At 38.8% G+C, this 101,430-nt stretch overlaps 2 protein-coding genes across 16 annotated transcripts in view; one reads left to right on the plus strand and one right to left on the minus strand.

The window, feature by feature from the left end:
* GRSF1 (G-rich RNA sequence binding factor 1) overlaps positions 1-7,470 on the plus strand; it is a 14,027-nt gene extending 6,557 nt beyond the window's left edge. For both annotated transcript variants that reach the window (XM_040625455.1, XM_008693191.2), the window contains exons 6-10: positions 2,001-2,185; positions 3,198-3,319; positions 4,438-4,573; positions 4,923-4,998; positions 6,342-7,470. In XM_040625455.1, the coding sequence (XP_040481389.1) occupies positions 2,001-2,185; positions 3,198-3,319; positions 4,438-4,573; positions 4,923-4,972 (493 nt within the window). In that variant the 3' untranslated portion in view covers positions 4,973-4,998; positions 6,342-7,470. The remainder of the gene's footprint in view (positions 1-2,000; positions 2,186-3,197; positions 3,320-4,437; positions 4,574-4,922; positions 4,999-6,341) is intronic.
* A 9,217-nt stretch (positions 7,471-16,687) lies between these two features.
* Positions 16,688-92,030, minus strand: RUFY3 (RUN and FYVE domain containing 3). Of its 14 annotated transcripts, XR_005833553.1 has the most exons (21): positions 91,579-92,023; positions 45,824-45,997; positions 44,970-45,087; positions 44,015-44,116; positions 42,402-42,525; positions 41,079-41,140; positions 39,797-39,862; positions 38,468-38,537; positions 35,452-35,544; positions 33,990-34,073; positions 31,824-31,991; positions 30,835-30,932; positions 26,268-26,387; positions 24,883-24,982; positions 23,100-23,164; positions 20,748-20,775; positions 19,905-19,973; positions 19,252-19,316; positions 19,150-19,174; positions 18,310-18,355; positions 18,000-18,135 (listed from the first exon to the last, which is right to left on the minus strand). XR_005833553.1 is itself a non-coding variant. In XM_040625458.1 (20 exons), exons 1-18 carry the CDS (start codon positions 91,925-91,927, stop codon positions 19,269-19,271), a joined length of 1,938 nt encoding a protein of 645 aa, XP_040481392.1. In that variant the 5' UTR covers positions 91,928-92,023; the 3' UTR covers positions 17,992-18,355; positions 19,150-19,174; positions 19,252-19,268. The 14 variants fall into 14 exon arrangements, 9 of the variants coding, with proteins under 9 accessions (XP_040481390.1, XP_008691408.1, XP_040481392.1 ...); XM_040625458.1 differs by having other exon boundaries at positions 17,992-18,355; XR_005833552.1 differs by lacking the exon at positions 19,252-19,316 and having other exon boundaries at positions 18,984-19,174; positions 91,579-92,024.
* Positions 92,031-101,430: the final 9,400 nt, after the last annotated feature.

Consider the following 101,430-nt stretch of genomic DNA (forward strand, 5'->3'; position numbering starts at 1 on the left):
TTGGTACCAGAATCTAGATATGGTCCACACGTGGCATTTGATTTTTTTTTTTTTAAAGATTTTATTTATTTATTTGACAGAGATAGAGACAGCCAGCGAGAGAGGGAACACAAGCAGGGGGAGTGGCAGAGGAAGAAGCAGGCTCATAGCGGAGGAGCCTGATGTGGGGCTCGATCCCAGAACTCTGGGATCACGCCCTGAGCCGAAGGCAGACGCCTAACCGCTGTGCCACCCAGGCGCCCCTCTTTTTCTTTTGGTACCAGAATCTAGATATGGTCCACACGTGGCATTTGATTTTTTTTTTTTTAAAGATTTCATCCATTTACTTGACAGAGATAGAGACAGCCAGCGAGAGAGGGAACAGAAGCAGGGGGAGTGGGAGAGGAAGAAGCAGGCTCATAGCGGAGGAGCCTGATGTGGGGCTCGATCCCATAACGCCGGGATCATGCCCTGAGGCGAAGGCAGACGCTTAACCGCTGTGCCACCCAGGCGCCCCCCCCCCTTTTTTTTTTTTTAAAGAATGTATTTATTTAGTTGATAGACAGTCTGGAGAGGAAACACGCAGAAGGAGTGGGAGAAGCAGGCTCCCCGCTGAGCAGGGAGCCTGATGCGGGGCTCAATCCCAGGACCCCAGGATCATGACCTGAGCCCAAGGCAGACGCTCAATGACTAAGCCACCCAGGCACCCCGCCATTTGATTGTTATATCTACAGTTCTCTTAAACTAGAGCAAGTCCCCTTCTCCTTTATATTTTTATTCCCTTCCCCTTTTTAAATGCAATTAATTTTTGAGGAAATTGAGTCAGTCATCCTGTACAGTGTCTCATGTTATATATTGATCTTATTGCTTCTTCATGGTGTCACTTTGTTCCTTTGTATCTTCTCTTATTTCCTGAAAACTGGAAGTTAAAGCTGAAGTCTTGAATTGATTCGGGTTAACATTTTGGTACGAATACACTATAGGTATCGCGGTGTACTGCATATCACATCACATTGGATGCATGTAGTGTTGGATGGGTTCATTTGTGTCAAATTTGGAGGAGTATTTAAAAGTGTCAGTTTTAGATTGCTGTTTTGCTGCTTTCTGGCTGTTTTACTTGGCTCCTTTGAAGTTTAAAAAAAATGAAAAGCCACTTTAAAGCCATTTATTTCAGGATCTGTGTATAGAATTGATTCAGAGGTCTTCATTAAATTTTTTAAAAATAAAAATGTGTATGCAAAGCACCCTCTTCTCCCATTTTCTTTTAGTACTCTCACATTTTCTTATGTCTTAGAACAAACAGATCAGTGTTATGTTTTTATGTGGGAACGTTATGGCAGTGTATAAATCTCTTCAATAAATTAAGAAGTGGTATTTATCTAATCTTTATAGATCTATAAATAAAAATGATTTTTGCAATTCAGGCTTATAAACCTAATTTGGAAAAGCAGTTTTGAGAAAAAAGAAACTGGTTTCAGAAGCTATGATTTAATAGATAATCCCACTGCCAAGCAGATAGCAAGTCAGAATTGACATTTAGGTCATGAATTCTCATTGGCGTCTTGTTGAAGTTCTGGGGGATGTTAGCTCCTCATATACTCTGACTTTTAATATCTTACACAGATATCATTAATTTTCACAGAATTGACTTGGCAGGCTTTAAGAGATTGTTAACCAACTATAAAAAACAAAACCCTTCTTACCAGGTATTTTCATACACACAGTTAATCTTGGCATAGTTGTTTTCATGAAGTGAAACAGAATAGAAAATACTGTTAAAATGTATATGAAGAAAGCTGTTATCTTGGGCAGGGGTGTGGAGGAGAGTAAATCAGTGACATGTCTGTTGAGAGTACTTTTCATGGATTAATATCTATATCTAGTCTTTTTCCCTCATCTTTTATCTTTGGACACTTGTGTTTTATAAGCTGTTGGAAATATTATATATACATGTTTTATTTTAAATGACTTCAATGTAAAGTTACTTTGCGTTGTGTCTGTTCACTTTTGTTTTGATATAGGTATATAGAGATATTTCCAAGCAGAAGGAATGAAGTCCGAACACATGTTGGTTCTCATAAGGGAAAGAAAATGGCATCTTCTCCTACTGCTAAGTATATAACTGAGCCAGAAATGGTCTTTGAAGAACACGAAGTAAATGAGGATATTCGACCCATGACAGCTTTTGAAAGTGAGAAGGAAATAGGTAAGGACCTGCATCTTGTTGAGACTTATTGGATCTATTTTGTATGTTTTGATATTTAAAATATTTTTTATGACCATGTTGTATGGAATTATTAGATTATAGGACCAGAAAATTGAGTTGGAAGATTTATTTGAGTGTAGAATGTACTTTGAATATATGCAGATGGCTTAATTATTTCATAAAATTTCTTATAGAAGCATTTTTGTGGATTCTATATAAAAAGCTGGGTGGCACAAATATAATAAAAGAACGTAAAATGTCAACATTTAAACTAAGGTGAGAAAAGATGTAGTTAGAGAGCTGGAATGTTGACCAAGTAAGGAGTTCTGTTTGCCTCTGTATTTAATTATTCCTCTGATTCCTAACACAAAGTGACATGTGGAATTTTTGAAGTTTGATAAATCCTTTTTAAACTCATGCCATGGTGGGGTGCCTGGGCGGCTCAGTCAGTTGAACGGCGGACTCTTGATTTCTGCTCAGGTCGTGATCTTGGGGTCCTGGGATTGAGCCCTGGGTTGGGCTCCGAGCTCAGCAGGGAGTCTGCTTCGGGATTCTGTCTCCCTATCCCCCCACTCTCTCGTGGGTGCATGCTTTCTCTCTCTCTAATAAGTAAACTGTTAAACTCGTGCTGTGGCATTATCCCATTACCATATTTATTCTTTTTTTTTTTTTTTTTTTTTTTTTACGTGCATATAACCCAGGAAGTTTCTGTTGCCTTTTTTTCACTCATAATCATTTTTCCTTCTCTCTGTTCTTACAGAAAGATCTGTTTTTTTGTAATCTGGTAATGGTTTTAGGGACTAAATCTTCACTCTAAATCCTAATGGGTGTTCAAGTGATATTTGTTAGGTGGCAGAAATTTCAGAACATTTTTGCTTTTAAAATTAAAGCCCTTCTTCCTTACTGGAAGAAGAATTGAGGATTTTGACATAGCAGTCATACCTAATTATGATCTGTTAATAACTCTTGAAGCCCTTATGTTACTGACAGTGCTTCGTGTTCCACTTCTCAGAATTGCCTAAGGAGATGTCAGAAAAGCTTCCAGAGGCTGTTGATTTTGGAACTACATCTTCACTACATTTTGTCCACATGAGAGGATTGCCTTTCCAAGCTAATGCCCAAGACATTATAAACGTGTGTGGCAGTAAGATATCCAATCTCAATAGGTTTGAACAAAAATTCTAAAATTGAATTTATATAAACTTGGGAAAGATAAAGAAGAAAATATCCTATTTCTGAACGATTTTTGGACAGTAAGGTGGCATTTCCATTGTTGTGGAAGCCTCTTTTATTTTCTTCAGCTGAGAAGTGTGGGTTGTATTACATTTTAAGGTCAAATGTATAATAAGAGAATTTTGTAGGTAACAAATAATATGATGTAGCTTTAGTGTTCAAAGTAAAGTTTCGTTTTTCTCTAAGTTGGTTCAACTTACTCATTTTTGATTTTAGGAAACCGAGACTCAGGGAATTTGTCACAGGGCAGTTATATACTAAACAAGAATCCCAGTGCTCCTAGATGCTTAGAAGCTTGTAGGTTTCCTCATCAGCATTCCCTAGTATTTGAGAAAGGAATTTTTAAAATATTTTTATTTTATAACATAATGTATGAAAACAAAGGGAAACTACAATAGCCGTATTGACTTCATGATTTGAAGACATATACTTAAGGTAGATCCAATCTAGAATCTTCAGTTAGTAGTGGGTCCTCAGAGTTGTTTTCCTTATTTCAAAAAGCCTGATAGGAATCCTGTCTTTAACCAGACAGAGGTCACGCAGTCTCATTAAAGCATTACATTCTGTTGCTCTGGTTTGCGATAACCGCTCAGTGGGGTAGCTGTGTCCACGTAGTGCTGGTAAGAAACTGACGAGCAGGTGCTGAGCTGATGTGAAGGGGACTTACTGAGAAGTGAGGGACGGACGCCCTTTAGAAACAGGGAAGGATGTGTGTAGGAGCAGTGATACACGTGGTCCTTGTTGGCGTAAGAAAGTTGGAGCACTCTAGGTGTATTATATATTGTAGAATTTTTTTTCTGTGAACAGATAGTTGAAATGTAACCTTGAGTTCTCAGAGGATCAGAAAAGCCAGAAGACATGGTAGATGCGTAACTACTTTGTTGCTTAAAAAAATTTTCTAAAAAAAATTTCTTGGGTGTATGAATCAGAGTCTGAAAGAAAACTGCAGAGCCTTAGAGTGCTAGAAATTGGACCTACAACCATTATATTCCTTTTGGCTTCTTTTGTTTGTTGTTTAGTTCTTTGCTCCGCTGAAGCCTGTTAGAATCACCATGGAATACAGTTCTAATGGGAAGGCCACTGGAGAAGCTGACGTGCACTTCGATACCCATGAGGACGCTGTTGCGGCTATGCTCAAGGACCGGTCCCATGTTCGTAAGTGCTGCCTGTGGTTTTCATTGTCATTTTTGATGTCTGTCCTTGCCTTTCTCTGTTTTGGAGTTTGCCTAGACTTTTTCCTTGGGAAAACTGTGCTCTGTTAATATTAAATGTAAAAAAGACAAAACACTATATTGTAATGAAAAGCATTTGTTTGCTAATTGTCCTGCATGTTTCTATACAGAGGTAGGATTTTTTTTTCTTGTTTTTTAATTTTGTTTTTGTTTTTAATTAGGAAATGTAATGGACAAAGGGTTGAGTTGCTGTCTGAACTATGAGAAAATGACCATAGTATTATTTCTCCCTTTACAACTTCTCAAAATGAATCTTTTTTTGTCATTCTCAGACCATAGATATATTGAATTGTTCCTGAATTCGTGTCCAAAGGGAAAATAAGACTTCTAGGGACTCCAGATAATAAGGTAAATTTAAGAGGTACAATTGTGAGAATTATTTTCAATGGATAAATTAAGCATTAACTCACTAATTTGTGATATGGTGAAAACCATTCTTTTTTTTTTTTTTTTTTAAAGATTTTATTTATTTATTAGAGAAGGTGTGCGCATGTACGCAGGGCAAGAAGCAGGAGAGGGAGAAGCAGACTGTGTTGAGCACACGGCCTGTTGCAGAGCTTGATCCCAGGACCCTGAGATCATGGCCTGAGCCCAAATCAAGAGTCGGATGCTCAGCCGACTGAGCCACCCAAGTGCCCCTTAATGATGATTAGGCCAATCATGATAACTGAAGCATCAAAACAGGGAATGAAAATCCCCTGGGAAATAGAATTCATTATGATTGTCTAGTGGCTTTGGGTATTTTTCCCATATACAATCTTTCGGCATCATTTCCAATATTCATCCTGCTGTGTGTCTAAAAGTAATTTTTTTACCTTTAATATCTATAAATTATAATATACTGAAAATGTGCTTATATTAGCTTTTCTTCCTATAAAAATTAAACACATTTCCTTAGTTCTAAGATATTAAAATGTTTAAAATGATACATTTGAAATTAGGGTGTATCATTATTATCTACGCTTAATGTACCACTCTCCTTGCCTTAAAAAGTGTTATGAAAATAGTTGTCTGTCCTAGAAGTACCTGATTTCATAGAGTTAACTTAACGTGTGACAGATCTACTAAATGTGTTGGTGTCCCCTCCCTTGACAAAATGTTATGTGGTATCTTTTATTTCCCCATAATATCTTTTAATGTATTATAATCATTTTCCTATTTGTAGTGGTGCATTTGAGATAGTTAACTGTAATGATTTCTTGGAAATACATGAGGTATTTCTTTACTGTAGTTTCATAGGCTATTTTTGGATATAAAGTCCCACGATCTTGTGATGTTAAATATTAGCTAAAATCTATGTAAAATATATTTTGTGCTCAACCCTGAAAATCTGTCTTCATACCAAGCTGTAAACACTAATGCCTAACTAATTTTCTTTACTTAATGGATTTGTCACTAAACGGATTTGCACTAGATCAGAAAATAAAGTATTGGGGCGCTTGGGTGGCTCTTTCGGGTAAGTGTCCTACTCTTGCTCTTAGCTCTGGTCTTGATCTCACAGTTGTGAGTTCAAGCCCCTTGTTGGGCTCCATGCTGGGCATGAAGCCTATTTTTAAAAAAAAGTATTAAATTTGTAATTCTAAATGATCTGGGAAAGGGTATGATACGGTAACACTTTTTCTTTTATTTATTTATTTTGCACCACCGTTTCATTTTGAGTAAATGTGCAACATTTTTCGTTTTATTTTCAGGATGAAGCAAGAAGCATTTCATTTGCACATCTTTCTTGGACATGGGATATAAAGTTCCAGTTTTGTAGCAGCAATTGCTAGAGAAAGAATTTGGGGGTTTTGGGTTAATTGCTTATAAGACAAATTACACAGTGGACTGTTCAGAAAGGAAAAGGAAAGATTCAGTTTGGAATTATGAAATAAACCACAAATTTAAATTTTTGTTTAATCTGTTCAAGATCTGATTTAAAAATCTGGTTTTTATTATATATGTTTAAACAGTTGGTTTTCATAGGAGATGTGTTACCCAATGAAAAGACTGCATATTTTTATTCAGCACTGTCCTTGAAAATCTTTCTCCTGTTTTACAAATGATCTGTTGGAGATTTTGTCTTTTTGCCTATGAATTAAGGCTCTGATATAAAACTTCTGTGGAGTGAAGTACTGACTTATTTTAACCAAATACTCACCAAAGCAAGGAAAGGTTTCAGACCTTTGCATCATTAAGGTTTGGCAGAGTGGTTTTAATTTTTGGTGTATTAGATTTCTTAGGTAGGGGTAGAAATTAAAAAAAAGAAAACAAAAAATATAAGTACCACAGGTTAGTGCGTGTAAATGACAACAGTTTGGCAGTTCTATGTCTTTAGAAATGTTTTGCCTTTCTAAGCCTTGTGCTAAAGGCATTTGACTTTTGTGCCTGTATCCTTAAGGAGAGAATTGTAGTCTCAACCTAAAAGTTCTCTGAACACTCACTCCCCAACTTTTTTCGATTGTGGGCAAACCTTGAGGGTGTTTGTTAGTCTCAAAACTGTGAAGTGACATGTCAAAACAGTCCTGACTGGTAAGGACATTAATGGCTTCACTTGAATTTAAACCAGCTCCTGAGAGGGAAAAAAAAATCTGTCTCCTCATTTGCTTTCTCAGTGGGATAGCACATCCCATATTTTAGAACGAGTAGGGGTGCCTTGCTTAAATAAAAATAGCATTTACTGTATAACTGTGTGAAGGGTTTATGGATAAAGCTGTACTTCTGTCACATTGTGACAGTACCTTCTGCTTTAATATTAAACAGCTTGTTATTTAAATATTGGATCAAAATGGCTGGCTTCAAAATGTAGTCCTTAATAAACTAACTTTATGTGCACCTGTGTAGGAGAATCAAAGTCCTGTATACTTTCTTTGCCTTGTTCCTATTCTCAGGGTGACGACTGCCACATAGTTACCAGGAGATACAATTCTAGTTCTCAAAATTGAAATAGCCCAGATTTTTGAGAGGTGATATCTGGAAGAGAGATGACGTCTTCTCTCACTTAATACATAACCATCCTTGATTACCAGCTAAGATACGAAATCACTGTACTGTAAGTAGTCAATAAATGAAGGCTTGTTTCAGGCTGCAGATTACCTAAGAGTATTTATTTTGGAGTGGGTGTATCAACCAAATATATTTTTGTTACATCAAATCCTGGTATAGTATAAGAAGAAATTGTAATTTGTGTTTGTATTTTTATCATCGCATATGAACGTGACTTCATTAACCGTCTTAACATCTTCAGTATTACTACTTAAGTAGAAATGTGTTTTTATATGGCTGTGAGTACCAAGCTATCAGAAGTGGTGTCTGTAGCTGTGTGAGCTAATAGAATATGATCTTTTCTCTGTTTAGCAGTAGGTATCTAATTTGCTGTGGAAAAAATCTATACGGACTGTTGGGATTGGGGTTGGTGAGACATTAGTTCATTTGCAATTATTTTAAAGCTAATGAATTTCATTTGTACCTCTCTAGGAAAAGAATGAGAGCAGAAGCATTAAAATGTTATGTAGTGGGTAAGCATGAAGGGGGTGTGTGTCTTGCCCCACTAGTGGTTGAGTGCTCAGTACAAAAGGTGGCCATTCTTGGGAGGTCATCATATGAATTAATATACTTTACTCCTTCAGTAGGTTATAGCTCATAATTTAGGTTAGTGAATGAATGATTACTGAGAAGGCAAATGTAGCTACTGGAAGGAGAAGAAAAGCATAGAATAGATTAAAAGTAATCTTTTCTTTTCACCCAATCAAAAGACATATCTGTATCCCAAAATTTGACAAGCCTGGATTGTGTATTATCATTAGCTATCGAAAGAAGTAGTGATGGTGAATTTTGCTCTTGTGTTTAGGTCCTTTGTGTCTTTATAATCTCTGGTGATAAAGCTATAAAGAAAACAGCAGGTTTAGATACAGGTTACCCATCTTGCTGTGGCTAGGGACTTGAATTATGGGGGGGAGCTCTGATAAGTAGCGTATAGATACCAACGGCATTGCTGGAGATTGTGATCTGATTGGTACCCTCACTGATACCCAAGAACGAAGCAGAACCAGAGTGCTTGTCCGTCTGCCTGGGTGAATGAGGCTTCTGCCAGGTGAGAAGAGAGACTGAATCCACTGTGGAGTGGAAGGCTCTAAATCCTTCTCACTGTTTCTGTGGTGTGGGGAGGAGGAAGCAGGAGAAGGCCACTTACAGCCACATGCCATTTTGAGGCAATGGCCCTGCTTACCATTAGCATGCCCATTGGCGTCCTCTGCCATGAACAGTCCCTTAGCAGATTCTCATTTGGAGTTTTTTCTCTGGGTTATATCCTATGCATTTTATAATTGAAAACATTCCAAAGTTTTCAGATTTTCCCCTAAATTGTGTGAAAGCGTTCATATTCAATTGGCAGGACCTGTAGTATGGAGTAGAATGTTGGACCTCAGCGGTAAAGTAGAGGCAGCCCTAAGTTCCAGAGGCTTTGAGAAAATGCTGTCATGTAGTAGGAATACATTTTCCCTCAATTCAGATTAGAAAAGGATCTCTGAGGCTTGTAGGAAGGGAATAAAGCTGCTATAAACATTCATGTGTAGGTTTTTGTGTGTACATAAGATTTCAGCTCATTTGGGTAAATACCAAGGAGTATGATGGCTGGATCATATGGTAAGACTATGTTTAGTTTTGTAAGAAACTGCCAGACTCTTCCAAGGTAACTGTGTCATTTTGCATTCCCACTAGCCATGAATGAGAGTTTCTGCAGGAGTTCATCTTGTCAGCGTTGGGTGTTGTCAGTGTTTTGAATTTGAGCTATTGTAATAGGTGTTTACTGGTTATCTTGTTTAATTTTGCAATTCCATAATGACCTAAGATGGTGAACATCTTTTTTATGTATTTATTTGCATCTGCATATTGTCTCTGGTAGGAGGTCTGTTTAGATCTTTTGCCCAGTTATTTACTTAGGTGGTTTTCTTATTGAATTTTAGGACAGGGATAGAGGAAAGTTTAGTTTGGTGTTTAAACCTTGATGATATGAAAATAAATGGTGGGGTAATTTGTAAATTGTTTATATTTTATTTTTTGAACGAAATAAAATTCGAGAGATATGAAAGGGTATGTAGTGAAGTCTCCCTCCCATCCTATACTTGAGCAACGTAGTTCCCCTGTCATCAGTTTCCAGCGTAAACTTCCAGTGATAGTTACTGTATAGATAAGCAAATATTTAATAGACTTCTTCATTTCTTTTTAAAATATAAATTATAACATACTATATACAGGCTGTTCTGTGCCATTTTTTTCCATTTAATACATCCCAAAGATCATTTTATATCCATATATAAAATCCTCTCATTTTTTAAGATGTACAGTATGGATGTACGTAATTTAACCTGTCCCTTACTGGTGAACAGGCCAATTGTTTCCAATCTTTTGCTATTGTAATGCTGAAATGAATTATCTTGTATAAATTTATGTCATTTTGTACATACATAAATTTCTCTAGGATAAATGGTCAGAGTATGTGCACTTGTAATTTATATCTAAAATTAAACTTCTATCAATAATTTGTTTTTTCTTAGTTTGCACCAGCAACACAAGTGCCCATTTTCCCATAGCCTCACTACCACAGCATATTAGCAATCTACTTGCCAATCTGACAGGTTTAAAAAACCCCGTCATGGTAGTCTCTTATGTGGGAGCATTTCATGTTCAGGACTTCTGGGATTTCCTTTTCTGTGAATTGTCTTCCTATCCTTTCCCCATTTTTCCCCTTCTTATTATCCCTGTCTACTTATCCTCCTCATATTAATCTTAAAGCAAATCCAAGACACAGCATCATTTTATCTGGATATATTTCAGTATACATCTCTTCTTTAAAAAGAACTTAAAAAAAACCACCACCATTCCTAAAAATACTAATTTTTTATCACAAATATCCATCTGAAAAGTAATTTTTTAGAAAAGTTTTATTTGATATAAACATACATATACCTGCACCTAGATTCTACAAGTAATATTTTGTCATATTTTCTTCATCATGTTGTATATGTGCATCCATCAATCTGTCTTTTTCTTTATAGATGTCAAAGTTGTAGACATACTTGGCTCTTAAGCTTTTTTTTTCTCCTGGAGGTAAAATTTACGGTGAACAAATGTTAAGTGTACCTACCACGTGATGAGTTTTAATGTACAGCTGTGTAACACCAACCTCTAGCAAGCTGTGGAACATTTCCATCGCATCAGAAAATTTCTTTACCCACTCAAGTCCTGCACCTCTCTCGTCCCTTCTCCCCATTAGAATTTTGTTTTTACTATAGGTTAGTTGACCTATTCTAGAACTTCATATAAATGGAATCATACAGTATGTATTCTTGTGTAAATTTTCATTCAGCATGTTTTGAGATTCATCTGTATGTTTCAGCTCTTTGTTCCTTTTTCATTGCCGGGTAGTATTCCACTGTAGGAAAATACCACAGTTTAACCTTTCGCTTAGATGAACAACTGATGGACAATGGGCTGTTTCTAGTTTTTGGCTCTTATGAATAAAGTTGCTGTGAACATTCTTGTGCAAGCCTTTTTGTGGATCTACGTTTAATTTCTTTTGGGTAGTACTTAGTTGAATATCCTGAGTTGTAAGATTGATGTATTTTTAATTTTACTAGAAATTGACATACTTTTTTCTAAAGTGGTTATTCTATTTTGTAAAACCAACGGTATGAGAGTGCCAGTAGGTCCACATCCTCACTGTTTGGTGCCAGCTTGTAATTTTAGCCATTCTGTGTGTAGTGGTATCTCTTTGTGGTTTTAATTTGCTGTTCATGACAATTGATAATGTTGAGCATTTTTTCATAAGCTTATTGGCCATACAAATGTCTTCTTTGGTGAAGATGAAGTGCCTGCTATTTTAATCTGTATGCTTCCCTTTCCATTTCTTTTTCCCTTATTCGAAGAAATAATATTAACCTGTAGAGGTTTCCACAAACTGAATTTTGCCAGTTGCCTTTCTGTGATGTTTATTGACCACTTTTCTGTTGTCTTTGGTTTTTTTTCTTAATAGGAGCCCTTTATTCTTGCAATGAGCTAACTAAATACCTTTCCCCCCAGCACTTTGTTGTTTTGTTTGCTTATCATGGCAGAAATTATTTTTATGTGGTATAATTCTAATTTATTATTTTAGAGAGCATGTGAGTGGGGGGAGGGGCAGTGGGAGAGGGAGAGAGAGAATCCCAAGCAGACTCCATGATGAGCATGGAGCCGACACTGGTCTTGATCCCACGACTCTGAGATTATGACCTGAGCCAAAATCAAGAGGCAAACGCTCAACCAGCTTAGCCATCCACGCACCGCTGTGTGGTACAACTCTTAAATCTCCTCTTTTATGGCTGCTGTGTTTTGTGTCAGAATCAGGTCATTATAGTGAAATGATTTTGAAAGTACCTGGTGAAAAGACATGGAAGCCAGGGTAGACTAGAATATGAGTGGACTCAGTGAAACTCACAAGGAACTCCATGGTACATTTAAGAAAAAGTCTTTAAAATGATCCAGACTGAATTTGAAGTCCACAGGTGAAATTTCACAAGTATATTCAAAGACCTATGATCCCAAAACATACCTGGTTCTGGGGCGCCTGGGTGGCGCAGTCGTTAAGCGTCTGCCTTCGGCTCAGGGCATGATCCCAGCGTTCTGGGATCGAGCCCCACATCAGGCTCTTCTGCTGGAATCCTTCTTCCTCTCCCACTCCCTCTGCTTGTGTTCCCTCTCTCACTGGCTGTCTCTCTCTGTCAAATAAATAAATAAAATCTTTAAAAAAAAAAAAAACATACCTGGTTCTAACTGAACTAAAGAGGCTCTCAACCGTGCTTTCTGTCCCTTGACAATGACATTTGGGAATAAAAACCAAGAGTTAAAGACAAATTGAGTTATTCACAATTTCCGACAGGCTGGCTGTTAATATCCATTTCTTGGTCTCCTCAAGAAAGCAAATGGGGGAATACAAGTTATAATAATGGGCTGATTTTTAACCTGCTTTAACTTAAATTGTTTTTGATAGACCTTATAATTGGATATGAATGATGCTATTGTGTCAGAAAGCAGCACCCCCAGATGCTGAGGCATTGTTGCTACCTGGGGCTTCTACTTTTCTACCCTATCTGCCTATTGGAGGCCTGAGTGCTTGCTCTTTACCAAGCTTAATTATTAACTTTTAGGACTCTGGCATCCTCAGCAATGCTTACAACTGGTCACTGGCTCTATTTTTAACTAATTTTACATTTTAATATGCTGTCTTTGAATAAAATTTGCCTTTTATTCTAGGTGTAGAAATTGTGCATGTTAGATATTTGATTTCTGACTTGTAGACTGACATTCTGACAAAATTCTCTTCTACAAAAGTAATTCATGTGTTAACAAAGTTGTCCTCAGGGATGTTGAGAATAAAAGATCTTGATAATTGACAAATCCCCAAGCCAACAAATGTCTGAGAATCCTTAAGATTTGACTTGAGGGACCTTTAAAGGGATATATTAGGGTAAGTTATTTGAAAGGTGTTTTACTATAAATCAAAACATGGTCACTTCTGAAATACAATTTTTTTTTTTAAGATTTTATTTGTCAGAGAGCACAAGTAGGGGGAGTGGCAGGTAGAGGGAGAAGCAGACACCCCGCGGAGCAAGGAGCCTGATGCAGGACTTGATCCCAGGACTCTGGGGTCATGACCCAAGCCGAAGGTGGACGCTTAACAGACTGAGCCACCCAGGTGCCCCTGAAATACAATTCTTTAAAAAGGGCCTATATTTTCTGTTGAGCAAAGCTAAAATGAGGCTATAATAGACAATGGCCCTGAGAACTACTTTAAAATCACTAGTCCATACTTGGAGTCCTTTCACAGAATGGTTAAATTCTCTTGAGTTTCGCCATACTTTTTTATTAACTTGACTTACACTGAGCTATAAATCTGACTTAAAATCCTCATTCTGAGGAAAATTCTATTTGGAAATAACTTAAACAGCATTTAGGGAGTTAAGTTCCATAAGGTTAGACCTATAGTTATGAGTATGAAAGTACCCTTTTTTAAATTTAAGTAACTTTTTTTTTTAGATTTTTTTCTTTAGTAATCTCTCCACTTAACGTGGGGCGCAAACTCGTAACCCTGAAATCAAGGGAGGCATGTCCCACCAACTGAGCCAGCTAGGTGCCCCCTAAGTAAACTTAATTTCAGAGTAGTCTTAGGTATACAAAAGTACTTGCAAAAATAGGATTCCTGTATGTACCTCATCTAGTTTCACTATTGTTCACCTCTTGACATCGCTACAGTATATTTGTCACAACTCATGTTAGCACGTTGCCATGAACTAAATTCCACACTTCATTTAGATTTTATTGGCTTTTCCTCATACCTGTCTTGTTCCAGGATACCACATTACATTTAGTCATCATGTCTCTTTAACCTCTGACCTTCTTGTTTCTTATAACCTTGACAATTTTAAGGAGTACTGACTGGTCAGGTATTTTGTAGAATGTCCCTCAATCGGAGGTTTCTGAGGTTTTTCTCTTGGTTACAGTGGGGTTATAGGATTTGGGGAGGAAGAACCCAGGGGTGCCATTTTCACTACATCTTATCGAAGATTCATGTTAGCCGTGTGACTTACCACTAACACCAATTTTGATCACCTGGCCAAGATAGTGTTGCTACGTGACTATAAATTTCCTTTTTTCTTTTTCTATATTGTACTTTTTTAAAGACTGTACTTTCTATATTGTGCAAGTTACTAAGCACAGCCCACATTCAAGAGGTGGGAAGTTAAGCTTCCTCTCCTTGAAGGAATAGAAGCTACATAAATCATTTGGGATTTTTCTGTGTAGATGTGCCACTTCCCCCTCACTCGTTTATGAGCTTTTGTATCGGTATGGACTCATACATATTTTGTATTTTGGTTTATAATCCTATACTACATTATTTCGTTGCTCACACTGTTTCGGCTTTGGCCACTGGGAGTTTTTATTGGCTTCTGTATCCCTTCAATGTCCCCCATCCCTTGGTTTTTATGTTACTTCCTTACTTTCTGGCATTACAAGATATTCCAGACCTAGCATCAGCCATTTCTTCAAAGAGCCTTGGTTCCTTTTAGTGGAGAATAGTGTTAGAAGCCAAGCTTTAGGGGTCCCTGGGTGGCTCAGTCGATTAAGTGTCTGCCTTTGGCTCAGGTCGTGATCCTGGGGTGCTGGGATGGAGCCCTACATTGGGCTCCTTGCTCAGCGGGGAGTCTGCTTCTCCCTCTACCTCCGCCTGCTGCTCCCCTTGCTGTGCTGTCAAAATATTTAAACAAAAACACAAACCCCAAGCTTTAGTTTCTCATAAGAGATTGGGTATGGGTTGTGCCCACTGCTACCGAGAGCTGGCTTCTAAACCCTCTCAGCAGACAGAGCGGTGTACCAACCTGTATTCACCTTCTCCAACCGAAATTCTGTATCCACTTCCCTCTTCCCTTAACCCCTGGCAATGACCATTCTACTGTGTCTGAATTTGCCTGCTCTAAGGACCTCATACGAGTCCTAGCTGTCTTTCTGTGACTGGCTTGTTTCACTTACAATGTCCTTCAGAGTCATCGGTGTAGTAGTAGGGATGAGAATTTCCTTCCTTTTAAAGGCTGAATGATACTCCATTTTATGTATCTATCACATTCTGTTTATTCTTTCATTGGTGGACGCTTGGGTTGCTTCACCTTTTGGCTATTATAAATGCTGCTATGAACACAAGTGTATAGATCTGTCTGAGTCCCTGCTTTCACTGTTGCGTATAGTATACCCAGAAGGGGGATTGCTGTATTACGTGGTAATTTCTTCGGGAACCGTCCTGCTGTTCTGCAGTGGCTGCACTGTTACCAACAATGCACAGGAATTCCACTTTCTCCACCGTTTTGATGAAGTCCAACCCAGGTCACTTTTGTTGTTGTTGCCTGTGCTTTTGGTGTCTTATCCAATAAATTATTGCCAAATCTAATGTCACAAATCTTTTCCTGTTTTCTTTTCGTATGAGTTCTAGTTCTAGCTCATTTGTTTAGATCTTTGAACAATTTTGAGTTAATATCTATATATGTTGTAGTAGAGGTCCCACTTTTTTTATTCCCTGCACGTGAACATCCAATTTTCTCATATTTGTTGAAAAGACTGTCCTTTAAGCCTCATTTGGTCTTGGCACCCTTCTCAAAAATCATCAGACCATATATGTGAAAGTTTATTTCTAAACTCTCTCTTCTATTCTGTTGGTCTATGTCTTTGGGCCAGTACCATATATATATATATTTTTTAATCAAACTGTTTTGATCACTGTAGCTTTGTACTAAGTTTCGACATCAGAAGTGAGAACTCCATTTTTTTTTTAAGATTGTTCTGGTTATTTGGGTGTCCCCTGAGATTCCATATGAATTTAGGATGGATGCTTCTATTTCTGCAAAAAATATTGAGATTTTTGATAGGATTATATGGAATGTGTAGATGGTTTTGGGTAATACTGACATCTTAACAGTATTAAGTCTTCCAATTCATAGACATGGGGTGTCCCCCCATTTGTTATCTTTAATTTCTTTAGGCAATGTTCTGTAGTCTTAAGTGTGCAAGTCTTTTGCCTCTTTGGTTGTTTATTTCTAAGAATGGTTTTCTTGTTGATGCTACACTGAGTAGTGGAAAGCACAATTTTTAAGGAAGATGGAACTAACATGAAGTCAAGGCATTCATGACTTGGTTCCCTTGCTTTTGCAGACAGCTGCACTACTAAGAGATCTTTGGAGTTTTGTTGGAATAAAAAAGAGGCTAAGCAGCTTTATGTGTAAGTCACGATAAAATCTCAAGTGGCTAATTACTTATTCTTCCTCACATTCCAGGTATAGAGCTACGTCTTTTCAATCTGATTCAAAACTAATTATAAAATAGCTTTTGCTAATTTAGGATAATTCCCCCTATTACCTGTAGCACCTAGAATAGTGCTCAAAACATGTAGGTGGCCAAAAATAAGTTGAAGAATCACACACACACACACACACACACATATTATTTAAAGGGGGAAAAAAAAGTCAACAACCTAGGCTAGAATTATTAGGTTTTATTTTTTCCTAGTACTCTTAAAGCTCAGCTTTACCATGTAACAGGCCAGACTTCCAGAATAACAACTCTTTCCCAGGCTATAACCCTTTTGAGGAGAATTTATCAAGTATCATGGTTCCAGGATGTTTCCACCCCAGAATCCTAAATAGTTACAGAATCATATCTTCTTAGGTCTGAATTGGAATCGACAATCTAGACACATGTAACATAATCAAAATAGCACATACCACTGTTTCCTTCCCTTGTGGAATGGGCTTCCCCCCTCTTTCCCCCAAAGGGTTTGTTATGAAGAGATGTTTAAGTATCTCACTTGCCAAGAAACCTGTCTACCAGATCTAATTCTTGGCTCAGAAGAAGGTACCCTTTATTCAAGAAAATTTAATAAATATTCTGAGCTAACTGATCTCAGCCATGGATATATTAAATTTTACTTTACACCTGACTAAGCTTTGCTTTCAATACCACCTCCTATTTGTAGAAGTCAAACCTATCTTTAAAACACAATTTCATTATGACTCAGGAGAGCAGGGAAGGCCTAGGAAGGGAGTTGGCTTTTATTTTGCAGGAGGACATTCTGAAAAGAGCAGATGTTTACTTTTGAAGTCGCTAAGTGGAGAAACAGCAAACGTAAATGCTCCTCCGGTTCTGATACTGAAAACACTTGGAGGCCGGGACCTTTCTGGTCCTGAAACTATAATAAATTACATTGTTTTCAGTACAGTCAAAATGTATATTACTCTTTCATTTCTTTTCCCTGAGTTTGGGTTCACAGTTTGGTAGAGATACTTTAAAGAGGTAGTTAGTGGGCGTGAAGAGGAAACCGTTTGTCTAGCAGCACCTGGGGATGATAGAAAACATCTATCATTTTGATCTCAGTTAACATTTATCTTTCCCCCTTGAATTTGCAAATGTAATAGGGGGTGATGATAATTTTTCTTTTTTCTTTTTCTTATCTCTATGGACCCTCTCTCTTATTATATCCACGCCAGTGTAATCACTATTCATAAAAATGAATAGCTCCCCCAAAGACATGCTATAAAATAAAGCCTTCAAGGTGGGGTTGTTTAGATTTAGAAGAGAGAGGCTCAACTGAGTAACTTTTATTCATACAGTCATTAGGGAAAGTGAGCAAAACTTCCAGCACCCCCAACCACTGCCTTTTCTCCCTGGACCTGGTTTATTTAAATCATTCCTATCAGTGCTGGAGTTGATTCTAAGTTCTGGGCTCTAGGAGATCCTGCCATCTAACACGGGGGGAAACACCGGTCCGGGTCTTGGCTTCGAGTCTCACGACGGGCTGGTGGAATACTGTTTCATGAGATGCTCGTGGCAGGGATTGCAAACTCGCTCAGGCTTGATGCTTGAAGGAAGAGGCAGTTCGTTTGTTGAGCAGGCATTACAGAAAGTTCCTCTGCAGTTCTTACACACGTTCTACAAGGAGAAGAGGAGGTTAGGTGCGAAACAGAAGGGCAGAGCACACGGGTGCATGGGCTACAAAGGCCAAATATGGTAACTGCTCAACGCCCAATCGAGTATTGACCGCATGTTTGCTACGTGCCAGCCAGAAGCTCACCAAATACCATCTCTGTCTACAAAGAAGCTTACCGTCTAATTCTTAGATCTAAACAGGGAGAAGCCGCGCCACAGAATTCTGAAGAACAGATAATACACAAATAATTTATCTTTAGACTACTTTCATTCATTACATCCACTTTTATGTGGGCTAATTCTAAAATTAGTTTTTAAGTACCTAAGAATACTCCAAATAAGGCAGGCAGTGAGTGACCTAGCAGCGGATGGGGTAGCCAGCCTAGGATTAAAAATTGGGTGAGCATGAACCGAAACAGCACATTCCTAATACACTGGTGCACTTAATGCTCTCCGAGAATGCTCTCTAAGCACCCTTCGGGCTATCAGGGCAGCAGGAGCGCAGCTTCCTGCATTCTCTTTATAGGGAAATTAGTCTGTTAATGAAGCCTTTTCAATCATGCAGCAGGGCAGCAGTGTCACTGGTAAGGCTGTGACAGGGGTAGTGCACACAGTAGCTCCAAGGGTCCCAATATAACGGCTGTGGAGAGTAATTTCCCCCGTTAATGATGCCACTGTCTCCCAAACAATTCACCTTCCTGAGCGTGCAGTAGAGGTAAGGGGTCACTTTTATTTGAAAGCCCAAGAGGAATTTTCCTCTGACATACTGCAGTTACTCTGCATGGCTTAGAAAAGCCAGAACTGGATTAGCAGTTTCTTTATTTTGGGACATATTTCTAGAATTCCCATACCAATTCTATAAAGGCAGGTCATCTTTATCTGATTCTGCTTATTTAAGACTAGGTCATATTATAATTTTGCTTGTTAAAATTCAGCAAGATCACAAATGGCAGCATGCATGTTGCAATCCAGAACTGGGGCACATTTCCTTATCTCTTCCAAGCACTTGTTTCTTACAGTCATTTGTCCATTTCTTGAGCATCTACAATGAAATGGGCACCATGTTACATGAGGGGGGTACCAGTGCGAGCGGGTCAGGATCTGGCTCAGATCACTTACTGTATCCGAACACTCCTTCACTCTGCCCACTCTAAGGAACTGCGGACGTGCTCTGCCAGAGACCCCTGAGGATCCGAGGGGGAAAGCAAGTGGTTTTGGTGGAGAGCTCACTTCCCTTGCAGAGGCTGATTCTCCAAATAATTCAAAGACTCCCCCTCCCCCAAAACTATCTGATTTGTTCTAAGCAGGATGAAGTATTAGAAGAGTACAGATTTTGGGGCCAAAGTCAGGTTGCAGCCTGGGCTTGGCCACTTATGACCTGAGTAACTTTGAGAAATATACTTAAAATCTCTGAGCCCAAGGTCCTCCATCTATAAACTGATGGCACAAAGGAGATAAGCTTTACAACAGGGACTTACTTGGTCCATGCTTGTTCGTTACTCTTTCTCCAGCGCGTGAAATAGCACACTCCACACAATAGGCACTCAAACATTTAGTTATAAATTTATTTTTAAAAAATTATATTTATTTTAATGGAGATTTATTGACATGACTATGACTAAAAAAAAAAGAAACCCTATTTTTTAAAGAGATATTTTATAAACGCTTGCTTCCTTTTGCTTTTCTCCCCGCTCTGTACTCTACAGAGCAAAATCCCTATTACTGCAAGGGACATCCCCGTGAAGAACCTGTTTGGGTCACAGCACTATTACCTTCGTTCGGCTGCCATCTTCCTGGCACAGCTGACACGTCTGCGGCTTTTCAGATAGCAGCGGCTGATCCTAAACCACATATGGAGCCTGTTAGTTTCTCTTACCCCCAGCAATATTAAGACTTTCAGAATATTCGTTTTTTTAGCTACAAAATGAGGAGAACCACACTACAGACTATCTGGAAACTAAAGAAACAAATTACATATGGTTCCAACACCTTAATACAGCTCTGATAATCCCATCAATATCCTTGGAACTCTTCATTTTTATAAAAAAGGAAAGCAATTTTATTTATAAGAAGAAAATTCAAGGATACAAGTGTGAAGTAGAAAGTTAAAAAAAGTCGCATCCCTCTTGTCCTACTGTATCATCGAGAATGGAAAGCAGTAGGCTTTTTTATATCTCACTGGATAAATGACAGGGTGGCTCAGTCATAGCTGCGTTTATCATCTTTCTCGTGTGGTTGTCGTATCCTCATGTTTGCAAAGTATCTTGCAACCATTTATATTTATTTCCCAGTGATCGGGAAGTATTTTTTCTGTTTTATGGAAGGGAAAACCAAGGGAAAAAGAGGTAGAGTGAGCTCTGTCAGGTCCCACAGTATGGCAAAGAGAATTTCTAGTAAGGAGTGAGACCTGCTGTTTACTTAGTTACTCTCAGAGCTCTGCTACTTCCGGTGACAGGTTCAGGCAAATGCATGTTTGTTAAGGATACTGTTAAAAGGATGGGCCCCAGGGGCCTGTGTGCGTTCAGCGACTTTCCACGCTGCCTGTGTACAGCTAGGGATGGTCCAGCCAACTACAGAATTCATACAGGATGTCTGAGGACAGGAGACTCCATTACCTGTTCATCCACACGGTGAGCCTGCAGCCTACGATGGAAAATTAAAAACAGGAACAAACAGCACACTTACTATATTTCTATATGAATCATTTCAAAAGCACAGAAAAAGCAATACCATGGTTCTTTTATGTTGCTGGGACTGGCATAATTGTTAATCTTGACCCCCAAGGAGAGGAAATTTTGGTTGTTAAATCTATTAGCAGAATCTGATCCTTGACCTACATTATGGTTCCTGTTTAAAAATAGACTTGGAGTTATAGTGTATGCTTCGTTTTTACTACCAAGAAAATAGTTTAGCATTTGTATCCCAGCCTGTAAAACTCCAATGGCCAATGCTATTCATTTTACTATCTTCCGTTATGGTATTAAAGAAATCTATCCATTACATGTCGTGTATTAGTCCCCTCTTCCAAATGTCCTGAAAATATGAACTTCAGCAAATTAATCAGGGCAAGAGGAATGAATGAGATCGTCACGGCAGTACCCATTCAAGCTGAACTATTTCTTCCTGAGACCTAGCTGAGCTCACCCCGATTTTCCCAATTTGGAACAGAATTTAAGAGGAGAAGCAGTTCTGGGGATAATAAACCACAGATCCACAGTGGCTCTGATTCTCTTCCACTGAGGGGCAGCGTGACCACCAGCGTGACCAAGTTTCCAAGCTGTTCCTTGGACCACAAGAAACCTATGTTTTAGGATTATTGTTCTGGCTGGGCCAGGCTCAGGAAGCAGCTATTATGTAGAGCAAAGGACTTCAACCAAGAAGACATGATAAGTAGAGGCCACTTGGGTGTGCCATCATGCCTCTCTGTGCTCCTCCGTTTTCTCACCCGGAGAATTACATTTTTAAGCAGATAATGAATGTGAAACACACTATTTAAGCTGCAGAGAGCAATATAGATATAAGGTTGTGTTGTCTTATCTTCCTAGGACCGAAATCAGAGGCTGGCGTGGACGGTGCTCCTGAGTGCTTGTAAATGACTTGATTTTAGTCTGGAACGGGGCTGATTCTGAAAGACTCTTTTAAGCCCTCGTTAATTTTATAGCCTTTCTGGTTTCTTTCAGTGGCCCATGCTGGTCTGTAGGGTAGTTTAAGGTTAGTTCCGGACCAGACCATGCTCTCTTAGGGAGTAAACTTAAAGGCTTTGGAATCGTTCTGGTCTTAGAGGCCAAGGACCTGCATAAGGAGTCTTTTGTTGGGACAATGTGATTTATCTTCCCCAGGAGTGACTTTGCTCAGGTGACACACTACCCCATTCTCGAGGCATCAAAGCCTGGACAGGGACAGCTGCCAAAAATGTATGCTGTATAGCGCTCTCCAACCCCTCTGTGGTATCTTTCTTGTTACTAACCTTTGCTGTTGTTGTTGTTAGACTGATTTGGGGAGCAGTCTTGGGTTCATACAAAACTGAGCAGAAAGTACTGACATTTCCCATATACTCTGCTTGCCCTCCCACCTTCCCCCAATATCAACATTCCACACCAGGGGGTAAACGATATGACAATCGATGAACCTACATTAACACATCATACCTACTCAGAGTCTCAGTTGGCATTAGGGTTCACTCTTGGCGTTGTACATTCTAAGGGCTTGGACAAATGGAGGATATGTATCTACCACTACAGTACCAAGTAAGTATTTTCACTGTCCTAAGAAATCCTCTGTGCTCATCCATGCATAGCCCCCGAAACCCCTGGCAACCACTGTTTCCATGGTTTTGGCTCTTCCAGAGGGTTACACAGTTGGCCCTCCGTTTTTTAATGCAGTGGTACTATGTACTACTTTGTTATATTTCCACCTGCTGAATAATTGTTAAAAGTCAACTTCCTTGAACAATCCTATGGTTTTCATAGTGAGCAGATCAGATGAAGAGTTAAGAAAAAGGCATCCAGTTAAGCTGTTTGAGACCCTTAAGAGAAAGGACACAAAGAAAATTAGAGGATTTGAAACATAGCCGCCTTTCACGTAGCATGTAGGTGGAAACAAGCCATACTCGAGTACATTTAAGGACCTAAGAACTGCTATGACCGGTACTTCATTCCTTTGTGATACCAGTCCAGTAAAGATGAGAAATAATCTTTGCAGTGATCGTTTGAGTCTGGGGATTAACCAGGGAAGAGTCAGAGGACAGCTTGATCACCCTTCTTACTTCTGAAATGGACTAAGTGGGTTTGGTTTAATATGTGTTCTCTGGTTGATTTATTCACTCCCCCTTCAAAATGTCTTTCTGGAGTATTAATATTACAAGTCAGTGTCTGGTCTCTGCCGTTGCCAATACATATCAAAAGCTCCCTCTTTTCCACCACCCCAAAATAGCTTTATATCTTTGTTAGTACTTTATTAACAAACACCTGTGGCTTTTGTCCAGGGCCTTTTTTGGTTTAACATTTTCCTCTTGAATTTTGTGCTTCCCATCCTGCCAAAAGAAAACAGCCCAATTTATTAGTTATTTAGAATGCTGAACAGTGATGACATTGCAGACATTTTCTTCTGTACTGTCTTAGCTTAGGTATAAAATTAAGCAGCTTTTTTGTTAGGGACGGAATTTAACTTCCAAGCTATTTTCCCTCATTCTTTGCTCTAAGTAGTTTCTTAACAAATTATTCTGATAGAGTTTGCAAAAAATGATTTTTCAGAGTAGATATTTCCTTCTTAACTCTTGTAATTCAAATAAAATTCAGAATATATCCTATTTATTTATGAAGTGACCTCAAGGTATCAGTTACTTCTTAGGGGATCTTAGTTACTTCTGTCTATCTCTATCTGTCTCCAACCCCCACTCCCAGCTGAGCTCTGGAAAACTGGGAAAACCAAGCACCGCCACATCAGGCAGACCGTCATCCTCTGGACACTCAGTCGCGCAGCTGCCATGACGCCATGACAACTCACGCAGCCCATACAACTTGAGGAGTTTTCTACTCTGAAGGACCAATGTAAAGTTCCAAAGTGCATTTCTACCAAGGCTTGTAAGCTCCGCCCGGGCAGTTTTAGTGACAAATTCTTTTTGCGGCACACACACTGCTGTCTGTCTTGAGCTGCTGTCCATCAGCCTCCAAAAATAGAATGCACATTCTTAGACCATTCAAGTGTCAAGGAAAGGAGGTTAATGCAATATTTACACGCCTGGAACCCCTACTGCAGGGCAATTCAAGAATGAGAAACTTCAGGCCTCACTGGAAAAGCGGGATAAGATAGGCCAAGAATTTAAGTAAACCTCTTTAAGGCCTGCTAAGTACATTTCATGTTCGCTAAACTGAATAAAGGTGGCACGCTACAAAAAGGATGGTATTTTGCACAGTAATGAGTACTATACAATAAATTTCTCTTTACCATTATTTGCTACTCTTCAGCAAATTAGCATCTCTTTCTCTAGAAATTTTAAATAAGCAGCTAGAAAGTTGTCTGCTTTGTTATATATAATATAAACAAAGAAGCTACTTTTTTCCTGTGTTTGTCTTTGACAGAAAAGGTATCTCATGCTTTTCTGACTTTACTGTTTGAAGAGGTTGGCTCCTGTTTCCTGGGTCCCAGAGGTGGTCTTATTCAACTTTAGCTTCCTCACCACTAGAGGAGCTGGAGGCCTCTCTCCTAAGACTGTTCTGTAGAAACTTCTACAGCTGTTCTTTAAACATTCTGTATTACTTTCTTTTCCCTAAGCAACTCTAGTTCCCGCTTGTTTTAATTTTCCCAAGAGAAGTACCTTGAGTATACTAAAACTGAAATCCCAATGATACTGAAAGAGGCATACAGAAGCAAATCCATATTTAAGACAATTCTGTTAAAGGGAAATTCAGAGTTAGGAAGGAATACTGTAACATATTATTAAAGATACTAGCCCGCAGAAGTCCAAGGAACGCAAGTTTTTGTTAAGACACCCAAATAATCTTAAAGTGAAAGGGGTAAGAGGGTCACTGGAAATCATGGTTATGAGTCCTCTTTTCCATGGGAAATCAAGTTAGAGACAGTATCTAGAAGTAGATAGAGAATCAAGGCCTGTGTTCACTCTGGGTCTTGTATGCCATCTACATACTTGAGGCCACAGCATTAAGCTTGTGTTTCCAGAGAGAAGACTGTCTGGCCCACTGAGGTAGCCTCTAAAATTAAGTAAATGACTAAGGGAATAACAAATATTACCGTTTTGGGTTCTGGCTTCTGAGAACCCTTTCCTGGGAAGCTCCTGTTGTTTTGTAACCTTCTTTCTCTTTCCAGTTTTAGTTCTAACTCAAGCTGGTGCCTGGGATGGGCGAGAGAGGAAAAGGATCAAAATCTGCATTTCTACACTTAAATTCTCTAAAGAATGCCAAACCCTTTCCTTAAAGCTCAGCCATTAAATTTTAATACTTGATTAATAAAAAGTTACCAGATATATATGGACAATCAGGTTTTAAGGTATTAAAACACAATATAGTAAAACCAGTAACACTAAATCACAGACAATATGTTTAATCTTTCTTGGATAATTAACAATGTACTTTAAGGGGTGGCTCAGTTGGTTAAATGTCTGCCTTCGGCTCAGGTCATGATCTCAGGATCCTGGGATCCAGCTCCACATGGGGCTTCCTGCTCGGCAAGGAGTCTGCTTCTCCCTCTGCCCCTCCCCCACTCATGCTCACTCTCTTTCATGTAAATAAATAAAATCTTAAAAAAAAAAAAAAAAGGGGATGTGCTTTAAGATCTCCCAGTGCCTGAGGGTCACCACTCTGAATACCAGTATTTAATATTAACTCTTAATAAGGAAAGAGTTGTAGTCAACTGAATGACATTTAGTAGGATTTACTGTAATTAAAAGACAGTATTTACAAAATTTCGGCAAGAAACAATAAGAAAGCACCAACACCGTTGTCCCATTTCATCTTAATTAGCTGGTCTCTCTTTAATGTTCAATGCCCAGTTCCACTGTCAGCCACTAGTGTCCTTAGGAGCCATGTGCTTTTATATCCAACAACAAAGTTCTCTTTGTTTGAAGTCAGTGGCTTCAGCAAAGAATTGAGTCTCATTTGACAGACAATATGGAAGAGTGGTTAAGGACTTAGAGTCAAAGAGAGACAGACTTTTAGAGTGCTGCCACTTACTAGCTGAACTGTGTCAGTCTGGACGAACTGAACCCATCTAAGCTTTAATTAATTTCATCTGAGGATGGGGGTAATACAATCACCTACTAACAGCGCTGATGGGAAGATGTTAGGACTGAATGCCTGTGTAGTGCTTCATGAAGTTCGAGGTACACAGTAACCATTTAGGGAATACTATTATTATCGGTGTTATGTTGGCTATTAATTCTCTTATTCGTTTCTATTTATCTGGGACCTTGGGTTCTAATTTCCTCATTCTTTGAATGCAAAGCATGTTGACAAGCTTTGGGAATGTTGATATATGCGAGGCTTCCCGAAAGCTAATTCTAGAGAAAGGACATTGCAAAGACAGAACAGAGAGGGCTGGCTCATGGGAACTCCTTCTCTTGCTGCTAGGCTTAGCATTACCCACGACCACCCTGGCAGCTCCTGGTGCCCTCTCTTCACCGCTGCCTGGTGAGCTCCTCCACTTCCAGCTGCAGACTGTTTATCTTGTCTCCGAAGTCCTGCTTGAAGAGCCGGTTGTCCAACTCGGCAGACTGGCGGCCTCGCTCAGCCTGGCGCAATCTGGATGTGAGCCATATGGACTTGTGATAAAAAACAAAAGCCATGGTGGGGAGGAAGACCAAGTTTACAACACAAAATAAAGCAACCCAAGGAAGAAGGCGTGGAGAGACAGAGGAGGGGAAAAAAAAAAAAGCTTTGCAAGACACAGGAGAATTATACAGGGGGGAAAAGAGATGGAGAAGAAACAAATTCTAAAGAAAAGCAAGATGAAGGTGAACCAGGCAGAAGAGAAGTTGATTTTCCATTTTTTTTATTCTAGTACTACAGTTTACAGCCATTAGATGATAAACAATAAAACGTCACTTTTTAGAAAATCCATATCCAAAGCCAACCTCAAGTACACAGTAATTAAAGTTAAACCCACTTTTTTGTTCGTGTTTATTTCCTAATAGGTTCGGTACCTTATATTTCTGCTTTACACACATAACTGGAACTTGCAAATGGGCAACTATCTTCGTACACGTGAAATCGGAACATCTTCCTGGTCCTTTCCCTACACCACAACTTACATTAAACCACTGACATTACACGTTAACCCTTATCTAGGCTCTGAGTTCTTCTCTAAGGAAAAGCCTTTGTCAGAGTTTGGCCATCTCTTTCCTTTTCCATTCCTACCAGGTGGTGTGTGACTAAGTGGACAAACAACTCAGCACCGGCCCTGTGTAAGATTTCTGATCATATTCTCTAGAAAATTCTAATGAATGTTGTCTTCTATATATCCCATAACTTTGCACCTATAAAGAAGCATGTTCTAAGAGGTGAAATATCTGGGGCTCTATAGAATAGAATTGGAAAGCATGCTACCTGTAGTCTTGAAAATGTTTTATTTTAGTGTTTGAGCACTCTTTCCAAATGCTCATAAAAAAGGCAACTCATCACCACAAAAGGTTGATGAAGATAAGAATAGGTGCAAAATTATAAGAACTAAAATAAGTTCAAGAGCACAGGTAATTCCATGAGGTTGGTCATATGCTCTTTGACTTGACTTTGGTTCAAGTCTGTAAGGACCTATAGAAGCACACGTGAAATCTACCTTACTCTCTTAATTCTGGTTTTTCCAAGAAGAAGGTAAAGAGTTTCAAAAGCTGGAAGCAAAGGGGGGTTATCTTTGTTCCCACCTAAGCAGCTGAAATGCTGCAAATCATACCAAAATGAGAAAAAATATTTTTTGTCAAGACTTTTTGAAGGAATGAAGGCTTATGGAAAGCCTGTTCCCCCAAATCAGAAGTCATTAAAAAAAAATCCAAGTATTTATAGGGTTATTTACAATGTAAAGCCTAGAAAGGGGTAGATCTGTGGTCACTTAGAAAAAGAAGGCCTGCTAATTACTACGTATGGATATCTACTGGGAATTTTTATTTTTAGACTAAATAATAATAAAGAGTTTATCATGTATCTATTTCCTACGCTGAAATGGTTTTCTAATAATTAGATTGTTAGTTTCCCAGAGCCATTAGCAAATCCCCATCTTAACAGAAAGTAACAGAAACTCTTATGTAAATATTTCTAGCAATATTCTAGAAATGACAGGTGGGAAACCATCACTAATGTCTATACCTTGTTGTCTTTACTCCAAAAGGAAAAGCAGGATAGATCTGAAAATGGTGTAGTGCCGTGTTTTTTTTGTTTTGCTTTGTTTTTGTTTTTATGGGAGACAAGTTTTTTCATTAAAATTATTCTCTCTGAGCTACCTAAATAGGAAGTGGAATTGCAGGAAAATGGCAGAGGTAGAAGATGACAAATATTAGGAGGGTTTTCCAAGCTTCCACATTATTATGTTATCATAAGTTACCTAATCACTAACTTTATCTCTATGTACTTTAAAGAAACATAAGGATGCGGGTTCCCCCCCCCAAAGTCACTAAGGCAAAAAAGTTGCAAGCAATCTTGGTTACTGAGAACAGAACTGTAGTGAAATACTAAGTACTTATCCGTGGCTTGGGGAGTAAACCTACACAAGGAAAGTGGAGAGGGGCCATGGCCTAGGAGACAGAGCTACTTTAGAAGAGTCCAAGTCCATACTGCTGTCACCTCCAGTTCATTACATTGCAATGGCAGAGCAGGCTCGCTGGTACAGACAGCACACCTAGAATCTGATTTTGTCTGGGACTGGGCTGTAAACGCATCAATAATATATGCACAGAGTGTCCATTCCCTAGGCTTTTTTTTTTTTTTTAATGGTGTGTTTATTTATTGGTCAACTCAACCTTTTTTTTAATGGTGTGTTTTATTGGTCAATGAAGTAATTTCTCAAAGTTTATTTGGCAATTAATTAAGAACTTATACTAAATGTTTTAACTCTAGGGAGAAAATAAAAAAGAAGAAAAAAACCCATGGCCTAGATACCAAATTGGTTTTTTTTTTTTAAGTCCAACAAATTCAGAGTCAATTTTTGGTGACATTTTACGTAGAATCAGAGCTTAAATGTGGTAACTTTCAGATTTCTTTCTTTACAATCAAGTTGTACATCAGACTTGCGAGGTGACCAAATGCAAAATGCCTAATGATGTTTTGGGATCAGTTTATTTGCTGCACTATTTAAGGTCTTTGCCTGTTTCACCAAATCCTTTTCACTAAATTAGTAAAATAAAAATAAAAATGGAGTGAAAAGAGAATGAGAAAATGAATAAACGGGAAAGACAAAAATAACAAGAGAGTAAGTCAGCTTAATACTTGAAGAAGCCATTATTTTAGTTCTACTTCAAATGTCAAGTCAAAAAACTACTGAAAAATAATTCTATGCAACATTTCAAAAATCCAATGTATGAACACCAAAATTAAATTGTTAAATCACAAACCTATAACTGCTTATGAGCAAGCACTTAGGGAACTTTCTAGATAGACTGATACCTTTTAATTTAAAATCAGCCAAATCAGAAGTTTCATACTTATTTACTAATTTGCAATTAACCGGTGAGTTACCATTAATATTCAGTGCCATTCAGGACCCTCCCTGGTCAAGAATTATCTGAATAAAAGAAGTCATCCATTCATCCGTTCATTCACGCATCTGCTAAATGAATGCCTTGTATGTTCATGGCACTAAGATAGATCCAATGAGGGAACTTAAAAAATTCATTAAGTAACGTGGAGGATCTCACAGTCTCATCAGAAGACAACACATATAAAGGGTACAATGTGAGGCAGAAGGGGACAAGTAAGCAGTATGGACAGGTGGGGATGTAAGGCTAGGGGAATTCCAACAAGGACAAATGGGTAGATTATTTTTATCTGAGAAGAATCATCAGAGGAAGCTTTGGAGAGGCGGTGGCATTTGAGCCTGACCGTAAAAGATGGATCTGAAGGACAAGGTTGCGGGAAGCGGAAGGGCCTTCCTAACTGGTGGAACTATTAGGCAAGGAACGGATGGGGGAAGTGCGAGCATGCGCAGGGACCTGCAATCTGCAGTCTGGCTCAAGTAAGAGGGTGATCAGTGGGTGTTCAAGGTAGCCACACAGACTGGCCACGTGGAATGACTGTGGCTGCCATGGCTCTTCAATCTTGAAGTCTCGGCCATTTCTCTTGGCAGCTGTCACCATGAAGAAAATGGTGGTTTCAGCCAAAGAGAAACCAAAGTAGCACAGGGAGAGGATGTGTGCAGACTGAATTGTAGGTACTCGGCGGAAACAGCTGGTCAGAGGATGAAAACCCAAGGCTGGGTTTTCAGAGGGGGACAGAGCTAGAGACGGGTGTGGGGGGGGGGCAGAGTTGGAGGTGGACAGAGCTAGAGACAGACAGATCTAAGATGTTGGGCGGGGGTGACAGTGGACACTACAGAACCGCTCAGGAGAAAGAGAGAAAAGAGAGACGGGAGGGAAGAGAGAACGGAGTTCAAGTGTTAGAAGTGCCCTCAGTAACAGGCACCAGTGCGTTCCAAGACTTTGGTGGTGAAGAATAAAACAGCTGCAGACATATTTAAAAGTGCTTTCAGGGCGCCTGGCTGGGTCGATGAAGCGTCTGCCTTATGCTCAGGTCATGATCTCAGGGTACTGGGATCCAGTCCTGCATCGGGCTCCTTGCTCTGCGGGGAGCCTGCTTCTCCTCTGCCTGCCTCCTACCCCCCCACCCCCGCCATGCATGCATGGGGCGCACTCTTTCTCTCTTTTGCAAAAATAAATAAATAAATAAATAAATAAAACCTTTAAAAAATTGTTTTTAAAAAGTGCTTTCATCCTTGTAGGTCTCCCTCCTTCAACAGGTCACTGAAATGGGATCATGTAAAAGGATTACCATTCTGCTGTTCAAAACAGTCACGAGAGGCTGAGGTTTCTTAAAAATGTTTTCAGTGACATCTTAGAGAAACACAAAATTTAACTGGCTTTCTACCAGCATGTCTGGTGTTAAGTTGGGAGAATTTCATACACTTTGTTTGCCAAATGCATAGCACATTCTCTTCCCGTCGAGCACTGAAAGCCCAAGACGTTTCACTCAAAAATAGCACTTTTACCTTTGTTCGAGCTGTTTGATGGTAGCAGCCATCTGATTAGTCTTCTCTTCCAAACGACTGTTTAGTTCACTTTTCTGTTTTACTCCTAAGTCTGAACTCTGTTATGGAAAAGAAGTATGAGAGATACACACAGAACACAAAATCCTGAAATAAATCACACGTGCTTTTGAACCTAATGGTAAGTGGGAAACAGAGAAATGGAAATGCTCATATATTTGTATACCAGTTAATTCCCAAATGGAGAAAAAAACAAAAAGCAATGTTTAAAATCAGTATTGCTGTATGCAACTCTGTCATAGAAATGAACATCAGAAGGTTCGTCAATTTGTCGTATTTCAGTGTAAGAACTAACGGCATATTGCTCAGCAAAACAAGTCAGTCAGAGAAAGACAAGTACCACATGAGTTCACTCATATGTGGAATTTACGGGAAAAAAAAAGATGAACATAGGGGAAGGGAAGGAAACATAAAATAAGGCGAAATCAGAGAGGGAGACAAACCATAGGAGATTTAATTCTTGGAAACAAACTGAGGTGGGGGATGGGGTAACTGGGTGATGGGGATTAAGGAGGGCATGTGATGGAATGAGCACTGGGTGTTGTATGCAACTGATGAGTCACTAAAGTGTACCCCTGAAAATAGTAATACACCATACGTTAAAAATCAAATTTAAATAAGGAATGAAGGGGAAAAAAAGCTAATGGAATATATAATTCAGGTGGCAGGTTAGCTGGAGTGTAGAAATTATCTCATAGGATAAAAAAGACCTCTTTCCCCACTACAATTTGAAAAGCAGCCATGGCTTTCCAGACCAGCAACACAGGATCCTATGACGGTCTGATTCCTAAAGTGGTTTATTGGCAGCCAGCCTCAAAATGAGATGTGACTCCTCCCTCTTTATGTCAAATGTGATTCTAGAGAACGAGAGGGGCACAGGGAACCCTGGGAGTTTAGAGAGCCAGTGAGCGTACTCCTCTTACTTGCCCTACCTGCAGCTTAAAGGCAAGTTCATGCTTGAGAGCCCTGAGATCATCCAGCTGCTGTCGCAGAGACACCAGGGCGTCCTGCTTCTCACAGACGTCCTTCTCCAGCATCTGCATAGCCAGTTCCATCTCCTGTCTCATGCTGATCTGGATCTCCAGTTCTTTTTCAACATCCTGCCCCCAACAGGTACATAAATTGCTTATTCTCTCTTTCCTCAACGAAGTACAAACTATGAAATTCCACAGGAAAAGGTGTAAATTCCAACACTCTCAGGTCTGAATATTTGGGAAAATAGCTACAACCCATCATTCAGTGCAGAGATATTAACAACAAGAATAATAATTGGGATAATTATAAAAACATTTACTCAGTAATTTATAAATCCAAAAAACTTGGTAGGCCAAAGATAGTGCCATTTAATATGCCTAAATTTATAACACTCGGGGCACTTCATTATAATGAGAAAACTGGTGTCATGTCCCATTACAGAAATTCTATAAAGTGCTACCGTAGCCAGCATAAAATGAAGCGCTTGTAATTGTCCTCAATCTGGATATTGTTGACATAGTCAAGAGCCCAAGGAACCCAACAGATACTTTGGGTTCCCAGGGTAACATCTCAATAAGTGGGAATGATCGATATGGTTAACCAGATTTTTATATTCACTTAACACGAAACCCGTTTTTGGTTCAACCATTATTACTGAAACATGGTTTCGATGATCAAAGCTACAAAGACCTGAGGTTCTTCTGCATCCACGCTGTTCATTGTTCCCTGGGGCATATCTAAGAACTACTTGCTTGGTTTCTTTCCTTTTTGAACAAACATGTATCTTTCTGTGACAAAAGGATGTGGAAAATTTTGTGCCAGATTTTTAAGTCACATGTGGCACTCTAACTGAGGTGCCGTCTGTGCACAGTTAGTGTGATTAAATCAGATTGCTTCTGAAAATGCTGACATATGTTATTTCTAAGATTTTCCTTATAGAAAGTATTTTGAGATCTAATCCATAAACACATAGAAGGAAAATGATAATTATTTCAAGGATGTTAAAATTATATTGCTGTTTTCTCAGAACATTTGAAATTCTATTCTCTACACTGTTAGGTGGTGGTAATTTTTAGTACAAACCAGATCACCTTTATTTTCAGGCTTCTCCCTATTTTCAGAGACACTATAGTGAGGGGAGATCCTTTTATTTGTCCTATCATCAAAACTGCAGAAGGAGTTAATTTACCAATACCAGGGATGTATCAATATACTAATACCTGCATAAAATCTATTACGGGAGTATTCATTATTATACATTTATATACACACACACATATATCCTCCAAGGAGACATATCGAAATCTTTGCAGGAGTGAGGACTGAGGTAGGAGTGGGGATCATAAAGTTTAAAAGAGTAGGTTCCATATATCTAATCTTCTTATAACAAAGTACAAAAGCAAAAAAAAAAAAAAAAAAAAAAAGATTGGCAAAATCCTGTTGGCTGTTGAGAATACTCAGAAAATGGACTGGGAAAGCATTATAGGGAATATGGGTTAAAAAGAGTGAGAAACATACACCTGAAACTAAAGTAACACTGTGTGTGAACTACACTCAAAAAAAATTAATTAAAAAAAAAAAAAGAGAAGTCATAGAAAGAACTAAAGTATCACTGCAAGAGTTACAAAAGACCTCTGCATGAACAGCATTCTCTTTAGCAAATACTATGATATGGAAAAATCCATCCTAAGACTTAGCTAGGAGGGCTTCCTCGATACCATTTTAGTTGAATCAGATAATTAAAAATTTTCTACAGTTTTCCAATATGCAAAATCCGCTGTATTCATCAATAAGCAGCTAGCCTTTCCTACAAAAGAAGGTAATATCCTTGATAAAGAGTGTTGAACACTACATCTGAAACTAATGATGTACTATATGTTGGCTAACTGAATTTAAATAAAAAAAAAAAGAAAACAGTTTTTTATGCAAGTAATGTTCAGTGAAGGTAAAAAATCAACCATATGAAAATCTGCCTTTATGTCTAATTATATTCATAATAAATACAGTCAAAATTAAAAAAAGAGTGAGAAACAGTTTTTTAGGAGCTACAAAAATTTATTGGCCCACTACTAATGTTCCTGTTTAATCGGTTCCTGAACTACTAGAACTTAAGTGAAGTTTACCAGTCGCAACTGTGTCTCCTCCTTTAAGTGCTTTCTGGCTTCACTCAGTGCTTGCCCTTCTGCAGTTTTGTCCTGCTTGGGACCCTTGAAAAGATAAATAAAATAGTACATATATTGAAAAAAATAGAGTTAGCTGACAGTAGCACTGCTGCTTAGTAAACGAACATGACTATACTTTATATTAAACAGGTATAACAATGAATAAAGACAACAAAGAAATTGAAGCAGTTTAGTAAATAAAAAATTCTCAGCAGAACTGGGTTTTCTTGCCATCTTGTTTAAAGTCTTAAGATAGGTTACCAAATCAAGTGCAAAAAGTCTTAAAAGTCAGCCTCTAAAAACAAAGTGGTATTCACTGTAAAATGTGAATTGGGCCAAAGGTTCAAATGGTAATTTATTCCTTCTCCAGAGATCTCACATTTGGAGTCTCCAACCATCCAGACAGATCATAGCTAAAAATAAGCAGGTCATCAGAAAATTCTTCCGAGCAGTCACAGTTGTTTTCACAACGTCCCCACATTAAAGTCAAACCCACTACTCACAGAGAACTCCTCTAGTCCCTACTCACAGCCTGGTTGCTTCCCCTTTCGGAACAGTTTTAATAGCTATAGATATTTGGATTCCTAGGTCACAGAAGGCTAGAAGCATGCAGATGAAAGGGCGTCGGGAGATACTAGTACCAACAGCAGCGAGAAGCAAGAGACGCCAGTGAGATCATAAAAGCAGAGCAAAGCACCCAGAGCAATCTGGAAACGTTTAAGTACAGGTGCTGGAAGCTCTAGCAATTCCAACAGCCCCCAAAGCAGCGTCAGGATAAGTCAGCATGGAATTGCTGATGCTGAGAAATAACCATCTTCCATCATCATAAATGACTAAATGTGTTAAATCCTCTACCCGAGACTGCTTAGGATTGTGCGGTACATAAAAAGTTTGCAAAAAATCCGTGTAGACATATATCAAAAGTTTGATCCTTTAAGGGATTAAGTTATCTAGAAAACTCCTTTACATGGTATCTCCCAGTAGTCCCAAATAAACACTTCTTATAAAGTAGTAACACGGCTGAAAACAATGGTATATTTAATGTAATAAATATAACACTTAAATATAGTACAAATCATGAGCACATAACAAGACACTGAATTAGACCAGCTCTTGAAATTTCTCAACAGATAGAGGTGGCAGTGAAGCCAAGGAGCATCGGTAGGAGGAACCTCACGCCCACGTAAGCTCCGTCATTACCCATTCTGCACGGAGTCTCGGTAAAAACAGTGTGCTTGGTATGTGCAAGTGCTTGCTGCCTCCAAACAGTCCTCTAGAGTAGAGGCCCCTCCCCCTGCTCACACCTTAACACGCTCTCTAGTCATAATCAAACACTAGGGATGTGCTGTATGGTGACTAACATAATATAATAAAAAATCATTATTAAAAAAAAGGAATATTCTATAAATCCAGAAAGGTTAACCTTCCGATTGGATTCCAATATGTAGGAGCTTTCTTCTTTAACTCGTTCCATTTCTTCTTGTAAGGTAATAATCCTGTTGTTTGCAACTGCAAGCTGTTGAAAAAAAAATCTTTTTAAGTTTTTTTGAATCTTTTTTTTTTAACACAGGATAAGATAATTCATGATCTGCTAGGACATATTTTTCAGGCTTGACTATTCTTAGAAGGAAAGAAGGTTATCTATAACGTATAAAAATGTTCTTATGGTATGGGAAATTAGGAGAATTATTTTTATTTTTTTTATTTTTTTATTTTTATTTTTTTAATATTTTATTTATTTATTCGACAGAGATAGAGACAGCCAGCGAGAGAGGGAACACAAGCAGGGGGAGTGGGACAGGAAGAGGCAGGCTCACAGCGGAGGAGCCTGATGCGGGGCTCGATCCCAGAACGCCGGGATCACGCCCTGAGCCGAAGGCAGATGCTTAACCGCTGTGCCACCCAGGCGCCCCAGGAGAATTATTTTTAAACTAGGCTAGATAAAAACAAAACCCATCTCCTATTGCTGCTTTTTGTGTAAACTCCTTTTCAGTACCAAAATGTTAACTTAAGGTTATTTACCTCAAGCGTGTTCACATGGGCAACTTATAGTTACAATACCTATTTCTAAAATGTTTAATAAAGAGGTCACGTCGTGCCTTGGGCACTCATAAACCCTACATTAGACCTTTGACAGATGATTTTTAAGAGTAAAGAAATGGAACTTCAAAGTTCTCACTCTAAAAGATGCCAGTAAGTATTGAAGAGATTTGTCATTTCAGCGCCTGAAAAGGTAAGGTAGTATTATCAGCAGATTGCTCAGGGGGGACGTCTGTATCCACATTCCACAGGAGGGAGAGGTAAAGTGGAAACACGCTTTCCTCTTCCGCACCTGCTAACCTTGATTCTGCACAGAGAACGTGGAAGAGCCTGAATGAGCGCAGGAAAGGCGCTCAGGCTCCTCTCGGCCAGTCTCGTGTCCCTTTACACGATCTCCTCACTAGCAGTGGGCACAGGTTCTGCCTGGCTCCTGTTCTAGTGGTGAGTACTGAGGAGGCAGGGCTCAGGCGTGCTTTCTAGAGGCCGGTCTGGAAACCCATACATCCCTCTCTGCTCTGCGGGCCTAACAATGCATAAAAAAGTTAACTTTGGACAAGTGGGCCTGCTTTCTAGGTCCAGAGACATCCTCAAACAGGCTCTCCCAAGACCTTAACATCAGAGAAAGTATTAGGAAACTATGGCTGTACAGCCAAGTGGGTCTTCTAATTCACCTTTACCAATAATAAAGTGGATGTTTATGTATCTTCATCTGTTTAATTCTTCTCATTTTATCACACGGGCTCAGAATTCAGGAAAGGAAAAAAGGGAATTTGGTTTTTGTTTTTTCCTGGCCCTCTTAAATCCAAAATGTATGGAAATGGGAAAAGACAGAACTGGTTTGTCTTATCTGTTCTTTATAAAGCCTACACACAAGGCTTACCTATCTCTAAAAATTCAAAGTTTTAAGAAAATAAATGTTACTGGCAAAATAAGTACATGAATGAATATATTAATATCTAGGTCAGGAGGACAAGAGTTGTGACTGAGGGAATGAAATTAATGACCATATTTATTGGTTGCTTATGGTGTGTCGGCACTGGCCTAGGTCTTTAAGTATCATCATTTAATTCCCACAAAAACTTAAGTATTATTTTATCATTCCCATTTTACAGAGAAGAGGACCAAGAAATAGAGGCCTAAGTTATCGGCCAGGATTAGAAAGTTAGCAAGTGCCACAGCCGGGACATGAACGCAGGCAGCCGAGCTCTAGAGGCCACGTGTCATCGCGGTGCCACACGGCCTCAACGGAGTAGCAGCCGACTCACAGCACAGCATTTCTAGTCAGAGTATTCCAAAAGCTCTGTAGGGTAAGTTCTAAGGAGCATTTCCATTCAGTTCTAATACCCTTTAAGAATCTACATCCAAAAGTGAAGCCTACAGAGCTGGGTAATAAGGAAGGTGTTTTAAAGTTGTAACAAAATGTTCTGAAGAAAACTGTTAAAGGCATCTTCCTGACTAGTGCTTGAACTTGGTTTTATTTAAACCAAATGTATGCCACGGTACATAAGAGGACAGTTAATAATAAGAAATAGATTAAGATATAGGTAGAATAAACAAAGTCTTTGCCACCTGGAAAATTTTATTTAAGATTTTTCAGAGAAACATATAATGCTATTGAAGAAAAAAATATGTGGCTTAGCCACGGACAAATTAAAAAAAATTCTTTACTAAACAGAAGCAAAACACAAGGTTAATTTTTGTTCTTATTTTGGGGACTTTCCTAAGGGTTTTCACGTATACATTCTACTGTGATCTTCAGAGTAACTGTAAGGCTGAAAGGAGAACAGCAGGCAGGGAACCGGGCCTCTTGGAGGTCAAGTGACTTACTTGCTCAGAAGCACATGACTTGTAAGCAGCATGACACGCAGGCAGGGATTGCTGGCCTACCGACAAATGTCCTTTAAATTATCGACCCTACCACCCCAAGGAGAAAAGAAGGCCCATGAGGTGGGAGCTTGCCAATCTGGCACACATAAATCAATGCACGCAGAGACCTCTGTCTAGCTCCAGCACATAAGCAGTACCCACGTGTCCGCCGACTGAACGGGTGATGAGTAGCAAGCTATATGATACCACTAACAGATATTACTATTATTTTTGTTTAAAGATTTTATTTATTCATTTGAAAGGTAGAGAGACAGAGAGAGCACAAGCAGGGGTAGAGGCAGAGGGAGAAGCAGACACCCCACTGAGCTGGGAGCCCAATGTGGGGCTCGATCCCAGGACCTGGAGATCATGACCTGAACTGAAGGCAGATGTTTAAGCATCTGAACAACCCAGGCGCCCCTTTTTTTCTTTTTTTTTTTAAAGATTTTATTTATTCATTTGAAAGGGAGAGAAACAACCACTAATGCACATTATTAAACTGTATGTCATCAAAGAATTTCCAGAACACTTACCTCCTCTGTCAGTTTAGTGTTGGATTTTTCTAACGCATCCACTTTTGCCTGAAGGTTGTTTACCGTGGCGCTATGAAGAAGAAAAAACACAATGGTTTCCCTTGAAAAATAGAACAACATCCTGTACTACCCATGTAAACATCCATCACAAGTATCATTCACTGTCTAATGTCCACAATTCATGGTGGACTTGTAGGCTCTAAGACAGTTCACCAGGGGCTGTGGGTCTTACCGGTTGTACCCTTGGCACTGAAGTCTGTATTTAATAAGCACTCGTTGGATGAAATAAAAGAGCTGATGCACTGCACCGTCAACTTTAAAGTTTACTTATACGTAATAATCAGCTACCTGAATTAAGTGCTTGCCATACACCAAGCGCTTTTCTAAATTATTTTATTTGCATTATGTCATTTACTCCTTTCAACAACCCTATGCAACAGGTATCCCCAAATACAGATAAAGAAACTGAGGCATGAAAAGAGTCAGTAACTGTCATGTTTCTATTTCACTATCAAATGTAAGCATACTTTTGCTTGACTAACATCTCCATAATTCACTGTGGTCATTATTAGTTCTTGGTCCCCAGAGAAAATATACTTAAATTGTTCTTGAATTCTCTAGCTGAAATCAAGACTACTCAAAATTTATACTGATACTGGAATAATCATATTAAAGGTTTTACTTAAATTATCTTTATAAGAGAATTATAAAAAATAATAGTTAATGGATGTATTAATTTTTCTGAATTATTTGATAGTCTTTAGCATAACAAGAACATCAATGTACTTGAGAATACCAACAGACTATTTCATGTTCTGGACAGTTCTGAAAAATAGTGAGTATTTGGTAAATTAATGGTACTGATGGTGAAGAGAAGGTAAGTTAATATTGTCAATTTAATGTATAAATGAAAAATGCAAGGGACCAACATGATACAACTAATCTAAAAGTCCTAAGGCAATGAGTGGTTTGCTCACAACTGGTCTTGAAATATGTGGTCGGTCTTGAAATATGTGGTTGGATCTGATGAACCAAGAGGGCTGCCACTTTCAACTGCGTATGTCACATGTTTAAGAATTCTTAACTGAATATACTTATTTAATTACTAGAGTTATAATTACATACTAATTTTATACTGCCTTTCACTAACGGTCACCAAAACAGTTAAATGACATTTAATTTAGTGCCTAGCTCAGTGCCTGGCAAGCAGGAATTATACGTATTTTTGTTGAGTATCGCCTGAATTTATCCTCATGGCTCATCAGTTTACTCTTCCTTTCCTTCACAATAAAATCCCCAGGAAAATAAACGTATTTATTCATTCTTTACTTTAGATGTCTGTTGAGTTCTTCTACATAGTTCTTCTGATCCAGAATTGCAGTAATCTGGCCATCTCTGGGATGGGCGGGGAGAGTTGGGGAGAAAAATAGAAATGAAATAGGTAAAGTTAGAAGTACCAAGATCTCCTCTTCCCCAATCTTTTCATAGACCACAGAAAGGAAAACCGTAGCACAGATACACTGAACCAAAAGACAGACCTGATGTATAATGCCTCCAACAAGAAGGACTAGATACTTAAAAATGAAACAAAAAATTCCCCACATTAAAAAGGCTTTGTTATAGCTTACATACCTTAATAATTTAGGTTACAGGTATAACATTACATTCTATCAGAGGCATTTAAAAAAGAAACATTTTCTTCTCACAATTGATAGCCTTTTTAGCTTTGCCAGTACTACTTATAACAACAATTTTCCATTTATCACAGACATTGAATTAAACTGATTTTTGGTATAATAATAGTTATTCCCAAAGGCTATATTTTTGCCTTTCAATGTTAATTTTATTTCAAAGTGAATGGTATAAAAAGCTTTCACAAAGATCAAGTGTCTATTGTTGCATGAGAAAACAAAGTGGAAACAGGAGGTTTACTTGTGGACCAACTAATCTGTAACAGGCAAGTTAAAAAGCCAGACTTTTCAATTAAAGTCAAATCAAGGCCACATACCTCTACCAGTACACTTCGAGAACAAATGATACATTCTTGGCTCAATGTCAAGTCAAGAACTTCAGATTAATTGTGCTTTCAACTGCTAAATTTATAAATGGTATTAGGTAGTATACTTCTGAGGTCTAATTTCTGAGGGCCGTATGGGTATTTTAAAAGCTTTTTTGAAATGACTTTAGATTTACAAGAGTTGAAACAGCAATGCAGAGTCTCCATATACTCCTCACTCTGTTGCCCCCATGTCAACGTTACACATAAATCCACATGCATGTGTCATAGTTCACATGTTAAGAAAGCCAAGAAGGCAATCCTCCTGATCCAGAAGACCATGTTCTCAAACACCACCTGAAGAGATGGAGCAGTAATTCCTTTATAAACCCCTTTATTTTGTTAGCCCCTGGACCACACAGTAGGAAAATCACTTAACTAAAACCTCTCTTAGGGTTTAGCAGGTACAAGAGTCAGCTCTTTTTGACAAGACTCCATTAAAACTCTATCACCAGAAATTCTTTCAGCAAGTCTGTCAAAGCACTACTGTTGTAAACTTTAAATGCTATCAAAGAACATTAAAGAAAAAAGAAACTTAATTTTCTCTGTACGTACCCTTCGCTACCTTTACTGCTGTTCCCATCCTTGAGATACATTGAAAAATCTATAACTCCAACCTACAGAGAGAATTTTCAGAATTTAATATAAAATTAGATACTTCTTCCAAGGCACAATACGATGTCTCTTTCTGGGTACTCAAAGCAGTAATAAAGTCATGGCCATTATTTAAAACTTTTGATGAAAATGTAATGTTTTACTTTTGTTAAAATCAAGAACTTGAAGAGGGGTGAAAGTAAGTAAAGAATTGAGATTAAGGCAATAGGACCAGAAGACCAGGTCATGCAAGTCAACACAAGATTGTAGGAAAGTTAACAGAATGCCTACTATAAATTTAAGGCTTAAGTTTCTTTCTCTCTTGTTTCTCTCAAGCATTCTGCTATTGAACCCCTATTCACTTTTAGGAATAACATTTTAAAAATTCTAATTACAAAAAGAATGCACATTTCCTTAAAGAAGTTTCAGAAAATACAGTAAGTAAAAGGAAGCAATACAAAATACCCATAGTCCCAAAGACTCAGATAGAACCACTGTAACATTTTAGTATTTATTCTTCCAAACTTTCATGGATGCACTATGTCTAAATTTGTCAGCACTGCTATTTTATTATTCAGCTTATTTCTTTTTAAAAAACCAGGTCAAACTATCCTACTTCTTTTTCCATTTTCTCAGAGTAAAAAGTAACAGAAATTTGCTGTAGTATTTCAGAGAGAAGGGGTAAGAAAGAGAGTGAAAGTGATAGCTTTATTTACTGAGCAATTAACATAGGCCAGGCTCTGTGCTAGGTGCATCACACGTACTAACTCCTTTATTCCACACTACAGCTATGAAATCAATACAGATACTCTTTTTTGTCCCCGTATTACAGCTAAGAAATGTGAAGCATCAAGAAACTAACTACAAAATTTATTCAGCTAGAAAATAAAGAAGTAGAATCTGAACGTAAACAGTTTGGCTTCAGTCTGTATTCATAACTACCATGCCTGTGTATGTATTTTAGCCTGTGTGTGTGTGTGTATTTCAGTCTGTACAAAATATTTTATTTTTATTATTTAAATTTTTAAAGTAATTTTATTTTTTGTATAAAATATTTTAAACAGGGATTACAGTCAAGACAAGAATTTGAAAAACATTCATAATACATAAATGAGTCAAGTTAGAAGGAAAAACAAAGTAATTGTTTATATTCACATCAAAAATGTTTAAAATCCTATTTATGACTAATTTCCCTTAATTTGGTTGGTATAATCTGACCCATCCAAATTCTGAGATAACAGAACTCAGAGCGACACACTTGGTAACTAAGCATCTTTTGCATACCTGAGAGTCCAAGTCTTCTCCTTTCATACAGAAATTGGCATCAATGACATTCAGACCCACCAAGAGACCAGCAATTATGGCTCCTTCTTCTTCCATCATGAGGGCATTGGGTTCATAGAATTCGCTGTAAGAGAAATCCACAGAATACCAATGATAAAACCTCAAGAATCCAATGATATAATCTTGAGACAAGCAGAAAATGCTGGCCTCATAGCTGAATATGGGTACTATGATACTAGTGAAAAGTAAAAAAAAAAAAAAAAAAAAAAAAAAAAAAAAAGGATGGCTTGGATAATTTATTTGAGATAACAGACACATGAATAGACTTTAGATAATAGCTAAGCTGAAAGAAAAGTGATCAGAATGGTATTTTCACTGAACTGATTACTTATGCTTTTCCCACATATTTGTATTTGAAATGCAAGGAATAATTTTTCAATCTTAAAGTGTCTTGAAAAAATTGGTTCGTTCTTCAAAATTTGCCTCAGACATCTGATTTATAGGTGGGTGTGTAGTGGTACCACACTGTTATTCTAATTTCATTTACATGATAGCTAGTGAACTTCTGTATTTATATATATATTCTAATATTTATTTATTTATCAGAGAGGGCGAGAGAGAGAATGTGCACTCTTGAGTGAGGAGAGGGGCAGAGGGAGGGGGAAAGAAATCCTCAAGCTGGCACCTTGCTGAGCGCGGAGCCTGAGGCGGGGCTCCATTCCACAACCCTGAGATCATGACCTGAGCCGAAACCAATAGTCAGACAACCGACTGAGCCACCCAGGTGTCCCTATATATATTTATAAAGTAAGCTCTACACCCAATGTGGGACTGAACTCAGGACTGGGAGATCAAGAGTCACACGATCTACTGACTGAGCCAGCCAGAAGCCCCTCTTTTTTATGTTTACTAGCCATTTTGATTTTCTCTTGTGAAATGCCTGTTCAAATCCTTTACTCATTTTTACATTTACTCGTCTGTCTTTTTCTTACTGGACTGAAGGAGTTTTCACATACCTTGAATACGTATCATTTGTTGATTAGCTATATTACAAATATCTCCTTTCACTCTACGGGTTGCCTTTTAATCTTGTGTCTTGAATGAAGTTCTTCGTTTTAATGTAGATCAATGTGTCCATTTTTTCCTTTAGGGTTAGAGCTTTTTATGTCTTGTTTAAGAAATTTTTGTCTACCTTGTATTTTCTTCTACAAATGTTACTGTCCTGTCTTTCCCATTTGTATGTATAATCCATCCGGACATTTTTTTGTGTATGCTGTTTTTAAGCTTCATGTTACATGCCAACTTCCTGTCTTACTGAGTCTGAGTACATGCTGAGGTGTCAAAAGCCTTTCCTGTTTTTGGCGGGGGAGAGGGGTTGGTACGTTTTGGCCTGCTCTGTATATATGCCACAGCGACAGACTAAACACGTAACAAATAAACATCTATTCTTCAGTATGTGTGTGTGACGTGTGGGAGAAGGTACTAGTTGAACTACATGAAATTGCCAGGAATCAACTGTTTTTGATCTGCAAAAATGGCAAATTTCTATGATTCAACCTCATACGATGTAGAACATAGCAAGAGAAGAACAAAGTTTAACAAGATGTTCATACCTGAGAAGTTCCTTCTTATTGATCAAAGCTTTCATATATTCTGAGAGTTTCTTTTGCATTAATGCCAAACGAAGCCAGGCTCTTCCTCTGCCTACTGGTGTCCTACAGAAACACAGGAACCAAACAACTAAAAGTAGCAGAGCTGGGGGCCATCATGGGACAGATTCACTCACTTCTGCTAATAGTCCCCAGGATAACATGCACACTGAGGTGCTCCTTAGAAGTTCCTCCACCTCATTCCTATGTGAGGAATTTTGTGTGGGCTGGTAGGATGAGGGGGCTGGTGGGCCAGGGTGGGGTGCGTGTCTGGAACAAGTGCTCTTGTGAAGAATTAATGACGGAAATGAGACTACGATTTGAAGACAAAACCTCTGGGAGGCCCGAGTGAAAATGTTCCATCACACTAGCATTGGTAAATCCTCATAAACTTAGTGTGGATCGTGTAAGTACCCAAATACCAGTACTGCAGACACAGTCCGTTTAGGCATCTATCTGATTAAAGTTAAACCAGTCCAATTTGGAAAGATGGCTACTACTCTTTTTTGATTTCTGAGGCAGGTTTCTGGTGTCTGTTGCTGAGGTTCACTTGACAACTGTTTTAATCTTGGCGCTCAAACTGCGCTGAACACATTATTTTTCTTAGTCACGTCTAGCACGCTCCCTCCTTAGAGCTAACTTCTTCAGACTTGAACGGATTGCCACAAGTGTTTTAAAAAAATAAGAAAATGTTTGGTCTTTTCACGTGAATACAACCTCTTTAAAATTAATAATAATTATCCCTCACAAGCATACTTCTCTTAATATTCTATATTAGCAGGTCTCTCGCAACAGTGCCAATTCATAAATAGAGTAATCTTTTTGGATTGTTATGAAATAAACTATTATGGTCATCATTATCTTTAGTCTTTAAGGAAATAGTTAATGTTTTCCTAACAGAATTCAACCTTAAACTTACTTAAGTCCTGGAAGATCTTTAACACTTGCTGTTATCTCTGCAGCTTCTGGAACAAGCTTTTCTACCAATTCTAGAGGGCCCCAGAAGGATTTATTTTGTCCAAGAAAAGTTTTCTTAGCTAAGGTGATAAAAACAAAGCAGTATTTTAATATTCTTTACAACATAAACATGTCCTCAACACACAAACACATATACACATCTCTCATCTGTTCAATCCTTTTTCTCAAGGAACTAAACCTAGATTATCAGACAGTTCTAAAACTATTCATGCTTTCAGAACAGGTAACATTTTGTGACAGTCAAAAATCTCCCACTTCCCAAGACTCAGTCCTTCCTCTTTCAGGAAGAACTTACAACTAGCCCTATGATATATAAAACATTTTAAGAGCTGCATGGGACTGGTGAAGAAAACAGTCCAATGGAAAAGAACATGTAATCCAGAAACAGGCTATTAGATACTGGGGAGGGAGGAGGAGAGGAAGCAAGGAGAACAAGACCAGGTCCTGCCCTCAAAAGCTTATGGTTAAGTGAAAGAGCACAAAGGCAAGAGTCCACTGTGTGACCTTGGGCAAATTACCTCCCATTCTAGGCCTGTTTCCACCTGTCAAACAGAAGGGCCATATTGGACAGTAACGTCCGTTCCAGCTCCAGCATTTAGTGATCAGTATTTCGTAAGCCCCGTATGCCCTTTAACTCAACCGCAACCCTGTACCCATATAGGGGGCATTCCAATAGATTAGTATTACTAATTCAAGCCTCTTCTTCCTTAGCGCCATAAAGAATGCTTTTCTTCTTGAGCATGTATTGCCAGAATACAGCTGCATGCACATTTGCATCCTGGGGCCATGGCCTACCCTTCAAGCCGTGTTTCAGGCAGTGCTCCATCACCACGAAGAACTGCTGGAGGGGTGCGTAGTCTGAGTCCAGAGTTCTCCCCAGGTTCAGAGCAGATTCAATCAAGCCCTTGATACTCAGCTTGGCCATGTTCATCAGGTTCATGCGTTCGTTAGCCATGAGATAATTAGGATCTACAGCCAAAGAGGGAGAGGACAGACCATGGTTACTGGAAACAGCATATTTAAAAATTCAGCATGTCAGTGTGTTGACATTAGCATCGAAGGTGCACAAACAATGCTGGGTAGGGCTGTTGGTGTCTTGCTAAGAATGAAGAAGACCGGGGCACCAAACTGTATTGTTAGGTTTTGTATTCTCTGCCAAGTATTCGCTGTTAAAAAAAAAAAAAAAAAAAGCCAGTTTCCCTTAGGAATATTCTTGATGCAAAAGTGAAATTAATTACTTTATCAAATTTCAAGCTTTGAGTACAATCTTAATATTCTCACTACCACCCCTGCCACCACCCTAACCTGGGTGCCCAACATAGCCCACTGTTGCACAGCCTTCACACTGGTCTCTGTGATTCCACCTGGCCCTGCCCCCGCATTCTCCACAGTGAAGCGCTCTAAAAATTACAGCCAATGTAGAAAAAAAATACTTAAACTTTGTTCCAAATACACTATTTACATTATTAGTACTACTATTTATTCTAATTAGCATTATTTAAACTAAGCAGTATTAAATAAACTAAAAATAATTAACAGTATTAGCTCCCCAATTTTTATGACTCAGCATACAGTGTGATAAACTACTTGAGAAAAGGGACTACATGCCACATTTTATCTGACAGACCTCGGAACAATTCAGGCACTCACTACTTTCATCTGCTGGTGCCTAACTCATGCCAGGTACTGGGGGCTGCTTCTGGCCGTTATGATTTCAATCCTTCCTTACATCGGGCTGTGAGACAGCTACCAAGAACACCAACTTACAAGCAGCTTAAGAGCATAAAGCTGGTCTCTGGGCCCAGCCAGTAAGAGACAACAAAGCCAGAGTCTAAACCCTGGCTCTCTGCCTCCAAAACCTATGCTCTGGACCACTATAATCCACTTACAAATGGACCAATGACTCCAAAGAATATTTACCCTCCCTCTTGTTGGCCATTCTTTTACATGGCTTTCTTATTTAATTCTTGTGACTCTATCATTAAGTATGTCCCTTCTATTAGAGTGTCAAGGCAGGTCCACATAGCTTACAGATCCAAGGTCAAACAGCACATAAATGGCAGAATTGGGACCCAGATCTGACATGAAAGCTAATGCATCCTCTCAAACACCAAATGTGTCATATTCTTTAAAAACTGGAAAAGGCCTAGACATCTATGAACTATCTGACCTCTTCTTAGGATGACAAAAAATACTAATCAAATCCATGCTCCCATAATACAAAAAAGCTACAACATAAAACAGAGATTATTTTATTCAAATTGTCCCTAATTTTCTTCATGCAATGTTTTCATTTGTATCTGCTTTCACAGTTTTAAATAAGTAGACTCAAATGCTAAATTCTAAGCTACTTTTTATTAAGTTTATGGACTTGTAGGTTTATAATTCCAACTATATAAATCTTGGTTTGTTGTGTTCTCTGAGAGAATACTTTTTGAGAAATACTTTCTTATAAAGTCAGAAGTGATACAGATTGTCATTAATTCTTTCTTGCACAACAAATGTTTTAAGGCCATACCTCAAATGGACTTTATGCTCGGGGCAGGACAACCTGTCAAGACCAGAACAAGCTTACAAGGTGACACTGCAATTCACAAAAATCTACCCTCTAAAAAACAGCCACCAAAAACAACTTTATCAGATACTGATTTCCAACTTTTTGTTACTGGCATTTGTGTGCACTCCAGTGTTTCTAAGACTTATTTATTTTAGAGAGAGAGCGAGCGCAAGCGAGCAGGAGGAGGGGCAGAGGGAGAGAGAATCTTAAGCAGACTCCGCGCTGAGCACAGAGCTCCAGGCAGGGCTTGATCTCACAACCCTGAGATCATGACCTGAGCAGAAATTACGAATTGGGTGCTTAACTGACTGCGCCACCCGGGCACCCCGCACTCCAGTGTTTCTAGCCTCCCATAATCACTGGAAGAAAGGAATGGCATAGAGCTGTGTGAGTATGCACGAATGTTTGTGGAGAGCAACTAGAGTCTCTATTTAACGCTTCCCAACAGACGGCAAGAAAATGTCGTTAGCTGGATTTGAGACTTTTGCCAGAAGTGGTGATCGATTTATACTTCTACATTGCCTCATCTCATTCTTCTTATAATCACTAGCAAAATGTTCAAGACATCTGTTTGGGGTCTGGTGAATAAACTGCGCAGAACAATGAGCTAATGCCTAGGGAAATTAAAGTCCTCATACCTTGTCCACTATTAGTATGGTGCTATAACCTGTCTGAACTAATCTACATCAAACACAACCCACTCATTCTTTAGAAAATATTGCTCTCAACTTCGGTACTACTAACATTTTGGGCCAGGTAATTTTTTTGTGGGGGGCTGTTCTGTGAATTAAGTTTAGCAGCAACCCGGACCTTTACCCACTAGGTGTCAGTAGCACCCTCCAGTTAGGACAACCAACACTGTCTCCAGATATTGCCAAATGCCTGCCCCCTGGGAGACAAAATCAGGCTCCCTCCCCATTGAGAACTACTAGTCTATAACAAATAAAAGAAGATCAAACACAAATCAGGGCAATTTGACAATTGCGCATAAAAGCTCAAAAGAATTTACTGCTCATTATTACTTAATGCAAAAGCTAAAATGATTATTACTTAATGCTTATTATCATAATTTTTTTTGTTGAATAGTATACAAGAGTATGGGCATTACAAATAATTTTAATTACTTTTTCTAGTTAGTGCTAAAGCAAACTACTGAAAATAGTATTTAAAATTATTTCTTTTTTCTGGGGCGCCTGGGTGGCGCAGTCGTTAAGCGTCTGCCTTCGGCTCAGGGCGTGGTCCCAGCGTTCTGGGATCGAGCCCCACATCAGGCTCTTCTGCTGGGAGCCTGCTTCTTCCTCTCCCACTCCCCCTGCTTGTGTTCCCTCTCTCGCTGGTTGTCTCTCTCTGTCAAATAAATAAATAAAATCTTGAAAAAAAAATAAAATTATTTCTTTTTTCCATTTTGTAAGGTTGGCTACTAGTAGTGATCACTAAATCACCAACTTAATTTGTCTTAAGAATAAAAAAGATACTCTATTCAATTGGTTACTTGTTTTAAATCATACTCAAGTATAAAATGATTTTGCAGAACGAATATATGCTGTTAAAAAGGGTTTCAGTGACACAATGAGAGCATGAGGGGCAGGTAAAGTTCTGGTTTTTGATATGGTGTTAGTTATGTGAAATTGTTGACTGTATGAAAATTCATTGCACTGAATACTTACAATGTGACCTTTCCTGTATCTTTTATACTTTTAACTATAAAAGGTTTCTTTTTTTTAAGATTTTATTTATTTATTTGATAGAGGGAGCAAGAGAGAGCACAAGCAGGGGGAGCAGGAGAGGGAGAAGCAGGCTCCCCGCTGAGCAGGGAGCCGACGCAAGACTGGATTCTAGGACTCTGGGATCCTGACCTGAGCCGAAGGTAGACACTTAACCAACTAAGCCAACCAGGCACCCCTATAAAAGGTTTCTTTTTAAAGTTTTGCTACATTGTATAGGCCAGAAAATGATTTTTAAAAATGCATGACTTTTGAGCCCGAGTGGGGTACTGCGCTCAGCAGGGAGTCTGCTTGAGGATTCTCCCTCTGCCCCATCCCCAGCTTGCATGCGTTCTGTCTAAAATAAGTAAATAAGTCTTAAAAAAAATAAAGAAATCATTAGGTGCCATATTTTTCAGTAACAGAGGATTTTGAGTTCAGCCTTAAAGGACAGAAAGACATTAGTCAGATAAGGAGGGGTAGGAGTAGAGCTGGGAAGGGATGGGATGAAAGGAATAGCTAGGGCAAAGGCACCTAAGTATGAAAGAACTTGGCCCACTAAGAACAATAAGGGTCTAATGCAAGAGCTGGGGGCAGAAATAGGAAGGGGTGGAACTAGAGCAGTCAGTGCTGTGTGCAGAAGAGGGAATTAGCTTTGGGGGATGTTCTAGAATGTCTGGATTTCAGGACTTGATGACCACCACTCTCTTGGTGAGAGAAGGAGGAAGTATGGAGAGTAACTTCGAGGTTTCTAGTTTTGGTGAGCAGACAGATGGTGACACAAAGCACCTCGGGTGAACACAGCAGGAGCAGTGGACTAAAGAAACTGTACAAAAATGACTCCAGCTACAGTAACAGCTATATTAATTGGGTTTCAAACCAAAGTTCTTCCAAGAAGATGTAGATCTTCATTATAGCTCTTCAAGACTACTAATTTCCATATGAGGGAATCTGAATGAACTTTACAGAGTAATGAGGCTCATTTAGTTAACAGTATGACAAATGTGAACCCCAAGTCATATAGCTAAGAGTGACACTGAATCATACGGTTCTGCAAACCCGTCATCTGACCAAGACCCCATTTTATCTCTTTAGTGCAATGACTAATATTCATACAGAGAAATCTTGAAATGTTTTATGAATAATTGAAGAAAAGTTAAGTTATACTTAACATATGTGAATATTGTTATGTTGTGCCCAATTTTTGGTGAGGTGGGAATAATTTCTATGCACAAGCAGTTATTCTTTAGAACTTCCTGGTTATCTGACAGATCAAAAGCTTATCCAAATGAGAAACAAAAGTTGTCATATAGAGTTTTTCCAAAAATACCTAAGAACATCAATATGAGATTAAAAATGACAAAGTAACAGAAAGATACAGAAGGGAAAGCTTACTCTATGTTCAGAACTGTCTGAAGACCAGTAATTCCTAAATAAATCTATTCTGAATTTTTTCTGTAACATTTCTTAGAGTATAAAATTAGGTGTAAAATGAATTGTCCTTGATAGTGAAAGAAATTACTAAGGTGCTGAAAATATCCTGTAATAAAACACCATTTAACTGGTCTGATGACACTTATTTGACAAGGAAATTATGAACTTTTTACTCAATCCTCATTTGAAAATAATCAGTAGATGGGGAGACTGACTCAGTTGGTAGAGCACGTGACTCTTGATCTCAGGGTTGTAAGCTCGAACCCCATGCTGGATGTAGAAATTACTTAAAAATGAAATCTTCAAAAAAAATAAAAATAATCAATAGAGTCTTAGGACCCTTAGATTATCTACATATCCATGTCCGTATCTATTCTCCTCAATGACTTCCAAATATCATATAAACTTCTACTCAAGAGTACTAAAGAGGAAATTCACTTAACATTTTCTCTGGGTTGAAATCTTAAAGAAGTTAGTCAAGAAAATTTAACAACAAATTATTTATCCTCCTTGCTACCTTTCCTCAGTGATAGCATAATCAAAGATGTACTTTGCTAAAATCAAACTTTATCATCAGAAAGATTATATCCCCCCACTAATCTTAATCTGTTTGATATTAGTCATCTATTTGCACCAATTAGCTTATATGACACCAGGCAAGGAGTCTTATTTCTCTGGGGCCTCAATTTCCTCATCTGTCAAATGAGAACGTTAAGCTTTTTCAGTAATTCTTTTTTTTTTTAATGATTTTTTTATTATACTGTGTTAGTCACCATACAGTACATCCCTGGTTTCCGATGTAAGGCTCGATGATTCATTAGTTGTGTATAACACCCAGTGCACCATGCAATACGTGCCCTCCTTACTACCCATCACCGGTCTATCCCATTCCCCCACCCCCCTCCCCTCTGAGGCCCTCAGTTTTCAGTAATTCTTTTATTCGAGGGAAACAACACACACCCGTATGGATCACAATGACTCACTGCAGCACCAGTTCTCAAGGGGTGTGTGTGCACGTACTACTATCCCCGGAATGGAGTGAAACAGCATGGTTTAGAAAACCCCACAAACAACTCTGATACCAAATGAACTAGACCTTTGCCACTGAACATGTGGCCCTGCCATCAGCACTGGCATCACCTGGAAGCTCTTAGAAACGGGAAACCTCAGGCTCCAATGGTACCACTGAATTGGGTTCAGCACCTTAACCAGACCCCAGGGTAATTTGTATGTGCATTAAAAGTCTGAGAAGCTCTGCCCTAGATGACACTTCTAGCTCCAGCATACCATAATTCCATGATTTCACAGACAGCTTCCTCAAGGGCAACCAATAAATACATACATCAGTGGAAAGCCCCAGGAGGAAGGAGTAATAAAGATCAGAACAGAAATAAATAGCATATTAAAGTACTGAAAAAAATCAATGAAACCCAAAGTTGGTTCGTTGAAAAGATCAACAACATTGCCAAACATTTAGCTTGAATGACCAATAGAAAAGAGAGAAGACTCAAATAGCTAAAATCAGGAAAGAAGAAACAACATAATTATTGACCTTACAGAAACAAAAAGGATTATAAGGCAATACTATTATTTAATTGGCAGTTGTATGCCCAAATATGAGACAACCTAGATAAAATGAACAGTTTTTAAGAAAGATACAAATTACCAAAACTAACTTGAGAAACAGAAAATCTATAACAAGTAAAGATATTGAATTTGTAATTAAAAAAAAAAAAATCCCACAAAGAAGAATCCAGGCCCAGATGGCTTCACTACTGAAATCTACATTTAAAAAAAACATTTAAAAAAAAGAATTAAAACAATCCTTCCCAAACAACTCCAAAAAATAGAAGATGGAACATTTCCCAACTTATTCTATGAGACCAATATCACCTTGAGACCAAAAGCAGACAAAGATATATATATATAAAAACGATAGACCAATAAATACCTCTTATGAATACAGATGCAAACCCCTCAATAAAGTATTTGCAAACCAAATCTAACATCATATAAAAAGGATTATATTACATGACTAAAGTTTTTAGATGACACCACAAGCACAAGCAACAGAAAAAAATTAACCAGATTTATAAAAATTAAAAACAACGAAAAAATTTAAACTGGATTTTATCAAAATTAAAAACATTTGTGCTTCAAAGGACATCATTAAGAAAGTGAAAAGACAGCCCATGGAATGGAAGAAAAAAATCTACATTATCATATCCAGTATCTAGAATACACAAAGAATTCTTAGAATTCAACAAAAGAAAAATAACCCAGTACAAAAGAATGGGCAAAGGATCTGAACAGACATTTCTTCAGAGAAGATATACAAATGGCTAGCTAATAAGTACATGAAAAAAATAATCATTAGGGAAATGCAAATGAGATACCACTCCACAAATATGGATATAATTTTAAAAAATTTTTTTGAAAAGGAAAATAACAAGTGTTGACAAGAATGTGGAGATCCCTTGTGCACTGTTGGCAGGAATATAAACTGGTGCAACAGCTTTGGAAAACAGCCTGCCAGTTTCTCAAAAGGTTAAACCATCGTCACCAATATGACCTAGCAATTCCACAGTTAGGTATATACCCAAAAGAAGTGAAAACACTTGTCCATATAAAATTTGTACAAGAATGTTCATAACAACTCTCATCATAGCCTAAAAGTGGAAATGGCCCAAATGTCCATCCACTGATGAATGGATAAATAAAATATGGCATGTACGATGAAATATTGTTCAGCAATCCAAAAGAATAAAGTACCGATACATGCCATATTATGCATGAACCTAGAAAACATTATGATGAGTGAAAGAGGCCAGGCACAAAAGGCCTCATATTTAATGACTTTGTTTAAACAAAACGTCCAGAACAGGCAAATCTATAAAAACTGAAAGTAGATTGGTAGTTGCTAGAACCTAGGGAGAAGAGGGAATAGAAAGTCAATGCTAACGGGTATAGGGTTTCTTTATAGAATGATGAAAATATTCTGAGATTAGGTAGTTGTGATGCATGCACTACTTAATAAACATACTAACAACCTCTGAACTGTACAGTTTAGGGTGGTGACTCTTAGTATGTGAATTATATCTCAGTAAAGTTGTTCTTTAAAAAAACCAGAGACTTACTGGAGGGGAGGAGGGTGGGGGATGGGTTAAATAAGTGACCGGTATTATGGAGGGCACTTGTTATGATGAGCACTGGGTATTGTATGTAAGGGATGAATCAGTAATTCTTCACCTGAAACCAATATTATACTGTATGTTAACTAACTGGAATTTAAATAAAAAGTTGGAAATGAAATAAAATGAGGATAATAGCAGCATAAAAAATTAATAAAGACTAAAAAATAAAAAAAAACCCTAAAGACTTAAGAGACATAATAATGTATATTTTGTGTGGATCCTGATTCAAATAAACCAACTGAAAAGAGACATATCTGAGACAAGCACCCTATGAAGATGGGCTGAATAAATATTAGGTACTATTGAGAAATTATTGTTAATTTTGTTAAGTGTGATACTGAAATATTTGCAAGTGGAAAGGCACAGTATTTGGAGTTTCCTTTAACAGATCTTCTTCAAGATATGATGGGGTTACACCCCAACAAGCCCGCTGTAAGTTGAAAATATCATGTTAACAATGCACTTAATACCCCTAACCTACCAAACATTATGTCTGGCCTAGCTTACCTTGAACGTGCTCGGAACACTCACATCAGCTTACAGTTGGGCAAAACCATCTAACAAAAGCCTATTTTATAATGAAGTGTTGAACAGCCCATGTAATTTATTAAATACTGTACTGAAAGCGAACAACAGAATGGTTGTATGGCACAGATGGTTTTACCTGTAGCAGCTGTTTACCCTTGTGACTGCCTGGCCTGACTGGGAGCTACATTTCTCTGCTGCTGCCCAGCATCACGGGAGACTATCGTACAGTTTGGGAAAAGATGAAAATTCAAAATTTGAAGAACGGTTTCTACTGAATGTATATCACTTTCACACCACCATCAAGTTGAAAAATAAGCTGGGAATGTAAGTACTCCAGAAACAAAAATGTGGAAGTAGATGAAATAAGATCAACAAATATTGACAATTATTAAAGCTGTGTGATGGAAACTTTAGGGTTCATTATTCTCCTTACATATTTGAAAAATTCCGTAATTAAAAATAAAAAAGAGGTTTTATTTTTTTCTTGCTTCAGATCAAAGTTTAACTGCTACCTTCTTATTGTTTTCCCATCGCTGCACATAACCAAAAAACCCCTTTTGATTGGCATTAGCACTGACAAGAATGAGCTTGTTTGGAGATTTAATGTTTCCAAACCATTCTTTTATATACTACCACTCATTCTTAGGCATTGTGAAATAATAACATATATATATTATCACATTATATAAATACATATTATATATGTATTTCTAACAAAGAGCTCCTAGAACTCTTGTAATTTCCTCAGTGATAAGAGCTTTGGAAGCATATTTTGTTATAATATTTGATTTTTGTCCTTGGCTCCTGAAATAGCTCCAGAGTAAAAGGTAAAACGAGCATCTTTTGGAAAGCCCTTAAGGATGGGGGCTGGTTAACCAGGAGAACCAGCCATGAGATCAGAGAGTTGGAACATTCAGCTATACCCCAACCCCCAATTCCAGGGAGAAGAGAGGGGCTGAAGATTGAGTTCAATCATCAACGACCAACGATTTAATTAGTCATGCCTATGTAATGAAACTTCCATAAAAATCCTAACCAAAAGTGTTCAAAGAGCCTCTGGGTTGGTGAACACACTGAGGTGCTAGGAGGGTGAAGCCCCCAGAGAGGGCATGGAAGCTGTGTGCTCCTTCCCACATCCTTAGCCCCATGCATCTCTCCCACCTGGCTGTTCCTGAATGGTACTCTTTTATAATACACCATAATCTAGCAAGTAAACTCTCTTCCTGAGGTCTGTGAGTCATTCTGGCAAATTATCAAACCTTACGAGGGGGGTCAAAAGAACCTCTGATTTATATCTGGTTGGTCAGAAGCAGAGATGACAACCTAGCTTCGCAACTGGCATCTGAAATGAGGGGGTGCCTTGTAGGAGTGAGCTCTTAATCTGCACACAGGGCCTGCATTAACTCCAGGTAGACAGTGTCAGAAGCGAATAGATGCTGGAGAATTGGTTGGTGTGGGGAACCCCCCCCAATAATGGGTGTCAGAAGTGTTGTGAACAGTAGAGAAAAAGAGTGTTTTTGGTTTTGTGGTTTTTGTTTTGTTTTTAGGCAACCATTTCTCTAACCATTAAGCTGTCCATTTATAATCCTTTCCAAGAGTTCCCTATGAAAAAACACTGGTTTCTTCTTCATTGGGTTCCCATATACAATATAATTAATTTTTGTTTTGGAAAGTACCCAAACTCAACACCACAGAATACCTAGAATTCTGGGGACATTTAGAAGTTAGGACAATAGTCAGTTGTCTTTGTTTTGATGCAACATAAGAAATTTAGGAGATAAATATAAATGCAAGAGTAAGGAACTCTTACTTTGCTTTGCTCAACTTATTCCACAGAAAGATTTTTTAATGTTGGGGGGCACCACTGTGACTTAGAACAGCTAGAGCTCTGATCTAGAAGAAAGATCTGTTTCTCATATTCCCTTAGTGATAATGGGGAAATTTCTCATTTCTTTATATCTCACCTGTAAAATGTTAGGAAAGAAAATCCTCCTTGGACCCCTTGTGCTATTACACATCTTTACTGGGTTGTATCAAGACTGCAGGCCCCTGACCACTCTTTTACCTGGTCATGTTTACGCAGCTGATAGTCACGAGAGGTGAGGCTTTCTTACTGCTTTCTATAAAAGTAATGGATTCTCCAAATTCAGGGTTCCTCAGCTGCAACACACATGCACCGCAGGGGGGGCATCCTGCTGAGCCATACGCTGTCTCCCAGGTGGGACTCTTACGCAAGACACAAGGGTGCTAATGCTCGGGTTGCTTGTAGTGTCCTGAATAAGAAAGTCCTTCGTCTCTGACTAGGAGTTTTGTGTCTTTTGCCAGTATCCAAGAAAACAGTATTAGCCTAATTTTTTAGCTTTTAAGTAGGGTAAAGCCCAGACCTGACCAAAACACAGCAGTAATCTCGAACCTCAGTTTAACGCTTGGAATACTGTACACTTGTGCTCCAAATGACACACCGCCATATACTGCAGGACCTGAGGCACACCCTCAGTGTGAAATCACAGAAAACATGGAAGAACGTATTCCAAAAGGTGGGAATGGGTGTGTGAAGTGAGGCGAACGGAACAGGAATGGAACGGGGAGGTCTTTCTGGGCAGAAGTGGAAAGCACAGGAAGGGTCTCTAAACTAGACTTGGCACAGGCAATGGGAACCACTGTAGGATTTGAGCAGAGAAGCAGTATGATCAAAACTTCGAAGACGATGAGTCTGAGAGGATAATGCAAAGTGAATTTGGGGGAAGAGGACCAAAGCTGCCTGCCATGAAGAACTGTACCTGTTAAGGAAACAGAAGAGTCATGAATAATCCAAGATTTTTGCCCTGTGAGACTGGAAATGAAAATGAAAATGAGAAAACAGTAATTTAAGGGGTAAAATCAGCTTGGTTTCGAATACAGTAAAGGACATTTATGTGGAAGCATTCTCAACATATTTTTCATCACATAGGTGTAAATACAAATTAAAGTTTGAGGTTGGATAAGCACTAGCGTAAGGATAATAGTGACAATTATTAGATGCTTTCACCAGAGGAGATGGTTTAAAGAGAAACAGAAGGATGCAGGGTTAGTGGCCCAGCCTTTAGAGGATGCCACTAATTGTATGCTTGAAACAGAATCTAAAATAAGAGTCATTTCAGGAAAAGCTCTTTTTCTTATATATGAGTAGCTACAGCATTTTTCAAACTAAAGGTCACACCCCTTCGTGCAGTATAAAATTCATTTACCATGTCCCCTATAGTAAGGTCATGTCTTGTTTTACGAAACTATCTTCTAGATACATACAGATAAATGATGTATGTACCGAGTTTTGATGAAAACATATTTTTACAGTGGGTCTTGAGTCAAATAAGTTTGAACTTTGGTGTAGTGGTTAAGGGCACAAGGTCTGGGGGAAGCCTGCGGGAGTCTGAACTCTACTAGAACTCTTCCCTGTGCGACTCTGGGAAAGTTTCTTACCTCTTTTCTTCTTCCTTGCACTTTTAATTTTGAGATAACTGTAGATTCACATGCAGTTGTAAGAAATAATAGAAATTTCCTGTACCCTTAACCTAGTCCTCCCAAAGGTAACATCATGCAAAACCAGAGTACATTATCATAACCAGGATACTGATACTGAATTACAGTCAAGACGTACAATGTTGCCATCAACACGAGGATCCCTCATCTTGCCCTTTTAAAGCCAAACCCATTTCCCTCCAGCCCCTTACCCTCTATTAACCCTTGGCAACTACTATTTTCCATTTTTATATATGTTTTACGCTTCAAGAATATTATATAAATGTAATCACACAGTATGTAACTTTTCAAATTGGCTTCCCCACCCCCAGCAATATTCCTTAGAGATTCATCCAAGTTGTTGGCTGAATCAATAGTTTATTCCTTTTTATTGCTGAGCAGTATTCCACTGGGAACCTTTCTTAACTCTGCAGGCCTCACTTTCCTCATCTATGAAATGATAATAGGGTTCTGAAGATTAAACAAATTTGTATATGTGAAGTATTTAGAAATGCTTGGACACGCTAAGAACAAAACATTGTTAGCTATTAAAAATATTATGGTTCTCTACAAATAAGTGTAACAATTTTATTTAAAACAAACCTTTACTGAATGACTATGTGACACAGTGCTAGATGCTAAGAATATCTCTTAGATACGTTCCCTCCGTTTTTCAAGACGGTAGACAGTAAGTCTTAACCCAAAAGAAAATAAGTCAAGGAACCAGTAAGCAATCTTGATCAAATAATATTTCACACAGGTATATTATTTCCCTAATACAAGTAACGTCCCAACCATTTCAATGCTCAGAGAGATGGGTGGTAACCTGGGAAACTGCAAATTCAGAGTCTGTTTAAGAGGCTAGTAATTGAGTACAGCAAGGAATTAATATTTATTGAGAAACTAAAGATAGTAAACTATGTGCTTTCATTATTTCATTTAATTTTCATAATTTTCTAGTGAGCTTCCAAACTTTTAGACACAAATTAATAGTATATAATGAGATGAGATGCCAGATAATTGATCAGTGTTGAAAGCATGATACCTTTCCACCCTAAGAAGACACTTCATATTCTATTAAACAGGAGTTACAGACACATTGACTGTAAAACCAACCATCACTGCAAGAAATCAGTTCACCAGAAAAAACTTTAATCTTGACAAAATTTAAAAGAAACAAAACCCGAAAGCTAACAGTTCTAATCTGTAACCTCCTAGAGTTTATTTTAAAAAGCAAATTTTCAGGAGGCTGTAAACTAGTGTTAACACTTTATCTACTAAAAAGACAATTGTTAGGACACGTCTAGAAATAGAATTGAAACAGCTCAGCAGTGAAGGTCTTCTGAAAAGATTTGAGCCTACATACATCGTCTGCTTTCTCAGCGTCTGAACCCGGGATCCATCCCAGACCCTGAGGGGCTAAGTGTGTTATGTTTGGGCAACACTCCTTAACTCATATTTATTCTTGTTACAAGTACTCATTCATAAAAACTCAAGTTATGTAATAAGTTATATACAGTAAAACTAGCATTTCACATAACTGAAATGAGGCAAGAGAAATAGAAAATGATAACAAAAAAGGGATGAAATGACTCAAAAAAGTTAATGAGTAAAGCCATTTCCCTCCCCCCATTCTGATTTTTTAAAAAAGCTACATTCCAGAAAGATTTTTCTGTAAATAGATTCTTGACCAACATTATCATATACTATGTGACTGGTAATCTAGTAAGATCATCAAAATATTGAGACAGTTCACATCTTCTGGGTTTTTACGTGTTACACTGTAACAACTCGTCTTCTTTCCCTTTCTGATTTCAACTACAATAATCATTCACAAAAATTCCCACAAAAACAAAATGAAAATAGGAGCCTATCTCTCACAGGAGGCTTGATTCTTGAAGTAGTACTTTGTATTAAAGAAATGGAATTTTAGGGGCGCCTGGGTGGCACAGTGGTTAAGCGTCTGCCTTCGGCTCAGGGCGTCATCCTGGCGTTACGGGATTGAGCCCCACATCAGGCTCCTCCGCTGTGAGCCTGCTTCTTCCTCTCCCACTCCCCCTGCTTGTGTTCCCTCTCTCGCTGACTGTCTCTATCTCTGTCGAATAAATAAAATCTTAAAAAAAAAAAAAATCTTACACTTGCATGGTGCCTGGTAAATAATAACATCAGCAACTAACATAATAGTAAATGCTACTTACTGAATGAATCAACACCCTCCTCTTTGTTTTCCTTTGTCTATGAACTGTCAGTCAACTATGTAATACTTTTTTTTCATTGAATTATACATAACTAGTTACAATAAAGGCAGAATCAAAGATGGAATAAAGACACAGTTTGACTATAGCAAATGAGATGAGGGACACCTGGGTGGCTCAGTTGGTTAAGCAACTGCCTTCGGCTCAGGTCATGATCCTGGGGTCCCGGAATCGAGTCCCACATTGGGCTCCCCCTGCTCTGCAGGGAGCCTACTTCTCCCTCTCCCTCTGATTGCCACACCCCCTGCTTGTGTTCTCTCTGTCAAATAAATAAATAAAATCTTAAAAAAAAAAAAGGAAATGAGATGAAACTTAGAATAATTTACTCATTCACAGTAAAATGCTGAAGAAGAAACTACTGGGCATTGGTAGTCTTGTCTGGTGTGACCAAATGGACAGAGCACAGTACCAACCCCAGGTCTCACATGGACACTTAGAAGTTTAAGACATATAAGGATTTAACACTTCAACTAAGAGATAAACACACAAGAAGTAGAGAATAAGTAAAAAGCCTTAAGTTCCAAGTCCTAAGGACTTGAGCAAATGGAGAAATGGATGTGGGCCATAGCTGTCAAGGAGCATTTCCTTCAAGGTGCTCCCATGTGGACTGAGGGGTGGCTGGAGGGGGTGCAGGGGGAGAGAGGAGGGCAGTAAATGCTCCAGGTGGAATACTGCAGGAGCCCGGCTAGAGAGGAGGCTGACGCACTCACGCACAGGCAATGAAAAGGCTGGTCTGCACGCAGGGTGGGGATGTGTGTGTGCTAGGAGAGTGTGTGCTGAAACTGGGGGACCCTTAGTGCCCAGGCAAAGTGGGAGAATGTAAAACGATCCAGTAAAGTGGAGCCAAACTTCAATTTTTCTATTTTTATTATAAAATGTGTAAATTACCTTGAGCTTTCTAAAGTTAGGTGCCGATTACAGAAGAAACAATTCCTGGTTTGGGGAACCTTCATAGATTGGAACATATGTGCTACTTTTTGAAAGTAATTCCACTAGAAAGTAATGTGCTATTACAGGACCAAGCTGAAAGTGCTGAATGTTATGGAAATCTACAAATCTGAACAACATTCCAGACTGGATACTTCAGATTCCTGGGATCTGCTTGTTTTTGACTACTGTGGAAGTAACAGGAATATATATTTTCACAAATGATAAAAAAAATTTACATCTTCCCAACAAATAAATGAAAAAAAAAAAAACCAGCCATAGAAAAATTTGATATATCTTGAAATGAAGTGTCCTTAAAACATGTTATCTAACAAATATCCTAAAGGAACAGCACAAACATATACTTATGACATTGTACTTGGAACCACAAGGAGAAAGATTTTAAATGCAAGATTCTGAAAACCCTAATCCTGTATGAATGAAGTACCTGTATGGAAAATCTGGCAAATAATTTTTACTACTCCAGTTATTGCCATGGGAAATAAAACCTAAAGCTGACAGTCTGGCTTATGGAAAACAATCAAAAGGTGGTTAGAAATTAAAAAAAGAAAGGAAAAGGAAAGAAAGAAAAAAGATAGAAAGAAAGGGAAAAAAGCTGAAAGATGTTGGTGTGGCACGCACCTTCTGTATCATCGCGCATTTGCTCCACCAAATCTGTCAAATCCTCCCAAGAGTCTTTGCAAACGGCAAAAAGAAAGGAAAAGAAAGATAAAATGTCATGCAAGCCAAGAAAGAAAAGTGCTATTAAAAACAAGGTTTCAAAAGGGGTAACTGAAAGGGAGACTTCCTAGAATGTTTTCAGCTTAACCCAGAGATTAACCGTGAAAAGGACTGGGAACATACCCAAGGAGGAATAGGACACTAAGCAGAGATATCACCTAAGACTGTTAAATCTGTTTCAAACCTAAAACAATTTCAAAGTTTCTAATAAAAGGAACAAAGATGCATATCTCATAAAAAAGTAACCAAGATTTTTTTTTTCCATTGAAAATCAAGACTAGGCTGTTTGTATTTTTAAGTGCACACAACATTGACTTCATGTAACATTTATTTTGACCACATCAGTGAAGCTGGAAAATATGTGGAATGCTTTGTAGACTCAGGCCAAATATCATGATACAAGCTAGTGACTTTTCTTAAAATTAACCAAAGAAAAATCTCAATACCTTTCCCAAAGCCCTCCACCCCCACAGTTCTTCCCTAAACCAAAAATAAAGAAGACGCTGCTTTAAAGAGACAAAATAAATCACTTATAATTCAATACAGATGTTTATTCAGTTAAAAGTATAGCACTCTNNNNTCCTTTCACTATAAATTCCATGTTCTTGTACTCAGAATATTCCATGTGAGGCAAAACGACAGGAAAGAACTCGAAGATTACAAATATAATAGCTACTTCTGTGTCTTAAAGCTGTAAGATGACTATTTGGAAATAAATTTTGAGAACCTATAGAAATTTTTGAAAGTACACTAGCTTCATCCTTCAGTAATTCTGAAGCTATTTTACTGTACACAACTGCAACATTCATTGCAAACTCACAAAATCATGTGAATTTCATTATAAATATGCAGCAAATAAAGAGAAATTGTCAGAGGATGAAATGTAACAAAAATGAGAAAATGGGCAAAGAATACTTTGTCCACAATAAGCCTTCCTTCTTGAGAAATTTACCACAGAAACCACTAAAGGGTCTGAAGCAATAACTTGGAACCATCATCTTGGAAAAGAATTTATCATTCGTCCTGCTTTCTCACTGGTTTATTAAATTGTCACTGTAATTTAATTGGTTAATTTTTGGTTCTGATGTGGTATAGCGATTTTTCAAGCAGGCTATAAAAATGTGTAAAAACGATACAAATATAATAAAATTTAAATTTAAATTCAGAAAACAGGGAAGCAGATGAGGACCAAATAACGTGATATGTGATTAAAGTAGAACCTTTTTTGAAAGCTATGTATAGAATGTTGGTTAGGCCAGGCATGGGGACAGGGAATATAAAAAGAATGCAAGTATCAATAACTTTGTACACTTGTATTGTCTCCCAATTAAAAAGTCTAGAAATTAATAATTAGAAATTATTAGGAGTGGGGCACAGAAATCCAGGATTAAATCCCCAACTTGTGTCAACATCCCAAGCAAGTCAAGCTGGTTCTGAGAACAGACTCAGGAGCCAGATCCCTGGGCTGACATCCCAGCTCCACTTTTTTTTTTTTTTTAAAGATTTTATTTATTTATTGGACAGAGAGAGACACAGCAAGAGAGGGAACACCAGCAGGGGGAGTGGGAGAGGGAGAAGCAGGCTTCCCCCTGAGCAGGGAGCCCAACGCAGGGCTCCATCCCAGCACCCCGGGATCACGCCCTGAGCCGAAGGCAGACACTTAAGGACTGAGCTACCCAGGCGCCCCCCGGTTCCACTCCCAACAGCCAAATGACCTTGTCCCCTACTTGTCTCTTTCTCCTCAGTTTCCTCGTTCTATAAAAAAGGGAAAAGAACAGTACCTATCTTACAGCACTGCTATGAGGATAAAAGAGTAATGGGCCCAAATCTTTCCTGTTGTTATTTTCTGGCCAAATATATTTTGCAATTCAGATTATTTTTTTAATTTTAGAAAGGTAAAATGGTGAATACGGAGGCCAAATAACATGCAGAACTAGCAGGATCTAGGGCAGTACTTTATAATCAAACACATTAATATTTCTGTGGAAGTAAATGAATACTCAAGTTAAATAGGATAAATAAAGACTATAAATAGCCTCAGATAAATTCAGGTCATGTTTTACCACCAAATGAGTTCAGGTAAATTTATGAAAAATGCTCTTGGTTTTCAGAGATGTTTTTGGATTCTGCCAATTGTGGATATGCATGTGTAAAGCACTAAGATAGTATTTCATACAGAAAAAGCACAGTATCAGTGTTAGTTACTACTATTTTATAGTAAATTAGGGTTAAAATACATTATATATATATATTTCCATATATCGTCTTCAAATATAATTTCCTGACACTATGCTACAGATTTACATTACATAGCATTATAGATTTACAAGAACGTACTCTTCACCATCATATGAGTTTACTCTAAAGACTTGCTATGTTGACCTTGTGAAAGTCAGTAAGTGAAAATTCCTATTTTATCCTACATTTTCTTTACCTAGAAACTGTATTTGTCACCTAATAAAATAAAAGTCTACCCAATTACTAAAGCAAAATATAAAGGTCCTCTGAGACTTGTACACAGAACAGAAGGGCCCTGGAAAGTGAATTTCTAGGCAGGAAGGGGTGGTGAGTACAATGGGTCTCTCTGACTTTCACCTTGCCATGTCCCATCTACCGCAGTTTCCCAGTCTGTTCCAATCAGATGTATCTTCTGTTATGCTTTTAAAACAAATTTAAAGTTATGAGTGGCAGAGTGATGGAATCAATTAACCCCTCTCCCCTGAAAGATAAAAAAGGTGTGTTTTCTCCTTCTAAAGTTGTTCTCCACTGACTGTGGCATGCTCAGTGTTTTATTGCAATAAAGAATGGATACTGTGATGTTCTTTTATAATCTTCTCAAAGAAGGATTTATGAAATATTTTAAAAAATTATGCCCTCTGGAATATGTTCAAATTATTAAAACAACAACAATGGAAGTATCTAATACATGAATCGAAGATGGTAGTACCATGGACAATTCTTTTCTTTTGCCCAGAACATTTAATTTTTTTAGGGATAATACTTTGTTGCTTTTGAGCATGTTTTGCCTGATCTAAAAATCTATGTTAACTTTGTGTCATATAATACATATTCACAAATTTCAGAGAGCAATAATCTAAAGGTTTGCTAGTTGATACAGAAGAGAGGCCTGCATTAAAATTTTCCTATAGATAGTGCGTAATTCAGAGCTGTACCAACAGAACTATATCAGATGTGCACTGTAAATGTGAAATAGTAAAGGGAGCTTCCAGAGTTACTCTGGCTAAACCTCACTTCCCATCCAAAACACTGACTGACAAGGAAAGGCGTTGCATAGCTTGGAAATGCCAAGTGAATTGTCACTGCGTGTGGTACCCTGTGTCTAGTAATGAAACATCAGGACCACCACTCCACTCTAGACACCTGGATTAAATGGTTATAAATGCTGCCGCTAACAGACTCATGAGATGCACATGAACGAAGACATTTTTTTTAAGTCAAAAGATAAGGGACAAGGCTGGAACTGTACAAGGGCCCCGAATTAGGAAGCATGGCTTATTGGAGGTTCAATTAACTATTTTCTTGGCTATCATTCTGTTTCAGGTCTAAGAATAGGTAAGCCAGCAGACTCATTAGGTAGTACTGTAAAATATTTGCTCAGTGGCGATGGCAGTGTGGTCTGGAGAAGGGGCTCTGGCTTTGACAGTGATACAGATTTGGGGTGGGGCCACTGTTTTCAGGAGGCCTTGGGCCCTGCGTATTTCCTCTTTTTTCTCCGGATGAAGGAATTAGCTGAAGCTCCTTCTCTCTTAAGAAATGCTTGAATGAGCTCAAAGTACCTCTCCATTATTTAGGTGTTCAGGGCTGTGAGATCTCTCTTCTCCTTGATATATCCTTTTTTCAGGAGTGTCATTACTAGGACAACCAAGTTACAGTCAAGTTTAGAGAGAAATATAACCAAGTTACACTGTCTCCTTGAGGCTAGGTGGCTCTGATTTAAAAAGTGTATTACAGTTTCTTGAGGTAAGGTCTTCCTGAAGCCCCAACTACTGATTATAAATAACTCTTTAAAAGACTGTTGTGAAAATAAAAGCTGGCTAATTTAAAGTACTTAGCATACCTTAGGTACTCAGTGTCAACTTTACCTTTACAAGAAACCAACATGTGTCCTGTATTCTCATGTGGCTAACAAGCTGGATTCTTCTAAGTATAATTGCCATAATTAAAAAAGAAGAGAGTAGGATTTAAAAAAAAAAAAAAACTTAAATATTAAACATGGGGGAGAAAACAAGTCAACATAAGCAAACCAAATGACAAGTTTAACAGCTGAGGTGCTGTTAAACTAACTAATGATACAATTAGCTTGGTAATATAAATATTAGTATAGGAACTATCAAACAAATTTTTAAAAATGCTAAGAGGTTCTGTTCCAATAAACCAGTAATTTAGGCCAAGATCTATCTTTTCCCCACAGTAGAGTAAAAACAAAAACATTGGCAAAGAAACACAAATGGTCCTGAAAAAAGTAACATTAAGTGACTGCGATCTCGTGCTTTATAATAAGAAATCTCTATTTGGTCTTCCTCCCCAGTCCCTGATTAGAGCACGAGGAGCATCTTTCGTTCTAATGAGGCGACTCTGGCTGGGCTCATGGATGCCGGCTGGTCCTCAGAAAAACCAGGCCATGATTATGAGCTTGGAATTTTCAGTCCCACTTCCCACTTCTTTAGAGAGGGGAAAGGGGCTGGAAATGGAGTCTACTGATCATGCCTACGCGAGGAAGCCTCACGAAATCCCAGTAGTATGGGGTTTGAAAGCTTTCCAGTTGGTGAACACATCTACATACCAGGAGAGGGACATGCCCCAAATCCACCGGGAAGAAGCTCCTGCATTTGGGACCCTCCCAGACCTCTCCCTATGTATCTCTTCATCTGGCTGTTCACCTGCATCCTTTTATCATATCCTTTAATAAGTAAAAGGCAAACTTATATGTTCTCTGAGTTCTGTGAACCATTCTAGCAAATCAATGAATCTAAGGGGAAAGAGGTTAGTTATGGGAGCCTCTGATTTCTCGTCAAGTTAGACAAAAGTTGTGGGTAACCTGGGGATCTACTACTTGTGATCAGTGTCTGGAGTGGGGGGCGGTTTTGTGGGACTGAGCCCTTAACCTGTGGGATCTGACACTGTCTCCAGGTACATAGAGTCAGAACTGCGTTAAACTGCAGGACACCTAGCTGGTGTCACAGAATTGCTGGACGGTAGAATCCCTCTCCCCCAACACACACACACACACACACACACACACACACATTTGGTGACCAGAAGTATTAGAGGTAAAGTGAAAGCAGAAAAACCTAAGAGCAGTACAGGCTTTCTTAGTGTAGTTGTCAACACTTGAGCCATTTAATACTTAGCCTGTGTGCTGAGCAAAGGATTTTTACTAAGGGAGTTAGTACAGTTTGCACAGAAGTCACAAACAGAAAAAGCCCATAGACACCGCCCTTGAGGAGAACTAAGTAACTGTGACAGAAGGTAAAAAGGGACCGGTATCGGAGAGAGAAGAGAAGATAAAATAGATTCTTAAGTCAGGTGAGCAGCTACGAGACACTGGAAGGCTGGGGGGGAGGGGCATGGGCTGAAGGGGACGGAGGGGATGAGGAAAAGGGGGCCTCCCCACATCAGAAGACCCTTTGCCTGAACGGCAAGGAATAATCATGAGGTGTCTGATACCTCAACGGGGAAGCCTGCTGCCCACAGGACTAGACGTTATGGAATTCTCAGATGACACGTAGTACACATCCTGTGTTACGGCTCTAGGAGAAAGAAAAGAGGAATCCCAGCAGCCTCTCACCCAGAAAACAAACTCCAGCAATCACAGAAAACCATGACAGTTCTCATTGTACTTCTAACAGTAAAACTCATTCTCTTCTGCTTCGGATGTTGTCATTAGCTTAAAGAAAGAAAAACATAAAATACAACCATGCAGTTTATAGCTGCTGAATCAACTGTCCTAACAAACCAAAAACGGTTTCCTTTGGAAAGTTCAGATTTTAGTACTGCGAGAAACCACAACCAGCTGTGGTAGCGAAAGGCGAATACAAGTTGCAAAGAAGTAGCCAGTATGAAAGTTCATGGTACCATGCTGTTAAAAATGTTTGTAATGTTTATGGCAGCTTGGAAATGTGTCTAAAAAATGAAAATATCTTACGATTTGACTCAGAAACTCTACATCTAAAAAGGAAAATTGGTAAAGTATTCAAATTATACACGCAATGATGTACCCAAACTGTCAGTGGTGGCCAAATTTAGAGACAACCTAAAAGTTGTAACAAGGAAGTCAAAGAAATTATGGCATATCCAAAAAACGGAAGACATTAAATGAACTGATAAAGATTTCTGTTTACTGATGTGGAAAGATACTGCAGAGGAGAAAAGGCAGGTCACACAACACAGGAATGGTACGATTTTACATGTAAAAATCTGTCTGAGCTTGTAAGTGAACTCTGTATTAATAAAAAAGAGAACCCGATTATTAAATCTTATCTGTGGTTATCAATAGGCGCTAGAACTTCAGGTGAATTCCACTATTTTGTGTTTTATACTCTTCTGTATTCTGTAACTCTTACCGTGTGAATATATCATTTATATAACTAGAAAAATAAAGTTGTTTTCATAAAATACATTTACACATAATAATATATACATTTTCTTAAAAAAACCTCCATTATTTTCAGCACACTGACATATACAGTTTATTTGGGAATATTTAATTATAATGAAAAATAAATAATTACTTAGGGGTCATTTGTCAACAAGTCTATTTCTCTGTCCCTCCACACATGTGCTTCAAAGCTCAACAAAATCTTTGCTTGTTCTCCAGCAAAGTTCAAATATGAAAAATTGTAAGAACAATTTTTTCATATTTACTGCCCTGTATTCAAAAGCACTTTAGGGGTGCCTGGATGGCTCAGTCAGTTAAGTGCCTGCCCTCGGCTCAGGTCATGATTTCAGAGTCCTGGGATCAAGCCCTACCTCGGGCTCCCTGCTCACGGGGGCGTCTGCTGCTCCCTCTCCCTCTCCCCTGCCTTCCTGCTCTCTATCTTGCTCTCTGTACACAGGGGGGAAAATGTACTTCACAGCAGTCATAGTGGATTGGTGGGGGGGTTGGAGGAGCCATAATGGAAAACTGCCTCATACTTTCTACTACCCCCAAAAAGAGGGAACTGCCGAAAAATACAGCACAACTGAAGAGCAGAGAATACTGTGGGTACTCTCAAATGACAGCACTTGCCCTTCCCAGCAAGGTCTCACAGGTACCCAAGTCTGGGAATCCAACAACTTGAATTCCAATCTGAGCTCCATCACTGAGTAGTTGTCAAATACGGTACAGATTTCATCTGGAAAATGTTAAAAACGTCAGTGACTAGGTTACGAGAAATGACCTTCTGGAACTGGAAGCTGATAACCCAAAGAAGAGTTAAAGTAAACTCCATTAAGAAAGGCACAAATTAAAGGTTAAAGAAAAAGCTCTGTTCTAAGAAAGGTCCAGAAAGGTTCACCAATAGGGAGGAAAGACAGTAAGTCACTGTGCTTAAGGACAGTGCACCGAAGCAGACACCAGGGCAGGGGCATTAAGGAATTGGGAAGGCACTGGAACAGGAAGGAGAACTCTGATTTTACGGAGAGCACGTTACAGTCAGTTCAGAGGCATCATGGAGCTCTGCTGATACTTCTCTCCCAGATAAGAGTATATAAAAGCTGGGCAAAACTTACCTTGAAAGGGTGACTAGCCCAAGCTATTCCACGGCAGGGCAACAAGAAGGGATGAACTTTGTCCAAAGAACTTTGCCCAGTAGGCTTCTGAGATGGAATTGAAAGCTACCACCTCTACACGTTGAAAAGTTCACAAAGACTGCCTTGTGCACACGTGATCACAACTTGGAGAACATGACAATGCAGATCTGAGGCGATCTGGGCTGGGGGCAGCTAGTGTTTCCGTAATCTCACCAAGGGCAGATTAAAAAAGGAGGTGTGCCATGTCAAAAGCAAAGAACACTAACAGGATTCTGTGAAAACTAGAATCCTAACAATTCAGGTTTTCTTTTCTGAACACTTGTGAAAGAAAGAAATCAAATGCTATACCGAAAGCACGAGTCTAGACACCCTTGCACTGGAGGCAGCTTTCAGACAGCTTTGCAAACAAACCGTGCCAGTAAATAAACATGGGCCTATGACATGGGAACACTCACATGGTCTGTTAGACATATGAAAAAATTATACTGACGAGAGAATCCAAAGCAGTAGCTCTGTTTTTAGGCAATTGCTCTTTTTCACGGATATGTGAAACTGTCATGGAAAGAGTACTTAATAAATACGAGTCAGATGGATGACTGCACACCTATAGTTTACAAAAAGTTTTCCACTTTTAAAAAAATAGCATTTTTTCCTGATTATAGTATTATATCCTCTTGTAGAATATTTGTGGAAGACATAAAGAAGCATAAAGAATACCATAATAATCACCTGTCATTCCCCTATCCAGAGGGAATAACTTTTTACATTTTGGGTACATTTTGTTTTACTTACGGTGAATGTGTACCCCTTTCTTTAACACAAATTGTGACCACAGTGTATGTAGTTTGGGAGAGAGCTTTTTAAAAATCATATTCTAAACAATACCCTGCCCCACTGAATATTCTACGACACCATTTTTAGTGCCTGTTGCATAGAATTTATTGAGCCCAATTTCCTGTTTACTTGAGTTGCTTTTTAAGGTTTTGCTACTATCAATCAAAAAACTGTGCCTTGCATCAATATCTCTGATTATTTCCCCAAAGATGGATGTCTGGTATAATCACTGAAACTTAAATTTTTGAGGCTCTTGATTCACAGTGACAAAGCGATTTCCAACAAAGTAGCATCAATGCATAAATCTACCAGTAGAGCCCATGCCCCAGTCTTTCTGTACTCTCATCAGCACTGAATATTATTCATGGATATATTAGAAAACAACAATAACAAATTATTATGTTACACTAAACTTCAATTTTCTAGGTAAGATACAGTGAGTCTGGAATAGGAAATAACTGACTAAAAAATTAAATTAAAAAAACTCAAAAAACATAAATTGTGTGTAATGGAGGGAAGGTATTTCAATAATCTTTTCTTCCACCACTGATTATTTGCTGGGATTAGGAGGTATTACGGAGTTCACCCAAAGTGTGTGGGGTAGCTACCATAAACAGTACACGGTACTCTGAGGCCTTCGGGAGGATGCAAAGAAAAGTTTTGCCTCAAAGAACTTTCTACATAGTTTCATAAATGAGGAATCACACAGATTAAAATTAATCATTGGAGAATGGTTCCAAGCGCATTCAATCAAGTGGCACAGACAGTGTCCCAACGATTCAGCAGATGCCGGGTGCTGCGCATGCTAGAGAAGGCCTTGGGGAAGAAGGAGGTCAAGGGGCCTTCCGTGCCTGGATTCGATGTCAGCACGCAGAATCTCAAGAAGGAAGAGTGTAACAGCAAGAATAATCAGGGTCCTGGTGAAGTGAGAATCAACCGGCTGGCTGAAATCGTTAAGTACTGAACGGGAGTTTGAAAAAACACATCAGGTAAGTAAAATTACAAGAAGGGCATGGAAATACTTGGCCTTTCAAGACTAAGGATTCAGTGTAGTGACTATTTCAAACAATCCATAATCACGAACGTGTCTCTTACCACAAGCATCTGTTCACATCATTTTGTACATCCACTCGAGAAACATTTTAAATTTTGCACGTAAAGGTGCTCGCTGCACACACGTAACTGACCAGCCCGGTCAGCTTCAGCAATGTACCATTTCTGCTGTTTGGTAGTGTCCGTACAATCATGGAAATATTTTCCTGTACTTCATAAAAATGAGTGGAAAGAAGAAAATGAAAACAAGTGGATAAAAGCTAAGATCTCCAATTTAATTGATGGCAATCATCAAGCATATCCCAAATGACATGCTTTGGCCTCACTGACGTTCATTGGACTTAAGCTGGCCAATGCTGGGATCAACTGTGTACAAAACTGCTGGAAATATGTCACCAGAGAAGATGCCCTTTGTTACATGCAGGTGTGTCGTTGGACTTACATTCATCGAGTTTTGGTATTGGAGTGCCCCAAGGAGGCTGAACGGTGGCTGACTGCATTTGAATCCTGGCTCTACCATTTACTACATTCCCAAGAGTTAATTAGTAAAAGGGGGGTAATAATAGTACCTAGGCTCAAAGTGTTGTTGTAACGAATAAATGAGATACTACATACCTGTTACTCAGAGGAAACAGTTCTTGGCACAAAATCACTGCTCAATAAATGATAACATCTCCTCCTGCAACAACCCCATCACCCCTTTTCCAAGAGTACCCTACATGTAATAGAGAAGGCTGCCTGAAACAGGGCTCTCGTACAAGAACGAAAAGTTTAATTTCATAAAGACTTCTTAGGCAATTTTATGAAGAATGAATCAGTATAGGAAGAAAAGTGGGTTTGGAGAAAAGCTGCAAGTAGGTGTAGGAATCTAGATGTGACATAATTAGTTCCTGGTAGTTTTAGAGATGAAAATGAAAGACAAAATTAAGACTTTGTTGTGGAACACAGCACAGATATCCTCCTTTTATGCCCTAACACACGGAGCACTGTTTGCCTGTTCAGTCGTAACAGAAAACTGTAATAGCCAGATGCCTCGTGTGCGTGCAGGTTCTGCGTTAAATGCAGAAAAGATCATTTATATAGTTCTGTCAAGTGAGACTTTTGGTATGATTAACACATTCACTTACGAAAATAATTGTAGCCTTGATTCTTCATCAACTTCAGTTAGTTTCACATAAGAAACATCAAGCATTGCATACTTATAATTTTCTCAGTAAATTCATGCTTATCATCAAAAAGATAAGGGAATGTTCACATACAAATAAGTGAAAATAGAAGTCTGATCACAAATTTGCATGTTACTGGGATTCAATATTAAGAATAATGGTTGTTGTAAACTTTTTACCATGAAGAATGGCTTTTATAAATGGATGACCCCACAATTTTGTTCACTGTCAGGATTGAATAGCTCATTACTGTTTTCCCTACTTCCGATAAAGAATTTTGTTACAAGAAGTGCCCAATGGCTCTAATTTAAAAATGAAACCAGCTACAAAATAAATTTGATACTTTTTTATAAAATAGAAGAGTAATAGTTGTTTTGTTTTTCTATTAATTTCGAGAAATGACTATTATTAAGTCTTATGTAGGAGGGCTATTAAAAAAATTCACATATTATATAATTTAATATGTGCTTATTTTATTAAAGTATAGGAGTAAATGCACACATATAATACACTTATTCATTGTTAAAACACTTAAGATTTTATGGAAATGAAAAAAAATCTGCTATTTCATCACTACCTCTAACATTTTGTTCCTAACAGAGCATGTGGCTTTATTAATATTTCTGATTAAAGAGGCGAAAATTACCTGGAAAGGAAATTTGGAAAGGGGCTGAAAATATATACTGATAATCTTTCAGTTCTGGCATTTGGGTCTCTGAAAGTACTGTCTCCTTACCACCCCTACACCCCCAATACCTGTTGTCTCCACTTTATGCCCAGAAAACTCCAGTACATATTTTAGGTCTTCCCTCAAACATTACTCAAATTGGGAATCCTCCCTGGAATAAGATTTTTTGCTCTGTACCACTGTACTGCAATGACTATCATTTTACTGGCTTGAAGTACCCCACACCACACCCCCCACTTGCCAATAAGTCCAGGAAATACAGAGGACTGGACTTGTTCATTGTGCTGTACCTTAGGACCTACGGTAGTGTGGGGCATAAATTATAAGTAGGATACTTAAATGTCTGTTGAATGAAGGACCAAGGGTCTGTACGGTAAAAACTGAATTTTTTAAGTATTACTTTTTTCCTTTGGAGGGTTCTAATGGACACAAAGGATTTTTCTTCCAGAAAAAAAATATACAGATATAAAATTTTATGTATAATTTTATGATCAAGGATCCCAGGTGTAGAAGATTAGACTATAGTGAATTCATGCTATGAAGTTTCTTGGTAAATTTGGCTTCCCCTGTCAAAATGCCCATTGGGACATGCACTTTTTACATGAAAACATATGCAGTTCCCCAAGTGGGATAGGGTTATACCAGGGTGCAGTGATATTAATGAGTAAAAAGTACATTAGAAAATGTCAATGGGGTTATCTCAGCACTAGACACTTATCATAGTCACTGAGTAACACTTTCCATTACATCTTTAGGGGATTTTTCCTTGATTATTTTATCTTATTGGTATTCCCTATGTCTTATCGGTAAAGTATTTCCCATTGGATGGAAAAACCTGATCACAAATCTGCACCCATAATCTGCACCCAAACTGTCCTCTGGGAAATGTGAAGGGCTATCAATTTCTTGGTCCCTAGAACTGGACTTTGCATTGAGGGACGTCCAGTAAATATTTCTGACCAACACACAGACCAAAACTCATCCTTGCATATAATGCAGCATCATTACTATACTTGCAGATGTTCCAGATAAGCTATCTCTTTATACATTACAGTAAAATGCCAGCTCTTGTAATAAATACTAAAGCAAACTGCAAGTACCAGGGACACTGTAGAGTTACGCAATAACAGCACGTATGAAGTCCGCCATCACACACAGTTCTCTACTGTAACCCGGAAATCACTGTGTCTGCCCAGTAGGTCACTTCTTCCATAGTCTGTCTCTTATTATCAAGTTTCCTAAGCCAAAAAAGTAATTTCAAAGCCTATAGCTGTCTTTGTAACCAGATGGTATATTTTATTGTATTAAATTGATCATCTGTGTGCATTATCTCTCAATGTCAGATTCCCATTCTTTAAAAGGCTAATAGGAAAATAAGTGTTGCTTGATAACTGACTTATATTTTTAACCAGTTATTTTTTTGTTTATGGAGGTCCAAGAAAGGACAATGCTAAAACATGAATTTAAGCTTCCTAATACTTTAATTTGTCTGGTAAACAACTAGTTTAGACTGCTCCAAAAAATTAGTTATAAAAACAGAAATATACATTAAATTGGTAATGTATTTATGAATGTGGTACAGCTCAAACTATGGCTCCATGAATAACTATTACACACATAACTAACGTTTATACGGCGTTTTTCATTAATTATCTCACTTAATCCTCCTAACCTACAATGAGATGGTTACCGCTCCTAACTACTTGCTATTCTCCAGCTCAGCCAGCTCACCAGATACTGCAGGAAATGTCCCCCCTTCATCCCACGTCTGCCTGATGATCGCCTAGTTATGTACAGTGTCCAGCCCAGTTTCACTCATTGAACGAAGCCTTTTCTGAGCCCTCTCCTCTCCTGTGAAATCATTCCTAGGCTCCTGTCTTTAGGGGAAATCTACTTACAATCATAGATTTGTGGATTTCCTCCTGGTTTAAAAAAAAAAGTGTACTGAGGGACGCCTGGGTGGCTAAGTCGGTGAAGCGTCTGCCTTCGGCTCAGGTCATGATCCCAGGGTTCTGGGTTGGAGCCCCACATGGGGCTCCCTGCTCAGTGGGGAGCCTGCTTCTCCCTCTGCCTGCCGCTTGTGTTCTTTCTCTCTCTGACAAATAATAAAATCTTAAAAAAAAAAATAAGAAAAAAAAGTGTACTGAGAGAGAGAGAGATCACCTCCTTGAACCAATAAGCACTGAAATAACAAAATGAATGGTTCTATGTTCATGTATTTAAGGGTTAAGCTAGGCAGAAACTCTAGGTCCAGGCCTGTACTTTGGTCTGCAAAGTGAGAGATGGGAGCTCTCTTTTCAGAAAACAAAAGTTGGAAACTGCAAAGCTCCTATTGCTGAGGGCATACACAATCTATATTATCGTCTTACGAGGATATATGATGCTTTTTGCCCACTTTCTCTTGTGGGAGTCAGGATGCCTCATTGCAGGATTTGTGTGGTCAGATATCTTTCCCTCTATGAGTCAGCCAGGAAGTACAGTATGAATACGCCTGTGTGTCCAGGCACCAGGTGCTCCACTTTGCCAACAAGGTGAGATTCACATTATCACTGGCTTGGCGATAGCTAAATTATACCTAATAATAATCACTGTATTAATATTAAAGCAGACGCTTTCTGAGTCCAAATGAGTGTTCAGACATCCTGAGTTAGCCAGTAGAGCAAGGAAATAAAAGCCCTGTAAAGCACTGCCTTGTTTCCTAGATCACTAAACCTACAGATGCTTTCCTGGGCCTGGACTTTCTTTTATTATTTCCATTTCTAATCATTTGCAATTGTTGTTTCTCTTGCCTAATTTCAGGCAAAATTCCAAAATTCAATGACAGCATTTCTCTATTTTCCTCCACACCCTCCTTAGTTGGTTCTAAGGTGTTGGGAACTCCCTATTTGTCTATTTTCCTTAATCAAAGGATGTGCCACTTAGAGCTTAGGTTGCGGCCCAAGTACATTTTCCATCACAGATTGCCCCTTGAAGGATTCATACAGCACCACCTCAAATGCTCACATGAACCAAACAGTTCACTTTTGCTCACTCATAGGAATCTTGTTCAAGAAACAAATACATAGTCAAAGTACTAAAATTGTTAAAAATTATTTTTGAGACACTGATAAAAATTACTTTTGAGACACTGATATACTGGGTTTTATAATTAAGGGAATATTTCATATTGCATTACTTTCAACATGGATGAGAATATTTTTGAAAACAAAATATGCAAATTGAGGCATTCGCTGAAAGACTTCTTGGTAGCCTTCTAAAAATGTGTTTTTCTTCCCTAAAGATTCTTAAAACTTTGGAGGCTGTTTTGAACAATACTGGCATTCTATGGAATTCCAGCTGATGTCTTGTGCATGTTCTGATTCTGAGACTTAGAGCCAAAGGAAGCTGCCCATCTGACAAACCAATTGTTAAAAGATGCAAAGGGTCTTTAAAAACTACTTAAATACTGCCCTTACAGACACAACAAAATGACTTTGTGTTCTGTGATATTAATCCTCTCTAAAACTTTCTCAAGGCTAAGCCCAACTGGGAAAATAAAATTCTTTTCAGGATAAAGGGTGAGATCTGAGTCACGATAAGATTGCAATACAAGGTCAAGGGCAAGGAATCACTTTTCCCTAACCCAATCTGCTATGTAATTCACCTTATGCCCCCTCTTCTGCAGATATGCCTAAATACCAGGCAGATGTTGATAAAGAATTTCTCTTTATTTGTATTTCTGTCTTCATTATTTTAAAGCTAGAGAATAAACACTAGCTAAGAGGCCACTACATAAAAAACAAAAATATTTGCATCTATGACTCAAATTAATTCTCTTCCTTACGTCATTGAGTTAGGAGTATTATGGGGTACAAGCTGAAAACCTCTGATAATTTAGAAAAGGCTCCGGGAGAAAGTCACAAGTTAAGCGACCACGAAGGTCTCAAAGGTATTCACCATGGAAATTTCAAATGGGTCATCACAGTTACCACAAATAACTTTAAAAAGGAATGGCCAATAGATTCCATGGGTAGAGATTACCTTATTAATCATGCTTAACCTTTTCACGGCATTATCTTTTTTAAGCGTCCACATTCATTCAAATAAGTACTTAATGTAAAACTGCTTTCTCATCTATAGTCCATATTATTAAAAAAAGATAATGTGTGACCAAATATTTTCTAGATATCATAGCTTGTTTAACATTACACCCTGATGCCCCTTGGTAAAACACCGAGCGTTTCAACTATGTCATGCACAATCCTACAGTCATGCTGTCTTAACTTACTTTAGTAAGAATTACTGCAATTTCCATAATATTTTAGTACATAATCAATATTAATAGCTTCTTCATTATCAATTAGGGCCAAATGTGATAAGTGAACTCAAATGTTCTCTTTAGAGGCGTAAAGACAAAGAGCTCTAAATAGGCACCAGCATCTTTTGAAAGGATACCTCAGGGGGCAGGGAAAAAATATTTTTTCCTCCCGTAAAGTAGAGAAGGGGAACTGGGTGGTAGGTTAAGGATGAAAGGTTTTCATGGTTGTTAACAGGTTAGCGTATGGGTTCTTTCTACCTTTCCCTGACCCTCCCAGCCTACTGTAACAATGAGGATGCTGGTGAGATACTAGTGGACAGGGTCTGACCATACCTTCATGGGTAGGCTCTGGGTCAGGTGTAAGTGAGATGTCATCCAGCTCTCGCAGGCAGAGCCATTCTCCGTCCATAGACACTCGGAATTTGCAAAGGTAGATGGTCTCCATGGCAGCCTGTGTGATCTTGTCAGTGGTGGGGGTTGGCATATCGGTTGGAGGCGTCAGAGCAGACATGATGACTCAGCTGGGACCACAACACACACACTCTCACACACACACACACTCACACACACACACACCCCAACAAAAATAAATAAAACCTCCTCACCAAAAACCCCCAAATCCAAAGCTCTGGAACAAAGCTCTCAAGAAAAGGGGTGGGGGAGATCAAAACAAAACACAAGGAAAAATGCCTTATGGTTTAAGAACCAATTGCTCAAGATAAACAATTCTATACTATCTTTTCTCATAGACAGTTCCTACCACATAGCAAAATAAGATGATGTCTGGTCTTCTCCTAGCTTCTCTCCTTTTATCTTCCCTTCCCTACCCCCTCCTTTTTCAGCTCAGCTATACGCTTTAAGTCTTCCACAGCCGATGCCACCTTAGCTGGCTTTAAAAAACTGGCCTCTGCATGAATAAGTGAAAAATCCTCCTTTGTGCAGAAAAAAAATACAAAAAAAAAAAAAAAACCCGAAAAATAAACCAATATTTTCAATTTAGCTTAAAAAAATCCTGAACTGCAGAAATCACTTCCAGGATCTGCTCAGATGAGCCGGGATGCTGAGTTCTAATAGGATTGGTTGTGCGCAGTAAGCAGGGTGTTGACCAAAATGGCTGACTAATGAACTGAACTGAAAATCCAGGCTCATGTGACCAGCTGCTCTGAACGTAGGGCGAGCAATTCCCAGGATGCTTTATAGATGCTGCTGATGCAGGGAGAGCAATTAGGCTGCTGCTCTCATCCTGCACAACCCACTTCCAGACTGTGCTAGTCAAACTGTGATCAGACATAACACAATGCACATATCCTCATCAATTCCCTCACTTGGGGATAAATAGGCTGGATAATAGGAAGACAATTAACACTGGGTAATGCTCCATAGCAAAGATGATAAAAGAGGCAGATTAATTTAATAAGTACATAATTCACCTCTAATCTTTTATTCTCATATACCTAGCTATTAAAATTCTTTACTCTGCTAAAGGTGGTGTTTTAAGAAAAGCTAAAGCAGATTTTCAAGTTAAAATCATACTCTTAGGCATTTATAATTTCCTTCCCCAAGGTACAATAACCTGACTTTCTAGACTGGACAGAAGTGCAAGAAAAAAACTTGATGTTAAAAAAGCAAAATCCCGGGGCGCCTCGGTGGCACAGCGGTTAAGCGTCTGCTTTCGGCTCAGGGCGTGATCCAGGCGTGATGGGATCGAGCCCCACATCAGGCTCTTCTGCTATGAGCCTGCTTCTTCCTCTCCCACTCCCCCTGCTTGTGTTCCCTCTCTCGCTGGCTGTCTCTATCTCTGTCGAATAAATAAATAAAATCTTTAAAAAAAAAAAAAAAGCAAAATCCCTTCTAATTAATGGCAAACCCCCCCCCGCTTTTGATGTTGCTGTATTTACCAACTTTCTGCATAAAGTATGTATTATGTTTCTAAACAGAAACATATGTTATATTTTTAAAAGTCTCTCATCCTGGACTATCCTAAGGGCATAATATCGTATTTTCTTAAACCAACCAGCCAACTCACCCACCCACACACCTATCTACTTAGTATATTATCCAATGAGGCATTTATCCCTTGGTAGCTAAAAGCTAGGTGTTTGCTTTCTGAGCCACATAAATAACAAGGAGATAAGGCATGATAAAGATTTTCTTTGATAATGTTTTGGACAATTGAAAACAAGTGTTCTATTTAAGGATCTGGTTTTAAGGAGAAACTTATATCTTCAAGAAATATATCCTAAGGTGGTTTATTATATTCTAGGGATTTCTTATCAGAAGGATAACTTGATTTCTGAGAACTAAAAAAAAAAATTATCCTTGAACAGTATTATAACTGTATTTTATACACAATATATATGCATGATATATTACATTTAAATATAATATTGAAATTTCATAAATGATTCATTCTAGTTTGAGATTCAGCACAAAGAAAAAATGCTAAGAACCAGACTCTGTAGATAAACAGGCATTTCCCATACTGGTAGAGGGAAAGCAAACTGGTACAATGTCAAAATGCATATATGCATATGATTATTTACAATTAAGAAGAAAATTAGCAGGTTACTAAGGAAAACAAAATATCCCAGGTTTATTTATTTCTATTTAAATCTCTTCCGCCATTATCCTACATCTGAACCCAGAGTTACTCACTCATTTACTCATTCAGTAAATATTCACTGAGAGTATTCCACATGCCAGGCAGCAATCCAGGCACTGGGCATGCAGCAGGAAGACAAGATCACCTCTTCAAAGAGGCAGAGTTTATGTATCCAAATACTGAACACAAGCCTTCATTTAACACATCACATTTAATCACAGGTTGATTCCATTCTAGCCAAACACATTTCCATCTTACACATTAAAACTTAAAGGGGAATAGTTTATAGTTTTACTTTAAGCTATACAATACTTCAAAACCTCGTAAGGAGTCATTAAAACCTTTAAATTAAATTTACATTGAATAGTTTCTGGCATCACAATGCCAAAGAGCCCCACCTATCTGTACATATGACACCAAGACTGTAGGTCACTGATACATTCTTAAAATATAGAATGGTGAAAACAAAAAAGAAATCTGAATGTGTTGAGATTTCCTGGGTCCACCAATACCTGAACTGAGCCTGTCACAACCATGACAATCTTTTTACCAATCAACCAAGAAGCATTTACTAACCCTGAACTAATAGGGATTGATTACAACACACCAGCATAACAAGAACCTAGGTCAATAAGCAGAGAAACTTGGTTAATATTCCTTCCAAAGGTCCTTCTCTCCAGGTAGAAGACACTAGGAGGGAAGCCTAAAGGGAGAGAAAAACCTTCTTGCATGAGCTAGCTTTTAGTTTCCCTAATCTGCCAGTTTGAGGAGGTATTAGCAGTCATTTCAGAAAGAAGAACCTGGGTGAGTAGGAAAACCTGTATTTCCACTCTTAAGGCATACCCACTCCGCATGAACAGTTACTCATTGTTCACAAGCAATGAATTTACTATGAAATCAGACACTATTTGTAAACTAAAGACAATAATTCCAAACATTGTTTAGTACTGTTTTTACGTTTGGGTCTTTACTAGGTAAAAATAATTAGCTTAGAATTGTAAAGGTAACATTAAGTCATCAGTGAGACAAACCTTGGAAATTTTTCTCATTTGATTCTACTTGTAAATAAAGGTACAAATTTGTAAGGTAGCTGTGAGGAGGACTGAGATATAGTCTGCGGCCCTAAAACAGAACTAACAGGCTTACGTGAAATCGAAATCCAAGGTGATGATCTGAATAATACTATGCTCTAGCGGCTTACACAGCTCAAATTTTCCACATTATAATTGATTCAAAGCAAAGGAGATTCACATGTCAAAGTCAGAAGTCACATTCCTTTTAAAGACTATTTACTCAGCTACTATTATAAGACAAAGATTGATTTGTCAAGCTCAGTGTCCCTGTCATACAATGTGGAAAATTATTACTTTAGGTAGCTCTCATTTATTGAATCACTATTTTCCTTTAGGTGCTTTATGAATACTATATCAAATCCTCACAAGAATCCTGCAAAGCAGATATTGGTAACTCCTCTTCACCTACAAAGAAACCAAAGTTGAGCCAAGTCACTGGCCCAAGATCACACAACTAGCAAGCAGCAAGCGGCCTATCTGGGATTTCAAGATCTGCCCTTTTTTGGGGGGGAGGGGGTGGCAGAGAGAGGGGGAAGGAGAGAATCCCAAGCAGGGTGTATGCTCTGGGCTGAGCCCGTCATGTCGGGCTCAGTCTCACAACCGCAAGATCATGACCTCTGCTGAAATCAAGAGTCAGATTCTTACCCAACTGTGCCCCCCAGGCGCTCCCCAAGATATGTCTTAATGTTCCCAAAACCAAAGTCCATGCTTTCTTTCATACCTTGAAATGTCAGCACACCAACCCAAGGATTAAATTTTAATTAGGGAAAATAAAACCAAAACCAAAACCAAAACCAACACAACACAGGCAACATCCCCATAAAATTTCCCAAATAAGAATTTCAACAAATTTAAGATTTGAGGAAGAGGAAATTTTTATTAGCTTTCACACTTTACAAACCATATATTCCACTTACTCTTATACATTCTGGTCAGGTTTATAATAAGTATTTTCTGAGAAACTGAGAACCCAACATGGATCTCTCCTGCTGGGTGCTAAAACCAAATTCTTCCGGATCATGGTGAAGATCATGGTAAGCTATTTACTGTACCTTCCCTCTGAGGAAAGAGCTGGAAATAACCATCTTATCAACTTCCCTCCTCATCCACTAACTTAGTTGGGCATATTAAGAACATTTGATACATTCAGTAGTGAGAAAAGATAAATGAAGGGGAGAATTATTTTCTAAAATGACTTATTCCTGAACTTCTTCAATTACCTAACTTCAAAGTATAATTTTAATTCTTAAAAAATATAACCAATATCCATGAAACCATCGCCCAACCGATGAAATGCACCAACAACTTAAATTTTGTGCTCCTTCTCTCTTCTGAATTCCTGCCTCTACTTTTGAGGCAATTACTTCTGAATTTTGTGCAAATCATTACCTTACTTTAAAAATATTATTATGAATATATTGATACCTAAGCAATATATTTAGGTTCATCTTCTTTTAACTTTATAGAAAGGGTTTCATGGTGTATGAAAGCCTTTTACTCAACACCGCATTTTTAAAGATTCATCCACATTGTCGTGGGCAGCTAGTTTATCCTTTTGGCTGCTGTATTATGAGGTAATATTCCATTGTATGTGTAAAGAATTTTCTGATCCATTTTCACGCTGGTGAGCATTTATGGCTTATTTCTAATTTTTTTATGTTTCAAATGATATTTTTTAGATACTTTTCAGAAATGGATTTCTTGTCTGTATGCCAATTCCTTTTTTTTTTTTTTTAGATTTTATTTATTATTTTAGAGAGAGAGAGAGACAGAACACCAATGGGGGGAGGGGCAGAGGGAGAAGCAGGCTCCCCCACTGAGCAGTGAACTGCCAAGGACCCTTGAGATCATGACCTGAGCGGAAGGCAGCCGCTTAAGCGATTGGGTCATCTAGGCGCCCCAGATATGCCAATTCTTAACAGGTTTGAAGGTTAGAGACCATTTTACTTATTTCTTTTATAGGTAGCTGTCTCCTGCTATTACCTAGTTTCTATACTGCACATAATGATGTTTTTAAAAATTTATCAACTTGTGCAGCTAAATCAGTTTGTAAAACTCCCAAGTTCTACTTCCCAAGGATTCCTGGATCACAGTTTTACAATTTTAGAAGAAAAATCTCACCCCCACACCCCCAACATTTTACTAGTTGCTATTAGCACAGAAGGGTTTCTTTGATAAATTATCATCATGATGACATTGGGGAAAGGGCCAGGTGTTTTTGCTAAATTATACGATTTTTTTTTCCTGAGACAGAGTGCGCACGGCGGGAGGGGGGGGGAGAGAGAGGGGAAGAGAGAGAGAGAGTCTTAATCAGACTCCTCGCCCAGAGTGAGCCTGAGGACATGGGGCTCCATCTAATGACCCTGAGGCTTAACCAACTGAGCCACACAGGCGCCCCTAAATTATAAGATTATTCAGTTGAACGATCATGATTTTTTCACATGCTCCAGGCCTCCCTTCCACTTCCCTTCCTCTTACTTCCTTCGCTCTCTCAGACAAAAATCTATATGTCCACCTCTTATGCTGAGATTTCTAGAATTTTAGGTTTATAGCATTTGAAAGACTCAGTACTACTTTGCAAATATTAACTGAGGATGATAATTAGTACTATAAAATGCTTCTACCTGGGAAGTTGAGTTATCATTATTTTGTTAGAAACAAACACCGCCAGTATTATAATGCATAATTTTCTCACTTGTGAAAATTAATAAGACTGGAACTAACTCCTGCCTTAATAACGAAAACTGATTTCATGGTCAAGTGCCACAGGCAATGATTTACAGAAGTAAAACTGCCAGCAACTTAGATGGTCTTGGGAAATTTATCCTCCTCTCATCCTAATTTACTCAGCTATAAAATAAAACTAAATAACTGGCTTCACAAAGGTCATGGGCTCCTTGAGAATGTTGCCTGTTTTGCACACTTTTATACACCTGCTTAAAATAGTATCTACCCAGTATCAGAGTCTCAATAGATACTTGGTATAGATACGTAACTCCAAAGCACTCTATATTCTTGCAATGGCGTATTTTCACCCTCCTATTTCACCTTAACCATGAAAACCCCCCAACTTCTACAAAATCAAGCCATATTTATGCTCCAACAAACAAGTTATTCTAACACACGCTTTATTCATTTGTACATAACAGATTCATTAATGTAATATGGACAGGGCACATACTATGTGTCACACAGATGGCTAATCAGTGTTGTTTACAGCCATAACTATTTTCTCTATCAAACTGGTGACTTGTGAATTTTACATTCATTTCTTCATTTATCAAGTAGGGTTTGCGGAGTAGAATGAGAAACTAGAGGGTTGCTGCTGTCTGAAAAGAAGCCTTCCATTTAGGATGGGATTCCAGTAGTACAGGTGATGAAGGAAGCTGAGAGCACGTGGACTCTAGAGCCAGAACGCCCACAGCGAATCCTAGATCCACCACTTAGAAGATGGGTCACCTTGGCAAATTACTTGTTTCTGTGCCTGCTTCTTCAATGACAAATAGGGATGTAATATTAACTACTTCAGAGTTAAAGGAAGTTATGTAAATAAAATGCTCAGCATGGCACTTTGTACAAGGTAAGCAGTCAGTAAATACCAGCCATTATCATCACTGTAAGTGCCTGAGAATTCTTGGAGGAAAAAAAAAAAACAACCCACGCTATCACCACATGAAATTTAAGTCAGGAAGGATGAAAGCTCACGGGACTGACGCAGAGGAAAGTAAAAAGGAAATGTGAGCAAAGGGTACTCTAGGGCATCTCTCAGGCCTTGAGGAGGGAAGAAGAGCTGGGTCAGAGTTTTACCAAGCATTCATATCAGATGACCAGATCTCTTAAGTTCATAGAAAAGGCAGAGGAAACAGATGTGTATGTCTCTGGAGAGTCCCTAAACAGATTTAAAGTTAGAGGAACCACATTCTAAAAGTTAACATGCTCAAACAACTTCTGCTTTCTACATGCCTCTTGCTGTCAAGTCTGACAGTCTCTCTTCTCCTCTGTTTTACAGGGTTTCGAACTTTCCCACCTCTGCCCCACCCTCCATGCCTCTCCCTCCGACACTTCAAGTCTATTTGGTATGGAGCAACTATAGACCCAACCAGTCAGTCGCGAAGAAGGCCCTGCAAACAGGGATAACACCTTGGCCAGCAGCCCTCAACTGATGTTTTAGGAAGACCATGGAGGGCGACGGACCATACTGATACTCTCTCAAGTATGACTGCTTTTAAAACTCTAAAAGCATTTCCTTTCTCATAGTTTTAAGCCATGTTTATGATACGCTCCTGACTTCCCAAAATAAAAGTTAAACCTCATAGTTGAGCCACCTTACACTATAGGAAGAACTTTCCATGTTAATAAGGTTTAGGTGGAAATAGAACAGTTGTGATATCCTGCAAAATTCATTAAAATGGGATTCCTTGGGGCACCTAGCTGGCTCAGTCGGTAACACATGTGATTCTTGACCTTGGGGTTGTGAGTTCAAGCCCCATGTTGGGCGTAGGGCTTACTTAAAATAAATAAATAAATAAATAATAAATAAATAAAATGGGATTCTTTTATTTTTGATGGCTACATGTTACCTTTTCTACAATGATAAAGAGGCAGTATATCTTTTAGGCAACTTTCTTAATCATTTAAGAAATTTCCAAAAATATCAGACAACAAGGAAATATCATTATTTCATCCAGTTAATTCTGCTACACCCTCATCATCACCCTCCCAGACTTTTTACTATCTATAACCTACACTAGAAAAACATGTTCTCTTAGCTTCTTTGTAAGCTTCTACCTCTTTAACACAGATTTCTGTTAAAAACCAAACAAAAAGGAAAAAGATACAAGACAATAAATCAGGTGAGTGTATTTTGAGGACAATACTAGTCTTTTAGCCCAAAAAGTTGCTTTCTTTGCCAACTTTCCTCTGCTCTCTCAGCAAATTTTACTGCCTTCTACCTAAACTGATTTGAGGGAGCATACAGGGATTAAGAACATGAACTGTAGTTTCACACTACGCAGGAATATGAATCCATTCTCTGTATTTCACTTAAAAAACTGCATTATATACAAATATTGAATCATTATGTGGTACATACAGAACTAATATAATGTTTTATGTCAATTACGCCTCACAAAAAATAAACAAAACACCTCCGGAGAGAAGGCCAGAAATCTGTGCTAATAAGACACCCAGGTGATTCTGATAGGTGCTAAAATTTGAGATAAGAACTATCCTAAAACCACAGGATCTGTGTTTCCGGAATGTAAACTTCTAAATCCAAGGTTACCCTATCATAATTTTTGTATTTTACAATAATTAGGTAAGTTACTTAAGAGATACTGAATCAAATATTCTGATGAAAAACACATTGTATCCACCTACTTATATGAATTCTATATGGACTACTCCACCTTCCCATTTTTTTCTTTTCAGTTTTCATTGTTAAGAGACTAGTTTTATGTATTGGCACTTCTAGCTATTGGAAATTTTAAGAAACAAAAAAATCGGTTATTATTGATACATGTGAACTTTTTAGCTCTCTGCATGGCACATAAAAATATTCCACAAATGGCAGCCACTAAGTACTACTATTATCTTACTACACATACTCTTTATTTAGAATTGTTTGGGTTATAGAACTTTAGTAAAACTTCTTTCATCTAATGGAGAGACTTTTAGGATCCTCTAGTATCCAGAATGAAGCTAAGGTCAGAAATAAGAAAAAAGAAAATTCTGTCTATAAAGAATCAACCTCTGATTATCAAGAGGGGAACAGTCAAAACAAAGTCTCAAAGATAACCTCTAATATTCTGATATCGTTGCTTTGTCAGAGTGTGCTCTGACTTTTTGATAATGCCAGGCCAGAAGAGCAAACAAAAGAAAGGAGACAGGAGAGAAGGGGAGAAACTGGCTGGGAAGACAAGCTGTGATAGTTCAGGCAGCAGTGGTGATAAAAGCCAGACTCGGAAGGGGAAGCAGCAGACAGGTTATTGTAGCCACAGGACAGCGGAAATGGGGGCATGACCCAGCTCTCCCCACCTCAGCTCAGGTCACTGTGTGGAAGGACCCACCTGCATTTAGGTATTTAGATACTCCTGAGTTCTAAACTCCAGTTGTCTGGTAGTCACTAACCTACAATAAATACTGTCCAAAGATGCTACATTTCTGAAGGTATTTTTTTTTAATGGGTGTTTATATGAGTATTTAACAAAATAGCATTAAGTGGATCAGACAGTAATTCTTAACGCAGGTTAAAGCTTTCTTAACACAGCTGGAAAAGAGCTGAAGGTTTGTGAATCACAGCATTGTAAACTGAGACACTGCTCTATGTTAATTATACCAAAAAGTTGTCTTTAAAAAAGTCACAACTCAATCTATCATTCTAAAATCTAGCATAAAGACGAATGCTCAAAATGTTGGGGTTCTGATGATTCGGTCCTACCCCTCAGTTTGAGCAGATGCCTCTACATTTACAAAATAGAATCAAGTATTTTTGTCTTTTCTAAATTAAAAAAAAAACTTGCAGCAGATGAACTGATTAATGTGTACTCAACAGCTGATCAGGCATAATGCTTTCTGGAATACTACTAATTGATGAAAAAAAAAGAAAGATACAAAAAACAGAAATGTCCATGGAGGATAAATTAAGATCAATGAATACATATATATATACACACACACAATATTATATATACATGCACACGTACATCTGTATTTTTATATTGTGTGTATGTGTATAAACCAGACATAAAACTATTTTTCTTCCCTTACTCATTCCTGCATTTACACATAAATGAGAAAGTTCCTTCCCCAAATCATGGATTCTTAAAGTACATGTGTGAGAAAGTGCATCTGTGAATGTTTCCAGAAGCTGCATTCTCTGCACTTTCCTGGGCCCAACCAAGGTATTCACTGATAGGTATACTCAACTTCAAAGTGAGTGGTCAGAGTAATGCTGTCAGGCCTTCCCACTTTTTTTTTCTTCTTTCTATTCTTCTCCTAGCCCCTTCCACCACCGCAAAACAGCACATACAAATATTGAAAGAAAGCTGCTTCTTTGTTGAGTGGGACCTTTTTTTTGGGTACACTGCTGTAATTAAAAAAGACAAGGGCAGAGATGTAAGTTATTTGTATGTCACTGTCACTGTCACGTGTCACATCAATGTTTCCTATAGCTCTGGGAGTTGGAAGAAGAAATGGGTAGCTGTCAATAGAAACTGCTTATAACTATGTACACAGCAGGAGTGCCTCTTCCCTCCAACACCAAGGAGCCATCTCTGACTCATCCTGTCCATCCACAAGAAGACTTCAAAACTTAGGATGGAAAAGGAAGGCATTAAAAGTACTGCACCATGGCAATGAAAGAAGCTCCTTCATATACGGTTTATGAAAAATTGGTGTGGAAGGTCCCACACAAGGGAGAAATGGCCTCATAAAATATGAATACATACATGTTGCCCCCCCCCAAGAGGAACGTGCACTTTGTATTCAATGTATTCTTGTATGGCAAACATTTAAGCAATGAGAAAATCTATGTGTTACTTGTAATTTTTATAAATCAAGTACTTTTTAAAAAGCATGGAGATTTAAAAGCTAGAAGCATAAAAATTTAGCAGATTAGCATTCCAAGACTCAGAAAGGGACATGATCCAACAAGCCACATCAGAAGCCTTCTTTCATATTGGTTTAAGCATGCTGAATATTTTATGGCCATTATATCCAGCAGGATTTTACACCGCAACAGTACACATCATGCACCCTGAAAAGTTTAGGCTACTTCTCCTGTACACATCTTTGCTATTCTTTGCTACTCTTATTAGTGCCATTCAAAACAAAGCTTCTGAATTCAAATGTAAAGGTTAATTTTTAAAATCTCTGAATAAAGATTTCTAAAATAAAAAGATGACACTGACTTAATATACAATACCTCAAAGTTATTATGTATTATGTACTTTTGGCAAATACATTAGCAAGAGTTAAAAACTGGGTGTTGAGGAGGCAAAAAATATTCACTGGCTGTTGACACTGAATGCAAGTCCTGTCCTGGTAACTGAAATGAGAAATCTTTTTAAAACTGTTTTGTCTAAGCTTGCTCAAGTCAACAGCCAGGAGACCCAGAGTTCTGACACCCAAGTGCATCACAGAGAGTAATACTGCACTGACCACAAAGAAATGTTGTAATTAATATACAGAGTATTCCCTTTTCCAAGTATGCATGTATTCGGAAGTACATATAAAATAACAAGGTAAAAATAAAAACTCAGAACAAGAACTACTTTAATACATCTACTATTATTGTAAGGTAGAGACTAAGAGATCACAGGTATGAAACCTCAGCTTTAAGTCTTCCATTCCTTTTTTTTTTTTTTTAAAGATTTCATTTATTTATTTGACACAGAGACAGCCAGTGACAGAGAGACAAGCAGGCGGAGTGGGAGAGGAAGAAGCAGGTTCCCAGCAGAGGAGCCTGATGTGGGGCTTGATCCCAGAACGCTGGGACCACACCCTGAGCCGAAGGCAGACGCTTAATGACTGAGCCACCCAGGCGCCCCTAAGTCTTCCATTCCTGATCTTGATTATGCTGAGGCCATATTTTCTAACAATACTTTAAAAACATAAAGCCAACCCTTAATAGGAGGAAGAATCAAATAAATTAATCTAAATTCAGATAATCGCCCCAAATGACACTGGCCAACAGTTGAAATTTTCTTCTGTCAAACTTCGTACCACAACAGTTAAGAGTTACAAAGAATTGATAGGAGTGTCTTCACTCTATAATAATGTGGTTAATAGGTAGATTACACAGAAATAAAATTTTAATGAGAAAAAAGAGGCTATGTTTTAAGAACAAACTAGAAAGCAGGTTCCTTAGAAAATGGATAAAGTACTGTTGTGAATATTCTTATCTCTACCTCCTCTGCTTATTAAAGGATTAATTTCTACCTTGATTAGAAACTCCCATCTGGAAATTAGCACAGACCACTCCAACACACAAACTACGGATTCACTAAGACTGTTAGTGGTCAGTGTTGGCCCTCTTTCTAGATAATACAGAAAAGGAGACACTGGACTACTACCTTCCCCTGAATCCAACGGCCCCTAAGCTAGAACCATCCACCAGTTTCCAAAGTCTGGGGTTTACTTAAAGAGCACGGGCTTGGTAGGCAAGGAATCTGGGTCAACTTCATTCCTTCTCTAAGGCTCTTACTTGGGACAGATCATTTAATAATACTGATCCTTAGCTTTATCTGAAAACGTGGCATCATATGTCTCAGAGATGTGAGGATTAACTCTGATAATCACAGCACATGCACACAAAATATTCAACTAATGTTAATCTCACAGGGGATGGATCACGGGGCTAGAAAAGGCAAAGTCAGTATTTCTTGGTTGTGTAGAGCAGCTAAAAGGTTTGCTGCGGTGATAAAGAAATCTCTAGCTCTATATCTAGGAAAGAGAGATTCCCTCATCCCCTCAAGCAAGTTTCTCCCCCTTTTCAGAACTCATACAGCAAAGTATTTGCCATTTATAGCTCGCCTTGTATCTTCAGCCACATTTTCATACTGTAAGACCCTGTCTTGTTAAACCAGATTTAACACTTCTCCCAGTCTTTTTATACACACTGCCTACTCCAGGGCCCCGCTCATGGCAAGCAGCAATAAACATCTGTTGACTGATACCGCACAAAGTGCGGTCCGCTGCAATCACGCGGCTCCCGCATCACTGCTATTAAAAGGTGGAGGCCTCTTCCTGCCAAACGCTACCATCTCGGGAGGGGCCCTTCCAAAGCCACACATTCCCTTCTCGTCATCTCGGGCACTGTTCCTGATTTCTCCTCTCAATCCGGGGAACGCATCTATGATATCTACGGATGTGGCGTGAACGCTCGTAAAAATTTTAGTGGTACAACTGAGGCCGCGCGGGCGGCGGCGACGCAGCAGCCACACCTACTCCGCGGCCGCGGCGCCGGGAGCCCGCAGAAAGCGGGCCAACCGGGCTGCCGGGTCTCTGGGCGCCGCCCCCTCCTCGGCTCCTCCGGGGAAGGCTCCCAACCTGGGACCGGGGGCTGGGACCCGGCAAGCACGTGGGAGGCTGGCGAGGACGAGCGCCCGGCCCGGGAGGGGAGGCCGGGCGGGAGCCCGCGGCCTGGGGAGACTCGGAGGTAAACAGTCCGGCGCCCGGACCGCGGCAGTTCCCCCTCACCCCCCCGCACCCTTCTCGGCCGAGTCCCCTCTTCCCGCCGCCACTCACGGTGCTTGCCGCCGCCGCCGCCGCCGCTCGGGTAGCTCAGCAGCAGGAAGGGCAGCGGGGAGCCCGGCGACGGCGGGGTCCTCCAGGAGCGCTGTTGCTGCGGCGGCGGGCGCGCTGCGAAGCCGGCGCCTCCATCGCCCGGGTAGAGCAGGAAGAAGGGGGCGGCCACCGGCGAGCCGGGCTCCGATTGCCCGGCGGGGGAGGCCAGCGGCGGCCCCGCCTCGCCCTCTCGGTCCGCGCCCCCGGCTGGAGTGCGGCGCGGCTCCTCCGGCAGCTGCTCCCCGCCCCTCGCCGGCTCCTCGCTGCAACTTTCCGCGCCGGCGGTGGGCGGCGGCGAGGTCTCTGCCATGCTCGCTCCTTCCTTCGTCGCCACCTCCGACTCGCTCCCGGGCCCCGGCAGGGAAGCAGAGGATCAAGGCGGCGAGCCGCCGCCTCGTCGCGTCCGCGACGCCGCCGCCACCTTTCTCCTTGGCCGCGGGCCGGCGTCTGGGCTCCGCCGCGCCGTCTACAGCCCGCCCCGCCGGAGTCCGAGCCAGCTGGAGCGACGGCCCCGCCCGACGGCGCGGTCTCCCTACCGGCCGCCTCCACTCGTCGGCTCCTCCCGCCCCGGCCCCCAGCCGGCGGCGCGGCTCCCCTAGGGGGCGGCGTCCTCCTCTTCCCACTTCCCACCTTCCGCTTCCCCCCGCCGGCGTTGACCTCCCTCCCGACCCTAGGGGAGGAGACGGCGCCCGGGCCGCGTCCTTACCCGCCCCCGGCCCGGCCCTCTTAAGCCGTCAGGTGTGCTTGCCCCGCCCAGGGCTTGGAAGGTGGGAGACCTGGTGAGATAGCTAGCGTTTTTCTGTGTTGCCGCCTAACTTCAGCGGTAGCACCGAGGCACAAAGATCTGGGTGGGAGAAGAGGCGACAGCTAATTTTAAAAAGGAACCTCCCTCCCCCGGGGTATTAAACTGTACCATTTTCCTTTCACACACGAGAACTTCAACCATTGATTCACGGTTTTGATTCCCGAGCTTTTTATGTGAGAAACTAAAGGTGGGTGTCTTCCTTCTACCACCTCTTTTGTTCCCTGTCATGTGCGCCGTATAGAAATCTTGGATTTGCTTTGACTTCAACCCCCTGGTTTTTCTGGTGTTCTGGGTGCGCATGAGTGCATTTTAAGCTAAACAGATTAGAATTTCTACGGCAAGCGTCTATTATAGGTCGACAGTTTTCACTTTCATTGTGCTTGCGTCTTGCTAGTAATTGGCCGCTGTTGCTTTATTTTGAATGTTTGAATCAATGATTACTGATCCAGTAATTCCCATAAACGCTGCTTTCTCTAATAAGGACACTTTCCAGTTATTATCATTATTTCTGACGCTGGATTCTGTGAACGTGTCCCCGTATTTCCTAGCAGATTAGCTTTGCGTTCAGTTTGCAAAATGCTGGCATAGAATCCCTGTTGACTTATAATTAAAAATCACTGTTGCGTAACATTTTTGCCTACCTGCTTTTCCCTTTCTCTCGTCTCTCCTTCCGTAGAGGAAGTTATACTTCTCTAGGAAAATAAACCTTTTCATTGTTATTATTCTCTGAAAATCACTCTTGAAATTACAAGGAATGAACATGAAATTCGAATACTATCTTTCACCAAAACTTTTAAACAAAAAGTACTTTTTAAAAATGTTTAGGAGAAGCTAACTTCAAGGAGCCTGACAGTTTCTCAGTAGCTTTTCCGTTTCTGGCATTTCTCGAACCTGTTGATCCCAGCACTGCTGCCTACTTGAGTAAGTTATTTGTCCTCTGAGCCAGGATTCCTCTTTTGTAAAAATTATTATTATAATACTTACTCATAGAGATGTTGTGGGGATTAAATAAGAAATACGGGTGAAGCCTTTAAGACAAGATCTGGCATAGGATAAACTATTATTAGCTATATTTTATCACTGTGGCAAAACAGCATATAACTTACGGTAATAAAAAACTGAGGGGGAAAAACCTTTTTCATCGTTATCTTTAGTATTTGGGGAGATTGTTGGGTCTTTTCATTTCAGTCTTGGTGAGGGTGAGAATCTTGACTGAAAACATGTTTTCCTTTTAGGAAATACAAACTGTAAAATACCTTGAAGAGAAATACTAAGATTCCAGGTGTATTAAATGGTTTTAAGGTCCATCCTTAACTGGATCTTTTACCTTGTTTTTTGCATGCAGAAAATTTTAGGTGTCATTATAGCTCCTTCACAGAGATGTTTTGCAATGTTTCAGTAAAGAATTTGACAAGAAAACTCCACTGAAGGTAGAAGAAAAGAACAGAGTTCTCACAAATCACAATCAGCCAAGGAAGTCACGGAATTAAAGTACAAAATGTTATCTAGTCCAAATTGCCAGCTTTCTCCACTCTCGTTAGCCAAGATCCCTATAGGTATTAGAAACGTCAACATGCTGTGGAATCTTGCAGTGTAATTGTTTTTGTGTGTGTGCCTTTCTGCGTTTAAAAGCAGTTATACTTATGTTTTATGCCATTAATTAAGTGGCAGTGTAATGAATATAGAAAACCAGCTGAAATATTAGTTCTTTAAAATTTATAGGTAAGGCTATTTATGAGCCTTTTCTTAAAGGCGGTACTCCAAGTTCCTAGTTGCTTATGCTTTTAGCTTTTGGATCAATAATATGATCATAGCTCTGCATAAGCTTCAGTGCAATAAGGGTTGATTCAACTGCTACACACATTTAAGTAAGCCAAGATTATAAAAACAAGCCTAAACATGTTGCTTCTTGAAAATTCACAGAACATCTTACCATACTGTTTTAAAGTGACAAAATCCAAGCAACTGTAAGAATCAAGCTTTATTAATTTTCTTATGAAATAAGCAAGAGATGCTTTTCAACTTATCTTCATTTTGTTTTTAGTTGTCCATCTTCGGTTTTTTGAGATCCTTTGGTGATCTCAAGAATAGACCCATGACAAAACTTTTTGGAGATCAAGGTCATGGATGTCCTTTTAGCATAAGCCTTTTAGAGCTGTGGTGAGCGAAAAAATACTGCTTGGGAATGGTTGGAATGGTTGTTGGGTTTTTTTTCTTTTTCAGTGTAGTGTATAGGCTTATTATGATTCTAAGATAATGGTTTTCTATGCCCCTGACTGGCTCAGTCCGAAGAGCGGGCAACTCATGATCTCAGGGTCATGAGTTCAAGCCCTATATTGAATGTAGAGATTACTTAAACAAATAAAACTTAAATAAATAAGGGTGCCAGGATCATGACCTGAGCCGAAGGCAGGCACTTAACGACTGAGCCACCCAGGCACCCCTTCAGCAATATATTTAACCGAGGTCAAACAATGGCAGTTTTCTTTGGGTAGAAGAAATATAGATGTACTTTTCCATTTTTCCACTTTCCTGTATTTGCAAATAGTCTATGATGAAGGCATTACCTTTATAATAGAAAATAAAACATGTTGAGGGATGATTTTGATTAGTAGTTTGATAATTATATCTTTTTTATGAAGTTATACTAACAGCAAAGAGTAAAGTGGTGTTCCTTGTGTTTCCTGTGGAGAAGTTGAGTTCGACAGGCTTATGCTAGAGAAGCTTATAATGTTTTTTGTCAGCTTGGAATTTTCATATCTCTGTAGTGTTGCTGAAACTATTTGGTTGTTGGGTTTTCTGACCTTCTGTGACTTTATTCACTGTTTGTTCCACTTCTTATGCATTCATCAAATTCTCTTTTAAATTTCTGTCAAATCTGTTGCTTAATTTGTTTTCTCTGCTTTAATTGAAATCTTTTCTTGCCTGTATTATTGCAAATGACTTCTAGCTGGTTTTTCTGCCTCTATTTTTAATCTATTCCGATTCCATTGCTCTACAGCAGTTAGAATGAGTAATTAACTTATTTCAAGGTTGATCTAATTATGTTGCATAGATTCTTAAAAAACCTTACCTGTCTTCTCCATATCTGGGATACAATCTAACGTCTTTCATGATCTAACCCCTCCCTACCTTTCCAATATTATCTTCCAACCTTGTTTCACCCTTGTTGCCTTTGGATAAACTTTTTTTTTTTTTTATGATTTTGTTTAGTTATTTGAGAGAGAGAGAACACGAGCAGGGGGAGGGGCAGAGGCAGAGGGAAAAGCAGACTTCCCACTGAGCAGGGAGCCCGCAGCAGGGATCCCAGGACCCTGGAATCGTGACCAGAGCCAAAGGCAGACCCTTAACCACTTAATTGACTGAGCCACCCAGGCGTCCCTTGATAAACTTTAAAATGTTTGGCATTTCCCATATTGCCACACTCACTCTTCCTCCAAGTTTCTACTCAAATAGAACTCCTCTGCCTTCCTTATGTAAGAGATACATGCCTCTTTTGAGTTCCCATAGCATCCTAACTAAGCAGTTAATCGCTCCATCTGCAACATGTCTATCTCTTTCACCAGTGTGTCTACTCCCAAAGTTGACATCTTTGAGTTTCTGCTTTTTACAATACACAACAGATTTACTCCTCTAGTAGTTCTCAGAAATCCTTTTCCTCTTTCTAAAATCTATCAAAAATCTGTGCCATTGGGACCCTGAATAAAGGTGATTGAGAAAAGTTGGACTGAGGTGAAGTTTAAGGAATAAACTTATTTATTTGGCCTTAATTTCCCTTTATGTATAGGTTTGAATGTGGTGTAAATTAGAAATGTAAGTTCAGTTGACCCTTGACAATATGGGTTTGAACTGCGCGGGTACTCTTCTATGTGGATTTTTTCCAATAAATACAGTCCAGCTTGGTAAATGTGTTTTCCATATGATTTTCTTAATAACATTTTTTCTCTAGCTTACTTTATTGTAAGAATACAGTATATAATGCATATAACATAAAAATACGTGTTAATTTGTTTATATTATCAGTAAAGCCTCTGGTCAAGAGTAGGCTATTAAGTTTTTGGGGAGTCAAAAATGATACGGGATTTTCACCTGCGGGGGGGGGGGTATTGGCGTCCTTAATCCCCATATTGTTCAAGTGTCAACTGTATGTCTAAAAGAGCTCATTTAATAAGTATAAAAGAATTATGAGTGCTAATAAAGTTCTGTTTAGTCATCTTATTTTGGATAATCCCCTCTCTCACCCATCGTAAGATGATCTCCTAGTATATGTATTAGGATAGGCCATATAAAGCAATGCTTAAGGGTAAATAAAAGGAACAGTCCTCTAGTGTAAAGTTTCCTGGGGCCCAAGGACTCCTGGCGTCAGAGTCCAGAAACTCACTCGTGGTATGTAAAATGTGATTAAGCCTAGGTTACTGTTCTGGGGGGAAGGTTCATTGCTTTCAACAGATTCTCATGGGATTACCTTTGAGGTTTTGTAGTCCCATGTTAATACCACATCATATTTCATTCTTGTAATTAATTTCATTCATGTCTCTGTTATTGGCTAAGAGAAACCTAAAGCCAGTGTGCCCAGGGCAGTGTTTCCCAAAGTGTATTCTATAGATTATCTGGATCAGCATCATCTGAGGTGCCTGTTAAAAATACAGGTCCCTGAATTAACACCAGGCCAGCTAAATCTGAATCTGGGATGGTAGGGCACAGAAATCTGCTTTTTAAATTTACCACCTCATCCTTAGGCACTCTGGTTTGTAAAGCACTATAAGAGAACCAAGGAGAAATTTAACTCTTGCAAGTAGAGTTATTTTTTTTAAATGGATTAATAGTAAAAAAATAAAAAAATTAATATTAACTAACACTAAGCACTTACCTGCCGGGTGCTGTTCTAAATGGATATTATATGGTTTAACTATTTAAATGGCTATAACATCATACATTATTCAATGTGAGGAAGTTGGGACACAGATTAGGTAGGTCAAAGACACACTGTAAGTGGTGACACTGGATTTAAACTGGCTCTAGAGGTCAAACACTTAATTGCTGCCCTATATTTTTCTCTTAAGGCAGACCATTTTATTCATTTCCTCCGGGTTTTTTTTTTTTGTTATTGTTGTTTTGTTTATAGTTTTAAAAATGTGGATTCTTAATATTTACTATCATTTAAAGCTTCACTTTGAAGCAAATGTAAAATCATTTTTTCTTCTTCAAAAATGTATTGCTGAAGGAATCCAGAAAACATCTGGAATGTGTAGCTGAAGTAACTACATTAAATTGAAAATTTGATACTGAGAAAATATACTTCAAGCAAAATTTAAAACATACATGTTAACATTTGTTGATTTGGGTGGTGTTAAATTTATTATCCCGTTTCTGTGTTTAAATGTTTAATGGCATAATGCAAATGTGTTAAAAAGAGTCACTATCTAAAAGAATTTTTAAACTCTGATTTATTACCTGAAGTAAGATTTAGTTTGAATGATTTGGAACTCTAGTTGAATCCTACATGATTTTTTTGGGATCATTTAATATTCGGACAGTGTTACATGTTCTTCATTGTGATCTGAGATGTAAATTATACTGACCTTCACTTTTCTGGAATTATTTTGGTAATGTTAACTTATATTACTGTAACATATTAACTTAAAATTCTTTTACTTCAGACAAGCAAGGAATAAGCAATTCTAGCATTCTTCAGAGATTTAATTTCTTTTGTGTCGGATATGTGAATAGAATTATTCAAGTTATCTAAGCTATTTTTAAGACCACAAAAAGTAATTTCCCAGGTGCCAAAAGCTTTGACCATTAAGGTAGTTTTAGAGCTCGGATAAGCAAATAAATTTATTTCTACACACACACACACACAAAGGGATACATTAATTTATTTAATTCCTTCATAAGAATATAGGTAAGAAACTGTGGCTTAGAGAACCTGACTACTCAAAGCTAGTCAGCCGGCTAGTGGTAGAGTAAATCACTGGATCACTAATTTGGTATTTTCCTGTACTTTAATTTTTAATATTTTTATTTTCAATAGTTACCCATAGCTTAACATGCTGACATAAAACTAACAGGTTGTTGATTTGTATTGATGCTGGAAACCAGTAATCTATTTTATTGTAACTGTTAACCCATGACACTCCCGAGTTCACAAAGTGAGTCACTACGGTAAGCGATCCCATTGAGTAATTATTCCCATGTTAGGATGGTACCCAGCACCTATCAGTGCCCTTTAAATGTTAAGTATATAGAAAATTTGGAGGATGTAACTATCATATCCACCAGTTTCTTTGTTACTTCATTAACTATCAGTTCACATCAAGCAAGGCCAATTTTTACATTTGTAATTAGGATAGCACCATCTATATCCTAGCTATTCCAGAATGAATTTATGTTTACAATGTGTTGTAAGGTCTCTGGAGGAATATTTGGTATATTTGGAGGACTATTTAACAGGCATAATTTTTTCCACTTTCCTAAACGGAAGGCTCTTCCTTTAAAACATTTTTCCCTCACCATGACTTTATACATCTGGCAGGGATTTGACATAGAACATCAAATATTTTTAACCTGTAACTTCATTTCCTTGCTTTTTGTCTTGTGCCAGGTTTTCTGTATTCCTTCCTGTGCTCACCCAATGCTCCCCTCTCCTTTCAAACTTAGGATATTGATTTCTCAATCATTTTTACATATGACTACACTTTATTCTCTATGTTCCTATATTAGCTACAATTTTGGGGCACCTGTGTGCTGAGATGCATTATCACAACCCTGTAGTAAGAGCCAACACTTACTAGGTGATTACTGTGTAATAGGTATTGTTCTAAGCGCTTTGCTTTATTAATTTAATATTAATCCTCGTAAAAACTCTATGAAGCAGGTACTGCTAGTAATACTCCCAGTTTAGATGAAAAAAGTAAGGAACAGTCAGATGTACCCAAAGTCATAGACTAAGGGATGGAAATGGGTTACAAACCTGGGTAGTCTAGTCTGCCCTCAAATTGGGAAAACTGTTTTACACCTGTTTCCTTTACACTACTACTACACTCACCATACTTCTAATACCAGATGTGAGCAACCCCCCACCCCAAAGCAATTCTGTGACACCTGTTGGGTATTACACAATTTAACTCAATTCTGATATTCTCTATCTGGATAGTTCAGGTTGTTACCTGTGCTTCTGACCCCGTTACCTCCTCACAAGCCCCTCCCTGGGTCCAATTAATTTGCTAGAGTGACTCACAGAACTCATGCAAACACTTACTTAACGTTTATCACCTTATTAAAGGATATGAGTATACAGATGAACAGTCAGATGAAGAGATGCATAGGGTGAGGTGTGGGAGGGTGCCAAGCACAGAGGGTACTGTCCCCATGGAGTTGGAATGCATCACCCTGTCAGTGTGGATGCAATCACTAATCTGGAAGATCCCTGCACCTCATACTATTGGGATTTTATGAAGGCTTTCTCACATAAGTGTAATCAATCATTAATTCCATTTCCAGCCTCTCTCCCCTCTGTTGAATGGGGGGTGGGGCTGAAAATTTGAAGCTTTTAATTATGGCTTGATCTTTCTGGGGACCAGCCCCCATCCCAGAGCAAAGCAGGAGCCCACCCACAGTCACCTCATTAGAAAAAAAAAATGTTCCTAGTGCTCTAATCACTTAGGAATTAACGAGGGTTTAGGAGTTCTGTGCCAAGAATTGGGAGCAGAGCCAAAGCACATATTTCCTATTATCTCAGAGCTCTTAACCATTGTTACATCACTTCTCCAAGGCAGGTATAGTTGTACCATACAGAAGAAAACAATGAGTTGGAAACCAAGTAATTAACTCAAAAGCACCCTAGGAAGTTAACTGCCAAACCTGTACTTTTTCTACCGTATCAGAAAAGGGAAGCCAGAAAGGCTGGATTAAATCCTGACTCTGCTACTTAATAGCTACATGACCCTGAAAGTTATTTTTGTGTCAGTTTCCTCATCTTTAAAATATGGCTAATAGGGGGCGCCTGAGTGGCTCAGTCGTTACGTGTCTGCCTTCGGCTCAGGGCGTGATCCTGGAGTTCTGGGATTGAGCCCCACATAGGGCTCTTCCGCTGGGAGCCTGCTTCTTCCTCTCCCACTCCCCCTGCTTGTGATCCCTCTCTTGCTGGCTGTCTCTGTCAAATAAATAAATAAAATCTTAAAGAAAAAATATGGCTAATAGAATTTACTGCACCAAAGTTGTGAGGAGTAAAGATGTTAAGTATACATAAAGTGCTTACAAAAGAACCTTAGCACTTACTATTACTTTTATTTCCAACCTACCTCTTTATCAGAAAACAAAAGATAAAATAATTTGACATGTGTGCTGAGGAAAAAGCTTTAAGCCAGAGATCAAGTATGGCTCAAATCAAGCTGGTGTAGGTCCAAATCCCAAGCCTGTGTCCTTTATAAAGTTAACGACCTGGAATTTAAGCATCCTCATAAGAGATACACAGAGAACAGTACCACACCTCACAAAGTTATTATAAAGATTAAATGAGGTGATGCACAACTGGTACAAGGCAATTGTTTAATAAATATTAACCACTGATCATCTCTGTATATCTAGCAGCTGGAGATATTTAATGAACAATAGCTAATGAACAGTGACATAGTACAACACCTTTTGTGCTTTCCTTCACAAGTCTGGTCATTTTCTTCCCTGGCATCATCCCAAATATTTTCAAGTTCACCATCTCAGCATCTCTCTCCTACTTTAAAGACCAGAATAACTAAAGAAACATGTAACTTTTTTTTACCACTTGAACTTGTCACTTACCTCGTAGTCATCCTACCAAATTTTCAGCAAATAGAGTGTACAAACAGCAACTGCTGCAGGTCACCAGTACAGTACTAAAAATGGAATTTTTACCTTACTTACCACATTAAGAACTATTAGAAAATGTTCACAATTAATGTGATTAAGGCATATCTTTTTCTACTTTTAACCAAAATTCCTCTTCATTCCTAACCTTTTACCACACCATG

This window comes from Ursus maritimus, unplaced genomic scaffold (genome assembly GCF_017311325.1).
Source record: "Ursus maritimus isolate PB19 unplaced genomic scaffold, ASM1731132v1 scaffold_8, whole genome shotgun sequence".
Lineage (NCBI taxonomy): Eukaryota > Metazoa > Chordata > Mammalia > Carnivora > Ursidae > Ursus > Ursus maritimus.

Bases quoted from the DNA above. Each gene is read 5' to 3' on its own strand.
- RUFY3 (XM_040625456.1), bottom strand. From the start codon at position 91,927: ATGGCAGAGACCTCGCCGCCGCCCACCGCCGGCGCGGAAAGTTGCAGC. The intron at 41,141-42,401 runs GTATGCAAAAGA...TTCTCTCTGTAG, and splicing joins GAGAAGACTTGGACTCTCAG to GTTGGAGTTATAGATTTTTC. The intron at 20,776-23,099 runs GTGTTTGTTAAT...TTTCCATCGTAG, and splicing joins GCCCTGGACAAAAGCCACAG to GCTGCAGGCTCACCGTGTGG.